At 34.9% G+C, this 113,113-nt stretch overlaps 9 protein-coding genes, 1 long non-coding RNA gene and 1 pseudogene across 10 annotated transcripts; 2 read left to right on the top strand and 9 right to left on the bottom strand.

The window, feature by feature from the left end:
• Window positions 1-6,111: 6,111 nt before the first annotated feature.
• Window positions 6,112-8,295, bottom strand: LOC116029915. Its single transcript, XM_031271960.1, has one exon. It carries the CDS (start codon window positions 8,293-8,295, stop codon window positions 6,112-6,114), a length of 2,184 nt encoding a protein of 727 aa, XP_031127820.1.
• A 15,081-nt stretch (window positions 8,296-23,376) lies between these two features.
• On the bottom strand, window positions 23,377-25,707 carry LOC116029914. Its single transcript, XM_031271959.1, has one exon. The coding sequence runs from the start codon at window positions 25,705-25,707 to the stop codon at window positions 23,377-23,379; it is 2,331 nt and encodes a 776-aa protein (XP_031127819.1).
• Window positions 25,708-33,574: 7,867 nt separating this feature from the next.
• Window positions 33,575-35,788, bottom strand: LOC116029913. The gene has a single exon (XM_031271958.1). It carries the CDS (start codon window positions 35,786-35,788, stop codon window positions 33,575-33,577), a length of 2,214 nt encoding a protein of 737 aa, XP_031127818.1.
• A 3,468-nt stretch (window positions 35,789-39,256) lies between these two features.
• On the bottom strand, window positions 39,257-39,790 carry LOC116028468. Its single transcript, XR_004100159.1, has 3 exons — window positions 39,715-39,790; window positions 39,507-39,566; window positions 39,257-39,311 (listed from the first exon to the last, which is right to left on the bottom strand). It is a non-coding gene; the product is annotated as an uncharacterized LOC116028468 (long non-coding RNA).
• Window positions 39,791-47,045: 7,255 nt separating this feature from the next.
• LOC116029912 lies at window positions 47,046-49,316 on the bottom strand. Its single transcript, XM_031271957.1, has one exon. It carries the CDS (start codon window positions 49,314-49,316, stop codon window positions 47,046-47,048), a length of 2,271 nt encoding a protein of 756 aa, XP_031127817.1.
• Window positions 49,317-50,360: 1,044 nt separating this feature from the next.
• LOC116029911 lies at window positions 50,361-52,535 on the bottom strand. Its single transcript, XM_031271956.1, has one exon. It carries the CDS (start codon window positions 52,533-52,535, stop codon window positions 50,361-50,363), a length of 2,175 nt encoding a protein of 724 aa, XP_031127816.1.
• Window positions 52,536-57,683: 5,148 nt separating this feature from the next.
• LOC116029910 (ATP-dependent DNA helicase PIF1-like) lies at window positions 57,684-59,491 on the bottom strand. Its single transcript, XM_031271955.1, has 2 exons — window positions 59,114-59,491; window positions 57,684-57,941 (listed from the first exon to the last, which is right to left on the bottom strand). The coding sequence occupies exons 1-2, from the start codon at window positions 59,489-59,491 to the stop codon at window positions 57,684-57,686; spliced, it is 636 nt and encodes a 211-aa protein (XP_031127815.1).
• Window positions 59,492-59,548: 57 nt separating this feature from the next.
• Window positions 59,549-63,114, bottom strand: LOC116029909. The gene is made up of 4 exons (XM_031271953.1): window positions 62,328-63,114; window positions 61,397-62,200; window positions 60,983-61,267; window positions 59,549-60,882 (listed from the first exon to the last, which is right to left on the bottom strand). The coding sequence occupies exons 1-4, from the start codon at window positions 63,112-63,114 to the stop codon at window positions 59,549-59,551; spliced, it is 3,210 nt and encodes a 1,069-aa protein (XP_031127813.1).
• An 8,326-nt stretch (window positions 63,115-71,440) lies between these two features.
• LOC116029908 lies at window positions 71,441-73,755 on the bottom strand. The gene is made up of 10 exons (XM_031271952.1): window positions 73,609-73,755; window positions 73,230-73,500; window positions 72,991-73,087; window positions 72,782-72,909; window positions 72,610-72,697; window positions 72,387-72,525; window positions 72,184-72,295; window positions 72,018-72,139; window positions 71,694-71,921; window positions 71,441-71,608 (listed from the first exon to the last, which is right to left on the bottom strand). The coding sequence occupies exons 1-10, from the start codon at window positions 73,753-73,755 to the stop codon at window positions 71,441-71,443; spliced, it is 1,500 nt and encodes a 499-aa protein (XP_031127812.1).
• An 11,390-nt stretch (window positions 73,756-85,145) lies between these two features.
• On the top strand, window positions 85,146-90,607 carry LOC116030762. Its single transcript, XM_031273090.1, has 2 exons — window positions 85,146-85,265; window positions 88,124-90,607. The coding sequence occupies exons 1-2, from the start codon at window positions 85,153-85,155 to the stop codon at window positions 90,531-90,533; spliced, it is 2,523 nt and encodes an 840-aa protein (XP_031128950.1). The 5' UTR covers window positions 85,146-85,152; the 3' UTR covers window positions 90,534-90,607.
• Window positions 90,608-95,176: 4,569 nt separating this feature from the next.
• Window positions 95,177-96,707, top strand: LOC116029907 (annotated as a pseudogene).
• Window positions 96,708-113,113: the final 16,406 nt, after the last annotated feature.

The raw sequence follows: 113,113 nt of genomic DNA, 5'->3' as shown, positions 1-113,113 counted from the left end.
CTCATACGGCTCAGCAGTCAACTCTTTTGGTGTCCCGTTTTCATCTACCATATCTAATTTTTTCTAATAAGATTTCTCATTCCACTATCTCATTTTTCGGGTTAACCAAAAGAAGTCAATTACATGAGTTTCAAACTTCAATTTGGATTAATAATCCGTTTCATTTTGTTTTATCTTTTTTCCCACCTTCAGAAGAATAAAACAAACATAGGCATTTCCCCTATCGTTAGAATTTTCTGAAAGGTAACTATCTCGGTTTCATATAGAAATTTATATATATATAGAATCTTTGAAAAAGACTTTCCTTCATAAGAAAGAAAAGACTTACTATCTTTGGGATCTGATCCTACACCGCTGCTCAAGACTTTAGTGGACCGACTCTATTACATAAGTTGATTCCTCATTTTTATCTCACATCATGAGATAGGTGTTTCTCCCATCATGACATACGTACGCAGTTATTATTGTATTGGCCCAAAACCTCGCAATTTCATCTTTACGGTGCTTCCTCTATATTCTATCAATTAGATCCTTTTTATCCATAGAAAAAGTTGCTAGGCTTCTTCCCAATTTCGAATTCTATGAAGTTTCTTTCTTTGCTACAGCTGATAAAAATCGTTGTTTTAGACGATGCATATGTAGAAAGCCTCTGTTTTTTCTAGAACCTTGCCCACACGATTTTTCTTTCTTTTTTTCTTTCTATAGTGGGGATAGTCGCACGTAATGACAGATCACGGCCATATTATTAAAGTGGTAAGAATGGATTTCGTTCTAGTGCTCGAAAAGAATATTCCAAAGCTTTCGTATGTTCTCCATTACTTGTGTGGATAAGACCTATATTATAGAGTATATAAAAAGAAAGAAGAGAACGAAAGGGGAAGAGAACTTCGTATTTTGGTAACTCTCTAGGAGTCATGTTTAACCTTGAATGCTATTAATAGATTCTACAGCAATAGTCCCTCGGACTCGGAAAGTAATAACGAAAATAGCTAACCCAATAGCAGATTCCGCAGCTGCCACCGTTGGAACCAATGAAGCAAATGATTGACCCATCATATCATCCGAAGAAACAGAAAATACCAAAAAGTTCGAATTCACAGCTAATAACATTGATTCAATTGGCATTGACATAATAGGAATATTTCGTCTATTAAGGAGGATTCCCCGAATACCTGAAATAGAGATAATCATAGAAAATGTGAAATATTTGATAGGATCCGTTTCGGGAACGTAGAATGTAAGAGAAATTCAAATGTTATCACTCCAGTACGTCAGGAAACATCAGAAAAAGAAAGATTACCCTCCAAGTAGTAGCTTTAGCCATCATCGCCACTTTCCTTTTTAAGAATTTTTTCTAGGCGATCAGCCATTTCCTTTTTTGACAATTTGTGAACTGGCTGCTCATTGGAATATGGTGACTCCTCTTGTTCCTGATCGTGACAAAAAAAAATTCTTGAATAAATAGAAAAGCCCTTCTCAGGAACTCCATAAAATTGACAAAAAAACAATATTCCGCTCCCCCCAAAAAAAGAAGAGAGACTTGTTCTTGCTCACGGAAATCGCCGGTTGGGTTTACCAAGAAAAACATATATATATATATATATATATGAATGTGTTGGGAAAATACAAGTCACGAAAAGAATTGTGATTCTCATTTATTAGTATTTTTTTTTTAAGAGTAGTAATTTATTTTTGATTTAATATTTACAATCTATTTTGATAGTATATAGGCAAAAGGGTCAAATAGACCCATGTACTAACACTGTTCATCCAGCACCCTTAATTAAAATATGGTCCATCTAGGTTATTATACTCCTAATTATTTTTCATCTAGCATTTTTAGCCTATTTCTAACAAGTAATCCATCTAATTTGTTGACATGGAAAAATAAAATAATAAAAAATGATGATATGTTATTTATATGAATGTTTTGGATGATTTTACCATATTTCATTAATGAAGAAATGATTTCTTGAAATGAAATAGGATAGAAATCAAAGTTGTTATATAATGTTTTAATTATACTGTACTGCACTACTGTGTATGTATAGTGGGGTATTCAAAGTCATTTGGCAATGAAATTTCATGAAAATCGATATATGAAAATTAAATTATTTTTATAATAACTTAAGATATTGTATTGGTAAAATTTATTATTTTTTAAAAAATAATTTAATTTTCATATATCGATTTTCATGGAATCTCATTGTCGAACGACATTGAATACCCCGCTATACATACATAGTACACTATAGTTGAAACTTTATATAACAACTTTGATTTCTGCCCAATTTCATTGCAAGGAATCATCCAAAAATACAATATCTTAAGTTATTCAATTATCTAAAAATCCAAAAATATTAATTTATTTTTAAAATAAAATAAAATTTTACCCAATACAATATCTTAAGTTATTATAAAAATAATTTAATTTTCATATATCGATTTCCATGAAATCTCATTGCCGAATGATAGTGAATACCCCACTATACATACACTGTAGTTAAAATTTTATATAGCAATTTTGATTTCTACCCTATTTCATTGCAAGAAATTAATTTTTTTATTAATGAAATAGGGTAGAAAACTAGAAATCGTCCAAAACATCCATTTAAATAACATGTCATCATTTTTTCTAATTTTATTTTTCCATGTCATCAAATTAGATGGGTTACTTGTTAGAAATAGGCTAAAAATACTAGATGAAAAATAATTAGGAGTATAATGGCCTAGATGGACCATAGTTTAATTATATTCATGGTGATGGATGACCAATCAGTGGTAGTACATGGGCTTATTTGACCCTTTTGCCTAGTATATATGTTTCTTATATCTTCTTCGCCTATACTATTTAAAGGAGAATTATATTAGTTCATAAATCAAACCGAGATTGGTTGATCTGATCTCTTTCTTGTCCCTTTCTTTTCTCATTATTACTTTGAGTATAATATGCAAGTTTCAATCCTGCTCTAAGTGCACGGATTGCTGTATTAACTTTCGTGGACGCCGCCGTTGTTATGAGCCTGCACCGGTAGCGGTAAATTCGCTTCTATGACAGTGATTTTATATATATACCACGACACAACATTCCTTATTTTCACATATTATCAGCCTAATTTCTCCAAAAGCGCGCACACACATGGATATTTGATTAGGTGAAAAAGAGGGTTTAATCCCATCCATTGATTCAGTCTAGATCAAGGGTCCAGAATGGATATACCTTTAAAAAATACAATGGCAATTTGGTAATTTTTGTATGTAAGTGCATATATTTGGTGTTTGGTGCATTGATTTTTGCTTTCGAATGCACATTGTTGTGCCTTTCATAGCACATTTTTAATAGGTTGGTTTAACAGACTCTTAACGATTATATTGCACATCATATCATTATATATTACATGTTTCTTTTCATGTATCACAAAGCAACTTTAATTTAGTTTGAGACTACTTTATTACTTCAATTTTTAGAAAACCATTAATTAATCTCAATCTGTGTAAGATAAGCTTTAATTCTTGAAACAAAATATAGTATCATCACATCACTATAATACCTATACAAAACACAATACTACAATAGAGTAACAATAAGAGTAATAAATAGAGACTGAAGTTTTGGGGAGATAATTTTCTACCATTGTTTTAATATAATGTTCATATTAATTCGCAGAAGGGTTAAATAGCCCTATTTATTATTAATGATTGTTTAATTCACACCTATAATACCTATACAAAACACAATAGAGTAAGAATAAGAGTAAATAGAGACTTTGAAGTTTTGGGAAGATGATTTTCTACCATATTGTTCTAATATAATGTTCATATTAACTTGGCAGAGAAGGGTCAAATAGCCTTATTTATTAATTATTATCAATGACGGTTAAATTCACATCTTGGTTAAAATAAGATGTAATTGGACACATTTACTTTTAAATTTTTGTTCACTTAGCATTTTCTCCAAGGTTTCCCTAGATAACCCTTCCACAATAATAATGCTAATATGAAATTTAAATAAAAATAATTTTCTCATTTTTAATTTATCACCTTGTTGACCTTTAAATTCATTCAAACCTAGAGAAAAAAAACCAAATTCTCTCTCTAAATTCCTTGGATGGTTCTGGTGTATAGCGTCATCGCTTTTCTTCCTGCATCGGTAAACAGTGGATGACCAACTTGAAACTCCGATGGCTCATAAATCCTCCGTCGTGAATGATTCCACTGGTTTCGACGAAGCCAACATCTCTTTATCTTGTAATCAAGCATCTCCTCCAAAAGCAACCAACAAGAAAAAGTGAAACCATTCCAGAATGCCAGTAATCCGTTTGAGTGTAAAGCGCAGCTATGGGTAATAATATAGGGACAATTTCAGTTTAGTTGGTTAGATAATTGTTTGGTAACTACAAGATAGCAACCTAGACTAACTTACCTCATTGTAATCTGTTAATAAAGAATGTTTTTAAGAAAAGAGCAATTGAAAAAACTCCCTAGTTGTGTTAAGTTTCATGACATACAATTCTCTACTTGTAGGTCAGAAGGTAGTTCAGCTTAAGGAGTTCTAAGGCCAAATCATGTTTAGAATAGATAGAGTCTGTACTAGTACAACAGTTAGTTCAGATAGTTTGAAGACTTGAAGACTGAAAAACTGAAGAGTACGGAGACCGTTCTTTGAACTAGATGCTACACTAGTATAGTCAAGCTGTTCAGAAACGGTTATTTTGTTACAACTGTTTCAAGAATTCAGCAACTTTAATTAAGAAGTATATCTTAGGGACGAAAAGTGAGCACGACCAACAATTAGAGACGAATTCTACAATTACCCTATAACTTAGGGACGAAAAGTAAATTTTTCCTATTTTTTACACTATTGTATATATTTTGTGTTATGTGAAAAAATTTGAAAGTAGTGTTTGACAACCTTAATGATCGTACTTATATAATTATATATTTCATATATTATTGCATATAGTATAACTAAAAAAAATTATCAATAATAATAGGCACAATCATGTAAGATATATATAATGATATTGTATGGTTGATACTAATGTGGACTAATATGATAAATTTTCTCTATAAATTCGGCCCCCTAACCTAGTCTTCTTGGCTCGGCCCCTGAATAAATGTATGGAAAGATCCTTGAATTGGTTAGCAGATCCACAGTACAGTGACCATTCATCAAGACTGCTATGCCAGTTTATCTCAGTGAAGCTAAATTAAAGTATCGTCTCTCATGAAAGTTCAAGGCACCGGCTGGGATGAAGAGGTTATTATTGATGATATTTTCATTGAGGAAGACAGGGACAATATTCTGAACATTCTCTTGCCGATCTCTAGACATCAAGACAAGCTGATTCGGTGCAAAGAGGAGAAAGGGATTTATTCGGTTAAGAGCGGCTATAAGGCGTTAACTGGATGGAGAAGTAGACCTGGATCCTTATAAAAGGCAGGTTTGTGGCAGCCATGGAGAAAAATTATAAAAGTCTCTACCAACCAAGGATGGCATAAACTATTGGCATCAGGGAGGCATTAAATTAGATTAAATCCCTGGGGATTAGCAAGGTTCATCAGGTGGAGTATGATGTTCTTACAGTCATTGAAAGTATTACGAATCCTTCATATTTGGACCTCTTAATATTAGCTTTGCTTTTGTTAGATGTTCTGTGCCCATAGACTTGCTAGGTATAGGGAAGCTGTATTCTTGGCTGAACTTAGAAAATGGATGCACAATTCTCCTACCTCTGTGATGTATTGTGTAATGATTTGAATTAATGAAATTTTCAGTTGTTTCCAAAAAAAAAAAAATTAAAGTCTCAAATTAGAGTTTAGTACACCATATATAGAAAGAAATGTGTGGTATAATGATATGATATGCAATTGCTATGATCTAGTCAATTCTTCTAGTATAATTTAATTATTTAAAAATGGAGACATTGTTGTATTGATAGAGGATGACTACAACACATAATATTCCTTACATTACAAATTGACTCTAAATGAAAATGAAAATTAGATTATTTGACACACTCAATCTTACATAATAAAACCACACAAACAAATCAAGTCTACATTTGAAGTAACATGTAGTTAAGAACACACATAAGCATTACACATAAATCAAGCTTGCATTTGAAGAACCACATGTTCATTGGACTCTACAGAGGATGCTTCATTGCTTCTTGTAGAAGATGATGAAATTGTTGCTGCTTGTTGCTCAATCCATCCACGCCATTCATCAATGCATAATGGTTGACTAGGACCAACACTTGAAAGGTTACGCTCTTCAAAACATTTTAGAATATCTTCTGTTTCCCCAAACATGATAGCTGCATCTCGAACACTTTCTAGCCTATCCTCAATTGCACTGTTTATGCACTTAGTATATATCATATTCGGCAAATTGGTAAGACAAGCCGCCAATATGTCTGCAATCATACAGATTAACTTCCTGAACAACTCTTCAGCATGACACTCACCATCTCCATAGTATAGTAGAATGGTTCGAGTAATTCTGTACATTGAATTTGCAGCTAAAACATTTGCAGGCCAATAGAGTGGATTTTCCACTATCATTCTGTTTTCTTTAGAGTTAAACTTCCTAACAATCCCTTTAGATACATCAACAAGATCTTGAATAATATCCTTAGCAGAACTTATTTCTCCAGTTTTTCTTTCAAGATCCATGTCTAGCCACTTCCTGTGAAGCTCAACTCCCACCCACACAAAATCTGATGCATTTTTAATGTTTTTCAACCCACACTTCTCATCCAAGGCATCTATGAGACTTGCATATCGGAGGCCTATGGTAATTGTGTTTACCAACCAATCAACATGCTTATTTGCAATGTTTGGAATTGCAATAGCGATGCTTGTTAGCGTCACTATAGGAAGTGTCCAACAGTTAGGAGGTTCACCAGATAATAGACTTGGAACTCGATAGCTATCAAATGCTACTACACCACTAAAAGATGCTACCACACCACTAAAAAAGAAACTTTGATTGAGAAGATTTAATAGGCTTTGTGAACAGTGCTCCTTACCCCTCTGAACATGTTTATCCATCCCATTAATAATCTCTCTCAATATTCTTTCTGGAAAATTTTTTTCTCCTTCAAGTAGTATTACAAAGCAATTATGATCTACTGCCTCTTGTTCCCTCTGATCATTTGAAACTTTCTTTTTGCGGGACAATTTACCCGTACAATAATTAATTAACTTGCCTAAAGGATTAACTAAAAGTAGTAATGGAAGCATGAAGTAAAAAGAGAGAACATAACAAAACTTGCAACATATGACAATCATGATTTGGAGTCGTATGCAAAACGTGAAAACCAAACCTTCTATCTTATGGAAAAATTTTCTGATATCTCTCGTATGCCCTAGCCCTACAAGTATTGAACTCTGTCTCCATTCGACCAATTTTTCAGTCCAATAGGGCTCAATTGCGAATTCTTCTTTACTGATTTTGATCCCATTACCCTTGTACTTGTAACCCAGGGTTCTAATCAAGAAGATTATCATTATGAGGGGAATCGGAAATACGTGAATAGATTGACTCCCTAAAATGCCCAACACCGAGCCCTTATAATCAGATTCCTTATAACAACCCCAGTATTTATAGCGATCTCCAGCTCCTAGATAAGAAATGAGGGAAGAACATACGCAGATGATACAGGTAAAAGCGAAGGTGACCAACCTTTTCATAAGAGATGGGGGGCTACCGGAGGCTGCCATTACCCAATACTTTGTAATGCTCAATCTCAGCTCTTCAACTGTATGGCGGCATTGTTTCTCATCTGAAGCTGCTAGCTTCTGATACCTTGATTCTGCGCGTTTCTTAATTGCTGGAAGTGCTAGAGCTGAACACACAATTGTTATGAACATGCAGAACAACAAAATAATTTCGAAGATGATTTCCATAGATAACGTGGAATCAATCACATGGGTGTGTAGTTGGATGCATAAATCGACAATGACAGTGGCTACCAATATGCTCAAAGCGGTGAGATTGGTTAGAATATGTGTGTCATTCATAGAGCCCAGTGAGGTAAAAGAATTACCCATAGCGAAAGTTAAGAAAACCGTGCTACTGCATTTTGAATTGTTATCCCAGGGAGACATGGGAGTTGTGAGGTCGCCGGTGAGCTTGGTAGCCACTGCTAATAGTGTCAGCCAAGTTGCATTCAGACTGAAGTATTTGCCAGTAAACAGATTCAACAACATTGCAGTGATGCAGAGCCCAGAAGCGAATGCAACATACCAGCCTATAATTGGCACCGCGGAATTATTCTTCTTCTCCATTATTGTTTCAAGATATATGGAACAGTTTGCAGACATTTTGATTATACTTAGGTACACCTTCTCGCTTAGCTTCCTTTCGATCTGTAGTTAGTTAAGCTGCCATAGCTGGAAGCCTGGAATATAAATAGACACAGAAACAGTCCATTGAATTGATTGGTGCATATATGTATTTTCGACCAACCTTCTCAGCAATTCACTAGTCAACTACTCAAGTCTTGATGTAGCTAGGCCCACTTTTGTCTTGTCATAGGTACGGTGATGCGTGTTACTATTTTTTTACTTAAATGTGTAGTCCTTTAATTGCTTTAAATAACAAAACTGTTGTAAATAAAAATAGAAATGCACAAAACAAGAAGATAATTGCAAAGAAAGTAATGGAGAGAAGGGAAGAATTCTTATTGATATCATATCATTCAGAGGTGTGTCTTTTACAAATGAACATATGAACCTATATATATGAAATAAACTTGACCCTTTGATACTCCAAAGGACACTTGACCCTTCATGGATCCAGAAATACAATAATTGGGATAATGGCCACATATAAATAATTATATTCATAACACTCCCCCTTGGCCATTATCTCACCATATTCATGCCCCATTAAAAACCTTGCTAGAAAAATCCTGTGGGAAAAAACCTAGTCAAGGGAAAAAGAGTACATGATGTATTTCAAAGTGTCTGTTATATAGGGTTGCCTCATAACAAAAACGATCACTATTTTTATTCATTCGTTTTTATTTACTCAATAAATTTTGTACATATAGCGGGCCGGGAGTTATACTCTACGGGAGTACATATACCATTTTTCTTACAAAACTGTGACATATTTAATCTTGAGGAATATTATATATAAATGTGTACTTCTTAATTTTAATTTTATTATTATATATTTACATAATTGTTAAATTGTGTATTATATTTTGTACATTAATTTTAAAGTAAAATTTATACTTTATAAATAAAAGATTTACAATTTTGAAGTTCAAACAAATACAAGCATACATGATAAAATATTATAACTATTACATTTAGGATCCTGCAATTTAGTGGCATGATTTTCTATGAGAATTCATAGTATCAATTGTCCCTAAATTATATAAAATTTTAATTAGACATATCAACTCCTCATTATAATTTTAATTAGCTAATAAGCTCAACCAAAGAAATATACAATTGCCTACTTCTCTGTGAAAATAGAACATTTTTTTCGTTTTTATTAATTTATTTGAATTTAAATACTTTTAGGGGTTTTCCTTTAAAAAAATATTTTATAAAAAAATAACTTTTGTACGAGTTACTTAAAGCTAATCATTGATCAACCCAATTGCATCAAATTGATGAGAAGTTGTAATATAATATCTAATCGAAACTTTTTATAATTTAATGGTTTAATTACTTTTTTGGTCTATAGTTTAATTAGAGGGACTATTTGACTTTTTTGTAAAACAAAAATGCATTATTATTTGCATTCATTTGTTTTTAATTCATATTCAACTTATCCCTATATTCTAAAGAATGTAAGTTATTCGCAATTGGAATAAATAAACTTATATAACCAAACAATTGCATAAACCAAAATTATTTTACATATGAAAAATTGTTAAATAGACCTTTCAACTTTATACCAAAAAATAATTAGATACTAAACTTTAAAAAATTACATATTTTTAAACTCAAGAGCCTAATTACAAATCTTTAAGTCATAAGTTTTCATGCAATAATTGGCATTCACTCTATCAAATCTTTAAGTCATAAGTTTTCAATTGGGATTCACTCTATCAAATCTTTAAGTCATAAGTTTTCAATTGGGATTCACTCTATCAAGGAAATTATTCAAGCCCTCCCTTTAAGTTTTCAATAGAAGGACTATTCACCTATATATTGTGAAGTTTAGGTCTAATGCAATATATAAAACTAGTCCAGCCATTATGCTATATGAGTAATACTACACGTACTCTAACTTTTTACTCTATTTTCTACCCCTATTTATATTCAAATCTTTTCTTCTGATCCCCTGCCTCTAATAAAATCAAGACATATGGCTAGAGTTCTACAAATGACGAGCAAAATCATATCCCCAAGATAAACCAGCTTAGGTTTCCCAGTGCATAGTATTAACAAGGACTCACTACTAGTCACTCCTACAAAAGGGTGAAGCTCTCATGATCCTATTTCATTGCTTATAATTTTCCAATCAAGAATCAATGAGCTACCTATGCGGGCTTCACTTTTTCATTTTTCATGCTATATTTAAGAGTTTTTTTTTTTTTAAACTAAAGACAGAATCGTGGGAGTTTGTTTTATATTTCAATTTCAAAGGAAGGATTTCTAGGAAACTGCCTTGTTGGTAATTACTAATAGAGTTCTACTACATGGACTCTGATCTCTATTTCTACTCTTCCATCTTTATTCCATGTAGCAATGAATGATTAGTTATCTTTTATCTTGTGGGTTCTAAAGAAAATGTCAATATCAAAATTTTGTGAGACCGAGTAAAATTGAGAGTAAAATTTGAGAATAAAAATAGTATATTTCTTATTAACATAAGTTAGGAACCTAGGGTATTAAAAAAATTATTGCATGTGAGATAAAGTTTGTGGAGCTAACTCAAGAATATATCATCTGATATAAAATTACCACTCTTTAATGAAACGGGATACTGGGTTCTGGTGGGTGTATGTAGGCTAGGCTAGGTGTAATTCATTAGAAGCTTCGTGGCATATATGCATGCAGTTCCCAACAACCGACACCTTAGTCCCAAGCAACGTGAATATTGGAGTGGTCACAAGCCTTGGGGACCACCCCAATTATTATAACTTTATATATTATTTTGTATTTTTTCTTTTTTCTAATATTGTCTACTAAATCACTATTATTTTGTTTTCTTGTTATTGTCTATTAGATATTCAAGGAGACCATTGGAGTGGTCACAAGCCTGAGGACCACCTAATTATTATCTCTGTTTATACTATTTTGTTTTCTTTGTATTTAAATGGACATAATTTTTTTTAAAAGAAAAGCGTGCTACTGATTTTTGTAAAATTATCATAATAAAATTACAAGTTCTATTATATGTATTTCTTAATTCTATTTGTGTGAGTCCTAATAAAAATATTAATATCAAAATTTTATAGAAAGTAATAAAAATTGAAAGTAAAATTTAGAAATAGGAGTAGTATTTTTCATAAGACATATGGGAGTTGACTAGTTGAGAGAATGTGACCACAAAAAGAAAAGCCACAGCTAATACTGTCAGCGAAGTTGCATTCAAACCGACTTTCAGGACCTTCTCTAATTTTCTACCCATTCATATCCCATAAAAAAAAATAAATAAAAAATAAAAAATTCTACCCATTCAATAGCCAAACACGGGTTGTAGGTCCAATTTTATCTCTTCAAATCAATTTTCATTGGCGCAGGACAAACGCGTTTGCCTAAAAAGTTGAAAAATACGGAGTACTAAGTTCTGAATAATAATTCAAGAGTTAATTTCAAATTTAGTGATCTAGCTATAACAAATTTTTGTCAAATACCTTGTGGTCTAGTGGCACACGGTGTCCTAGTTTACATTTCCACATGAATAATGAGAGTGGAGACAACTGTTGACTCACTTCAGTAGGTTGAGAAAGTAGCTATGACCAAAGTCAGTAGTACTAAAAAAAAAAAAAACAAATTATAACTAATTTTTAATTTTAGTTTTTTAAACTTTTAATGTTACCAAATTTAATAAATTACCAAGAATAACTAATTTTTAATTTTAGTTTTTTAAACTTTTTTTTTTGAGGAAAAGTTTTTTAAACATTTAATGTTACCAAATTTAATAAATTACCAAGAAGATTGATTTCATTGTTGGTGAATGGAAATGAAATTACTGAGAATATTGCTTCCGTTGTGGGCAAAATTGTGTAACAATGTGATACTTTCTTCCAAACTTCCACGGAAAGCAAAATATCACCCCTCACTTAGAAAACATTTTTCTCAAAACTAAGGAAACATTTGTGAAAAAAGTTTTCCATGAACTAAACGATCCCCAAATTTAAAGAAAACTTTTTCCTTGAAAAACTTCTTCCATCCAACCAAACATGCTAAGTATTAAATCTTTTTCAATCTTAAGGGTCCGTTTGGAAACCTGAAAAATGATTAATCGGCGCCTAGGAGCTAGGCAGCACCCGGCCGCGTCGAGGAAGACCGGAATCGGTCTCATCTGCGGCCGGCCGCCTAGCCGTCCGTATAACCAACAAAAAAAAATCGACATCGCCTTAATCTGGTCGCCGTCACTCGCCGAAGAACGAAGTCACCAACAGCGTCGCCTACAAAAGACCAGCCATCGCCGTCGCCTACCACCAAGAACGGAGCCATGCAACCTAGAAATTTTCGTCATCCCTCTGTTCGATCTTGAACCTCTGCCTCTCTCCTCGACCAACAACGGCGGCGATGGGACGAGCTCCGGAGTCCTTGAACCTTTACCCAACATCATTTGCCATTACTCTCTTCCAGTTGAAATCCCTTCAAATACATAGGGTGAAGCCTTCTAATTGAAATCCCTTCAGTTGAATTTGCGATTAGGTTAAGCATATGAATCCTTTAGCGTTAAATGGTTTTAGGGATTTTGACTAACAAGTTGGGTATGTTGAAAGAACAAGCGGGAAGTAAAATGAAATGACTCCCTTACCCTTATAGTCGTCGAAGCTTTGGTGCCAAAAGTCGCCGGAGGACCATTTTAGATTTAAAAAAAAAAAATTAATTGTTGGGATTTAATGAGTCAAGTTAAAACGACTAGGAGTCGGACTATGCCAAAATGGTAAAATCAACATAGTTGAGGGGCAATTTTGGTAATTTCCTCTTTCCTCACACCAAAACTCCATGACAATACTTTCAGCTTCAATAGCAAGAGTTTGAATAATCTCCATTGCAAATTTGACTTGGCCAGCTTTTCTCTCAAGATCAACGTACAACCACTTCTTGCGAAGCTCAACTCCCACCCACACTACATTTGCTGCATTTTTTATGCCATTCAAGTAATGCTTCTCATCTATGGCATCTATAAAGCGTACATGCATAGTGGAGGCCTTCGTTTACACTACTTACCAACCAACTATATGTCTCTATTCGAAGTGTCCAACAATTTCATTTACACTACTTACCAACCAACTATATGTCTCTATTCGAAGTGTCCAACAATTAAAAAATTCATTAAATAATAGACTTAAAACTTGGTTAGTATTAAATTCTCTCACCCCGTTAAAGGAGAAACTTTGATTGAGAAGATCGAAGAGTTTCTTTGGCTGCTTCATCTTACCCTTCTCAATATGTACATCCACCGAATTAACAATGTTTCTCAAGAACGTTGTTTGGAATTTTTCTTTTTCTTCTCCTTCAAGTAGTATACGATAACAACTATGATCTATCATCTCTGGTGAGCCCCTAAGGACTATGCATTTTTCTAAATGATATGTGATAATAAATACAAGTGGAAGCATGGTGTAATAAAAAACAACAAAACTAAACTTGCACCACATGACAACCACGGTGAAGTCTAATGCAGAGTGTCAAGATCGAAGCTTTTATGTTGTGGAGAAATTTTCTAACCCTGCCTCTATTAATCCTCACAGGTATTGACATACTTGAAACTTACATTATAATTAACTATATATACATTATTCCACGCCAATCTAACTCAGCTGTTGATATATAATAGAAACACACATACATACATACAAAGCAATTCTACATTTGAAAGTAACATCTAAGTATGAAATTAAAGCACACATGAGCATTATACATACAAATCAAGACTGAATTTGAACAACTACACCCACAGTGGAGGGTGTTTCATTGATTGTTGTAGAAGTTGAAACTATTGGATCTGGTCTCTCCATCCACCGGCGCCACTCATCAATGTACAATGGTTTATTAGGAGCAAGACTTGAAAGCTTTTGCTTCTCGAAATGCTTCAGAATATCTTCAGTTTCTTCGAGAATAATAGCTGCATCACGAACACTTTTCTCCCTCTCCTCAATGGCATTGCATCTGCACTTGGTGGCTATCATATATGGCAAATTGATAAGACAAGCTGCCAATATATCTGCAATCATGCATGTTAGCTTTTGAAAAATCTCTTCAGATTGGTATTCAGCATTTTCGTACCATAGCAGAATGGTCCGGCTAATTCTGTACATTGAATTAGCTGCTAAAACATTTGCAGGCCAATGAAGAGGATTTTCTACTATAATTATGTTTTCTGTAGACTCAAACTTCGTGACAATCCTTTCAGCAACATCAGCAAGAACTTGAATAATCTCTTTGACAGAATTCCCAGTTTTTCCCTCAAGATCCATGTCTAGCCACTTATTATTAAGCACAACTCCATCCCACACAACATCTGCTGCATTTTTAATGCTTTTCAACCCACATTTCTCATCCAAAACATCTATCAGGCTTGCATAGCGGAGACCTTCACCAACACACTTAACCAACAAATGAACATGCTGACTTGCAATGTTTGGAAGTACAATGGCAATGCTTGTGAGTGTTACTACTGGAAGCGTCCAACAGTTAGGAGGTTCACTAGACAGTACACATGGAACTTGTTTGCTATCAAATTCTACTACCCCACTAAAAGAGAAACTTCGATTGAGAAGATTATTAAACAAGTTCTGTGGGCGATAACCAATACTTTGAAACTCTCAATCTCAGCTCTTCAACTGAGTGTTGTTGTTCCCCTTCTACTTCTATCTGTGAAGCTAGCTTCTGATACTTCAAATCTGCGCACTTCCTAATTGCTGGAACTGCTAAAGCCGTAGACACAATTATCATGAACATGCAGAACAGTAAAACAATAGAGAAAATGATCCCCGGAAACAGTGAATAATCAAGTACACCAGTACCTAGTTGGATGCATAAATCTACAATGACAGTGATTACCAGTATGCCCAAAGAAGTGACATTGATTAGAATATCTTTGTCAGTCATGGAACCCAGTTGGCTGAAAAAATGACCCATGGCCATAGTTAAGATAGCAGTGGTAGTGATTTTGACGAGGTTGTCATTGGGAGACCACATGAGAGATGTGAGATCTCCTGTGAGCTTTGTAGCCACACCCAATACCATCACCCAAGTTGTACTTAGAGCAAAGCGGTTGCATGAGAAGTCCAAGAATGGGTGCAATCGCGTCTCACGGAGCAGTGCAGAGAAGTCAGAGACCATTGCATAGGAGCAGGCCAGGGAAGCAGCTCCTATGTAATAGCCTATGATTGGCACCGGCGAAAGTTTCGTCTCTTGAATTCTTTTAACAAACACCGAAATTCGTCGCTCATTTTGATTGAAAGGGCACTCACAACTTCTCGCTTTCAGTAGTTAATCGAGCTAGAATATCATCTATTCAGTTCTGTGCTTGCTTATATTGGGAGACAGAAAGCAAAAGGGCAGCTAGTGGGAAATTTTCAAGTGGTTTGAAAGGTGAAAATTCAGTGAAATTCTTCAGCTACTCTTTAGTAGTAAACAAATAAGATAATTAACTTTAAAAACAAATTAAAAGTGTGACCATTAAGTCAAATTGTCAATATAACGCTTCTAAAAATATAATTGGATGACATAAAGTCATTAATTTGAGTTATGGGAAAGCTTGCCCGGTGTTATCTTAATGTAGGTTTTGGGTGAAACTTGTATTCTGACCTTAGCCGGTAAGGATCACAAGACAATAAATTAATCTAGATTATTTATAATTTACCAATTTAAAACAAAAATGTCAATACACCACTCCCATAACGAGTCAAAATGACATAAAAGTCTGCCTCTATCACTATGAAATTAGTGCTAAGTGACTCATTATTGTATTAAAATAGTTAAGGCAGCCCTCATGGGGTTCATGATAATGACTGCTAATTAAATTAAAATAACAATCATATACAAATTTAAAGTTCTAATCCACAAATAATTTTTTGATATTCAAGTGATCCCAACTTCGTTGGAGATAAATAGTGAGTCGTGCAATCAGTACACCGATCAGACCTCAATCTTTATGTGGGCAGAAGGGATCCAATCCACATCTTCCATCATCCTAAGTCTTTTTCCTATTCATGTTTTCAGTAGGATTCGAAGCCCCACACTACCACCTTCAATCATGATATCAATTCAGGCAACAAATCACTATGCTAAGTCCTGAGAAGCACCACAAATAATTATTTAGCCCACCAAGTGATGGATATATTCCATATGGATCCAAGCTACGGAGCGAACCGACCCAGGACAAGGCAAACCAACTAGAGGGAGGAAAGTCAACCTGGAAGAGGTTGGCCCGGGGTGGTCCCGCCCGAGGCCAAGGAGTTGGGTCGGCCACTAGTCAACGTGACACGGTAAGTCGGGTACTAACTGCCAGTCCCAAATGTACAAACTAAAATTATTGGGGTCACACTTGAATTGTGTGAGACCGTCTCACAGATCCTTATTCGCGAGACAGGTCGGGTCGTGTCGAAACAACATGTAAATGTAGGTCATACTTATATGTGCAAATGTCATACTTATATGTTCAAATATAATACTAACCCGGAATACAATTTTTGTTATTTATAAGAAAAAAAGTATTATTTTTTCCATAATAAGTAATGTTGACAAGTGTCCATTACTTATAAGGGAAAATATAATACTTTTGAGAAAAAATGTAATACTTTTAAATTGAAATGTAAAAGTATTGTAGTTTCCCTTAAAAATATTACATTTACCCTTATAAGTAACAAAAATTGTATTCCTGATTAGTATTATATTTGTGCCTGATTAGTATACATTTGTGCATATAAGTATGACATGCATTTGTACGTATAAGTATTACATTTTCATCTTGATGCGACCCGACCCGTCTCGTCTCACGGTGAGACGGTCTCACACAAGTTTTTGCCAAATTATTGTAGACTTGAAGAGTAGGAAAGATACAAGTACTCAAACTCAACAAGCAAAATAAAAAACAATTATAACTCACAGTTACAATTGAACTGAAGTTTCATTAATACTTGAAGGTTCAAACCCTCACCATGAAAAAACCAAGAAAGTTCCATGAAAAAACTCAAATAATACTTAGCGCAGCTAAAAAATTGAAGGTTTGGAAGCACACCATGAAGGAACCAAGAAACCTCCATGAAAACTACGGTCAGACCAAATCAATAAGGAATTAAGGATAACAACTTAATATATGAAATAGTCTCCATCACAAGAAATTTCGTAACGTTTTTCAAAAAAAAAAAAAAGAAAGAAATTTCGTCACTAGAAGTCTTTATAGTCTCCATACTCCAATATTTTATTAGCACTAGAATACAAATATTAGGTGTATACTCTCCAATACTAATAATTAATAATCGGAAGAATACAATTCTCAAGTTGTTAGATTCAAACTGCAAATTTGACCACAGCATCCGATACTATATTATGATACTATTAATTAGAATATAATATGTACCCAAAAAACACAAAATAAATAAATAATGCGCGCGTGTATATATATATATAATCCTAATCATATGAGAGAAACTTCTCTCAGGTGAGAACGTGTGGACAAACTTAAACCAATGTTCTACAAGATCTTATGGATGAGAAATAAAAAATCAGCAGGGTCATTTTCATAAATATTACAAAGTTTGTTTATTTTGAACTGTTAGATTTGACAGATCAATGGTTTGAATTTGTCCACAGGTTCGCACCTGGGACATCGTTCTCACCTGATTAGGGACACTATATATATATAAGGGTTCAGGTATGGGTATAACTTCCCGTGGGGTTGTGTGGTTACGCACCTTAATCATTAAAATGGTGCACCTTAAGTATACAAACCACGCACCTTAAGTATACAAACCACGCACCTTAAGCACACAAACAATAAGCACCTTAAGAACACAAACCACGCACCTTAAGTTTTTAAATGGTGCAACTTAAGTACACAAACCACGCATCGTAAGCATTACAATGACGCACCTTAAGTACACAAACCACGTACTTTAAGCACATTGTTGTGGGCACGAGAATCAACAATTGTATGTACACAAAAGTAATGATTCAGTTTCCAAATTGATAATTGAGAGGTAGTTGAGATGGCTACTTGGGATCATTTACTAGTACTCGGGGGCTTGGAATCCCTTGGGAATGTACACATAGGTGATAGTTTTTCTAACCATGGATTTCTGATATGAGTATTTATTCTCCTTGTATATATGCAAAATTTGACTTGAAATATTCTCCACATATATTTTTTTGAAAAATGCTTGAGAAAAGCAATATTATTATACAAAGTATACGTACATATGATTTTGAAAAAGAGAATATGTGATTTTGAAAATATAAAATCGAAGCCTATATTTTACGGGGCGAAGTGATGCTTACTTAACTTATGCTAATTTTTGTCTACACTCTGTTTTTATATTTAATGATTTTTACAGGTGAACATGGATGAGAATTTGAGATGAACTCTAGTTTAAGAATAAACAGCCTAGAAGATTTGACATTATTGAGGAAATTTACAGTTGTATATTTATTTCCATTTAATTGTAATAAGTTAGACTTAAGTTATTATTTGGTGACGTAAATTAGCCTTAGCGTTTGGGTATATGAGAAATACCTGAGTGTGGCGGTAACCTTTCATTTTCTTTTGGTTAGTTTATGCTTCCGCTATGATTGTAGTAAATTTTCAATTAAGAAAGAGAAAATATTATTTAAGAAAAATTTGGTTATGAAAATGGGGGTGTTACATTAATGCCACAATATATAATATATATTGTATGAAAAAAGTCTTACAATCTCCCACTTGGTGCAAGTACTAGCAGAACTCTCATCATCAAAGAACAAAACACATGAATCATAGCGAAATGTCCTCTATTCGAAAGAGTAATATCTTGTATGCATCACATGCATTTTTAATTCCCCAGCTTAAGTCTTTTATAAATGATCTTTAGTGGAATCTTTAGTGGAGCATCTTAATGATCTTTTTCTAAATAATCACTCTCATTGATTAAAATATTCTTCACCGAAATTAATAATATACACACTCATAATTGATTTGACCAACAAAATAATTAATGAAAATATAATTCTCCACCATTAGTTGGGTATACTAAATAATCAATTTTTAGTCTCAATTATGGGCTAACTAAAGGAATAACTAATGAGTATACATAACTCCCAACCATGAAAATTATATTATAATTACCTATGCATTATTTGAAACGATGAATCTTACCTAATAAAACCACACAACCAAATCAAGTCTAAATTTGAAGTAACATGTAATTAAGAAAACACACATACATAAGCATCAATTACACATATGACATGTATATATAAATCAAGCCTGCATTTGAAGAATCACTTAGCTTGTTCATTAGACTCTACAGAGGATGCTCCATTGCTTGTTGTAGAAGATGAAACTGTTGTTGCTTGTTGCTCAATCCATTCACATCATGCATCAATGCATAATGGTTGACTAGGACCAATGTTTGAAAGTTTACGCTCTTCAAACAATTTTAGAATATCTTCTGTTTCCCCAAAAATTATAGCTGCATCTCGTACACTTTGTAGTCTTTCCTCAATTGCACTGCTTATGCACTTAGTATATATCATATGCGGCAAATTTTTTAAGACAAGCAGCAAATATATTATTCTATCATTCAACATGCTAGCAACCAAGTGATTTATGATTATACCATCATCCAATCAAGCAATGTATATAATTATTCCATCATCCAAATCAATACCCATTCAAATAGAGGTAATCCATATTGACATCCTAAATTATGATTATTCCATCATGACATCATCCAATCAAGCAGTGTATATCCTAGCAACCAAGTGATTTATGATTATTAATTCCATCATCCAATCAAGCACTGTATATCCTAGCAACCAAGTGATAATTTATGATTATTCCATCATCCAATCAATCCATATTGCTTTGTATATAGGTATATTATAGTGATGTGATAATACTCTATTTCATCTCAAGAATTAAACCTTAGCTTTAAACTGATCGAGATTAATGATTTTTTAAAAAATTGAAGTAATCGAAGTGTTGAACTAAAGTTTGGCTCGTGATACATAAAAAGAAAGAAACATGTAGTATAATGATATAATGTGCAATCCTCATGATCTAGTCAATATTCAATTAAGTGACCCTTGATGAATTTATGAATATTGAAAAAATTAAAGGTGTCTTCAATCTATAGAATTGAAGATATCACATGTGCTAAGTGGGAGAATATTAAAATATTTATTTTATTATAATGTGACCCATTTATAAATGTTATAATTATTCACTATTTTCCTTTCATTTAATTTATTATTAGTATTTTTTATTGCCATTAATTATCATTTTGAGGTTTTTGATAGGTTCCAAAATGTTTATGTTTTCACCTTGCATTTAACTTTATTTTCCTTTTCATTTGTTATAATTTTGCACAAAATGTTCTCATTTGATTCTTTTGTGTGTTTAGGCCCAATTCTTAGTGAGTTAGATGAATTGAATGATTTTTGGAGCATTTCGGATGCATGTAGAGTCAATGAGAAGTTATGAAGATGAAGAAAACACCTCTTAGAGAGCCAAATTGTAGTGTTTTTTATGATTTTGGTCATTTGGACAAACAAAGGCAAAATTGGAGCAAAAGAGCAAGAACTTGAATTTCTCGCGCAATTCATCTACTGCTCGTTTTTTTGGCCATATCTCTGCGTAGGAATGTCCAAATCAAGTGATTTTTATATAATTGGAAAACTAACTCGAAGGGCTACAACTTTCATGAAGACCTCAAAGCCTAATTCTGAAGTTAAAAGGGACAAACTCAGCCTACAAATTGAAGTTCCGTTGTAGATAGTTTCTGGACGCGTCGAGAATCACCCTCGACGCGTCGAGCCTCCCAGATCTATGAATTTGCAGCCCGTCTCTACTCCTATTTAACTTTGTTTTCACTCATTTTTCCATGGTTCCGACCCATCTTAGAACCCTAGCTATTTTTTACTCTTTCTTTTCATATTTTATGGTCTGTTTGGTTGGATGTAGTTTGGGGGGAATTGCAATTCAGTGAATTCCCAAATTACAGTGTTTGGTTGGAGGGAATTGAATTCTGCGGAATTGCAATATAAGTCCCTCCAAATGATGAATTGCAATTCATGGGATACCCCTCATGAATTGCAATTCGGTGGAGAGGAGGTGCAATTTGTTGGTGTAAAGACAATTTTGCCCCTCCTCCCATACCCTTTGTTTTTTTTTTTTTAAATTGAAAGAATTATTATTATTATTATTATTATTATTATTTTGAAAGAATTATTATTATTATTATTATTATTATTATTATTATTTGAATGAATTATTATTATTATTATACTTATTCTTATTATTATTTTTATTATTATTATTATTATTATTATTATTATTATTATTATTATTATTACTACATCTACCACAACATAAGGGCATTTTAGTCATTTTGCCACTTCTTACCTTTCAATTCCCTGTACTCCTATTTCTGCATACCAAACACTGTAATTTCAATTCCTACTTTTATTTAGGTTATTAAACATTTTGGAAGCTTGGATTGTAGCATTTTCTTCTATTCTTTATTTCATTTCTTGCAATTTACTTTCTTGTGTTTGTTATGAAAGTCCTTGTTGATTATGAATCTTGTGTGATATTTTCATTAGGTATTTGATGGATGATTTTGAATTGGTTAAGGAAAGTTGAGACATGACTTTGATGTTGTTGATTGACATGTTTATTTGAGTCCCGATTAGGGAGTGACAACCTCTCCAAAGGGGAGTGTGTAATGTTAAGAACACCAAGTGTTTGATGAAATGCCTCTTAGACATTCTTGAGTCATGGAAATGTCCTTGAATGTTGTGTGGGATGACCTTGGGAAAGGCTTTCCTGCATTTTCTTCTATTCTTTATTTCATTTCTTGCAATTTACTTTCTTGTGTTTGTTATGAAAGTCCTTGTTGATTATGAATCTTGTGTGATATTTTCATTAGGTATTTGATGGATGATTTTTGAATTGGTTAAGGAAAGTTGAGACATGACTTTGATGTTGTTGATTGACATGTTTATTTGAGTCCCGATTAGGGAGTGACAACCTCTCCAAAGGGGAGTGTGTAATGTTAAGAACACCAAGTGTTTGATGAAATGCCTCTTAGACATTCTTGAGTCATGGAAATGTCCTTGAATGTTGTGTGGGATGACCTTGGGAAAGGCTTTCCTTTTTTTTGAATACTACTAACTCCATTACAATGTCCTTGAATGTTGTGTGGGATGACCTTGGGAAAGGCTTTCCTTTTTTTTGAATACTACTAACTCCATTACAATGGAGTATCTGTTCATAACTACTTTCTCAACCAATTGAAGCACAAGAGTCAGCATTGCCTCCACTGAGGCTCGAACCCACCACCTCCCGTATAACGGGAAGGGTTTGATGCCACTAGACTACAAGATCCTTGGCATCTATCATCTTTTGGTCCCCAATTTGGTTTCACTATCTTGACCTACCTTTAGTTCTTATCTACCTCACCTTTCTTATTATTTGTTTTCATTATAGTGTGTTGTTTGATATTGTGTTTGTATCCAAATCAACACTTCGGTTTGGCTAGATTTCCATGAGGAACATTAGTATCTTATGCTTGGAACACTAAAGCTCTACTCCTATCGCCAATCCTTGTGAGAACGATATCCGGTGTAAGGATACCCTCCTATACATCCACTCACCCAAACGACTACTTCATCAGTTTTGATAAAAACACACTTTTATCAAAGTTTGAAGTCACCAATTCACTATGGGACTAGGATGTGATTATACAAATGGAGGCATTGATGTACTGAGAGAGGATGATGATGTACTTAAAAGGTATCTAACAAAAGCACAACCCAACACTACAGCATATAATATTCCTTACATTATAAATTGATCTTAAATGAAAATTATATTATAATCAACTATACATTATCCGACACGACGAATCATACATAATAAAACCACAAACAAATCAAGTCTAAATTTGAAGTAACATATACTTAAGAAAGCACACATACATAAGAATCAATTACACATATGACATGTATAAATCAAGCATGCATTTGAAGAACCACATGTTCATTGGACTCTACATAGGATGCTCCATTGCATGTTGCAGAAGATGAAATTGTTGTTGCTTGTTGCTCAATCCATCCACGCCATTCATCAATGCATAATGGTTGACTAGGACCAGTGCTTGAAAGTTTACGCTCTCCAAACAATTTTAGAATATCTTCTGTTTCCCCGAAAATTATAGCTGCATCTCGAACACTTTCTAGTCTTTCCTCAATTGCACTGCTTATGCACTTAGTATATATCATATGCGGCAAATTTGTAAGACATATGCACTTAGTATATATCATATGCGGCAAATTTGTAAGACAAGCAGCCAATATGTTTGCAATCATGCAAATTAACTTCCTAAACAACTCTTCAGCTTGGCACTCACCATCTTCATAGTATAGCAGAAACTCTTCAGCTTGGCACTCACCATCTTCATAGTATAGCAGAATGGTTCGAGTAATTCTGTACATTGAATTTGCAGCTAAAACATTCGCAGGCCAATATAGTGGATTTTCCACTATCATTATGTTCTCCTTAGAGCTAAACTCCATAACAATCCTTTCAGATACATCATTAAGATCTTGAATAATATCCTTAACAGAACTTATTTCTCCAGTTTTTCTTTTAAGATCCATGTCTAACCACTTCCTATGAAGCTCAACTCCCACCCACACAACATCTGCTGCATTTTTAATACTTTTCAACCCACATTTTCTATCCAAGACATCTATGAGGCTTGCATAGCGGAGGCCTTCATTAGCACTGCTTACCAACCAATCAACATGTCGACTTGCGATGTTTGGAATTGCAATGGCGATGCTTGTTAGTGTCACCACCGGAAGTGTCCAACAATTAGGAGGTTCACCAGACAACAGACTTGGAACTCGATTGCTATCAAAGTTTACCACGCCAGCAAAGGAGAAACTTTCACTGTCGAGAAGATTAAATAGGTGTTTTGGTTGTTGCTTCTTACCCATCTCAACAAGTTTATCCAACCTATTAATAATCCCTCTCAATAATTTTTTTGGGAATTGTTTTTCTCCTTCAAGTAGTATTACAAAGCAATTGAGGCGATCTACCTCTGAAACTTCCTTTTTGCGTAACAATTTGCCTAAATAATGATTAATTAATTTGCCTAAAGCATTAATTAAAAGTACTAATGGAAGCACCAAGTAAAAAGAGATAACACTAGAAAACTTACACAACATTATATTCACAATCTGAATTAGTATGCAAAAAGTCAAAATCAAAGATTTTATGTTGTGAATAAGTTTTTTCAGTGTGTTTCTCTTAAACTTTATAGGTATTGGTCGCTGCCTCCACTCAACCAATTTTTCAGTCCAGTAAGACTCAATTGTAACTTCTTCTCTACTGATTCTGATCCCATTGTTCTCATACTTGTAACTAACCACACTAATCATGAAGATTATAGCTATGACCATAGTTGGTAACGTGGCATAACATTGTGAAAGTAAAATGAAGCTGACCGACCACTTATATTCAGATTCCTTTGGTCCACACTCCGAGTAAAAATCGGTCCTCACCCCATTAATAAATGATACGAGTGAAATACATGCAGAAAATAGGCAGATGATATTGGTATAAACGAAGGTGACCAACCTTTTCATCAGAAGCTGGGGGCTACCAGATGCTGCCATCACCCAATACTTTGTAATGCTCAATCTCAGCTCTTCAACGCTATAATGTTGTTGCCCAGCTTCCATCTGCCTCTCATCTGAAGCTGCTAGCTTCTGATACTTTGATTCTGCGCGTTTCTTAATTGCTGGAACTGCTAGACCCGTACACACAATTGTTATCCACGTGCAGAACAACAAAGCAATTTGGAAGAGGATTACCAATGAAAGGGAACCAAACACACGGAAACTTAGTTGGAGGCATAAATCGACAATCACGGTGATCACCAATATGCTCAAAGCGGTGAGGTTGGTTAGAATATCTGCGTTATTCATAGAGCCCAGATGGGTGAAAAAATTACTCATCGCCACAGTTAAGAAAACTGTGTTCATAATTTTGGCCTGGTTATCTAGGTAAGACAACTTGGGAGTTGTGAGATCAGTTGCGAGCTTGGTAGCCACAGCTAATAGTGTCAACCAAGTTGCATTGAGAGGGAAGAAATTGCCGGAGAAACGGACATTAAAGTTGGGAAAGGAGTTAATGAAAGTGAAACATGAGTTTAAGAACATTGCAATGGAACAGAGCAGAGAGGCAGCTGCTATATAAACGCCTATAATTGGCATCGGAGAATCTTCACCCCGGTAACATTCCGGTGGCGGTGGGTAGTAAGGCTTGTAACTCATTTCGATTAAACTAAGTTTTCAATTCCGGGCTGTATGGTAGTTTAAGTACAATAGATGGAATATGAATATATGAATATATATAGGCCAGTGCATTGGCTTATTTTCGACCAACATTCATTCATATATACACGTGGCTTATTTTCCACGGAGAGGCCGGATTGCCGGCTTCTCCTCAAAGGAGAAGCCGGCATTCCGGCAATCAGTTTATTTTAGTTTAAAATTGTTTTTTAATTATTTTTTAAAAATTAAATTTTACATGTTATTACATTGAGTTTACTGCACAATAAGCTAATTAGCTATCCCTATTGTGCATTGATGAGTGGCGCCAGTGGGTGGAGAGACAAGATCCAATAGTTTCAGTTTTTGCAACAATCAATGAAATACCCTCCAACGGTTGACCCTACCGAGAGAAACACACATATAAATCAATTCTACATTTGAAAGTATCATCTAAGTATGAAAGCACACATGAGTATTACACATATAAATCAAGACTGAATTTGAACAACTACACCCTCAGTGGACTCTACAGCGGAGGGTGTTTCATTAATTGCTGCAGAAGTTGAAACTGTTAGCTAGATCTTGTCTCTCCATCCACTGCTGTCACTCCTCAATGCACAATGGTTTATTGGGAGTAAGACTTGAAAGCTTATGCTCGGCGAAATGTTTCAGAATATCTTCAGTTTCTTCAAGAATGATAGTTGCAGCACGAACACTTTTCTCTCTCCTCAATGGCATAGCATTTGCACTTGGTAGCTATCATATGTGGCAAATTGATAAGACAAGCTGCCAATATATTTGCAATCATGCATCTTAACTTTTGAAAAGGCCAGTTTTTTTATTTGCGGGCCCTATGATAGTAACTAAGTGAGGCGCTATTAAAGTATAAATAAACTATGAATTGAAAAAAAATTGCAAAGAGAAAAATGTAAAAAATCTAATTTTGGACCAATATAATCACAAATACATATACTAACTATTAGGCCAAGGCTGAACTAGAGGGGCCCCAAAATTTTGGGGCCTTGTGCGGTTGCACATCTTGCACGCCCTAAAATTTGACCCTGCTTTTGAAAACATCTCTTCAGCTTGGTATTCACGAATTTCGTACCATAACAGAACGGTTTAGCTAATTCTGTACATTGAATTAGCTGTTAAAACATTATTTGCAAGCCAATGAAGAGGATTTTCTACTATAATTATGTTTTTTGTGGACTCGAACTTCATGACAATCCTTTCAGCAACATTAGCAAGAACTTAATAATCTCTTTAACAAAATTTTCAGTTTTTCCTTCAAGATCCATGTCCAGCCACTTATTGTTAAGCACAACTCCATCCCACTTGTACTGTGTACACAACATCTGCTGCATTTTTAATGCTTTTCAACCCACATTTCTAATCCAAGTTAAAACATCTATAAGGCTTGCATAGTGGAGACCTTCACCAACACACTTAATTAACCAACAAATGAGCATCCTGACTTGGAATATATGTTTGGAAGTGCAATGGCAATGCTTGTTAGTATTACTACTAGAAGCGTCCAACAGTTATGAGGTTCACTAAAGAGTAAACATGGACCTTAATTGCTATCAAATTTTACTACCCTACTAAATGAGAAACTTCTATTGGGAAGATTAAACAGGTCTTGCGGCCTATTCTTCTTACCCATCTCAACATGTTTATCCGCCCTAAAAGGAATTGTTCTCAATAATTTGTTTACACCCTTATTCTAAAACAATAATGGAAGCATGGAGTAAAAAGAGATAACATACCAATATTTACACCACATGACAATCACAATCTGAAGTCTTATGCAGAAAATCAAGATCAAACCTTTTATTTTGTTGAGAAATGGGACAAACCGATTCCTTGTAATCAAATTCCTGCCAACGTAGAAAAGTTGGTGATAATTAATATCGCCTGTATTTTTTTAATTCGATCTAATCCGTCCATTTTTTTAAGATGTAAAGATGAGATTGATTAATTTTTAATTTTCTCTTTAAGGACTTGTTCTCTATCAAATGAGAACAAGTTCTTAGAAAAAAAAAAAAAAACTAAGAATCAATCTCAGTCTTACATCTAAAAGAAATTGCACGGATCAGACCAAATATTTTTTTAAAAAAAATATGGTGGCATTTTTGTAATTATTACTCACTTTACGATGCAATCTAGAATAATAAACACTACAAGAAAAATGCGCATAAATAACACTAAAAAGATAACAGTTTTTGACAAAAGTGTTGTCTTTTGTATAAAAGACAATAGTTTTGGACAAAACCGTTGTCTTTGACGCAACACTTTTATTAAAGACAACGGTTTTTACCGAACCGTTGTCTTTAGTGTATTGTCTTTGTGCATTTTGTCCAATGACAACACCGCAAAGACAACGATTTTTAAAAACCGTTGTCTATGTGCATTTTTTTAAATAAAAGACAACGGTTTTATGTAATCGTTGTCATTGGTGTGTTGTCTTTAAGTACACTTGAATACACAACACTACAAAGACAACGGTTTTTAAAACCGTTGTCTTTGCGCGTTTATTTTTTTTTAAAATGGACAACAGTTTTATTTAACCGTTGTCATTTGTGTGTTGTCTTTAAGCACACTTTAATAGACAACACTTCAAAGACAACAGTTTTTTAAAACCGTTGTCTATGTGCATCCCATTTTTTAATTAGACAACAGTTTTATGTAACTGTTGTCGTTGGTGTGTTGTGTTTAAGTGCACTTGAATACACGACACTACAAAGACAACGATTTTTTAAAACTGTTGTCTTTGCACGTTTATTTTTTTAAAAAAATACAACGATTTTATTTAACCGTTGTCGTTATGTGTGTTGTCTTTAAGCACACTTTAATAGACACCACTTCAAAGACAACGGTTTATTAAAGCCGTTGTCTTTGTGCACCATTTTGTTTATTTAGACAACGGTTTCATTTAACCGTTGTCATTTGTGTGTTGTCTTTAAACACACTTGAATAGATGACACTTCAAAGACAACGGTTTATTAAAAACGTTGTCTTTGTGCACCCGTGTTTTATTTAGACAACGGTTTTATTTAACTACTATATTGTATTAACGGGTTTGACCAGCGAATTTTATTAACGTTTTGTAAAATAATATTTGGTAAAATTAGTTGTTTAGGTTAGCGATTAACATGTAAAATGACCTAGATAGGTATACAACAGCAACAACAACAACAACAACAACAACAACAACAACAATAATAATAATAATAATAATAATAATAATAATAATAATAATAATAATAATAAAAAAACGTAGTGTAATAGGTTGACCCACTATATTTATTATGCTTATTTTTAAAAAAATCACAATTAAAAATCAAAATACATTTGTATTTAACGACATTTAGACTATTTTATTGATAGATGACCAAAAATAGTCATCATGTCACAATCATACTAGGACTAAAAGTGAATGCTCTCTTAAAAAAAAACTAAAAGTGAACTATCGTCAATAAATCTAGGATCAAAAATAGAATTAACTCTAATAATAGTATTTATATAAATAAAAATCAAAATCAAAATTAAAACAAAAACAAAATGAAAAAAAAAAAAAAGAAGGAAGGAAGCAATGACACTAAATAAACAATGGTTTTTAACCATTAACCGTTGTTTTTTTTAGAATAGACAACGGTTAAAAATTGTTGTCTTTGCGTGGGACTTACAACAACACCGACTTTAACAACACTTAATAATAGACAATGGTTAAAACCCGTTGTCTTTTCTAGAAAAGACAACGGTTTTGGACTTACAACAACACCGGCTTCAACAACACTTAATAGACAACGGTTAAAAACCGTTGTTTATGTACAGGACTTTCAACAACACCGGCTTCAACAACACTCAATAGACAACGGCTTTTAACCGTTGTCTTTTCTCAAAAACCGTTGTCTTTGCGCGGGACTTACAACAACACCGGCTTCAACAACAGAAATTTTACCTCATAGACAACGGTTAAAAACCGTTGCCTATGAGCATTTTTCTTGTAGTGAAAATCTACCCTTCTCAGAATTTTTTAGGAATGCTCATTTAATTAGTATTAACACATTGCACATTTATTATTAAAAATTACACGTGCAAAAATGGGAAAATGCATTGCATTTAGGGTTTAGATTTTATAGTTTATGACTGAGTTTTTTGTTTTATTTCGTTTAGGAGGTCACTACTGCTTAGGGTTTAACATTTACGATTTAGATTTAAAATTTTTAAAATTTTGTTAACATTTGATAATTATAAACTATTTAATACTTTAATAGTCAATATACTAAAATATTAAATATTAACCTAAAATACAAATAGAATTGTAAATTTTATAAAGATTTAAATAATCAAAATACAATTTCACAAAGTCACAACCCACTAAGTATCAATATTAAAGAAGATGATTTTGATATTTTTTTTAAAAAACATTTTTTGGGTTTGCGATTGATAAATATCAAAATGTTTATGTTTTCACCTTGCATTTAAGCTTATTTTTATTGTCATTTGTTATAATTTTGCCCAAAATGTTTTAATTTGATTCATTTGTGTGTTTAGCCCCAATTATTGGTGATTTAGATGAATTGAATGATTTTTGGAGCATTTAGGATACATGTAGAGTCAATGAGAAGCTATAAAGATGGTGTTTTTAATGGTCTTGGTCATTTGGACAAACAAAGGCAAAATTGGAACAAAAGAGCAAGAAGTTGAAATTCTCACGCAATTCGTCCACAGTGGACTACAACTTTGATGAAGACCACAAACGCTAACTCAAAGGATTCAGGGGTGAAAAATAACCTAGAAGACGAACAATGCGTGTAAAGTGTACACTGCCTGCTGGTCACGGGTCTGGCCACACCCGTGCCCACTGGGCAATGTGCCTTCGTTTTCTGGCCATGGGTGCAGCCACACCCGTGGCCAACCTTCCTTGCTTGTATTTAACCCCGTTTTCAGCCATTTCAACTCAGTTCTGACCCATTTTAGAACCCTAGCTTCTCTCTTTCATTTTCTTTGATATTTTTAGGTTAGATTAGGCTTATATTTAGGTTCCTAATAAACATTTTGGAAGCTTGGATTAAAGCATTTAAACTTTGATTTAAAAGATTTCATATCCATTTTCAGTAGATAAGTTCTTATTCTCTTTATTTCATTCCTAGCAATTTACTTTCTTGTTTAATTGCTTTGATCTTTATCTTGTGTTTGTTATGGAATTCCTTGTTGATTATGAATCTAGTGTTATTTTTATTATGCTTATGTGTAATTAGTTTTCCTTGGAGGGAGGTAGGGATGTAGGCTAGGTATTTGATGGTTGATTTTGAATTGGTTAAGGAAATTTGAGGCATGACTTTGATGTTGTTCATTGACATGATTATCTGAGTCCCGATTAAGGAGTGACAACCTAGTCTAAGTTCAAGGAGTTGATCAACCATGCTTCACCTTTGAGAAAAGGGGAGTGCATGATGTTAAAAACACAAGTGTTTGATGAAATGCCTCTTAGACATTCTTGAGTCATGAGAATGTCCTTGAATGTTCTAGGAGTGTGGGATGACCTTGAGAAAGGCTACCCTATTGTTATATGACATCTATCATCTTTTGATCCCCAATTTGGTTTCTCTATCTAGACCTACCTTTAGTTCCTATCTACCTCCATTTTCATATCACTTGTTTTCATTATAATGTGTTGTTTGATATTATGTTTGTATCCAAATCAACCCTTCGGTTTGGCTAGATTTCCATGAGGAACTAGCATTAGTATTTGGTTTTAAAAAAAAACATTAGTATCTTATGCTTGGAACGCTAAAGCTCTACTCCTATCGCCAATCTTTGTGAGAATGATTTCCGGTGTAATGATACCTTCTTACACATCCACTCACCCAAAAAGACTAGATATTTCATCAGCGACAGATTTGAAAGATTTAGGATTTTTTTTTTTTTGCTAAAAATGACGTCATTTTGAGAGAAATAATATATTAAAAAAAACAGAACAATAGCTAATCGTTGACCGCCTAGTCCGTCGCGACTAAGTCGGTGCCTAGGTCACCTAAGGAGCGCCAAGTCTACCCTGGCGGGCGCTTAGGTAGCCGACCACATAAATCACCGATTTTGGTGATTTTCTAGGTCAGATTGTTGCAACAATGCTAGCTAAGACTGAGTCATGGAAGTTACAAAAGTTTTTAGAATTTTAAACACAACACTTTACATACATTTATTCTGTTATACACTCTAAGTCATATTTTGTATTCAATATTTTCATACTTATTTTACAAGTCTTAGAGCTAATCTTTAAAGTGTTTCGTATAGGCTGCAAGTACACAGTGCCCCACAAGTAGAGGTTGTTTGGGAAGTTGTGTGGAATCATTTGTCTGATGATGCACAATTTAATATTCGACAACAATCCCTAATTCTAGATATTATATTTATTGTACAATTTGAATTTTTTTTGCAAAAAATATTGAAATTCCTTATTCTATCAACTAACTAATACATATAATTATTTTACTTAACAGATTTGATTTTGGATGAAAGGCAAAAAAAAGAATTATGCACTTTTAGAAATAGAGAAACTCCTAACCACTATGGATAGAAGTTTGAAAGACTTTCCATCAATGCCGTATCCAGATGTTTAAAATGTAGGTTTAACAAGAAACAGATTGCTACAGGAGGAATTATCATATGATCGTGATGCCCTTAAGGAAGAAAATGAAGTTTTGGTTAGTCAACTAACAGAAGAGCAGCGGATAATATATGATGAGGTAATTTCAGATGTACAAAATAATGCTGGAGGTTTATTCTTTATATATGGATATGGTGGAACATGTAAAACGTTCTTGTGGAGAGAACTTTCTTCTGCATTAAGGTCAAGCGGTGATATTGTGCTAAATGTAGCGTCAAGTGGGGTTACATCTCTTCTTTTACCAGGAGGATGAACTGCGCATTCTCGGTTTGCCATACCGATATCAATTAACAAAGATTCCACTTGCAACATCAACCAAGGTAGTGGTTTGGCAGATTTGATTGTGCAAACTAAGTTGATAATATGGGATGAAGCTCCAATGATGCATAAATTTTGCTTTGAAGCTCTTGATAGAACAATGAGGGATTTGTTGCGTTTCAAAAATCTTAATAGTTATGATATAACCTTTGGAGGTAAAACGGTGGTGTTTGGTGGAGATTTTAGACAAATTTTGCTAGTAATACCAAAGGGCACGAGGCAAGATATTGTTGGTGCAAGTATAAATTCTTCCTATCTTTGGAGGAGCTGTAAAGTTTTTAGGTTAACCAAAAATCTACGACTTAGGGGCTTACAATCAAACAGTGAAGTGCAAGAGATTGAAGAATATTTGCAAAGTGGATTGCTAATATTGGGGATGGAGAAATTGGTAATTCAAGTGAAGGTGATTGGGACATTACTATTCCGGATCAATTATTAGTAAAATATAATGATGATCCTATTGGTACAATTGTTGATTTCTATATACTAAATTTATATTCCGAGTCTAAAAATACACAATTTATATTCTGAATATTCACAATTTTTATATACTGAATGTTCACAATTTACATACTGGATATTCACAATTTACATATTCAATGTTCACAATTTAATTTACATACTGAGTTGTGAACATTTACTATATAAATTGTGTATTTTTATTGGGATCCGTGGCCTAACTGTCAGCATTAAGCATTTGGGCTTTATTTATTAGGCGATATAAATTGCACCTATATAGTGTAATTAAGCCAGATAATTTTTTTTGTATCAGTTCATAACTACTTTCTCAACCAACCCACCACCTCCCGTATAACGGGAAGGGTTTGATGTCACTGGACTACAAATATAATTAGAAGCACACATAAGCATTAATTACATTGGAACAATCACAAGCTCATCATTGGACTCAACAACAGAGGAGGTTCCACTGTTTGTCGTAGAAGTTGAAGTTGTTGGATCTTGAGTCTCACTCTCCATCCATCTAAGCCATTCATCAATGCATAATGGCTGACTTGGACCAATGCCTAAAAGTTGCCGCTCTTCAAATAACTTCAGAATATCTTCAGTTTCTCCGAAAAGGATAGCTGCATTACAAATACTTTTGAACCTTTCCTCAAGCGCATTGTTTATCCACTTCGTAGCTATCAGGTGCGGCAAATTTATAAGACAAGCTACCAATATGTTTGCAATCATGCAAATTAATTTCCTAAACAACTCTTCAGCTTGGTACTCACCATTCCCATAGTATAACAGAATTGTTCGACTGATTCTGTACATTGAATTAGCAGCTAAAACATTTGCTGGCCAGTAGAGAGGATTGTTCACAAAGTTTTGGCTTCCTGTTGAACTAAACTCTTTGACAATCCTTTCAGCTTCATCAGCAAGACGTTGAATAACCTCCCTAGTAGAATGAACTTCCCTAATTGTATCCCCAAGATCCACGTCCAACCACTTCTTATGAAGCTTAACTCCCATCCACGCAACACTTGCAGCACTTTTAATGCATTTCTGCACATGCTTCTCGTCCAGCACATCTATATAGCTTGCATATTGGAGGCCTTCATCAACACTTCTTATCAGCTCATCAACATGTTGATTTGCAATGTTTGGAAGTGCAACGGCTATGGTTGTGAGTGTCATCACTGGAAGTGTCCAACAGTTAGGAGGTTCTTCTGATAATAGACTTGAAACTTGGCTGCTATCAAATTGTATTGCACATTTATAAAAGAAACTTTGTTTGAGAAGATTGAGTAGATTAAGTGGTTGTTGATTCTTTCCCCCCTCAATATGATTACACAACCTACCAACAATTTTCCTCAATAATGATTTTGGCAATTGTTTTTCTCCTTCAAGAAGTATCACAAAGTGGCTGAGATCTATCTCTTCTCTCATTTGGTCATTTGAAACTTCATGCGCAGGTGACAATTGTTTCAATAAAAAATTAACTAAAAATATTAATGGAAGCCCAACGTAGAAATAAACAATACCACAAAACTTAATAAATATGACAACTAGAGTCTGAAGTAACATGCAGAAAGTGAAGATCAAACTTTTTGTATCTTGGAGAAGCTTTGTGACCAGGTTGTCTCTTAGAATTCTCATACGTATTGAACTTTGTCTCCATTCTACTAGATTTTCAGTCCAATAGGGCTCAACTGTGAATTCTTTTCTGGAGATTTTGATCCCATTGTCCTCAAACTTATAACTCATGAGAGTAGTCAATAAGATTGTATCTACGATGACAGGCCCCATAGTGACACAAAATTGAAAAGATATAATAAATAGGACGGACCACTTATAATCAGATTGCTTATTATGACAAATAGTTTTCCAGTAGAAATGGGTACTAGTAGTATTCCTTCTAGTTAATCCTTGAAAGAGAACAAGTGAAGAACACAGGGAGATGATATTCATAAAAACGAAAGAGGCCAACCTTGTGATCAGAAATTGAGGGTTACCAGATACTGCCATCACCCAACACTTTGTAATGCTCAATCTCAGCTCTTCAACTCTAACAAGTGACTGTTGTCCCCCCGCTGCTGCTTCCATCTGTTTCACTAGTGTCTGATACTTTGATTCCACGCGTTTCTTAATTGCTGGAAGTGCTAGAGCTGAACACACAATTGCTATGAACATGCCGAACAACAAAACAAGAGAGAAGATGATTTCTGGGAATAATGAGAAATCAAGTACACCGGTTCCAAGTTGGATACATAAATCCACAAGGACGGTGAATACCAATATGCTCAAAGCCGTGAGATTGGTTTGCATATCCGTGCCATTCATAGAGCCCAGTGAGGTGAGAAATTGACCCATGGCCACAGTTAAGAAAACCGTGCTACTGATTTTTGTCAGGTTATCTAGGGGAGACCACATGGGAGATGTGAGGTCGCCAGTGAGCTTGGTAGCCACAGTTAAAAGTGTCAGCCAAGTTGCATTCAGACCGAAAAACTTGACTGGTGATGAGAAGGGGTAACTTGAAAACGTAAAAAATGAGTTAAAGATCATTGCAGAGTAACAGAGCAGAGAAGCGGCTGCTACGTAAAGCCCAATAAATGGCATAGGGGTAATGTTCTTCTCCACCATTCTTCTAACATACACTGTACAGTTTGGGTTACTGTACGTGGACGACATGTTTATAGGAGGGGGATTATTCGTTTTGATTAAACTAAACTTACAACTTCCTTCTGCGCTTCTATACGAATTGAAGCTATATACACATATTGGCAGACAAACAATGGATTGGATTGGCGATTTGCGTATTTTCCACGGACAACTTTCCTAATTTTCTACCAACTATTTTATTAGCAACATAACAAATAGATGACTCATCGATGACAATCATAATAATTATTATATTATAATTATAATTTAGATAAATCAACCTAGCTTATTTAATTGATTGACTTAAGAAGGCTAATATGCCACCTCATTGATAGTAGAACTGGGACATTATGATTGCTGAGTCAACAGACTAATTAACTTGACTACGATGCTCCTAATTTTTTTACACTTTGTATGATATATGAAATAACATAAAATGTTTTATATCTAAATCTATAAAAAAGACTATTACAAACATTTTTTTTTTACAACAAACGGAGATCTAGCTTATTACTGAAAAGAGGGTAAGAATGGAACAATGCAAACCGGAGTGATAAGGTCCCAAGAGTTAGAGTCAGATTAAGTCCTAGCTTCCATCCCTAGCTAATATGTAGGTAATCTGATTCACTGACCTACTTATATATATAAATGCAAGTAATGGATCGGAATCAAAACTCATCATAAGATTGGTACATGCTTGAATAATGAAACTTAGGTAAGTTCTATTTGAAGTGGGGTTCTTCAGTTCATTAACAGTACTCTGGCAATCTGTTTCCAGCTTTAAGCTTATGATGTTTCGACTTTTGAGTCAGGAGATGGCTTCTTTGCATCCTATAACCTCTGCCAAGGCTAAAGATTGAGGGCAGTTGATCATACAGTTAATAGCAGCAACAAAGAGACCTTGACTATTATAAACATGATTAGTCTTGATGGTTAAAAAAATTTATGGTCAAATCAAATTGATAAGAATCACAATTTAATATATCAAATAGTCTCCATCCGAAGAAAGTTCGTAACTAAAAGCATACGCTAGTCACCAGGCCAGTCACCATTCTCTAATATTTTAGTAGCAATAGAATACAAATATTAGGTATATAGTCTCCAGTCTCCACCAGAAGAAATTTCCTAGAAGTTAGTACTAGAATACAATAGGTCGGTCGAAATTGAAACGGCCAATTTATTGTAGGCAAAAAATTATGTGATAGTATATATGTGAGATAGATCGAGTCAAGATGAAACATAATACTTATATATTTGTTAATGTAATACTAAATAGCCTGGTTTAGGCCCAATGGTGTTAGCCTTTAAAAGCCCAAAACTACCTAATATTGAATTAATTCATTAACTAGTTATTAATGTATTAATTAGGGCTGAGCAAGAATTGACCAACCCGAGTAATCTGACCGGACCGCGGTCCGATTTAACATTGCCGAACCCGAAATCCGTTAATCGAACCGAAGGTCAAAACGACGTCGGTTTAACGGTTTCGAATTGGGTGGGGTATTTTTGCTTCCGACCCGTCCAATTACCCGAACTAAATTAGGGCTAAGTAGGGCTGCTAGGATATGACGTCGTTTGTGCTTATAGTGTGTGTATATATATATATATATATATATATATATATATGTTGATACTGAAGAAGAGTTTAGTGTCTCCTCATTTGCGCAATCGCGACTTCTATGTGTCTGTCCTCTTGGCTCTTGCACAACCCTAGCTAGGGTTTCTCACTTTCTCATTCTCTGATTCTCTCAATCTCTCATTTCTCTTTACTATCTTCTCGACTTCCCTTCTCCGATTTCACTAATTCACTCACAGTGAGTCTCTTTCTCTCTGAGTTGTGTACGTACTCCGGTAGTCGTAGATTCGTAGTCCTGTGGGCGCTGGCACTAGTACAAAAAGGGGTATTTGCGTCTGGAGTTTTGGACTTTTTGCATCTGGAGTACTCCAGACGCATATGCCGGAGACGCAGTTAGTCCGAACTATCTGCGTCCGGAACTGCCCACTTCCGGACGCAGCTGGTCATTTATATATTTTTTTAATTAAGCATTCCGGACGCAGCTGGTAATTTTTTATTTTTTTAAATAGACTATCTGCGTCTGGAACTGCTCAGTTCCAGACGCAGATAGTCATTTTAAAAACAAAAAAAAAATTATTTGATAATAATAATAATACATTTTTTGCCTGCTCAAATCTTGTCCAATGCATGCAATTCATGATATAATTCCTAAAAATAGGCTGCAAACGATCATTCATAGCAATGAAGTGGATGGTCACAGCTCAACCATGTCTCAATATGTAGAAAATTAACAAATTAAATCATAGACAAAAGATTAACAATCTTAATTGAAGAATTTACGCACAATTTCAACCAAGTGTTGCTCTCAGTGATGCTATATAGTATATAACCATACCAGACATAGAAACAGATCTATACCTTCTGCTATATAACCATACCAGACAATGCTCTCAGTGATGCTATACAAGGTTCTAAATACCAGACAAATGGGAGTCATCAATTTTGTCATAGAAACAGATCTGTATGTCATCAGCACTTTTAGAAGTCTTCACAGACTCATCCTTAGATATGACCTGCATCATAGATAGAAATTGTCTAGTCAAAGATAAATAGGATCTAGAAAAGAGGAGCCACTACAAGATGCATCAACTTTAAACCATACCCCAATGCCACTGCAATGAGCATCCAACAACACCCTATCAACTGAGTTTTGACCTAAAACTTTGGGCAGCTGCAATAATTTTACATAGGGAAAAGAAATGTAGTTTAGACTATTGAAAAGAATTACTATCAAGTGCACAGAAGAAGAAATACTAACTACTAAATGCAACACAACAATACAACATCGAACATATCAAACACATTATAGAGTATTTATTTGCAAACTTATTTTTGTGATAGGTAAAATTATATTAAAAGCAAAACAAAATGCATCTAAGCATACAAAAGAGTATCAAAGTATCAAACTTATTCTGCCATACCATTTGCAGAGTCCTTCAGACTCCCATTCAGGGTCACTTCCTCATATGGCATAGACATTCTTGACAATCTAAATCAAATCAGTCCCTGGAGAATCTTCTGCAATGATCCCAGAAATTCATAGAGAATTTCCAGTCAAACTAAAATTTAGCACACTCACAAGTCACAACACATGCCACAGCATAACAGTAACAGATCAAGGAAACAAGTCGAAATCCAGAAAATCAAGACTAGTCTCTGTTCATTTCCTTGGCTTTCCACTTGTGAGCTAAACGGGAATGATGAAAAACAGAATCGACAGACTCAATCGGAAAAGAAAAATCATATCAAAAGTAAAATGGATGCATGCATGTTCTCAGCAGTACAGAGAAAGCACGATTGATGAATCGAGAGAAGAACAAAAATCCTGATACTTACATGAGGTGTAAAACTCCAAGGCGTTAAATGGAAGCAGAGATGAGTGTGAGGGGGAGCGAGAGAGTAGTCTGTTACCATTAAAACAGGATGAACCTGCAGAAGAAACAGACACAAACAGACATAAGCATGGCCCTACAAATCCTTTATCCTAATAATCAATGTTCACAATCACAATTCAAAAAGGTTTCTACATAAGTTTCATTCTAGTACCATAAACAGTATCGCATAAACATAAGAAGCTATCAATTTCACCATAAACTAGTAAACTAGTAGAATTCAGACAAAGACCTCAGCTGGCTCATCCTGCCCATCAGCCTTGGCCCCTGCCTGATCATCATCAACTTCAACCTGCAGCAGAGAGTATTATCAGTAATACAGAGGCATAAAGTCATTGTTGACAATATAACAGAATCTTTGAAAGAATAAGTAGCATACTTAGAACTTCACCGGGAAAAGATTTAATAGATAAATATTCAAATAATAAAAGAAGTGATACCTCTTTAGTATATCCCTTTCTTGCCATGTTTATATAGGGAATGAAACGAACTGTGAATAGTTTTTGACAAGTTTCTCTATTCTTTCTGGATGTGCAAAACCTTTGTCATCTCTCTGAAAACATAGAGAAAGCATAAAAAAGACATCATTGATCCCACATACTTGATAAGCATGCATTAGAAGCTATTCAATCAACTAATATAACCTTCATATATAAAGTGAGGCGAGTCTCTCTAGGAATGTGTTTGGCAGGATCAATCTCCTCCCGAATGCTATAGGTGCTAGAATTAGCCTCTCCCTTCCCAAACATACTGTTTATCTGATTTTGGGCTCTTTGTTGAGATAGGTGCTATAGGTGCTATAGAAGCAATCTTTTGGAATGAAATAATCAAATTTTAGAAAGCTGACAATTATTGTCAATTATTTTAAAGTTATTTCTGAAACAAACAGGTGGCAAAATACATGATTTAGCTCCTCTCCATTAAGTTATTTCTGAAACAAACAGCTCAAACTCCCTTGAGTTTCATAAGAAGGCATACATGCTTTTCTCTATTAACATATCAAAGTTAAAGAAGTCTTTCACTTTGATTACATTTGTTACATGAATCTAGTAACATAAACTAGTAAAATTCATAAGACACGAGCAAATAATATCTGATAAATGTTGTCAAATACTTACTGCAGAAAAAGTTTCCCTGGTAAGATTTGCACTTGTTTTACTTTTTACACCAAGTATTCGGTACCACTCTCTCACAGCCCTATCTGCTAACCATAGCAATACTTGAGGTGAATACTCCACCCTAAACCCTTTTTACTTCTTATGAACTGTTGAAAAGTTTAGAAAAAATACCTCACTGTATTTTGGCAGCTCTGTCTCACATCTCTTGGAGTGAATACTCCACCCTAAACCCCTAAAGAAATTTGATAAATAAATTAAAAACAAAAAAACATGTAGAAAATCTAGGGAAAAAACAACCAAAAAGAAAAGCCTATGTATGAACGAAACTGACCTACAACATGCTGCCGACGGTCGCTTATGAAGGAAGCTCCTCGATGACCGGTGGCAAGAGGCGACGGGCGAGATGGCTGGAGACCGGCGGCGGCTGTGCGAACGATGGGGAAGACGATGGACGGCGACGGATTGCAGCGGCGAGCGGCGACAAGGTGGCGACGGGAGGCTGTGGACAGCGGCGAGGGTTCCAGGATGGTGCGGCGATTGTGTGGATCTAATGTGTTTATGTTCGGTGAACGACGGCTGGGAGTGGAGACGGAGGCGGCGTTGGTCGTGGAGTGGCGACGGGGAGTAGGTACTTCGGACGTGGAGGCGCAGATCTGCGTTGGACTTGAAGATGGTGCGGCGTGAGGTTGAGATCCAGATTTTAACTAAAAATAAAATAATAATAATAATAATAATAATAATAAAGCAGCTGCGTCCGTAGTTCCCACTTCGGACGCAGCTGCTGTAACGCTACGGATCAGCCGCGTCCGAAGTGGGTACTTCGGACGCAGCTGGTCCATTTTTTATTTTTTTTTTTAAAAAAATAATTAAATATTGGACATTTTAATTATAAAAATGCCACGCATCACTTTACGCGTCTGGAGTTTGAACTCCGGACGCAAATTGTCTTATATTTTTGATCAATTTTGTACTAGTGTGGTTTTGCTCGAGAATTCGACTCTTCGAGTGGTGGAAGCCCTCAAGCTCTGGTGGAGTGGTGGTGGTGTCTAGGACTGTTCGAGTGGTGATATATGTGCTAGAGGCCCTTGTTCTCCGGGGAATTTGTGAGAAACGAAGTAAATCGCAAAACCCTTAATTTAATTTATTCATATATTACAATTTTGTGATTTTTTGTGTTATGTATTGCTGATATATTGTGATTTCTGGTGGAAGCACTGACTTATCTGTTATCTGAAACCCTAGTTTGATTTCTGAAGTTTATTTTTATCTATTTCGGATTTGTGATATGTATTGCTGATATATTGTGATTTCTGGTGAAAACACTGACTTATCTGAAACCCTAGTTTGATTTCTGAAGTTTATTTTTATCTATTTCGGATTTGTGATATGTATTGCTGATATATTGTGATTTTTGGTGGAAGCACTGATTTATCTGAAACCCTAGTTTGATTTCTAAAGTTATATGTAATCTGTGAGATCTCTAGTTTACTTTGATATCCAATTTGTGATATGTCTCTCAGTTTTATGTAATATGTGAGATCTCCAATTTACTTTGATATTTAATTTGTGATATGTCCCTAAGTTTTATGTAATCTGTGAGATCTCCAGTTTACTTTGATATCCAATTTGTGATATGTCCCTAAGTTTTATGTAATCTGTGAGATCTCCAGTTTACTTTGATATCCAATTTGTGATATATCCCTCAGTTTTATGTAATCTGTGAGATCTCCAGTTTACTTTGATATCCAATTTGTTATATGTCCCTCAGTTTTATGTAATATGTGAGATCTCCAATTTACTTTGGTGGAAGCCTTTAAATAAAATCCAGAAATGATGAATTGAGGGACATGTTCCTGATTTGGATTTTATAACATCAAGTTAATGGATTATGGATCATATTGGACCCTTAAATGGTAACTGTGATATGTGAAATGTGCATTACATGAAATCTAGAGTATACATGATGAAGTAAATTCAATTGTCTCATTTTCCTGAATCTGGATTTCTCTCAATTCTGACTGTTAAGTAATTATGTAATAATATGTTGTATGCATGCTTGATGCTTGTGTCCAATCTGTTGATGATTTTCCATAAGTGACTTCCCATTCACTAATACTTTCCCATTTTTAGATGGAAAGTATTAGTGGTCTGTCTGGGAGTCAACCTGAGGTGGAAGCCCCAGCTGTAGAGACAAATAATTCTCAGTCTCAATAGCCATTGCCTCCATCTGTTCCAAAGAAAAGGAAAGTATTAATGTAGTTCATTGTAGTGTATTTTTGAACTTTCAGACTGTCTTTTGGCTTGTGCTGTAAGCCTGTAAATCTGTAATGCTGTAAAAATTTATATTTATGAAGAAAATTATTAATTTTTAAGCTTTTTTTTTTTTCAAAATCGAACTATCCGACGGATTAACCGGATATCCGTCGGAATAGTTCGGCCAATTATCCGACGGTTTGGGACTAAAAAATAAACGGATAGATAGGATCTCAACCATTCAACCCGAAATCCGATCGGGGTCTCCATCCGCGACCCCGATCCGTCCGAACGCGCCCGATGCTCAGCCCTAATATTAATTCAATATCAATAACCCTTTATCGATTTCTTTTAAAGTTCTCAGCATTACCACGAACCATTAAGGTGTGACTTTCTAGATTCATAGTCAAACTAGCAACAAGTAATATTTAATAACTCATTATTAAATAACTCGTAAGTCATGAGTGACACCTAGCAGTATGTCATGACTACCTAGTTGACAATGAATATATATTTAAATATATTATAATGAACCTTCCCGTTACAAATATCATGCAACATTCCTTCTACATAACACTTGTTCCGAACTAGGTAAAGGTCATGGTTAAACTTGGTCAAACTCATAAACCTGGTCAATATGTCTATTCAATATTCTTAACCTGAAGTCCAACTTCATTATACTCTGGCTAGAGATTCTCGTTGTATGATTATTGAATAGACTAGAACATCCTTGTTACCTCAAGGCGGTTGATTCTCTATTGAACGCACACATGTCTCTGTACAATACTGAACTAGGCCACCAAGTACATTTATAGTCCTACAAAGAACAAAAGGCGCATACTGACAAAAGTGTTAAAGAACATAAGTTTAAGCCTAATCTAACCTAAAAATATGAAAAGAAGTGAAGGAGAGTGTCTAGGGTTCAACCATGGGTCAAAACTGCGTTTAAAATGCTCAAAAAAAGCTTAAATACAAATAGGGGTAGGTGACACGAACATGGACACGGCCGTGTCAAAAAACTTGGAATTCTAGGCGCGGTTGCTAGAAATCGCCCAAAACGACATGACCTCAGACACGGCCGTGCACTTGGCCGTGTCTGTTGACCTTTAAAACTTCAGATTTTGGATTTTTGGTTTTCACGAAAGTTGTAGACCTTCGAGTTTTCTTTCCAATGGAGTAAAAATCACATCATTTGGACATTTCTAGGCTGATATATGGTCAAAATACCAAATACTGGCAGTTTTGGGCAAAATCTGTAAGTTTGGAACGCCAACTTCAAGGACGATTTTGACCCCCTTTTGCTTCTCTTTCAGGCTTTAATGTCTCCATAATAGTTGTATCCCTTTGAGTCTTCTTTCTAGTGGCATATATAAGAATCACTTAATTTGGATATTTATAGACTGAGATATGGTCCAAATACCAAACAGTGGCCAATCTATGCGAGAATTTCAGCTTTTTGACACTTGTTTCACTTTGGCCTTTGTTTATCCATATGATCTAAACCATTGAAAATATCACTCTTAGGCTCCCTTGGAAGTGTAGCATCCATCTCCATAGTTTCTCCTTGGCTCCCCTTGACTCCAAAATGATTCAAAATCCTTCATTTATACTCAAAGATAATGAATTGAGTTTAATTGATCAAATGAGAAAAATACGAATCATTATTATATCAAGTAAGCGACACTCTAAACTTGGATTGAATATATCCAAGCAATACAATCTCCCCATTTACATTTTTGGCTTGTTTGGTTCGCATAAATATTTAAGGATGAAAGAAATTGAAATTCCATGAGAAAGAAATTATCAGGAATATTGATTCAATTGTTTAGTTGGTTGAAAAGAAATTATTTTGAATATTTATTTCATTCGTTGGTTGGGTTCGGAATTGTAATAAACAATGTGTAAAGACCAATATGCCCGGGAGAGATTTTTGCAACACTAATTATAACTCACAATTACAATTGAATCGAAGTTTCGATAATACTTAGCTAGAAAATTGAAGGTTAAAACCCTCACTATGAAAAAAACAAAGAAAGCTCCATGAAAAAACTCAAATAATACTTAGCCAAAAAGTTGAAGGTTTGGAAGCACACCATGAAGGAACCAAGAAACCTCCATGAAAACTACGGTCAGACCAAATCAATAAGCTGGATAAATCGTCGTTATACCGTGGACCACGGTCCATAATGCATTATGGACCGTGGTCACTGATACTACAAGTCATCTCAAAAGATAGTGCCTTACATTTGTTTTTTATATTATCGAATGAAACTATAATTATATCGAAATGTAACTGTAGTTGTGTTGAAATGTAACTGCAGTGTATATGAACTGATACTGAATAACAGTTTCACATTTGTGTTTTATATTTCGAATGAAACTGTAGTTATATCGAAATATAACTGTAGTTGTGTTGAAATGTAACTGCAGTGTATATGAACTAATACTGAATAACAGTTTCACATTTGTGTTTTTATATTATCGAATGAAACTGTAGTTATATCGAAATATAACTGCAGTTGTGTTGAAATGTACTACAGTTGTGTTGAAATGTAACTGCAGTGTATATGAACTGAAGTGAATGGCGCGGAACGGAAGTGGTTTCATTTGTCTGTTTTCATTAATCAAAACGACGTCATTTTGATGCGCGGTCCACAATGGTCCACAATCCATTGTGGACCGCGGTCCACAATATAATTTGCGAAGGACAACAACTTAATATATGAAATAGTCTCCATCAGAAAAAAAAAATTTCCAACCTCTTTTTCTCCATGCAAGATTGAAAATGTGAGTAATATAATGTGGCTATAGTGTTTTTTGTCCTATTTTAATAGCAGCAATACACATCCATGATCTTCTTGTACAATTGGGCTCTAATTATACAAGAGTCTACAAAGCACTTCTCACAGTAAGAACCCTAGCTAATGCATCATATCATTGATCCCAATTTGCAATTTAATTCACCCAAGAATCCACAACAAGAGAGTTCAATCCAAATCCGATCCTTGTGTGAATCTAGCTACTCATATTGGAAATTCAAAAGCATATACTACAAATTGAAATGGAAGCCATTGCAAACACAATTGAATTGAAGTAAATGTAGAATAAGTAAAGAAAAACGACTTAGCTTTGATCAATTGAGAAATTGGAGAATCACACATATATATAAATCAAGCCAACATTTGAAGAACCACAAGATGGTGAGCACCATGGCTGACCCGAGGCATGAGGCCATTCCAAGCAACACTCAACCCCAACAAGGTGCGAGGCCGACCCCGAGGTCGGTCAAGGAGGAAAATCAAGAGCTTAGCACATGGGTCACCTTTGAGTTGCGCCCAATAGGAGCACTATGTGAGGATTTGATGAGCTAAGCCCGAGGAAGACCTTGGCGGTGCCCAAGGGAGCACTCAAGCCAATTGCAACACAATCGCTTTAGTTTCCTAGACTTCAATCAAGGCCACAAAATTATCTCCTAAGGAAGCAAAAGAGGTTCGACTCCTTGGATGATCGAACGAGCCCGACGGACGAAGAAGACCCACTCACTTAGGGCATGTGGAGCTCACATGAAGCATTATTGTGCTGAGGAAAATAGAGGCCCTCCCATGTGAGCTCGAATAAGCTCAAGGAGGCCCAAAGCCAAGCCAATAGTGGCTAACCTTGAGGCTCAAGATGGGGATGACTAACAACCGACCCCAATAAGGCTCAAGACTGATCATACGGCTAGCAGCAGAGGTCGGCCATCGAGACAATTAAGAGGTGGACTCGGCCAAGGAGACGGTAAACCAAGCCTGAGATACACAAGACCAATCTCGATGAACGAGGCGAAGGCTACAATAGGTAAACATTTTTTTGTGGAGGTCAGATTAGATTGTAGCTCGGAATTACTCTCTTTCGCTAACAATAACTCGCAGCACAAAGAGTGGAGGACTAATGATGGATATATTGGGAGCGGGTCTAAAGGAAACCGACCCGAGACAAGGAAGCGAGGCAACCCAGTCCGACCCGGGTCTGGACTCTCACTTGGCCTCGTGGCCTCAAGGGCCGAGGTCAGTGCCTGGCACCTTGGGTTCCAAGACCAAGTTCAAGGCCGAGCCCGATGCTCGGGGCCTTCGGGGTCCCAGTGCTCGGCCACCATGGCATGCACTAGGATGTGATTCTACAAATCTGAGGCTTTGTTGTACTGAGAGAAGAAGATGATGTACTTAAAGGTATGTAAATAAAACACAGCACTACAACATATAATATTCCTTACATTATAAATTGATTCTAAATGAAAATTATATTATAATCAACTATACATTATTTGACATGACTAATCTTACATAATAAAACCACACAATCAAATCAAGTCTAAATTTGAAGTAACATGTAATTAAGAAAGCACATATGACATGTATAAATCAAGCTAATATTTGAAGAACAACATGTTCATTGGACTCTACAGAGGATGCTCCATTGCTTGTTGCAGAAGATGAAACTGTTGTTACTTGTTGCTCAATCCATCCACGCCATTCATCAATGCATAATGGTTTACTAGGACCAATGCTTGAAAGTTTACGCTCTTCAACAAAGTTTAGAATATCTTCTGTTTCCCCGAAAATGATAGCTGCATCTCGAACACTTTCTAGCCTTTCCTCAATTGCACTGCTTATGCACTTAGTATATATCATATGCGGCAAATTATTAAGACAAGCCGCCAATATGTCTGCAATCATGCAAATTAACTTCCTAAACAATTCTTCAGCATGGCACTCACCATCTTCATAGTATAGCAGAATGGTTCGAGTAATTCTGTACATTGAATTTGCAGCTAAAACATTCGCAGGCCAATATAGTGGATTTTCCACTATCATTTTGTTCTCTTTAGAGCTAAACTCCATTACAATCCTTTCAGATACATTAGTAAGATCTTGAATAATATCCTTAACAGAATTTATTTCTCCCGTTTTTCTTTTAAGATCCATGTCTAACCATTTCCTATGAAGCTCAACTCCCACCCACACAACATCTGCTGCATTTTTAATACTTTTCAACCCACATTTCCCATCCAGGACATCTATGAGGCTTGCATAGCGGAGGCCTTCATTAGCACTGCTTACCAACCAATCAACATGTCCACTTGCGATGTTTGGAATTGCAATGGCGATGCTTGTTAGTGTCACCACCGGAAGTGTCCAACAATTCGGAGGTTCACTAGACAATAGACTTGAAACTCGATTGCTATCAAATTCTACCACGCCACCAAAAGAGAAACTTTGATTGAGAAGATTAAATAGGTTGTGTGGCCGTTGCTTGTTACCCATCTCTACAAGTTTATCCACCCTATTAATAATCCCTCTCAATAATTTTTTTGGGAATTGCTTTTCTCCTTCAAGTAGTATTACAAAGCAATTGAGATCTACCTCTGGTGTCCTCTTGTCATTTGAAACTTTCTTTTTGCGGAACAATTTGCCTAAATAATGATTAATTAATTTGCCTAAAGGATTAACTAAAAGTACTAATGGAAGCACAGAATAAAAAGAGATAACACTACAAAACTTACACCACATTACATTCAGATTCTGAATTAATATGCAAAAAGTCAAGATCAAAGATTTTATGCTGTGAATAAATTTTTTGAGTGTGCGTCTCTTAAACTTCATAAGTATTGATCTCTGCCTCCACTCCACCAATTTTTCCGTCCAATAGGACTCAATTGTGACTTCTTCTCTACTGATTCTGATCCCATTGTTCTCATACTTGTAACCAACCACACTAATCATGAAGATTGTAGCTATGACCACAGTCGGTAACGTGACATAATATTGTGAAAGTAAAATCATGTTGATCGAAGACTTATATTCAGATTGATTTCGTCTAGACGCCGAGTTAAAACCAGTCCTCACCCCATTAAAAAGTGATCGGAATGAAATAAATCCAGAAAATAGGCAGATGATATTGGTATAAACGAAGGTGACCAACCTTTTCATCAGAAGCTGGGGGCTACCAGTTGCTGCCATCACCCAATACTTTGTAATGCTCAATCTAAGCTCTTCAACTCTATAATGTTGTTGCCCAGCTTCCATCTGTCTCTGCCTCTCATCTGAAACTAGCTTCTGATACTTTGATTCTGCGCGTTTCTTAATTGCTGGAACTGCTAGACCCGTACACACAATTGTCATCCATGTGCAGAACAACAAAGCAATTTGGATGATGATTACCGAAGATGATTGGCGATCAAACAGATGGAAACGTAGTTGGATGTATAAATCGACAACCACGGTGATCACCAATATGCTCAAAGCGGTGAGGTTGGTTAAAATATCTGTGTTATTCATAGAGCCCAGAGAGGTAAAAAAATTACCCATCGCCACAGTTAAGAAAACTGTGTTCATAACTTTTGCCTGATTATCTAGGTAAGACGACTTGGGAGTTGTGAGATCGGCTGCCACCTTGGTAGCCACAGCTAATAGTGTCAACCAAGTTGCATTGAGAGTGAAGAAATTGCCGGAGAAGCGAAAATTAAATTTGGGAAAGGAGTTAATGAAGGTCAAACATGAGTTTAAGAACATTGCAAAGGAACAAGCCATAGACGCAGCCGCTACATAAACGCCTATAATTGGCATCGGAGAATCAATATCTCCCATATTTTTGCTACCTAAAGGACTATCTGCCAGTTGGTAGTAACTCATTTTGATTAAACTAAACTTTCAACTCCGGCCTATAGTTTAACTACCATAGATGGAATATGAAGGTATATATAAATGAACGCCAGGAAGACAACCAGTGCATTGGCTTATTTTCGAAGACCATTCATTCATATACGTAATATATACACGTGGCTTATTTTCCACGGAGAGGCTGGATTGCCGGCTTCTCCTTTGAGGAGAAGCCGGCAATCTGTTTATTATATTTTAAAGTATTTTTTAATTATTTTTTTAAAAATTAAATTTTACCTGTTATTACCTTGAGTTTCCCTGCAAAATAAGCTAAATGAATATCCCTATTGTGCATTGATGAGTGACGCCGGTGGGTGGAGAGACAAGATCCAATAGTTTCAGCTTTTGCAACAATTGATGAAACACCCTCCGCGATTGAGCCCACCGAGAGTGTAATTGCTCAAGTTCAGTCTTGATTTGTATGATACTTAGATGCTTTCATATGATACTTAGATGCTACCTTCAAATGTAGACTTGATTTATGTGTGGTTCTATTATGTAGACTTCATTTGTAAAAATAATTAAATATTAAAAACGTAGACAAATGTCATACTTATATGCTCAAATGTAATACTAATCGGAAATAAAATTGTTGCTACTTAATGTAATACTTTTAAGGGAAAATACAATACTTTTTACATTTGGATTAAAAAGTGTTACATTTTCCCTCAAAAGTATTATAATTTTCCCTTATAAGTAAGGAACACATGTCAACATTACTTATTATGAAAAATGTAATACTTTTTCTCTTATAAGTAACAAAATTTGTATTCTTGATTAGTATTATATTTGAGCATATAAGTATGACATTTGCACATATAAGTATGATATTTGCATGGTGTTCCGACCTGATCCGTCTCACAAATAGGGATCCGTGAGACGGTCTCACACAAGTGTGACCCCATATCATTTAGTTACTACTACGGCCAGATCTACTATGCAAAAGAATTTACATTGTAACTCTAAAATAATCAAGGTTAAAGCATTTATTGTGGTAGTGAATAAAAAATATCTAGCTCAAGAATATGGAACAGTAGAGAGTGCTCCATTGTATGTTGCAGAAGTTGAAATATTTGGGATTCGTCTCTCCATCCATCGACGCCAATCATCAATGTATAATGGATGGTCGGGACCAATGCTTGTAATTTGGCGCTCTTTGAAATGCTTCAAGATATTCTCAGTTTCACCCACAAGGACAGCTGCTTCACGGACATTTTTCTCCCTTTGCTCTATGGCATTGCAACTGCACTTGGTAGCTATCAAATGCGACAAATTGGTAAGACAAGCCGCCAATATGTCTGCAATCATGCAAATTAACTTTCGAAAAACCTCTTCAGGTCGGCACTCATCATTTTCATAGCATAGCAGAATGGTATTGCTAACCCTGTACATTGAATTAGCCGCTAAGACATTTGAAGGCCAATAAAGAGGATTTTCCTCACACCAAAACTCCATGACAATCCTTTCAGCTTCAACAGAAAGAGCTTGAATAATCTCCTTTGCAGAATTTACTTGGCCAGTAACTTTTGTCTCAAGATCAACGTCCAACCACTTCTTGTGAAGCTCAACTCCCACCCAAACTACATCCGCTGCACTTTTTATGCCTTTCAAGTAATGCTTCTCATCCAAGGCATCTATTAGGCGTACATAGTGGAGGCCTTCGTCAACACTACTTACCAACCAATCAACATGCTGGCTTTCGATGTTTGGAAGTGTAATGGCGATGCTCGTTAGTGTCACTATTGGAAGTGCCCAACAATTAGGAAGTTCATCATATAATAAACTTGAAACTCGGTTACTATCAAATTCTCTCACCCCGTCAAAGGAGAAACTTTGATTGAGAAGATCCAAGAGTTTCTTTGGCTGCTTCATCTTACCCTTCTCAATATGTACATCCACCGAATCAACAATGTTTTTCAAGAACGTTGCTGGGAATTTTTCTTTTTCTTCTCCTTCAAGTAGTATAAGATAGCAGCTATAATCTATCATCTCATCTGATGAGCCCCTAAGGACGACGATACATTTTTCTAAATGATACATGATAAATACAAATGGAAGCATGGTGTAATAAAAGACAACACAACTTAACTTGCACCACATGACAACCACGGTCTGGAGTCTAATGCAGAGTGTCAAGATCCAAGCTTTTATGTTGTGGAGAAATTTTCTAACCCTGCCTCTATTAATCCTCACAGGTATTGAACTCTGTCTCCATTCCACCAGCTTTTCAGTCCAATAGGATTCTATGATGAATTCTTTCATATTGATTTTGATCCCATTATTCTCATACTTAGAACATAAGATACGGAGAAGAATGTACCAATCTAGGTTTCCTATAATGGGAAAATATTGAGAGAATAGAATCAATTTTACTGACCACTTGTAATCAGATTCCTGATGACAGTGAGAAGTCCAATTATCAAATGCATCATCCATGAGAAACCGTTCTAAATCTGAAACAAAAGAACACAATTGACAGATGCACCCGACATAAATGAAGGTCGCCAACCTTGTCATCATAAATTGGGGGCTAGCAGAGGCTGCCATCACCCAATACTTTGTAATGCTTAATCTCATCTCTTCAACCGTGTGTTGTTGCCCTTCCAATAACTGTATATGATTATGAATTGTCTGATACTTAGATTCTGAGCGTTTCTTAATTGCTGGAACTGCTAAAGCCGAACACACAATTGTTATGAATGTACAGACCAACAAAACCATAATAAATAAGATTTTGGGAAATAATGAGAATTCGAGTACATGGGTACTTAGTTGGATGCATAGATTGACAAGAACAGTGGTTACCAATATGCCCAAAGCAGTGACATTGATTAGAATATCTTTGTCAGTCATGGAAGCCAGTGTGGTGAAAAAATTACCCATCGCCATGGTTAAGAAAGCAGTGCTACTGATTTTTGTGAGGTTATCTCTGGGTGAGGGCATCTGGGTTGTGAGATCTCCTGTGAGCTTGGTTGCCACGGCTAATAGAGTGAGCCAAGTTGCATTGAGAGCGAAGTATTTGCTTGAGAAGTGGAAGGTCTTGGTGTGTTTGTAGAAAGATAATTGTTTGTACATGGAGTTAAGGAGCATTGCAATGGAGCAGATGGTGGAGGCAGCTGCTGCATAAAGGCCTACAAATGGCATCGCTTTCTGCCCTTGCGTTCTCTTTGTATACATGGAACAGTCACCCATTTTGATTAAAGCTAGCTAGCCCACTTGCAACTAGCTTCAATTCTCACGTTCACCAGTGTGTGTGTATATATATATACACACACACACTAACTTTCAGGACAGCTGCAGTCTTCAATTCCAAGAAAATTAAATATTGCAAGATTACGTAATTCTTGGGTTTTCACGTTTGGCCTATCAAGAATTGACAAGCGTCTGCTGATCGAATGAAGTTTTCCTGGGATGCCTGAACCAAAAACACAAGATTAAGCTTTGATGGACTAATCTACGTAAGATCACAAATATTGTCTAAGCACACAAAATAAATCTACGAAAAACTTAACTCGGAGTAGCGGAAGCACAAGTCGTGTTGATCTCCAGCCAAAAGAAGGATTTTTTTTCCTTCGGAATTAAGTGGGAATAAAATTGTAATCCCCTCCAACCAAAAGCCCTAAAGGATAAGATTATTTTCTACAATTAAAAGCTTGTTTTTATTAGAGTTAAATACCAGTCAAGGTACTCCGAGTTTGGTGGCTTCGCCACCTTTAGTCCTAAACTTTCAAATTGATCATCTGTGGTCTTCCGAGTTTTAAAATGTTACCACCTATAGTCCTAAACTTTAAAATTGACCATATGTGGTCCTCCGACTTCAAAATGTTACCAATCATGCATGGTCCTCCGATTTCAAAATATTACCAACCATTAATTTACTCAGTCAACATCGTGTAAATAAAGGGACAAAAATGTCATTTCATGTTATTCTTACATTTATACGTGAAAATATAGCATTTGGACATAGCAAATGCATCTATTTTTTTCAAATAAATGATACCGTAGCTGTTGTGAAAGAATTAGCGGTTGTTTGGAGAATAAGAATTGGAAAGAAATCAGGTGCATTGTTGGGTCGAAAGGCTATATTTTCACTTAAAAATATAAGAATAACATGAAAGGACATTTTTACCCTTTCATTTACACAGCATTTTGAAACTCGAAAGACCATGATTGGCAACATTTTGAAACTTGGAGACCTACAGATGGTCAATTTTAAAGTTTAGGACTATAGGTGGTAACGTTTTGAAACTCGGAGGACCACATATGATCGATTTGAAAGTTTAGGACTAAATGTGGCGAAGCCACCAAACTCGGAGGACTTTGGTTGGTATTTACTCTTTTTATTATTTAATCCACCATGGGCATTACAGTAATTTTTGACAGTTTCCTTATCCATGGTAACTGCTTATCAAACAAAAAATCACTACCTTTAATTTAATTAAATAAAAAGACCATATTAGACCACATGTTCTCATCTGGGGATGGACTCTCAATTTGAAGGAATCTCTCTCTCTCTCTCTCTCTCTCTCTCTATATATATATATATATATATATATATATATATAGAACTTGTGGAAAAATTCAAATCATTAATTTTTATATGTATTGATGTAATAGGTAATGTTAATTTTTATTTATAATTTTAAGAATTTCAAATTTTAATATTAAAAATATTGGTTAATTAGTTAACCGATCAATCAATCCAAAAAAAAAAAAAATTGATTCGGTTAATTAGGTCAAAGAAATTCCAGTTCGGTTAATGATTAAATGTTTAGAAATTTTGGTTAATTTGGTTCGATTAACCGACCAATTAACCGAATGCACACCCCTACAAATGTGTACTAACTAGGATATACACATTTGGTTGAAGAGAATCATAATTAACTTGATTTAAAAGTATTGTGCTTTTTTCACTTTAATACTAGTCTATATTAGCTTCCCGTAATCATTTTTTAAAGCAATTAGCTATAGGCATTTTTATTCGTTAAAGAGTATTTTAATGAATTTACAGAGAAAACAAAGTTAATGTATGATGCTTTTGACTTAAAATTTGTTCTTCACTTATTTGATGTATGCATTGAGAGAAAATGGATGAATTTATATATTTACCCTTCCATCACCTATGATTTTAACAACTCTTTGAGGTGAGAGACTAAAATGGCCACCAAACAAACAATTTAGTGGTTAAATGAGATCACATGTATAATTAAGGTACTCATCAGTTGACTATTCTAGTACAATTGAGGGACTAAAATGATCATTGTCCCTTATAATTGTTTGTTATATGTTAAACTTAATACTTTTTATTTAAATATGATTAATAAAATTATTTTAATAATATAAATAAGTCACTATTATTTTTTTTGAAAAAAAAAATTAATAGTCACTATTAATTTAAAACTCAAAATCGTGTTGTTTTCTTGAATTTGGTATTATATTTCTAAAATTTAAAGATTTGAATATAATTTTTTAATTTAACAATAAGCCATATTCTACTTATATTTGCCTTCAAACTAATGTATCATTATTGTGTAGTGTTTGCTAATGATTATCCACTAAACATTAGAGTATTCTTAATTTTGATCTGATCGAGCTCCACCTGAACATAACATTTTAGTTGTTGCGCATGATGTTTGGAGCAACACTCAGTGGCCATAACTAGTCTCTTTGATTTACGAAAAAGTTTATATGTCTGAATGTTAGGTAAAATTCGTCTTGTGACTTTAACTAGTATAAGACCATAAGAAAGTAAATCATCATATGTTGTCCACAGCTGACCAGCTCAAATCGAGAACCAATAAGCACCTCTCTCAATGAGTTAAACTTGAAACCTTGTGGTATGAAATAAATGACCAAATACTCTTTACAAATGAAACTTAACCACTAGTCTTGAAATTTTTCTAGATAAGGTACTCATACCTCTAAGAGGACCTTATTAAAGCCAAAGAATGTTCATTTAACCAATAAAAAGGTACCAAAAAAAAAAAAAAAAAAAAAAAAAGAAGAAGAAGAAGAAGTTATAGACATCCTTCTTTGTTTTCATCTGTATAATCAACAATATATCGAAATGACACTATTAAACAATTAACAAGCCCATTTCCAGGAAATTATGCAATGAATCAAAGAAGTGGATGGAACTTTTCTTTATTTATTTATAGGCATCCTTCATTGTTTTCAACGCACAAATGTTGTTTCTATAACGTTGTTGACATCACTGCATATATGCCATGAAACTTCCAATGAATTTCAACTACCTGCAGGTCTGCCTTTTTTATATATGTGCCTGTATATTCCATCTAATTAAACCACCTAATAGCATTGCCAACCGTATACCAACAATGTCAAGTTTTTTGGACAAATAGAAGAGAGAAGGATGAGGATAAAAAAATAATAATAATAATAAAAAAATAAAATAAAAACAGAGAAAACAAGAAAAAAATTTGGAGTGGAACGGGCCCACTATACATGCTGGTGCATACACTAACAATATTTCTCTCTTTTTCTTTACAAAAAACTCTCCTACAAATTCAATTTCTTGTCTTTCCAACCTTCTCTCTCCTTCACCCAAAGAAAAAATCCCTCTACTGTTTTGGAAGGTAGTTCAAATAGCCAAGTTCAAATGCATTCAAGAAGAACTAAGTATAACACAAAATATAAAAGTGTTTGGTAAATTAGTTGTTAGCTGATAGTTGTTTGATATAATTTCTTTTCTCAAAAGACTAATTGAAAAGATTGCTTTCAGTAGCATTTTGAAATTTAGTATTTTGGACTTACAAAAACCTTATCAACCAAACATTTATATTGATTTTTAACCAAGTCAAACAATTAATAATGGTCAAATAAGCCAAAATTGATTGATAGGCTAGTTATTTACCAAACAGGGCCGTTGTCTTATTCTTATAGCAACAATACACATCCATGATCTTCGTGTACAATTGGGCTCTAATTATACAAGAGCCCATAAGCACTTCTCACAACAAGAACCCCAACTAATGCATCATATCATCCCAATTTACAATTTAATTCATCCAAGCATCGACAACAAGAGAGTTCAATCCAAATCCATGTGTGAATCTAGCTACTCATATTGGAAATTGAAAAGCAAATACAATTTGAAATGGAAGCCATTCCAAGCACAATTTAATTGAAGTAAATGTAGAATAAGTAAAGAAAAGCTTAGCTTTGATCAATTGAGAAATGGGAGAATTACACATATAAATCAAGCATGCATTTGAAGAACCACATGGTGGTGAGCACCATGGCTGACCCGAGGCATGAGGCCATGCCAAGCAACGGTAAACCCCAACAAGGTGTGAGGCCGACCCCGAAAAATCAAGAGTTTAGCACATTGATTGGTCACCTTTGAGTCGCCCAAGAGGAGCACCATGTGAGGATTTAATGAGCTAAGATCGAGGAAGACCTTCGCAATGTCCGGGGGAGCACTCAAGCCAAATGCAACACAATCGCTTTAGCTTCCAAGACTTCAATCGAGGCCACGAAATTATCTCCTAAGGAAGCAAAAGAGGTCTGACTCCTTGGACGACCGAATGAGCCTGGCGGACTAAGAAGACCCCCTAACTTAGGGCAGAGGGAGCTCATCACATGAAGCATTATTGTGCCGAGGAAAATCGAGGTCATCCCATGTGAGCTCGGCTAAGCTCAAGGAGGCCCAAAGCCAAGCCAATAGCGGCTAACCACAAGGCTCAAGACATGTATGAGTAACAAGCAACCCCAACAAAGCTCTAGACTGATCATGGGGCTGGTAGTGGAGGTCGATAATTAAGAGGTGGACTCGGTCAAGGAGACGGTGAACCAAGCTCGAGATACACGAGACTAGTCACGGTGAACGAGCGAAGGCTACAATAGGTAAACAATTTTTGTGGAGATCGGATTAGATTTAGCTCAAAATTACTCTGACGATGACTCGCAACTCGGAGAGTGGAGGACTGATGAGGGATATATTGGAAGTAGGTCCAGAGCAAACTGACCCGAGGTAAGGAAACGAGGCAACCCGGTCCAACCCAAATCTGGCCCCTCACCCAGCCTCGTGGCCTCAAGGGTCGAGCTCAATGCTCGAAGCCGAGCCCGATGCCTTGGGGTCCAGGACCAAGTCCAATACTTATCAACATACACGACCAGGACCACGAGGCCGAGCCTTCCCGTGGTCTAGGGGTGGCTACTGGATAGTGAGTAGGTGTTTGGGAGGTGCATGGACTCGCTCAAGAGGTCCCAACCACCTACCTTATTCTTGTGGGGTAGTTAGAAAGCGGATTAGTATAAATTTAGTCATTGTTGTCATGTTTTTTTTTTTTTTTTTGAAAACCAAAATGAAATCGTATATTAAGCATTACCAGTATCCTTACAAACTGAAACAGACAGAAAAGAAGGAATAGAATCAGACCATTCGATCCTTTCTACCCCTGGATTACAAAGAGCTTTTCGTGCTAAAACATGAGCAGATCCATTTCCAGTTCGAGGAACAAACACAAAACTAACTTGAGGAAGCTGCTGAATCAACATCTTAATTTCCTGAATGAGTATCCCAAATGGAGAAAGAGTCACACCATTTGCAGCAGCACGAGTAACCACCTCGAGCATCTGTCATTGTTGTCATGTTAAGAGATCTCAAATCCTCTTTGTCAAGTCTTAATACAAGCTTTGTCTCCACGACCAATATTCTTGTCTTTACATTTGTTCTTTTATCATATTCATTTATTCCTTTTAATTATTGAGTTAATTAATTCGGACTACCCGAATTAATTTAATCTATCACATAGCAAATTGTATGAAAGCTTCAATGATGCATAAATATTGATTTAAAGTTTTGGATAAAAGCTTGTGCCGTATTTTGAGATTTAACAAACCATTTATTTTAGATGCACCATTAGAGAAAAAAAATTGTTGTATTTTGTAGACTTTAGACAACTTCTATCTGTGATTCCAAAATTAAGCATACAGAATATCGTTAAGGCAATGAACTCTCATTCTCATTTGATTATGTATCAGGAATTAAAAGTGAACCTTGCCAAGAATGTGATAATATTTCATTGGTTATAACTTTGGTAAACTGTTGGTTATAATAACTGATAAAAAAATATTTTGAATAAGGCTTGCCATCCCCATTAGAAAATTATCCCACTATTATCCAGCATACAAGACCATAGAACAAGTCATTATATTCAACTAACTACACAATGTTCTACTAAAATAATCATTGTTAAAGATTATATATATATATATATATATATATATATATATATATAGAAATCTGTTCAAATGTGGCCGTGCCTTCCCGTGCGGCCGTGCGATTTACACCACTCAATATGTTAAGAAATGCACCACAATGAAAATGCATAAAAACACATCATAACTCCCCTGTTTCTAATTGTGCATTTCTTAACACTGTGTGGTGTATTTTTTCATACGTAGTGGTGTATTTTTGGTGATGTGTACCTAATAGTGTATATTTGTGTGGTGTATTTCTTAACATTCAGTGGTGTAAACCGCACGGGAAGGCACGACCACACCTGATTATGACCCTCTATATATATATATATATACTAGTATTATACCCGTGCGATGCACGGTCTAAAGTTAAATATTGTTATGTGATTTTATTACGTAGTTTACAATGATATAATCCATAGAACTAACTTTGTTTATATGTTGTAATTTATGTAATAGGAGCTAATTTAAAAAAACATTATAAAAGAAATACTTTATAGTACAAAACATTAATTTGTAAAGGAAATTTACAAATTATTAAAAACTTCATGGTACACAACATTGGTAGTGTAGTTACTACTCTTACCTCCTTCATTGGGTATTAGAATTTTTAACCCAGAAGGGTTACTAATCCTTGAAGCAGCCACATATAGTTGACCATGAACAAATACGGGTTTCTTTAGTAGTAGCCCGACGTGTGTTAAAGTCTGTCCTTGGCTCTTGTTGATAGTCATTGCATATGACAGCATTAGGGGAAATTGCCTTCTTTGAAATTTAAATGGCAATCTTGTATCAGTTGGAGTCATGGACATCCTTGGTATCAACACGACATTACCGGCACTGTGGCCTCTGACAATCTTTGCTTCTACAACATGATCAGATAACTTAGTAATGATCAATCTTGTACCATTACAAAGTCCCATTGAGTTAGTAATGATCAATCTTGTACCATTACAAAGTCCCATTGAGTGATCTATATTTCATCTTGTACCATTACAAAGTCCCATTGAGTGATCTATATTTCTCAACAACATTACGGGAGACCCAATCTTCAAAGTTAAAGAGTGGTTGGGTATGCCCGAAGCTTTCAACCCGTTTAAAAATTCTGGAGTGTGCATATCATATAGTATACCCCCGTTTAAAAATTCTGGAGTGTGCATATCATATAGTATACCATTCGTTGAGTCAGACTTACAAACACTGTCGCAACTTAGGTATGTATGGCTCTCAACAACATGCAAATCACTCATATACTCATTTACCACATTGACCACATCTAGTGTTGGCGCAAGTATGGCACGATTCTCCATTTGTTGAAAGTCTGATCCGCCCTGCCTGAACATAGGGAATACACTATCCACTATTGTAGATATGTAGTCACCATCTGATGGCAATAACATTTCTTTCGGTATTTCAACTTTTGCATGGCCATCATTACGTCCGCCTAAAGTTCCATTTCCTATATCAGCCAACCAAGCAGCAAACTGTTCAATATGCAGTTTATTGGCAGACGCATCAAGTGTTCTAAGACGCAGGTTCTTTGTCAGGCGTAGTACTCGGCATGACTCCCACAGGTAAGATGAGTTGATTGCAGCAGACACAATATCTTGCCGAGAGCCTTTAGGAACGACCGGTAATATCTGCCTGAAGTCACCCCCTAATACCACTGTCTTCCCGCCAAATGTCTTATGCACGCTCTGAGGATCGCTATACCGCATAAGGTCTCGCATTGTCTTATCCAGAGCCTCAAAACAGTGTTTGTGCATCATGGGTGCTTCATCCCATATGATTAGCTTGGCTTGGATTAGCAGTTCGGCCAGTTGACTACCTTGACTAATGTTGCACGTGGAATCCTCGTTAACTGCAATTGGAATGGCGAACCTTGAGTGAGCTGTTTGACCTCCTGGGAGTAGTAATGATGCAATACCACTTGATGCAACATTCAGTACAATATCACCTGCCGATCTTATCTTCGAAGATAATGCTTTCCAAACAAACGTTTTTCCTGTACCTCCATAACCATATACAAAGAACAACCCCCCACTTTGATTTTGTATATCACTTAGAATGGTGTCGTATACAACAAACTGCTCATCAGTTAATTGACTCTCCATCTTCTCACTTTCTTCTCTCATAGCCTGCCTGTCGTAGTTAAGCTCATCAAACAGCAATCGATTGTTAGCCAATAATGCATCATCATAATTTGGATTTGGCATTTGCGGGTAATCTTTCAAACACTTGTTGTACAGCTGCAATAAAAGCTCTAGTTCAAGAAGACCTAGGTTTTTCTTCTCATCATCAGACAATCGCAACCCTGCAGTTTTAAAAATAAGACATAGATATCTTATTCACGATAGAGCAAAACATTAATCGTTATGTCAACTATATGACTTGAAATGGAATTAAGAAATTACCCATGTCTTTCAGCACTAATCTCCTGTTATATTGGCAATCCTCACATAGATGGTGCCAGACGTGATTCCACACATTCTCAGGTCGATTCACCAAGTTTGCAGTGAGTAATATGACAAATAATTTCCTCAAAGATTGGGCAGTAGACCAATTACTTGCTTCATTAATTGCATCAATGTATTCTCTATCATCGTCTAGCAGCCCTCTAGCATAGCATGCATCTCTAAAAGTTGGGTATACAACACCTTGAACTGTCTTGATGTCTTGAAAACTCGTCGGACCACGGACTACGTTTAAAAGACATCTCAAGTAGTAAACTTCACCACTACCAGGAGGTACAAAAAATATGCGTCCAATAGAGAAACCCCTCTTCCTAGGATGTCATTCCCTAATATCTTTCTTCCACACAAATTTACTTGGCATGTCAATATAAGCCAACTCTTTAGCAGATGCATATTTCTTGTTAGCATCAAACCATGCGGTGAACATACTTTGATTGACAGTCGGTCTATTAAGCACATTTTCAATCCTATCATCATCCTCAAAAACAACTGTTTGGCAGTCTGGCAAATGGAAGCTTAGTCTCTCAACGGGGGGGTGCCTAAGCTGTACATCGAAACTCAACAATCGCCAAGCTGCCTCGCACGCGGACACGTATCGACAGTCGTAATACATTGTAATTTCATCCACGGCTACATTTTCGTTTTCATCATTTGTGGTCTTGTAGAATTCAGCAGTCACCCTATCATTCCCTTTGTTGACATACTTGAACAAATATTTGATTGATCTTGATTGGTTGCACCATTCAACGTTTATATGTGCCTTGTATTTCAACAGTAGATATCTATTGTGCGGAACACAGTACCTGCTGTCCAAATGCACCCCATTTCTTTCGACTGTTGCACCATTGTCACGACGCCTGTAGATTGGGTAACCGTCATCATCCAATGTGGATACCTCAACAAATTTTTTGGGAAAATGTTTAGAGCACTTTTTATTGACCATGCACGGAGATTTAGGTCTTTCTTGTCCACATGGCCCGTGCATCATAAATTCCCCAACAGCTTTATAATACTCATAGTCTTGTTCCTTGTTAGGTATTTCGGCAGATATGAACTCATCCATGTGATTAGCTGAAAAGCCTTCGGTCAATCTTTCTAGGAATATGAGTATGTGAGCGTGTGGTAACCCACGTTTATGAAATTCTATAGTATACACCACTGTATAACCAAAAAAAAAAAAAAACAAAAATCAGAACACATATGGTAAATAGAAAGAGCATATACATAGTCAATTCTTTTTTATTGTCATATTTAAAGAAGGCATTAAAATAATTTTATGAAATACCTGCGGTTACAATACCAAATAGCTTGCCATTGCGTATCTCTTTCACTAAAGCATCCAACTTCATCTTGAAGACTCTAGATACAATGTCTGGCCTATCTTCTGCATTGAGGTTGCATTTGTCCATAAATCTTTGAATCTCAGGCCACTTAGGATTGCATGTGAATGTTATAAATAAGTTAGGATACCCCTTATGTCTGCAAATGGCCATTGCATCCTGATAATTCTGTATCATATATCGAGCACCCCCTGTGAAAGTCGAAGGTAATATGATCCTCTTACCTTGCTTGTTTGTATCAACCTCCCCCCTAGTCAGAGCATCAGTCAGCCCCTTGTATGCCTCACACCGCAATGCCTTCTGATTATTGCGAATGTAAAGTAACCTGCCGGATTCCACCATGGTGTAAGCATCAACCAGGAACTGTTGATACAGTCGTCTCGCATATAACATTGTTGACAGTTCACTGAACCTGTCGTGGATTCTGTAAGCAAAATATTCCCGCTGGGAAACACGAACCCTAGCGCCAGTTGTTTTTGTAGCTGTAGTACAGTACTGGATATCTTCACGATAACCATCTTCGCCTAACGGGAACAAAATAGGATATTGCAACGGCAAGTATGCTGGATTGAGCTCGTTTATTCTCTTAAGTGACCCGGCCTTTGTCTCCACTATTATATCTCGTTGCCCTAGTGTAGGGTCTAGATCGCCAACAATTAAAGCAGCAACCTCAGAAGCAGTGGGCAAATTGTATGTTCTGGCATCACTCTGCCGCCTACCAATCAGCCTCATCTTAAAATTTACTTGTGGATTGTTGTCAATCTGAGCTTTTGCCTATCGAAAAGATTGCACCAACACATTGTGCTCATCTAGATCTTGCTTGATATCTTGAACTATATCAACATGCGTTTTGTCCTTCATTTCAGCACCACTATTTGATCAATAGGAATACATTAGTTAAAGAGATTCTTGTAATAATTTTGTGGAAGTAAAAAGTAATCGATGAGGTTATACAACAAATACAAAATTTTAATACCTGAATGCATTGATGCGGTTCTCTACCTCGTTCTCCGTGTCATGGATGTATAACTGAGCAAACTTCGGGCTCTTACCAACATCTGGCAGTAGTCCTCCCATTAAATGGTAATTTTGCCCATTTATCCTAAATATCGGTGGGCAATTCCCAAGGTTGATGGATTTATCTACCTTAGCCCCCAACGACGTAAAAGAAAACATGTTATTGTACCTCCTTATGTGTTTTAAAAATTCATTCCGTTTGGTGCCTCTTTCAAAGAATAAGTTGAAAATCCTTTTTGGAGGTAAAGACATTTTGGGTAGTTTGATCTTCCCATGACCGTAGAACGTTGAATATTTAGTTGTTCCGCTACGCACAGCCTTATTAACACGCTCCTCAAACCAATAGATTGCGTTGCAGTGTTCGCATATATTGTTTGGGTCACCAATATCCATGTAGGCAACTGCAAAAATGCAATCATCTAAGATATATAATGCAATTTGATTAAATAAAGTGTAAAAAATTAATAAAAATTAATTTTGAAGTCTGCAATTACAATAGCATACCAAGAGTTGGTGTTGGTGGTATAACCAACTCATTGTCTGGTTCAAAGCATTGACATGTAGGGTGTTCATTACTGTTGAAGTGTGATTCTGTTTGCAAAATGACACAATAAAAAACAATCGAATATGAGCATTAACTAAATAACAATATTATATCACATGTTTTGCCGAATGAAAATATGGCATTTATTATGCTAAATGCACTAATAACAATTCATTGATATTTTCTGAACCAATGAACTAAACAATTGTAGGCAAGTATTTATGAAATTTCGAATAAATAGTTAATAACGCAATCATACGTACCTTCATTGGGTAGCGGCAGTTGTTCATGTTCGTTGTCTGCCTGGGAGAAATCTTGTGCTAGATTGCGAACTACTAAATGGTCATCAACTGTATGATTGACATGGCTTTTGCCAGTTTCTATAGCTGTTGTACAAATGAAAAGCGTTATTCAACATTATTTAACCATGTATCATTGCTAATAATATCTAATAAGGGATTACTATACACATAATAAAACTAAATGACCCTATCCGAACTACCTAATAATACAGTAACATATAATAATGTTAACTTAATTTTCTACACGTAGAGTACATATGGCATTTATTTTGATTCAGAGTGTTGTAGGATACAGAATTGCAATCCTGAAATAAATTAGTATTTAACAGATAGAAACAGTTCACGTGTCTTTCAATTCAAACAGATTGTACTTCATGCAATTGGATATAAAAAGATTGTACACATTATGAAGTAGAATAACTAACCTCTTGAGACATCGGTTAGAGTACCGTTCACTCTTGTTAGAGCAGAATTTGACAAAGGTCCATCATTGGTGTACGGGGTCCCGTTGTTTGACTGCGTCGGGTATACCATTCCATGAAACCGGCGTTTAGTGGGGTCCCCTTTGAACATGCAAAAAATATCTCAATTGATGCATGCGAAAAATGTATTTATTATGACATAATAATATGGACAGAATTGATAACTAACCATTAGTCAAATCGTGTAACGGGATTTTTTGTTTTTTCTTCAATCCTATTCAATATATCCAAGTCGGTCAACACATAATATAATTCTTAAAAACATTTATAGAACCGTTATTAAAATTTATTAATATGGAATAAATCTCGTGTACGAAATGAATTTCCGCATACCTTTTAACTCATGTGACGTCTCTGATGTGTTATTCATGCAAATAATACTGGATTTGATTAAGTTACCACCTGAAAATTATCATGTCGTTGAGTCAAATACGTTGTTTGTAATATTACAACAATGTCTACAATTTCTCTACAAATGAATGGTTATAATAAATTAAAAGATATAAGAACTTACTGTTAGTCAGGATGCTCAAAGGTGAATTGGTTGTATTCTTAAAAACAGCGGAAATGCACGAAACTTGCGTCTGTACGCCTTTCCCATTGTTTGGAGTGTTATTATAAGTATCCGTTATTCGCGCATTGCTTGTGTTCTCTGAAATATTACAACAATATAATCTATTTATTAGGTCGATAGTAAACAACAAAGTCTGCCCGTTACGATGTTATTATCAGTACCATAGATACACAAATATTAAAAAAATAACACAAAAAGTAATCAAAATCACATAAATATATAATTACCTAATATTATATAATTACCTAATATTATATATATATATATAATAATCCATTAGCTAAACAATTTTGGACCCAAAAAAAAAAACGCAGAGCTATCGTGTCGTTGCATCTGCGATTTCCCTTCAGACCAAACCCAACGCTGGCAGTGCTATTTCCATTTTGTGTATCGTGGTTACCAAATCGATGTTCAGATCGATTTTGTGTACTAAAGTGGAGCTGTATGAGCTCCACTTCGGTCGATCTACCCAGACTTCGACACAGAGATGGCGAAATCCACAACCGGAATCCCATTGTTAGGTTTTCATTCGCAGATTCCGATGATCAGCGATTATGATTTGTGGATCTAATGAATCGAGCTACGGTTACTGGTAATTAATGAATTTCTTGATGAATTCGTTAAATTCTGTGCTGTTTTTGTTTCACAGGTTAGATCTGTTCTACATATGTGGACTAATTGATTCCAGCCTAAGGATTACACAGAGCATTTAGGTACGGTTCTCAAATTTTACAATAATATTAGTTCTTGCTAGTGTCAGCTCTTATACTGTATACAATAGCTATAGTTTACATTAAGGAATTCATAGTTCTTAAGAAAATGAAGTATTGTTTAGAACAGTTTATGATATAAACCTCAAAATTTGATGAACTGTACATGCTAGTGAATACAAATTTGATTCTTAGATAATATGAACTGAAGTGATTAAGGTGATAATGTATAAGGGAATGCAAAAGTGATTTGAGATTACTGTAGAATACCTTTGTTCTGAGTTTGATGTTTCCTTTTGATGCCTATGACTGCTGAACAGGTTATCTGCCTCATATTTGCATTCCCCAATTTGTATCTAGGGTGATTTGGGACAAAACTGTTTTAGCTGTAGTTGGGATTGGTATTTTAATACTTCCTACAGGTTTTTGACTGGATAGATAATATGTAGTTGAAGGCATGAATACCAAAAGACCCTAACATCATTAAGGCAGAAAAGCATAAAGATTACATAGTAGTACTACCACAGTATTTAATTTCATAGTCCACCCACTTAAAAAATGAAATAAGTTGTAGTTCTTGAGTTAAAGTGTAACCTAGATATTATAAAGAATTATTTAAGCACCAATAATTTGATTTTTGTATTATATGTTTCTAATGTATTAATTTTGTATACCGATTATTAATAGCAGATTTTTTTATTTTCAGCCCGAGAACAAAGATTTTAGAGCTGCAGGGGGAGCTGTGTTGGAGCTGAAGTTTATATGTAACCTCCTTTCTTTCATACAATATGAAATAAGTTGTAGTTGTAACCTCCTTTCTTTCATACAATATGAAATAAGTTGTAGTTCTTGAGTTAAAGTGTAACCTAGATATTAGAAAGAATTATTTAAGCACCAATAATTTGATTTTTGTTTAGTTAAACTGCAATTATTAGTTTGACCTTTAATTATTTCTTAATGCTGCTACTAACACCTCCTTCTATTTGGTTTAGTTTGACTCTGACAGTACTGTCCCACCATCTCCTATGCAGATCTGTTATTGTGAAAGTCATGCCTTCAAAAGGACTTAAACTATTATCACCAATTTTAAAATTGCTAATAAGGTATGTCATATTATAGTTAAGATTGTAGTTATTAACCGTATATGGTATTAACCAAGTATGCTCATAGTTATTTAAAACACCAATGTTTACCTATGAGTCATGTAAGAGTACAAAGCAAAACACTATCTTAAAACACAAATATCGCGCTTTTTAAGATAGTGTTTTACATAGTACTTTGTGTTGTTACATGACTCATCCCTAATAGTTTAAGTTGAAGAATACAAACTATACAATAATAATAACTATTTCTAATAGTTAATACTATCTATTACACAAATTTGGAAAATGAATACTTCTAGCCAAGTTAAGTCAACATTTTTTTATTCTGCACTAAGAGAACTACGGTAAATGTTCTAATGCAATCTCTTTTTACAGAAAACCTAACTAATGCAGTTCGCAAATTGAAAGTCCGTGATTTTGGGCTTCCTCAGCTGTCATTTGTTGATGCCACATCTGCTGTTTACTGGACTGTATGAGTTTCCACTGTTTTAAAGTTTCTGAGTTTAGTTTTATAAATTTGTATACCGATTATTAATAGGGGATTTTTTTATTTTCAGCCCGACAACAAAGATTTTAGAGCTGCAGGGGGAGCTGTGTTGGAGCTGAAGTTTATGTGTAACCTTCTTTCTTTCATACAACAAATTTTATCATATGAAGTGATACACTATTCTTATAGAACTAAAAGAATATTGAGTAACCTTTTTTATTTCTTCTAGATAGAATGTAAAGATTTAAGATATTAAGATATTTAGTTGAAATGGAAATTAATACTTATTCTACTGAAAATGAAATGCTTTTGTAGTGAAAATAAAAAGTCTTGCTTTTGTAGTGAAAATAAAAAGTATTTTCTGCATTTGTTAATCCAGGTTTGTTAATAGGACGTACTTTTTTTTTTCATTTGCATTTAACTGTGCGTGTTAAGGTTTTCCGTTGCCTTTATTTGAGCAAGTGCGTTAGAGTGCGCTTGTAGTGCATTCTGTTTATACATAACAGGTTGTAAAGGGTTTCGAATACACAGCAGCCATATGTACTTTGTCTCCATTAGTAGACGTTAATGTTTCTAAGCAGTTCATGGCTCAATAATGCCTGAAGCATGAATAAAAAACAGTATTTCTGGGATTGAATTTTATTCTTTTAGTGTATTCTTACATAGAAATTCCAACGCTAGTGCATTAATGGTTTTAATTGGTCTGATTGGGATAATAAGATCCTACAGAAACACTACATGCTTGCTAAATAACACTAACTAAAGCTTCAATTGAGTTTGTTAATGAATATGACCTTGCTAACAGATCATACTTCTTTTTTTCATTTTACTTTAAGTGTTAGTGTTGTGAAGCTATTAACACTAACTAAAGCTTCAATTGAGTTTGTTAATGAATATGACCTTGCTAATAGATCATACTTCTTTTTTTCATTTTACTTTAAGTGTTAGTGTTGTGAAGGTTCGAATAGCTGATTTATTTCCATTATGGTTCCAAACTGGAACCATTTATTTACTACTGTTAATATTTCACAAATAATTTATGTTAGAAATCTTTATTCATTGCTATGTACTATCTATGTGATTAAGTTATGTATTCTCAATTTAATAGCATATAGGTACTATTAATACAGAAGGAAGAAAGGAATACACAGAGCATGCAAAGGTAAGGTGTACATTTATTTATAGCAGATCAAATACAAAAGTAAAAAAATGATTGGATAAAAAAAGTAAAAACAATGATTGGATAAAAAAAGAGTATTTGACATTTACATTTACATTACTACTCATACATTGTTTTAGGAAAAATACTTCAACATGGAGTCTTGGAATACAGAATCTTTACAGCNTGACTGGATAGATAATATGTAGTTGAAGGCATGAATACCAAAAGACCCTAACATCATTAAGGCAGAAAAGCATAAAGATTACATAGTAGTACTACCACAGTATTTAATTTCATAGTCCACCCACTTAAAAAATGAAATAAGTTGTAGTTCTTGAGTTAAAGTGTAACCTAGATATTAGAAAGAATTATTTAAGCACCAATAATTTGATTTTTGTTTAGTTAAACTGCAATTATTAGTTTGACCTTTAATTATTTCTTAATGCTGCTACTAACACCTCCTTCTATTTGGTTTAGTTTGACTCTGACAGTACTGTCCCACCATCTCCTATGCAGATCTGTTATTGTGAAAGTCATGCCTTCAAAAGGACTTAAACTATTATCACCAATTTTAAAATTGCTAATAAGGTATGTCATATTATAGTTAAGATTGTAGTTATTAACCGTATATGGTATTAACCAAGTATGCTCATAGTTATTTAAAACACCAATGTTTACCTATGAGTCATGTAAGAGTACAAAGCAAAACACTATCTTAAAACACAAATATCGCGCTTTTTAAGATAGTGTTTTACATAGTACTTTGTGTTGTTACATGACTCATCCCTAATAGTTTAAGTTGAAGAATACAAACTATACAATAATAATAACTATTTCTAATAGTTAATACTATCTATTACACAAATTTGGAAAATGAATACTTCTAGCCAAGTTAAGTCAACATTTTTTTATTCTGCACTAAGAGAACTACGGTAAATGTTCTAATGCAATCTCTTTTTACAGAAAACCTAACTAATGCAGTTCGCAAATTGAAAGTCCGTGATTTTGGGCTTCCTCAGCTGTCATTTGTTGATGCCACATCTGCTGTTTACTGGACTGTATGAGTTTCCACTGTTTTAAAGTTTCTGAGTTTAGTTTTATAAATTTGTATACCGATTATTAATAGGGGATTTTTTTATTTTCAGCCCGACAACAAAGATTTTAGAGCTGCAGGGGGAGCTGTGTTGGAGCTGAAGTTTATGTGTAACCTTCTTTCTTTCATACAACAAATTTTATCATATGAAGTGATACACTATTCTTATAGAACTAAAAGAATATTGAGTAACCTTTTTTATTTCTTCTAGATAGAATGTAAAGATTTAAGATATTAAGATATTTAGTTGAAATGGAAATTAATACTTATTCTACTGAAAATGAAATGCTTTTGTAGTGAAAATAAAAAGTCTTGCTTTTGTAGTGAAAATAAAAAGTATTTTCTGCATTTGTTAATCCAGGTTTGTTAATAGGACGTACTTTTTTTTTTCATTTGCATTTAACTGTGCGTGTTAAGGTTTTCCGTTGCCTTTATTTGAGCAAGTGCGTTAGAGTGCGCTTGTAGTGCATTCTGTTTATACATAACAGGTTGTAAAGGGTTTCGAATACACAGCAGCCATATGTACTTTGTCTCCATTAGTAGACGTTAATGTTTCTAAGCAGTTCATGGCTCAATAATGCCTGAAGCATGAATAAAAAACAGTATTTCTGGGATTGAATTTTATTCTTTTAGTGTATTCTTACATAGAAATTCCAACGCTAGTGCATTAATGGTTTTAATTGGTCTGATTGGGATAATAAGATCCTACAGAAACACTACATGCTTGCTAAATAACACTAACTAAAGCTTCAATTGAGTTTGTTAATGAATATGACCTTGCTAACAGATCATACTTCTTTTTTTCATTTTACTTTAAGTGTTAGTGTTGTGAAGCTATTAACACTAACTAAAGCTTCAATTGAGTTTGTTAATGAATATGACCTTGCTAATAGATCATACTTCTTTTTTTCATTTTACTTTAAGTGTTAGTGTTGTGAAGGTTCGAATAGCTGATTTATTTCCATTATGGTTCCAAACTGGAACCATTTATTTACTACTGTTAATATTTCACAAATAATTTATGTTAGAAATCTTTATTCATTGCTATGTACTATCTATGTGATTAAGTTATGTATTCTCAATTTAATAGCATATAGGTACTATTAATACAGAAGGAAGAAAGGAATACACAGAGCATGCAAAGGTAAGGTGTACATTTATTTATAGCAGATCAAATACAAAAGTAAAAAAATGATTGGATAAAAAAAGTAAAAACAATGATTGGATAAAAAAAGAGTATTTGACATTTACATTTACATTACTACTCATACATTGTTTTAGGAAAAATACTTCAACATGGAGTCTTGGAATACAGAATCTTTACAGCAATTGTAGAAGATTATAACTGACCACTAACCTGCAAAAAATATATATATATATATGCATACAGTATACTTTAAATTCAACAATATAGGTACTGGATGAAAATATTTAATACAACCCCAAGATTCATCAAGTAGCAAGTCCAAAACATGACTAAAACATAAAAACAGTCTTAACAGTCTTAAAAATTAAAAGCAAGCAAAACATAAATTTTTTGAAACAAAAAGTCACAGTCCATCCATGTTCATTAGAAACATCTTTTCAATCAGTCTTCTCAATCTTCACTTTAGTGTCTTTCACTTTCTTGCAGCACTTGGTGGAAGAGAACTGATCCAGCAAACTTCTCTTCACCGGTCCATCAGAGGTTTCAACATTCTTCATAGGTGGCAGCATCTGTATCGGGCTCTCAGCTTCATCACTGTCAAACCCCTGAAATGGATAAACAGAAATTCAAATTGCAAGGTATTCTCTTCTTTCTAATGACGATGTACAAATTAAATGAACTATCAGTTACCTGTAGGAATTCCTCATCATCATTACTTAATTGCACAGTAGAGTTAAGTTCCTTGTCATGGGCCTCCAAGAGTTCCTTGCAATACTGTTGAACAAACTTGCTTTCAGTGTTAATCTTTAAAACTGGGAAGGCATAGGACAGATTGATAAATTGGTCTGTATTTGCCGAGACTCTAAATAGCATTATCCTGCCAATTAATGCCTTGATCTCCTTTAGTGGACCTGGAGTCTGTAATTTAGAAATGAAAAATATTAATAGTATAAAACTATTATGTCTAAATAAGGAAAAATTTTTAGAATGGAAAATTTTGATAAGGATACTTACATTCTTATTCCTCTGGTATAACTCAGTGGCAGATGTACCAATAAGTTCCATGCAATCTCTATCCCACAACAAAAAGGATGCAGTACCTTTGAGGTCAACAACCCTAAGTCTAATTTTGTACCCTAAGTCTAATAAGTCATGTTACATTTGAAACATTTCAGAACACCTTCTGAAATTTTAAGTTTCTTATTGCAACCCGGTTTTCTACATGAAGTATAACACCAATCATTGGACTTTTCAATGCCATTTATCTTGGCAGCAACCCAGAATTCTCCATGCTGCAAAGAGAAATTATAATCTGTTAACTTATATCTTATATATTATGATACGAAATCAGAACAAATAAAGTGAAAAGAATTTTTTTTTTACCATTTCATTCCCATATATCTCAGAAATGGTAGTCATCTGCATTGTTGTACTGGTTGACTCTTCAATACTGTTTGTGAAACTGAAGCTTGTCATTGAACCAATACTGCACATTGGAGTTTGTTCACCAATGTCCACCAGACTGTAGTAGTTTTCAGCATTTAAAAGAAAGAAATCTGAATAAAAAACAATAGAAGAAAAGAAAATGTATTAAAGTTTATCATACCTCTCTTTGAAGTTCTGAATCTCAGGGCAGTCCACATCAATTAGAAGTTTAGTAACATCATATGAAGATGATATTTTCACATCACCATCTACAAATATAAAATATATATGGTCAATAAACTGTTTAAATCAACTATCTAATAAGCAAACAATGAAATATGGTTTTTACTAACCTCTAGCACCAAGCTTGATTCTGCAGAATTGGATTAACACTACAACAGGGTCCTTTGAAGCAGATCTGTACAATGGTTCAAGTTTGGCCACGTGTTCATCCCAAAAGGTACAGTTCAAACGACTACCCCTATTTGAATGCATTTAACATATTGTTAGTTAAAATGAAATACAAATGAAATGAAAGTAGATGAGTATTTTGTTGACTTACATTGCATCTTCTAAAACAAAGTCTATGAGGACAGTATTCTGTCCAGAAATTGTTTTTTCTTGGGGAGCACGTATTTCAACAATACGGCCAATTAAATCTAATAAAATTATAATAAAGAAAAAAGCTCAGCAGACAGGAAGATAAAACAAAGTGTATGCTGCCATATCTAATAATCTAATAATATGTATTAGAAATAAACAATAGAAATAGAAATAGTATGCAGAGAAAAAAAAGCTTACCAATCAACTCCTTGACATCTAGTGATGGATTACCTTTCAAAGTATGGAATGGTCTCGGTCTGAACATGTGGTAAGGGAAATTATCTGACCTAGATTCTTTCATGATAGTCTCGTGATTGAACTGCAGCATGAACTCATGCATGCTAGTCTTATAGGTATGCCAATTTGCAACGACATAAAAGTTCTTGAAACAATAGACATTTCCTTCTAAAAAGCTTTCTGGGAATTTTGGTAAAACATCCTTTGGTATACAGGCATGGATTACTGTTGCCTGAACATAGCAAGTGTTACACACTAAACCCTAAATCTATAAATCTTATATGATCAAAATACTAAATAATGAATTTTTTTTTGCAGAAATTCGGATGATGAAAGATACCTCTTCGTCGTGCAGCACCAACTCTTTACTCTTGATTTCTGATGATCCTCTCCTTTCCATTACAGTATATGATCGAACCACTCGAACCTTGACAGCACTCCTCCTCTTAAACGTCGTCAACTCATTTAAAAGACAATACATTCCCATGATTCTGAAGTTGGAATGCAAATGGGATATCAGTTTCAACTCGATTAGTAGATTGCAGGAATTTAAATTTGATTAGTAAATTGCATTTATTTGGGATCCTTCACTAACCTGTAATATATAAGGCTGCGCATTAATGGACATCTTGGCCTTCACGGTGCAGGCATGCCTGGGATGTCGAACTGACGGCAACGATTCCCTTTCCGATGTAAAGGGAATTACGCCGTTTACAAACGTGTGGCCTAACACTTACTATTTGAAATAATTATGTTTCCTTTCACAGCAGTTAATCTTCCATTTACATCGTTGGTATTTCCTTAATTACAAAACTGCACCGTTTTGCAATTCTCGGTGATATACCGTAATTATAAACCAAAACTACGCCGTTTTGCACTGGGCGGGAACTGCATTTAATGGTCTTCTTCTGGTTTTTTTATTATAGAAAATGAACAATATATTAGAACAATGGTAGAAAATCATCTTCCCAAAACTTCAGTGTCTCTATTTACTGTTACGGTGTGTTTGGAAACCTGAAAAATAATTTTTGGAAATCATTTTTCACATTTTCAGTGTTTGGCTAGAGGGGGAAAATGGGAATCAATGGAAAATAGGAGTGTGGTCAATAGAAAATAGATGTGATTCTCCGGAAAAAGAATACCCTTTTTTTGGGGAAGTCATTTTCCTTGTGTAGCCGTGGAGCAACCAATCACTCCCGCTGCCACCGCCCACCACAACCACCACCGTTTGAGCTGATTTTGTCACTTGTGTAATTGTTGACGATTTTGCTTAGGTGATTTGGATAAGAATATGATGTTTTGGGAAGGTCAATATATACAGCTTTTGATCAAGGTTTGAAGTCACCATGGCACTAGGATGTGATTCTCTACAAATGAAGGCATTGATGTACTGAGAGGATGATGATGTACTTAAAGGTATATAACAAAAGCACAAGCTAGCACTACAACATATAATATTCCTTACATTATAAATTAGGTTCTAAATAAAAATTATATTATAATTAACTATACATTATTTAACATGATGATCAATCTTACATAAGAAAACCACACAAACAAATCAAGTCTAAATTTGAAGTAACATGTAAATAAGAAAGGACACATACATAAGCATCAATTACACATATGACATGTATAAATCAAGCCTGCATTTGGAGAACCACATGTTCATTGGACTCTACAGAGGATGCTCCATTGCTTGTTGCAGAAGATGAAACTGTTGTTGCTTGTTGCTCAATCCATCCACGCCATTCATCAATGCATAATGGTTGACTAGGACCAGCGCTTGAAAGTTTACACTCTTCAAACAATTTTAGAATATCTTCTGTTTCTCCGAAAATGATAGCTGCATCTCGTACGCTTTCTAGCCTTTCCTCAATTGCACTGCTTATACACTTAGTATATATCATATGCGGCAAATTGGTAAGACAAGCCGCCAATATGTTTGCAATCATGCAAATTAACTTCCTAAACAACTCTTCAGCTTGGCACTCACCATCTTCGTAGTATAGCAGAATGGTTCGAGTAATTCTGTACATTGAATTTGCAGCTAAAACATTCGCAGGCCAATAGAGTGGATTTTCCACTATCATTCTATTCTCTTTAGAGCTAAACTCCATAACAATCTTTTTAGCTACATCAGCAAGATCTCGAATAATATCCTTAGCAGAATTTATTTCTCTAGTTTTTCTTTCAAGATCCACGTCTAACCACTTCCTATGACGCTCAACTCCCCCCCACACAACATCTGCTACATTTTTAATACTTTTCAACCCACATTTCTCATCCAAGACATCTATGAGGCTTGCATAGCGAAGGCCTTCATTAGCACTGCTTACCAACCAATCAACATGTTGACTTGCAATGTTTGGAATTGCAATGGCGATGCTTGATAGTGTCACCACCGGAAGTGTCCAACAATTAGGAGGTTCACCAGACAACAATGCAAATTTGGAACTCGATTGCTATCAAATTCTACCACACCACCAAAAGAGAAACTTTGATTGAGAAGATTAAAAAGGTTGTGTGGCCGTTTCTTCTTACCCATCTCAACAAGTTTATCCACCCTATTAATAATCCCTCTCAATAATTTTTTTGGGAATTGCTTTTCTCCTTCAAGTAATATTACAAAGCAATTGAGATCTACCTCTGATTTCCTCTTGTCATTTGGAACTTTCTCTTCGTGGAACAATTTGCCTAAATAATGGTTAATTAATTTGCCTAAAGGATTAACTAGAAGTACTAATGGAAGCATCGAGTAAAAAGAGATAACACTACAAAACTTACACCACATTACATTCATAGTCTGAATTAGTATGCAGAAAGTCAAAATCAAAGATTTTATGCTGTGAATAAGTTGATTGAGTGTGCATCTCTTAAACTTTATAGGTATTGATCGCTGCCTTCACTCAACCAATTTTTCAGTCCAATAGGACTCAATTGTGACTTCTTCTCTACTGATTCTAATCCCATTATTCTCATACTTGTAACCAACCACACCAATCATGAAGATTATAGCTATGACCATAGTTGGTAACGTGACATAATATTGTGAAACTAAAATCAAGTCCATCGACCACTTATATTCAGATTCATTTTCTAGAAACTCCGAGTTAAAACGTCCTAGAAATGAAATAAGGGCAGAAAGTAGGCAGATGATATTGGTATAAACGAAGGTGACCAACCTTTTCATCAGAAGCTGGGGGCTACCAGATGCTGCCATTACCCAATACTTTGTAATGCTCAATCTAAGCTCTTCAACTCTATAAATGTTGTTGCCCAGCAGCTTCCATCTGCCTCTCATCTGAAACTAGCTTCTGATACTTTGATTTTGCGCGTTTCTTAATTGCTGGAACTGCTAGACCCGTACACACAATAGTCATCCACGTGCAGGACAACAAAGGAATTTGGATTATGATTACCAATGATAGGGAACCAAACACATGGAAACTCAATTGGATGTATAAATCGACAACCACGGTGATCACCAATATGCTTAAAGCAGTGAGGTTGGTTAGAATATCTGCATTATTCATAGAGCCCAAAGAGGTGAAAAAGTTACCCATAGCAACAGTTAAGAAAACCGTGCTCATAATTTTTGCCTGATTATCTAGGTCAGACCACTTGGGAGTTGCGAGATCGGCTGCCAGCTTGGTAGCCACAGCTAATAATGTCAACCAAGTTGCATTGAGAGGGAAGAAATTGCCGGAGAAGCGAACATTAAACTTGGGAAAGGAGTTAATGAAGGTCAAACATGAGTTTAAGAACATTGCAAAGGAACAGGCCATAGATGCAGCTGCTACATAAACGCCTATAATTGGCATCGGAGAATCATTGTCTCCCACATTTTGGCTACATAAAGGACTATCTGTCAGTTGGTAGTAACTCATTTTGATTAAACTAAGCTTTCAACTCCGGCTTGTAGTTTAACTACCATAGATGGAATATGCATGAAGGTATATATATATACATATGAAGGCCAGGCAGCCAGGCCGTCAAACCAATTTTCATATAAGATTTAGATATAAGGCAGACAAACAAGGAGTTGGTGTATTTTCCACTGACTTTTAAATTTAAAAATTAATTAAAATTTTAAAAAATATATTTTTAATTCAATTAAAAAATAAAAATCTCCAAGGGCTTCCCCGTTGGCACGAAGAAGCCTGCCTTGGCTCCTCCGTTCCGTTGGACGGAGAAGCCATGGCTAGCTTCTCCGTCCAACTGGACGAAGAAGCTGGCCTGGCTTCTCTGTCAAGTTAGACGGAGAAGCCAAGGCTGGCTTCTTCGTCCAACTGGACGGAGAGGCCGGATTGCCGGCTTCTCCTTTGAGGAGAAGCCGGCAATCTGGTTTTTTCTTCTTTTTTTTTTAATTATTTATTTATTTTATTTTAAAGTTGATTTTTTTAAAAAAAAATCAATTTTACCTTGAGTTTACTTGCAAACATTTCTAAAAATAATTGTATATATAGTAATGCAGACTCACTTCCTTCTTCAATGTGAGACAAAGGCTTCTCAAAGCCTTCCAAAAAGCCTTCCAAATTTCATTATATTTAATTCAAATAATTCTTCTTTGAGAATCAATTTTCCATTCACGGTTTTGAGTATATATTATATATTGAATTAAAGCTTTCACTTATATTTTTTCAGAAAAAAAAAAAAAAAAAAAAAAAGCTTTCACTTATATTCTAGGTGTTTCTTAATTGCCGGAACTGCAAAATAGAGCATTAGAGCCGAACATACAATTGCTATGGACACGCAGAACTGCAAAACAAGAGCGAAGATGATTTATGGAAATAATGACAAATCAAGTACATAGGTTGCAAGTTGGATATAAATATCACAATATAATACAGAAATCGTAAAGGACCACAAAGAGATAAATTACTCTCTTTTTTAAAAAAAATTGAGATAAATTACTCTAAGTTATCCATAGTTAATCGATTCAAATCAGGAAAATCATATCAAGTGACTAAATACTCTTTAACAATGAACCAAAGTCTTTTATAAAATTGAACTTGAAACATTGTGACTACTAACTAGCAAGTCAACTGTTCAACCAACTCAAGTAGAGTTGTACAAACTAATTCCTAAATAAATGGACCAAATACTCGTTACAACTGAAACTTAACCACTGGTCTTGAAATTTTTCTTGATATCTACTATACTAATAAGAGCCAAAGAAAGTTAGGCCTAAAATGGGTAGAAAAAATGGCGGTCAAATTATTTAATCAAATGGATGGTTCAGATGAATTATTTAATCAAATAGATGGTTAAGATAATTCATATTAATATTATTAATAGAGATTATCTAATTTAACCTTACTTTTATGATTATCCGTTAAGTTTTCCGTTAAATATTCTCTTCTCCGTTAATATTCCGTTAACTTTTAACTTACCCATTAATTTCTATAAGAAAGGTCTTAGGTTCGAACCTCATCTCAATCAAATTTGACATAATTAAGTTTCTCACTCTAGTTTACTCTTATTAAATTAAATAAATTCGTAGCTACAACAAAAAATGATACATATGCAATGTATTTCTTTAATTTAGAATTATGTGTCTACAATACCTTTATTTGAAAAAATTATTCATTATCAAAAAATTAAATTAAGTAAGAGAAATAATTTCATTAGTTATACTGTCTTTATTTTCTCTCATGCAAAGATTCTTTACATTCAAATTTATCAATTGATATTCATTACATTGTCCATTATCTTATTTTTACAATATCTTGTAATTAAATATCAAAGTTATAGTACAAAATAATGTTATATATTTATTTACCAAGTATTTTATTAATACTATGAAAAAAAACATTTTAAAATAATTTGAAACTAATTATATTAACTACTTGGGGATTGGTTGACAAAGAGAGTACTCAAATAATAACCCAACAAATTGAAGCAGAATCACTCTATTTTACTCTTACTGAATTAAATAAATTATTAGTTACACCAAAAAATGATATATATGTATTTCTTTAATACCATGAAAAAAATAAAAAAGAATAGTTTGAAACCAATCATATTAACTACTTGGGGGATTTGTTGACAATGAAAGTACTCAAATAACCCATAACCCAGCAAATTGAAGCGAGAAACTACCTTTCAATATCTTTGGAATACATAATATTTTAAGTTTTCAAATTTTTATTAATTTATTTAATCTTTTTTCTTAAACTAGGGATTTCTTTATCCATAATAACTCATTCAACAATAATGGTTGAATCAAATGAACTCCAAGCAGAACACCTAAAGGAAAGTCCATATCTCCTATATCATAACCCATTGCATGACGTTGTCATTTATGCTACCAACAATAACCGAATTGCAAATAACACACTACCAACAAAAAGGAAGAGAACAAATAGTAAAGATGAAGACAATGACAATGTTACTCAAAAGAGAATTAAGAACACTTAGAAAAATTCAATTTAAAAGTAGTATTTATTTAGACTATCATTTTTAGACCAAATATTTAGACTATCGATTTTACAAGGTTGCAAACATTTATCTTAGTAATAATTATAATGAATTTTCTATATTATCTTGGATTCATATACTTTGAGTTAGATATTTAAATAAAAAGATTCGACATTCAATTACCCATGTATAAACTTCTCCTATATAATCTTGCATTGATATACTTTCAAATATTTATTTAAATATAAACATTGGGCATTAATCCATTCGCGCAATGCGCGTATAAAACTAGTACCTCTAATAAGACCTTATTAAAACCAAATTCCAATTAACCAATAAAAAATTAAACAAAAAAGTTGTTATATATAGGCATCCATCGTTGTTTTCATCAGTATAATCAACAATATTTTGTAATGTCACGATTAAGCAAAAATACAGGAAAAATACAACAAACAAGCAACAAAACTTATAAAGAAAGATGTATGGCAACTAACAAATTTAATTATGCACCAACTAGTTAAAGTGCTTATTAATCAGTAGTTGATGAAAGGAGAGGAAGACACAAAATAAGTTAGAATAAGAGATATCAAAGCTTCGACTTGTTTTCTATTTCAGATTTTCCCTAAGAATATGCTACTTGGTAAATATTTGAAGAACATCTCGAGTTTCAATTTTCTTATTGTATTTTTGTGCAATTCAATGATTTATTTAATCTTACTTTCGAATAATCATCATCTGAATTTACTTCTAAAAGAAAAAAGAATGTAAGTTATTTATTTATTTATTTGTTCTATGCTTATTAAACTATAATATTGTTCTTTTTTTGTTTTTCCTTTTTTTTTTTTTTGAATCAGACTTAAAATTTTGCACATATTTGTACCCAGGATTGGATTAGGCAACACACCCGTTGTCTTGGAGGAAAATTGTAATGTACTTGAGAAAATTATTCGTTATGATTTTCTTAGTAGTTTATATAAACACTATAGCCGTTTTATTACTATATACGAGTGAATGGTATTATTGGACTGATCTTTTGGTGGAGATGTTTTTCATTAGATAATGAAAGCATTACATTACTATCAACCCAAAGAAATATGACCCCTCCGAAATATACCGTGCCTAAAGATACGAAGTTGGACTAATTTAGAAACATTGGGCAATTTACATAATGCCTACTATTTTGTCTGGTTTTTGATTTATAGTCTGATTTTATTAGTAGCCATGAGATTGCAGCTATAGTACTGACTATGCATATGACTAATAAGGTGAAAAGACAAGATCAGATGTATTTCAAGGAAATTAAATGCGGATTATAATGAGGAGGACTATACCTACTCACGATCTATTAAGAGGACAGTAGCTTATATTAGTTCGAATCCAATTCGTGGAATGGCCTCCTTTCTTCACTATCTGAATGCTCTCCCACACTATTTCTTTTCCACCAATTTTACACTGTCGTCCGCAGGAATGTTTGGGCTCAATTCCTTGGGCTGCCATGACAGGTTATATATGACGATACCGTACACCTTAAACGCCGACGAACAGGGAGACGGCAACCTGTTCTGTTCGGAACAACGAAATTGAAGTGAAAGTGAATGATTAGCCTCTGTCTCACCAGGATTACATTGATGGAAGAAGGTCAATTTGAATTATTACCTCTCCTCGATTAATTGCTGGTCTCATTTTCGCACCTTTTTTTAAAAAAGAGTTTGGAATAGTAATTGTATTTGATTCCGCATGCACTTGTTGAATGAGCTTATGGAAGTGTGTTGTGCTGCAGCCTGCAGGAAACTTCAACTTCCATCGTGCAATTGGTAGAGTATGAAAGTGAGTTGTTACTTTAATGTGCATTTATATTGCAGTGTGTGGCATTAGCATGCATGTGATATTGTGATTCAATCTCCTCTCCTTCTTTCAAATGTACAAATAAATAAATTTGTATTGTTTGAAACAAATTTTGGTAACTTGTGTAAAGAAGTTGTAGATCAGAGGATAAGATTCAGTTGTGCAATTGGTAGAGTACAAAACTGTGTTGTTATTCAGGTTCAGAATATGTATAATCATTTTCTCAACTGTAATTTATTTGATAGCAAACCTGAAAATATTGTATAGGGTAAGATGCTAATATGAATTTGGTGGTCTCCTGAAATGTATGAATGCTAGCTTATGTTTCACTTAATTGTGTTATCTAATCCTGCTTCTTTAGCTGCACATTCTCTGATTCTCCTGAAAATACATGTTATGCTGTTTGGGAATTTCATGGAGTTGAAAGGTTTCTTAATATATTTGTTTTTATCTTAAGAGAAGTAACTATTATAAACAACTGTTCCCTGATGCCATGACTTGGGTTATATTCTGGTTAAGACCAAATGTAATCTAACTTGCCTGTGAATATCTGTTGTTTACTGTAGAAGAAATCTGGTCTTTATGCTAATGAATGGAAGGTATTCTTAATGATCTATTTGGTGATGAGTGTTTTGATGTCTCCTCAACCTGAGCACAGTAGCCTAGCTCCATCCATTCCAAAAAGAAAATGAGAAACTAGTTGAACTGTCAATGCAAGTTTATGTTATTGAACTCCAGTTAAACCACTAGCCACTAGCCTGCTTGTGATGACTGGTGCTTGAGAACTATGTTTTAGGAGAGAAGTTAATGCAAAATTCTTATGTCATGTGTTTGTTTTGACATAATTATGCTTTTGCTTCTGTAGTTGGAAATGTCAAAGGCCTGGCTAGCCATCTTCCCCATTATTGTCTGGTTATGACATCAACAAGCCTAATCCCTTCCATCTGGCCAATCAGGTGAAACAAGAAACCAGGTATTAATTTCTTTCTGTGCAGTGTAACTTTAGATGACATGCCTGTGACAGACTGAAGCAAATTGTACCAATCCCTTTTATACAGGTTGCAGTGTTTCAAGGTATTGTGTGTTGCACCTACAGTAACAAATTTGAAGCACAAGCTAAGATTACACATATAACATTTCTTAGATAAATTTATTCAAAATCATAATTACATTATATATAATCAGCTATACATTATCTAAGACCAATCTTATTCTTTACACATTTAGTGTTACATAATAGAATCACAAATACATATCAGCTCTGCATTCGAAGTAACGTGTAAGAAAGCACACACATAATAAACAATACATATATGCATGAATCAAACCTACATTCAAACTGCAATAGTATCTGCAGAAAACAACCTGTGAAATTATAAAATAAAATAAAATAAAAGGCCCAAACTTATTTTTGGGATTTGTCTCACACAAGATCAGTTATTGAACTTTTAAGCCTTATTTGATTCCTATCCCAAAATGTTCTTAGTCTATGTAAGTTTCGTCCAAAAATACACCAATAAAACGTTGCATTAACAAGAAGTGACAGCGCATATTATAAACTCTTTTAATAGGTATACGTTGTTTAACTAAACAATAGTCAATCTCAAGTGTTATGTATATATTTATACGAGATAAAATGACTTAAGGAACGCTGAGATATCCGACTTTTGTTACTAAAAGACTCTTGGCTTGTCCAATTGATTTTTTTCACAATCATATATACCTCCTACTTTCAAAGCACGTCAGTATACAAGAAGCCTTGAGCACTCTTTCAATATCTCTTTCCTTCAGTGTGCCTTTACGTTGCCCCATTCATTATATCTTGTGTGTTTATCTGGTTTATATTGAGCCAGCAATTGAAATTAAAATATTTACAACACACAAAAAGTGAGAACTAAAAAGGGAAAAGAACAAGTTAAATATTCCTTACTCTTAGACAGAGCAAGTAAAGAACAAGAAGGTTACTTATGTATTAAGCAATGTAACAAATAAAAAATGAACAAGAATTACATTGCTTGATCATATATCCTAAACCTTTTTCTTCCAAAGTTATTCTGGTACTTGGACCTTCTACATAACCTGTCAATTTTTTTCAGTTTGTAATCATCCTAATCATTGATTATTACACAATAGCTAGATAACATATAGTGTCATATAGTCTTGAATTTGCCAAGGGAAAATGGCAAAATAATTCTTGACCATAAACAAAGTTCACTTAACATGACGTGTTGTAATGGATAGGTAGTCAATTTTTGGTCACATATCCAATCAAATATTTATCATTGGTATACATTTTAATCATTTATAGTATTACTTAAAAAAAAATTAAGAAGTTAAAAACAGTTAGCCAAAACTTGGGAAGCAATTTTGTAGATGAGAAGTGGCAACAATTTCTGCTTCCAAAACTATACTTCTGCTGAGAAAAATCCTTGTTGATGCTGCATGTAAACTTATGCTGTCGCAAAGTCTTTACTACTTGAAAAGTCTTGCTAGTCTGTTGTATTGTAAGTTTTGTTGCTACTCAACCCTTGTTGTTTGCTAACATAGACAATACGTCATCCTCAAATTCCTATTGCATTGATTATCCTTTTCTACTACAATTTTGTGTTATATATTTGTTTTTATCTTGTAGTGTGTAGGCTTACGCTGTATAGTCTATTGACTTGAACAACTTTTTACAAAAGAATTTTTAGGGATTTTTAATTATAAATTCTCTTTCACATTGCATCGTCAAAATCTAGTTTACACTTATTCCTAACATCAAATAATATAATGTTACACATTAACAGGAAGTAACGTAGCGTATATAAACTCTTTCGATAGGTATTTGCTCTTTAATGAAATGATAATCATTCTCAAGTGTTTATATGAGATTACGACTTGAGGATGGTTGTGATATTATACTTTTGTTATTCAAACACCTTTGGCTGGTCCAATTGCCTTAATCTTTATTGCACGCTATCAACTCTCAATGCAGTTTAGTACACAAGAAGCCTTAGTGCAGTCTTCCCATCTCTCTTTACTTTACCCCAACATTTAATCTTGTGTGTTTATACTGAGCCAACAATTGACACAGCAATTACAAACACAAAAGCACAATAAAAGTTTAAAAAAATATCTACAACACAAAAAGGGAGAACTAAGAAGGGAAATGAGTGTTTTCAAAAAAAAAAAAAAAAAGAAGGGAAATGAGTAAGTTGGATAATCCTTTGTTCTTAGAATGCACGGTAAGTAAAGAATAAAAGAATTACTTAATTTTTAGCAACGTAACAACTCAAAAACGAACAAGAATTATACCGCTTGATTATATACACTACACTTTTTTCTTCTAAAGTTACATTTGTACTAGTCATAATATAATATATTATAATATACTCCGTAATTTGATTAAGTGTTAATAGTCCCATGGAGACAGGTGAAATGCTGCAAAGTAAAGATTTTTCCTTTTAGAATGGCAAGTAAAGAATAAGATTTTAGTTTACTTAATATTGAGCAACAATTTTTTTTTTTTTTAAAGAATTACATTACATTGTTATATATACACTACACTTATTTCAAAACTTGTACACTTTCAAATACTTGAGCTATAGCAAATAATAGAGACGAAGGTGCAAACATGGCAAATAATTGTATGCAAGAAGCGAGCGAAAACAGAGAAGGAGAAAGAGCAACGGAAAATCTAGATGAATGTCTAATAAGAATCATGAAGCAGCTATATGACATTGAATGGTACTTCCTTCCCTTTCCAACTATCTCTTTCAATTTCTCATTATGGTAAATTTTACAATGGAGAGAAGTCATCGTACTTATTACTATGAATAAAAAGAGTAATATTATCTGTAATCTCACTTTTTACTTGATTTTTTTTACTCCATAATGATGCGTCATGAATTGATTGATCCAACAAAAAAAATGGATTACAATTTTACTACATAATAATGATGATATTTATATATATAAATGTCAGTGCTCATTTATATTTTTAGTAATATGCATATAGTATCTTTTTGACATTGGAAAATGTTTTAATTATTAATGAAGCCTGATTGGATTTATCACACGAGACCTATTTTGTTGATTTATGTCAAAATAATTATGATAAAATGTTTTACATTTTATTTATTTTGTTGCATGTATATATTTTGAAATATATTTTTATAATATGTGTATTTAGAGTGAAACGGTGTTGCATGTTTGGACATTGTGTTTTTAGTTTAAAACAATGTACACAAAAAGGGTTAACTCATTGCATATTTAGTGATACAAATTTATATGCAGGGAAAAGTAACTTTCACGAATTTTTAAAAGTTTTTCTCAAAAAAAAAAAAAAAAAAAAGGAGTTTCCCAAGGTGATGATTGATTTATCACAAAATGTATTTTCATTTATATATACACCTCATTTGTCAACTGTTTGCAATTGAGGAACAAAATTCATTCCCATTTTTTTAATTGGTGCATAATCTATGATTATTAGACCAGTTACCTAGTTGTTTTTTGGTTTTAAAATAAAATCTAATTTAATACAATCTGATTTAAAAGACTTTATTACCATATTATATAGGTTTGTATTTATTAGTATTCTATCTATGTTTTAAATTTAGATAAAGTAGTAAAGCACTCTATATCTATGCTTTAATTTTTCCCAGGCTTAAACCATGAAACAAAATAAAGTTGTTTAATTTCCCTTTTATTTTTTTCATTCTTTTTCACATTCGTGCCCTCTCTCGACTCCCGAAACACGTCTTTGTGCCAAGATAACTTCAAAATATATTCAATTGAGTTCCAATTTACATTATGTTACAACCAGGGCCGCCCCTAGGCAAGGGCAGGCTAGCCCGCCTTTGCCTAGGGTCCATGCTCTGAGGGTGCCTACCCCACCCCACCCCACCCCACCCCATCCTTTTCATATATATAGTATATACATATCGATATAAGTAAATAAAATGCATTTATTTTATTCAAGGATGAAATGGCTTAGTTGGTAGGATACATGTATCTTATAGCGAAGATGTAGGGTTGAGACCCATTGGTTGCAATCTGGATATATGTTTCCCCAACACTCTATTAAATAAAAATTCGATTTGTGAGATTAATTTATAATTTTGAAATATATTTATAATTGAGTAATTTAATACTTATATTTATAACAAGTGTTATTTTGTGAACTTTTATAATGCACCGACACTCTATTAAATAAAAAATTGATTTGTGTGATTTATTTATAATTTTAAAATCTATTTATAATTGAGTAATTTAATACTTGTATTTATAACTAGTGCTATTTTGTAAACTTTTATAATGAGTTATGAATTGTAAAAATTATTTAACTTGATTAATTAAATAATTAATTTATATGAAATATATTTTGTGATTTAGTTATTAATAAAAATTTAAATGATAGTTTGCTTTTTTATGAATTATGTAGTCAATGCATTTTGAAGTTTCTATTATGTTTCATCGTGTTCAAATTATTCTAGAAAAACTTGAAATTGATCTAGCTAAAAGAAAATAGTATTTATAAATATCATATCAATATTGGAGATGTGTGGTCTATAATGCATTTTCTATTCAGACCATTTTATCAAATTAACTTAATTATGTTTCATATTTTGTTATGAATATTTTACTGCGTTTTGAAGTATTTTGATTTCGCGCCCCCAATTACGATGATTTTTAGCTTCATCCTTGTTTGTAAGTCTTATTTTATAAATTTTTATTAATAATTAATTTATTATTTAATATGATAACAATGTTGTTGTTTTTAAGCTTATTTGATTTTAAATTGTTTATTCATTTTTATAAACTATAATTGTTTATTTATGAAAGCACTGATGTTGTTATTGATTATTTTGCATTTAGGAAAGCATCAATAAATTTTTTATGATTATTATTGGGGATGTAAATTTGTTAAAAACTTTGAATCTTATTTCGAAGTTATATGACATGCAACAATAATTTTTTCTTTTAAATAATTTAAATTATAGGTATAAAAATATATGTTAAGTTCAGATAGGGCCTATTTTTTTTACATGCCCGGGCCAATAAAATGATAGGACCGGGTCTGGTTACAACCAATGCTCCCAAATCATCTAAATGACACAAAAGAATCAAATAAGCACATACTTAGCTTCCAATTAATATGAAATCATGAGTTTGTTATCAATTGTGCACATAAATGTACTAAGAATTAGCACTTATCATTCATATTCTCTAAAATATTCCTTACTTTAGATCAACATGAGTTCGTTTTGAGTACACTCTAATCTATCACTAGTATATGTTCAACAATTTTGTAAAATTAATCTGTGACATTTCATATGAAAAATAGCAGTGATGCTATCAAATTATAAAGAACTTGGTTATGAGCATGCATGAGTTAATTATGAATTTACACATTAATTAATAATTAAATTGAAGTTAGTACGTCAATGACCTTGTGGTCTAGTGGCACGAAGTGGCTCTCCCAATTGGAAGATCATGGGGGTGGTATTGGCTCTTTGTGCTTTAGTAGGGTAGTAGTCAAAAAATTAAATTAGTACAGTTTAGTTTGAGGGAATTTAATTCATTTAAAAAAAACTGAGTTTCAGGAGGATAAGGAGAGTGGAGTATGAGTACAAAACTGAGAAGATCGAAAAGTCTTTGGTTAAATTCAAATGTGAACACATTAAAAGCGAGATAACTATTATGAATGGAGTGCTGCAGATGGAAGGCTATCCAAACCCTGAATACTTGAAGGATCATGTTGAGGGCAAGCTTAAATGCGTAATAGAAGAAGTTGACGATGTGATTTCTTTCAAGTTAAAAAGTAGTGGGGAGGAGGTTGTAGAGGATATTATTGATCCCCACGAGTGGCTTCGACGGCATGAATCTTCCTCTTCTTCTGATTCCAAGCTTGGTTTAGTGCAAAAGGATGAAATCGAAGTTTCAAAATGGTTGTCCATCATTGCTAAGAGGATTGAGAAAATCAGGATGTTAGTTTCCCAATTCAGCCCCCAGCCCGAGCAGATGCCACCAATAAGCTACAGGAGTCGCTTCTTGGAGAAAAGGCTATCAAACAGGAGTGCATGCATTGATATGTGCATTGAAGAGAGCCTGCTGATATCACCCATGATCACCTCTCTCAAGAAGAGCTACGACCATCTTCCTACCAACTTGAAGCTCTGCTCGCTCTGCCTTGCCGCATTTCCTGAGCGCTTCGTCATCATAAAAATCCCACTAATCTATTGGTGGATGGCAGAAGGCTTCATCACTGAGACTGAAGGAGTTGGAGTTGGAGAAGAAAACTTTATGGAACTCATCCGTCTGGGGTTTATAGAACCATTTTATTATGAAGATGAAGCTAAAAGGCTCAGTAGTCTGGGAATAGTAGGTGCTTGTAGAGTGCATCCTTGGATTCGAAGAATGTTGGTTTCCATTGCAATGGATACCCAATTTTTTGAATTTTACGGTAGGCAGCTGGAGAAGAAGAAAATTAGCACTACTCCTAGCCCTGCAGCCTCAGGTTTTGATGGCCGGCCAGCGCATGCATGTTTGTTTTGGGATGAAGGCGCAGAACTAGAAAACTACTGCAGTTTCATGTGGATAATCAAGATTCTAGGGTGGCTAAAGCCTGCTCTCGTTGTGTTTGAAAAGGAAATTATTAATAAAGAAATTAAAGAAGCCAGGATCTCCTATAATGATGGGGTAAAAGGGTATCATCATATGCAAGAGGTTTGGGATATGCTTTTTGCTTTTCGATTATTGATTTTGTGTGTAAGCAAGCTGCTGGTGTATGGACTGAGTGACAGGATAAGCCCTTGGGATGGTGATGAAAAGCCTGAGGCACTCTTGGAGAAGATAAGAGAATTGGAGACTGATATTCATCAAAATGAAAAAGATGTTCAAGTTTTGTTTAAGAAGCAAAACAAAATGCTGACGGATCTTAATAAAGTATTGATGTGGGCAAAGGAGCAGGTTCATGTTCTAGAGATGCAGGTGTATCACAGAAGAAGGAACCGCCAGGAGTTGCAGCATACAGAACAACTATTTGCCCGTTATGACCTTAGCCGTTGCAGTAGCAGCAGCCCCATTCATCGTCAATGGGGGGGTAAAGCACCACTATTGGCCATCATTAATGTTAACCAAGGTTACCTAAATTTGGAGGAGCTGCTAGTGTTTGGTGGGAAATTAAATAAGCTTCGAACCCTTCACTTGGGAATGTGGAATCATTGGCAAGGTAAAAACATTGAAATTGAAAATAGTTTGGTGTTGAATGCCCTGTTCCAAGTAGCCAGCAAGCACTTGAAATACCTAAGCCTCAGAGGAGTTGTAGGAATCACCTCATTGCCTCCCTCCATATCTAATTGTTGCAACCTACAAGTATTGGACCTCAAGAGTTGCATGGATTTAGAAGAGGTGCCTTCAGAGATTAGGTCACTTTCCAAACTCACTTATTTCAATGTATCAGGATATACCTCGCGGCTTAAGCACAGTAGTGTATGGGTGGTAGTTGCAAAACTTATGTTGCTCCGAACGCTAAAGGGTGTTGCTCTTACACAGGATGCAGATTTGATCTCCCTCAACTCCCAAATAACTCCTCACAACTTAATGAAGTTGAGCGTTATTGTTAACTTCAATATTAATGAAGTTTGCAATTTACAAAGGTTCTCTAATCTTCATGCTCTAAAAATAACATGGCCGCTAGGAGGTGATTTATTAGCAGATAGATATGGTTTTGAGCTTCCCCCACAACTAAGGAAACTTCAACTAAAATGGTATCCAGGTGAGAATTGGCCAGCATGGCTCAAGAGGCATCCTACCTTGGAAACACTTCACTTCTCTTATTCATGGGGGATTACAGCTTTCCCGGATGATCTTATGCTACCCAAACTCCAAGTTTTGATCTTGCCAGGTTTACCTATGTTTAATCAGGATATTGTGGAACTTGGGGTATCTCGTTGCTTTCCCTCTCTCAAACTGTTGTATGACCGGCACTCTTCTTCTTATCATTGGATCTAAGGGTGTTTCACTTTTTTTTTTCTTTCTTTCTTTCTTTTCATTCATTTTACCCAATTAATTAATACCAGCCTTGCCTTGAGTACAAATATATAGATTTGTAAGAGCTTGCAATTAAGTAATTACACTATATTAATATGTATAAATTCAATTCATACTTAAGGTGATTAAGACTTTATACCATGCATGCGCATTAATGCACTATGCTGCCGTAAGAGTTTCCTCAATGCTGAAATATCCACAGTTGCCAAATAAACCATTAAATACGAGTCTGATTACACTTTCAATTTTTTATTTTTTATTTTTTAAAAAAATTGTTTTAGAAGTTACTATTAGGATAACTTGCTGAGTTTACCCTGACCTGATATTTTTAATAATTAACTAATTTTTATTATTGTTATTATTAAAAGCAAATTTCTGCTAGTCTGCTACCATGGCAGCCAAAGCTTTTTAATATGACACGTCACTACATCAGAACCTACCGTCAGATTAACTTTAAATGTTTGGGATTGATGCACAACTTTTTCTCCACTTTTCCAAATAGTTTGAGAGCTGATTAAAGAAAAAGTTTCTATTCATAAGGCATCATGTCAACTATAATTTGTTACAAGAATGGCGACCAACTATCAAGTTCAATTGTATTTTTAATTACGTAATGTCCATTTAGAGTATTTCCAGTTTGATAATTCAATTCAACTTTTAAACTTTTTTTTTTGAAACATTAAACTTTTAAACTTATTTGACCTTTATCATAAATATTTTTAAAATCAATTTGGAGAAATTATAATAATCTACCTAATACACATTAATTGAATTAATAATAATAATAATAATGAACAGATACTGCATTGTAATAGAGTTAGTAGTATTCAAAAAATAATAATAATAATAATAAATTGATTTAGGGTCCGTTTGGAAAGCAGTAAAATGACTTCAGGAAAATGTTTTCCGGAAAATGAGTCATTTTCCGGAAAACAGCTTCATTTCCTGTGTTTGGATGTAATATGGAAAACTGTATTTGTGTGTTTGGTTTGTTTTCTGGAAAATGAGCCGTCTCCATTAACATACAAAGCAAAAACAATCTCCATTAGCATACAAAACAAAAATTACATCACAAACATATACGAAGTATACATACATATATATATATATATATTTGTTCAGTATTACCAGATCTGGTTTCCGCACAGATGCGGAAACCAGATCTGGTTTGTTCGCCGGCGGACTGGTTCTGAGTTCGCCGGCGAACTGGAAACCAGTTCGTTTACTGGTTTCCAGTTCGCCGTCGCCGGCGAACTGGTTTTGAACGGTGGTTTCGGATGTAGAAATCAGGCGAGAAGGAAGGCGCTGGTGCAGGCGTGTTGCTTGAAGGAAGGCGTGAACAAGAATGTAAAATGACTTACGCCAAAAAAAAGGGTAAGTCGTTTTACAAAGAAATGAGTGGATTTTACATTGACTATGTGGTCATTTTATGTTGACTTCCATTTTACATTGCTTACCAAACACTAGAAACCCGGAAAATGATTTCCGAAAATCATTTTCCGGGTTTCCAAACACACCCTTAATGTCAACTACTATGAAGATGCGTACTCTTCACCTACTCAGGTGGAGGATAGCTCTACATAGGGGGATGCGAGTTCTGCAGCTCCTACATCTTTGGGGCTGCAGACACCAGTTAGGGAACAGGGAATTGGATTGTGTCTTTTGAACACTGAGCAGGCTACCATTCCTACAGTTTCTCCAGTTGCCCACCACACTAAAGCTCCAGTAACAAAACGCACTCGGAGAACTCGGTCAGCGTCGGAGCAATCCAACGTTGCAGGGTTCTACCGGGAGGCGTCTGATGATGATGATGATAGCGATTCTTCCGTGGCTGGTAGAGTTGCTATATTTGAGTCTGCAGGTCGCAACAGGGAGTTTGCGGGGGGCCATGGCTCGCCCCCTAAGCCTTCTAAAGTTCCATTTGGTGGCAGGATCACTAGATCTCAGGTAAGACACGAGCAGAGTAGTGCGGCAGTTGGCACGCCTATCTCTTCTCAATCCCCTTCATTTTAAATGACGTGTTTTCTTGTTTGGAATGTGCGGGGGATTGCCTCGAGTGGTTCTTTTCAAAGATTGCATGTGTTGCTCAGAAGACATAGGCCTTTAATCTTGTGTCTTCTTGAACCTTTTTGTGATAATGTTAGGTTGGATTTCTTTAGACTACGACTTGGCTTTGACTCTGCTTTTGCTGGGGTAGATGATAAGTTGTGGCTCTTTTGGAATTCTGACCTTACTTTGAGTTTTGAATCTGATTCTGATCAATCTGTTTCTGTTTCTTGCATTCATGCTACTATTCCTACTGCATTTTGGGTTTTCTTTTGTGTATGCTAAAACTAGGGAGCGCCTGAGGGTTTCTTTATGGGCTGAGTTATGTTCAGTTTTAGATAAGGTCCCTTCTGGTGTCCCCTGGTCTGTGGTGGGTGACTTTAATTGCTTGTTGAATGTGGATGAGAAAAAAGGTGGTCTTCCTTACCCTCATAGGAAGACTACTAATTTTCGGGAGTGTGTTAGTACGTGTGACCTTATTGACTCTACTGCCTATGGTTCCTCTTTCACTTGGTGGAATGGGAGGCGTAGGGAGTCTGCCATTTGGATGCGCTTGGACAGGTTTCTTTACACTTCGGTGTGGGAATCATTGTTTAGGACATCTGTTCAGCATTTGTCGTGGGCCACGTCTAACCACTGTCCTTTACTTGTTACTTCTAAGGTCATATTTGCTCAACCTGTTCCTAAGCATTTTATCTTTCTGAATGTGTGGACTAACCATGAGGATTTCCTGCGTGTGGTGAGGGAAAGTTGGGAGGTTCCAGTTGAGGGTGCTCCTATGTATGTTTTAGCCACTAAGCTTTGCAGGTTAAAGAAGGTTCTTGCTCCTTGGAGCAAGGAAACCTTTGGTGATATTTTTTCTAAGTTGCAGGAACTTGAGGATAAAGTGCAGGCTTTAGAGGAGGTGGTGCAACAGAACCCAGATGATGATAGGGCCTTCATTGACTATAAGGAATCCGTGGCTCTGTTGCAGAGGCAGGTTTCTATTGAGGAGGAATACTGGCAACAAAAGGCTCACATGGTGGCTGTTCAGGAAGGTGATAGGAACTCTAAGTTCTTTCACTCGATGGAAAAGAGAAAAGGAGGAAACTCTACATCCATAAGGTTAAGGATGACACAGGGCACTGGATTGAGGATAGACAAGGGATAGCACAACAGGCTATCTCGTTTTTTGAGGGTATGTTCACAGCAGAGGTAGGTAATTTTGATTTGTCTAAACTAGACTGCGTTAAGCGTCTAATTACTGATGAGGATAACGCCTTGCTTACTGTTGTACCTGAGGAAGAAGAGGTAAAAAATGTTGTGTTTGCTATGAATTCTGTTAGTGCCGCTGGCCCTGACGGGTTTAATGGGGCTTTTTATAAGGATTGTTGGGATGTTGTCAAAGGGGATGTGGTTAATATGGTCAGGAGTTACTTCCTTGGTAGGGAGTTCACCAGGTCTATTACCCACACCTCCATTGTCTTGTTGCCTAAAAAGGCCAATCTGGAGACATTTGCTGATTATAGGCCCATTAGCTTGTGCAATTTTAGCAGTAAGATTGTTACTAAGTTAATGGTTGTCAGGTTAGCTTCTGTCCTCCCCAGGTTATTGTCGCCTCACTAGAGTGGTTTTGTCTCGGGGCGGTCTATCACTGATAATATTTTACTTGTTTCTGAGATGTGTCATGGTATAAAGCTAGGAAATCAGGATATAGTGCTGAAGCTTGACATGGCTAAGGCCTATGACCGGGTTTCTTGGTTTTTTCTTGTTTCTATGATGCGCAGAATGGGTTTTTGTGAGGTCTGGATTGACCTGGTCTATCGTGCGGTTTCTAATGTCTGGTATTCTGTTATTGTAAATGGGGTCAAGGAGGGTTTCTTTACCTCGTCTCGTGGTCTGAGGTAGGGAGACCCTCTTTCCCTCAGTCTTTTTATCATTACTGTAGAAGTTTTGTCCATGTTCATCGCTCGAGTCCATTTAGACGAGAGTATTCTTAGATTCTCGCAGCCTACTAGTACTCTTCATATTCATCACTTAGCGTATGCGGATGATGTTATTATTTTTAGTACTGGTAGGCATGGGGCTATCTGCAGGGTGATTAGGGCATTAAAAGAGTATGAGGACATTTCGGGTCAGATGGTTAGCTTCCCTAAGAGTGCTTTTTATATGCATCCTCGTACCTCAAACAGTGTTATTCGTAGGATTAGAGATGTGACTAGGTGCATTCATAAGCCTTTCCCGTTTACATATATTAGGTGCCCTATTTATGTTGGTAAGAAAGGTGTGTTTATTTCTCATCTGTGGTGGACAAGGTGAAGGCTAAGTGCCTTGGGTGGCAATGTAGGTTGCTATCTAAAGGCGGGAAGGCGGTATTAATTTCTTCTGTTTTGTAGGCTATTCCCTTACATCTTTTTGCAGCTTGTGCTCCTCCTAAACAGGTTATCCGGGACCTAGAACGATGTTTTGCAGGCTTCTTTTGGAGGCAAGCAGGGGGTGCTCGTTACAATTGGGAGTAATGGAAAACGCTAGCCCTTCCCAAAAAGGAGGGTGGTGTGGGGTTTCTTGATCTAGACCTGATGGTACGAGCGTCTAGTGCGAAGTTGTGGTGGAATTTTCGCACAGTGTACTCTCTGTGGGGAAATTTCATGAGAGCTAAGTACTGCAATCGTGTTCACCCGGTGGCAAAGCTTTTACAGTCTTCCGATTCGCATACTTGGAAACGCATGATTAGCGTTAGGGATGAGGTGGAGGCGGTCTTGGGTTGGCGGTTGACTCATGGAGATGTTAATCTCTGGTGGGACAACTGGTCAGGACTTGGTCCGCTAGGGCGCCTTTACCACTTCCCTGGCGTTGAGTACTCTGGTGACTTACTGTCCGACTTTATTCAAGATGGGGAACTGGATTTGTTCGCCTATGATGACCTTTTGCCAGTGGGTTTGGAGGCGGACACGTCCCGATTGGGTTAGATGACTTTTGATATACCCATTTGGCGGGTAGCTTCAGATGGTAACTTTTCTTTCTCCTTTGAAAAATCTCTGTTAAAGGTTGAACCTGTGAACTCTGATCCTTTTTTGAGTAATTGCTGGCACAAGCACCTGCCCTTTAAGGTGTCTTTCTTGGCCTGGCGAGTGCTTCGCGGGCGTTTGCCCACGGACGACGCTATGGCCAAGTTTGGACACGTTATAGTTTCTAGGTGCTGGTGTTGCCAATCCCCTGTTAGGGAAACTATTGCTCACATTTTCTATACAGGGGATACAGCAAAGGCTGTGTGGCGGTTTTTTATGTTGTCACTAGGCCTTCACTTTAGTCATCATGGTCTCCGGACCTTGTTGGCAGGGTGGAGGCGAGTGGTTGCTCGTAATCTTCTTGTTTCCTTTGTTGTTGGCAGGTTACCTTATCTTATCCTTTGGGAGTTGTGGAAACACAGAAATGCATGCATGCATGGTAGGGGATCGCCCAGTGTGCCGCGGGTGGTGTATGGTGTGGCTAAGGGGATGGCGGAGTGTCTCTTTCGTCAGTGGTCAAGGGAGCACATTCTGCCGCTAAGTTGGTCTGTCATTCTGTCCTACATGGATTCACATGACCCTCGGCGCGTAGTTTGTGCTATTGGATAGGATCCTCCACTAGATGGTTCTTTAAAGGTCAATATGTCGTACTCTGAGTCTTTGGGTGGGACTGCTACCTTGGTGCGTAACGGGGGGTGGGTTTTGCTATGGCTTGGCCATGTCAGCAGTTGATGGGTTTCGGGATATTTTCCGGGTACTGTTCCGCTGTCTTGAATGGTGTTTAGCCCAGGGGTTTACATCTTTGGTCTTAGAGTCTGCGTTGTCTGAGCTTAAGGGTTATGTTGATACCTCTATTCCTATTCCTTGGTCCTTGGATTCTGATGTGTCACGACTCCGTTTTCTTTGTTCATGTGCCTCTGTGTCTGTTGTTCAATGTCTGCCGCAGGGTAATCTACCTGTGACTGCCTTAGCAGATTGGGTTGGGGGTAAAGATGGGGAGTTCAGGTTTCATATTTTGTCTGACCTGCCTCCGAGGGTGCGGTCATTGATTATTCATGATGATGTCCCCTCTGTTTTCTTTGAGGATTATGATCCACCTTGATCTGATTTTGATAAATGCATGAGATGCCTTTAACAAAAAAAAAAAAAGGAAAAAAAATGTCCAAAAAGAAAAATGAGAAAAAGTGAAAAAGTGAAAATAAGAAAAATGAGAAAAAAGAAAGAAAAAACAACAAAAAGAAAAAGAAAAAAAAATGAAAATGATGAAAAAGGAAAAAAGAAAAGACTGAAAGAAAGTTGCTTCTGCTGTTTGCTTGGTTTGGAGGCGATGATGGCTTGGCTTTAAGCTAAGTTTAGCCTCAACAACGCAAGTGTCAGCGGTAGAAGAGACACCCTAGTCCGAGCTGAACGGTGGTCGGGCAGGATTTTTTCAAATCCGTTAACCTAGTCAGGCTTGCTGCTGGCCAATAGTAGCTGAACCCCTTCTGGGTTCCGGGTGGGGTTGGATATACTTGGGGTGTGTACCTTTTCTTTCGTGTCTCATTCCTTTTCTAAACATTATTTATCCATTCATTCAGTAAGTATTTGTTTTCTGCTAGCTAGTTTATTTTATTTTTTAGAGGTGTGCATTCTTTGTTCATTGTATGCCTCTTTTATTTTCTTTCGGCCTTCTGAGGTGTGTTTGGTCTGCGAGCTATCTTGGTTTCGCCCTTGTGGGCTTTTATTTGAACAGACCATGCCTCAACGTCGGTGCTTGCGGTAAGAAGTTGCACCCTGACCCGGGCTGAATGGTGGCCGGGTAGGAATTGTTCAAATCTGTTGGCGGTTAGTCCAGGCTTGCTGCTGGCCCATAGTAGCTAATCCTGTTGGGGTTTCTGGTTCTGAACTGCTTTCTGGTTCTTGCCGTTTGCTGGCCTGCGTGCCGATGTATTTTTTAGGCCTGCGTGCCACTTTTAGTTTATGATGGACTTTTCTGATTAATTGCTATGTTTTTTCTTGTTTTCTGAGTGGCCTGTGTGCCTATGGGATTGGTGAGTCCGGGTGCCTTGTGCTGTGCTTGGTATGCATTACAGCTGTTTGAAAAAGGTGTTATGTTGCCGGATGCGACAGGACGGCGCATAGTGCTCAGCTGATAACGCAAAGTGCTTGGTTTAGTGCTTTGTTCTGGTTTTGGTGTGTTTGGCAGTTGTTTAGTGTTTCTGTCCCCTTGGATAGCCCCTAAAACAGTCGTTATGCTGCCGAAATTTCGACAACGTACTTGAAGACTTGGGCTGCTCACAAGCTTCTGGCATTTATTCATTTCAATATTTCTTTATTTATGTTTGGGCTATAATTAGCTTGAGCAATTATTTTTATGTTTTCATTCTTTAAACCTGGCCTACTTTTTTTTTTTTTTTTTTTTTTTGTCTTGGTTTCATTCTTTAATTTATTTTTCATTAGTTTAGATTGGGCCATTTCTTACGTCCCTATTTGATTTATGGTCACTTTTGGGCCATCTCTTGTAAAACATTTATTTTTGGTTATTAATAAATTTTATTTTGTTGAAAAAAAATACACATTAATTGAATTAATAATAATAATAATAATAATAATAATAATAATAATAATAAATTGATTTAATGTCAACTACTATGTAGTATAATGACATTTCTGTTACAATTATAAATAGGTGATATCAGGATCGAACCCTAATGATGGTATTCATTCTTTGGATTAAAAAAGAACAAATGGGATGATTCATAATTTTGTTAATCTACAATAATTCTTTTCAAAAAAAAAAAAAAAAACAGACACCTTTAGTCCTCCAATTATAAGTAAAATTAGTTACATGAAAATTAAAATATGTAAATACTTGGTAGAGTTTTTAAATATCAAAATCTATACTATTAATAAATAAAATCATCTATTTTAATTTTTCGCCCAAAGCACTACTATACTATTAAGGTTTGCGTAATATTGTAAAAAATATGGTAATACAATTTCTATGGGTACTACTATTGTACATTAAAATATGAAAATACAATTCCTAATACAATATATTCTTTCCTACTTTCCTATTCGTAATACAATTCTAAATTAAAATTACTAATCGTAATAAAACTGTACATATACTTCCTTGCAACGTAATCTATATGTATACTATTAATAAAAGCAAAATCTTCCATTTTAACTTCCCTCCCAAAACTTTCCTATACTATTATGGTTTGCGTAATATATTAAAATCTATATCTATACTATTAATAAAAACAAAATCCTCCATTTTAACTTACCGCTCAAAACACTCATTTACTATTCGGGGCATTTGGTTGGAAGGGAGGAATTATGTGGGAAAAGTATTGCAATTCCATGAGAAAAGAATAATGCGGGAGTAAAGTGAGAGTTTAACTTCCAGTGTTTGGTTCGCAGGAATAAAATTACTGAGGATTTCAATTCCTATGTTTGGTATACATGGGAATTGAGAGGGATTAAGTAGTATAAAGTCCAAAATGTCCATTGTTGTTGTTGTTGTTATTATTATTATTATTTTTTTTTTTTAATTGACAGATTAATTCACAAATTGTTAGAGTTGTTGCATATAAACCATGCATATAAAGAATGCAAATTTTGAATAGTTGTTGCATATAAAGATTTAAATGAACATACACAAAGGGAAGTCAAAGAATAATACACGCTATAATTTAGAAGGGAATGTCTAACATCAATTTTAGGTTAAAAAAAAAGGAGGGGTAATTTTGTCTTAGGTTTATCTTTTTCTCTCCCTAAAATTCATGGAATTAAAATTCTAGGGGGGCAATGAGATTCTAATTCCATGAAAATGAGGGAATTGCAATTCCCTCCAACCAAACAAAGGAATTTAGTTGCATTTGGAATTATGTGAGAATTAAGTGGGAATAGAATTGTAATCCCCCAACCAAGTTTGAGTGTTTAATTGCATTTTTAAAAAGTTCAGTGGCCTAATTGCACTTTTGAGTAAAGTTTCAAGAGCCTATTTGACAATTTTCTCTGTTGTTGTTGTTGTGAATAAGGGTCAAGTATGCCATCCAAATACATACCAAACTACAATTAAATCATCCAACTTAAAAAAAAAAAAAAAAAAAAAAAAAAAAANAAAAAAAAAAAAAAAAAAAAAAAAAAAAAAAAAACTACAATGGGATCTCTGAATAATGCAAATTTAAGCAATTGAATCCAAAATGACATATTGATCAAGTAGTAAGATGACATGGAGGTTACCAAATTACTTTTTATTAAAAAAATTATTTTAATAATTTTTAAATAAAAACTTAAAAAAAAAAAAAAAAAAAAAAAAAACCACCGGCCACCCCTTTCCCCTCCTTTGTCTCAGGCTCTCAGCCATTTTGAAGAAACCCAAAATTTTCTTTTATCTATCTTGACTGAGGAGAATCCGCCATTTTATATACCTTCATTGTCTTTAAAGCTTGCTTCTTTTTTTTGAAAGCTGTTTATACACAAATTCTTTGAAGAAGCTACACGCTTGCATGTTAACACGTAGGCTTGAACTCGACTTTGGGTTCCAAGCTTCCCACTAGCTACGCAAAGTTGGACTTTTTAGTTGAATCGAAATGGGTATTTAACAAAATTAGCGGCCGCAATTTTTCCATTTGGAATCCGCCTTTTGTTGGGTATTTTAGAGCGTTTAACTATGATGAAGTCCTTGGGTTGTATGTAGAATTGAACAGAAGGAATATCCATATGTAAGATTTTTCCTAATAATATTATATATATATATATATATATATATATATAAGGGCCTTAATTAAGTGGTGCAAGTTGATTAGGTTTATTAAGTGGTTTAGTTAGATTGAATAACTAGTAGTTGTTATTCAATAAGACTCTGTGCCTATATAAACCTGGATTGATGGGATACCGGATATGCATTATAGCACATACAATTCATGGTACTCATATTGCTTAATAGACATCAATACACCATCTAGGGTTCTGAGTCAAGTATGAAGTATGAGCCAAATATTGGCTAACGGTCTACCGTTCAAGAGGCATCACACATCAACTATGGCTGTAGACCAACTATTTCCGCTTCCGCTACTACGAGATCAGGTTTCTCGTAGACTATTTTGTATAGTTAGATTGTTTGTATTTAACATTTGGTATCAGAGCCTTTATAATCTTTGTCCGGCTGATTGTTTGCCCTAAAACAAACAATATTAAGTTAAATTTTCATATACATCAAGTTTTTGTATATGTTTTGTATATTAATTCTTTGAAATATACGTACAAAATATATCTATTTAGTCAAGAAATAATTAAGCAATTTCGTGTGCATGTTTTGAATGGATTAATTACAATCAATTCTATTGTAATTAATTTTACAATGTCTGATTTGATCGAAGTGACGAACTGCTGCATTAAGGTATCGGAAAAATTTGCTTTAGTTTTCCGGTAGATTTGCATTGTGTTCCCCTCCAGTCGCCGACTACCATGGAGAACGGTGGCGGGCGACAGTTGCATCAGCACTGTGGCTAGGAGAGATGCGGAGCCGGTAATGGTTTTGGATTCCCATTCACTGCCTCTCCATCCTCCTTCAGGCGATACTGACTCCGGGCTGCAGCTGCTATATCTCGGCGCTAGTTCCTCTGGTGGCGACGATGGCATCGCGAGTTGGAATGGCAAGCGGCGGTTGTTGGCATTGCGCAGAGGAGGGACGGCGGATGCGAGGCTGGGTTATTTCGGCGACGTCTCTGTTCGTTCTTCTCCGTCAGGCGACTCCGGCGACGGGCTGCAGCTGCTCCATCTCCGTGCTTCTACAGAGGTCGGCGGTCGGCGGAGGTGAAGCCAATGACGGCGAGGAGTGATGGCGGAGGCGAGCTGGATCCCCGGAGTCGTCGTTGTCCACTCTTCCTCTTCCTTTTTCAGGCGCTATTGATTTCAGACAGCTTTGCTTCTACTTCTCCCGTCGGCGCCGCATGAGGTAAGGGTCTCATCTTTGGTTGATTGAACGTAAAAACAGAGGATGATGGTGATGGGTTATTATATTTAGGTCGAGTCTGGCCGACTAGTCAAATAAAAAAAATTGGGTTTGTTTTGGTTTATTTGGACTTGCTATGGTTGATCCATCATCAAATTTAGATTTTTTCTAGTTTAATTGTTCAATTTAATTCCTCCTTAATTCATTATTAAATTATCATTCAATTGGGGCAAATATTAAGTATTTAATTTACTATTTGAATTTTAATTTAATATTAAGGTTATATTAAATTGCCTCAAGAATTGCAATTTATTTAAGAATATATGGGTTAATAATACATTAATATGCAAATTCAAGCATGTTATGTATATTTGTCAAATATTTAATTTATTGTTTCAATTATACATTTATTAAAGCATGCATTAAGGTTGAATTTAGCATATTATTAACTCATAGTATATATCATTCAATTTTGGATCCTTAAGGCCAATTTTGGGCATTATAGCCTATTAAAGTAGCTTGTTTGGTTTCCCATTTAATTTTGGGCATATTTTAGCCCTATATTTGACTTGGGACTTTAAATCTATTTTGAACAAACTAATTGGGACCTATCTTGGGTCATTTAAGTTTGGATCTTACCATTATTGATTGATATTTTAATAATTATTATAGCTTATTTTGGATTTATAACATGGTTATTAAATTATTATTGTCTTCCATATTTCTTGTTAATGGTATTCATTGATGGTAATAATATTAAGTTTGGATCTATTTCAGTATTATACCATTTTTATCCATGATTATAACTTATTTTGGTCATTAAGAATCATAGGCCTAATTTGAGCGATTAAGTGCTATAATTATTGTCTTGGTCTGTTTTGAGACATTAAGGATTTATGAATTTAATTGTTATTTTGGCCATTAAGAATTATAACTATTGTTTAAGTTAATTATGTTTTTTAATTTATCAATAGTTTTCAGGGCCTTAATAATGATATTAATTCTTTAATTTTAAAGCAATATAATTGGTATATTGTCTTTATAATGGTAACTTAGTTATTACCTTAAATTCAGTCTCCCTAAGTATTATAATAGTCATGTTAATTATTATGTGGTAAATTGAGATTAGTGTATGGCATCCCTTAAATACAGTTTTGCCTTTATTTTAGTTATTATTAATTGGCATTATTAATTACTGTTATCAAGTTTAGGGACTAATCTCATTTATTACCTTTCATAATAATTATTGTTTCATGGTAATCTACCATATATGGTACATTGGTAAGATTATCCATGCCACTTCGTTTTATTACATGACTATTAATGTTGGTAATTAAGTCCTACCAATAAATCTTTTACATACCATTAGACGTTGCATCGAGGTTAATCACAACGACAATGAAGATGAGGAGAATTATGGAGTTTTTCCTTCTCATGTGGATCATCATCGTTGCAAGTACAATGGAAAGATCCGATTTGCATCATTAAGGTATGCTATTGTTTTCAAAAAGGTATGCTATTAATTATCTCGTATTGTTATTATTGGTAAATCGTAATTAATGTTGCAACTACAGTTAACCGCTAATATGGACTAGTCACATATTTAATCTTTAGAAATATAAAAACATTAAGAAGGTGTATCACCATAATTTGGTTTTCATTGTTAAATGTTAATGGTGATTATAATGTTGCTTATTACCATTAAATATTTTAGGCTAAAGTGTTATCTCGCACCATGAACTATAACCGATTCTTCATGCCGCACCTTGACCTTTCATAAGTGACTTTTCGATCCACAAACTATAAAAATTTTTTCGCCTAGAATTTTTTATAGGTTACCCGGTTTCTCTGATGACATGACACAGGTAATGTGCTAATGTGGATTTTTTTCTTTTAACTGAGTCTTTGCTTGGTCAAATAAGCTTACTCGAAGCTGAATTTTTCATATCGCTAATGTCTTCAAATCCGGCGCCCAAGATTCTTACCTCGCCACGTGGAGCAAAGACAACGGCTTTCTATGTGCATTGGGACTTCGTCAAATGCAACCCTGCTAACGGCCGAGCCTCTGAGCTCGAGCTTCACGGCTTGGGTTTGTCGGGGACGATTGGCCAGGGGCTCCAGAAGTTGCTGTTGGGAAAAATCCCACTTCCTGTGACAATCAAAATCACAGACCCGACACGGTACACAAATACGAGATAATACAAAATAGCCCAAAAATAAATATGAACACAAGGAACACAAGATTTACGTGGAAAACCCCAAAACCACGGGGAAAAACCACGGGCCACCAACAACAAACAATTTCCACTATCACAAATCTTGGGTACAAAGTTTTAGGCTACCACATGAGCCATACATCCACAAATCATCAAATATATCAACTCTTAGGCCAAAAACACTCTTCCACATTCACAGGCTAAACATAATAATATCTCGTACTCAAAATATTCAATCTCCAAAACTAGGATAAAAATGAATACAAATATTACGAGATTATCCAAAGAGATGCCTGGAATAAATACAAGCTGACCTCAAAGAATTGATTAAGATGAACCCAAGAAGCTTAGGCAAACTCCATGACAAAATGGCACCAAGATGAAGAAGAGAAAATGGTTTCTTCCCTCTGCTGCAGACTGCCGAATGGAATGAGAAGAAAAATGGGTTTTCTTGCTCTGTTTACTGCCTCATTGTGTGTGTCTCTCTCTACTGGCCAAAAAAAAGAGTGAAAATGGGAAAAAATAAATCCCCTCCTCTGCTGCTGCTACTGCCGAAAACAACAACAAAAACAAATGGGAATAATTGGAGAAAGTGGAAATTGCACTCCCCATGCGCATGCTGCCTCCACAAGCTGCCAAAGTCACATCCTCCTTTTACATTCCACTACATTGTGTTTTTGTTATTTTATTTTATTCTATTGCACATAGGAGGGACCCAACAGTTGCAGCATCTCAACGTTCTATCCTTGGCTTCCAACAACTTCACCGGCGTGTGTCGGATTCTCTATGGAACATGACCTCTATCCAGTTCCTCGATGACTCCCAGAAAGTGATCAAATTCTGGACTTGATTTTGTGGGTTTTGGATTGTAATGCTGCCGGAAACTACCGTGGGGATATAAAAACGCATGCGTTGTGTTGCAAAATTCAACCTATTGCCACAATGTCATATAGTGATTAGTGAATCATGCATGTGTTGCAAAATTCAACCTACTGCAACAGACCAGAGAACAAGCAAACCAGACAACAAAACAAGCGACACAAAGAGAGAAAGAGCACACAATTACTGACCCGAGTTCCTAGTGTGGGAACCATGCTGCACGTCTCCTTCCGTACACTCATGCTATGGGTCCTCTTCCATGAACTCATTCATATGTTCAGGAGGGTCCCCATGGTGCTGAAGGGATTTTAATTTTTCAAGACCAAGAAATTGCTGTTCAAAAATGGCGTTGTTGATTATGTACTGTTGAACCTGCTTTCCTCGACTTTGTCCCCTGACTACCACGTGAGTGTCTTCTGCGGCTGCTTGGTTCGGTTTGGATTGCACTTTGGGCTTGGTGGTTTTCTCATGAGTCTCTTTCATTTCTGAGCGTGCAGCTTCCCACATGGCTATTAGAGCCAATCTCATATACTTGCACTAATGCTCTTTTTCCTTTCCCTTTTAGTTTTGCCCCAGATTTTGTGTTGTTAGTGGTTTCCACCTCATGTTGTACATGCATGTCATTAGACAAAGTTTCATGGGCATCCATTACCTCTTCATTTAATGCTTCTACCATCAATGCATATCTTGAACTTCCCACTTCAGCTCCTTTATTCCCTGGTTTATCTCGTTGTAGTTTGTCTGACATCCTTTTTCTTGTTGTTGGTGGTGTATTCCTTTTTTCAAGGCGTCCAGAATGCGAACCCTTGTCATGACTCACGTTAGGCTTTCCTTTTTGCACAAAATCAGTTTGGTTTCCTCGTCGAGATGCCAACATCCATGGCCCATACGTTTCCTTGGTTTCCAGGTAGCTTTCCAGATGCCCGTTGCCACTGTTTCGTCGTCCTTCTCCTCTGGTTGCCTGACCTCCGGTTTCGTCTGCCACCTCAGGTTGGTCTTCATCCTCACGTTGCTTGCCGCATTGATTATGCGAGTGGCCGTAGAGACCACACTTAGCACAAAAATAGTTAGTTTAGGGGAACCCATTCTTAGCACAAAAATAATGTCGGTCTCCACACACTGTGCTGTTGCGTCGACGGGAGAGGGCAGCTGGTGCGCCATGTGGTGGGGATATCGGCGGTGAGGCAACGCGAAATCAAAATGTATGACACTATATCACGTGAGAGTGGCGACGGCTGACTTTTTCATATCACTAATTGCGAACCCATTCTGATGAGCATCTATTTACGAAAAACAGAAAAATAAAAAAAATCCATGGCAGCATATTTTACGGATAACCTGTAAGAAACCTACAAAAATTTCTAGGCGAAAAAAATGGTTTGTGGATTGAAAAGTCACTTATGAAAAGTCAAGTAGGTGCGATATGAAGAATCAGTTATACTTCATGGTGCGGGATGACACTTTAGTCAATATTTTAATTAATGATACCATTAATATTAATATGGTATTCAGTTATCCTGACTTGTTTCCAATTAAGTTCATGTGACAATGTTCTAGTTTTTTTTTTTGACAATGTTCTAGTTAAGAAAATATTATGGATATTATCATTTTCTTGACATTAATGTTTTTCGGACTTCAAATTTTATCAAGTTTTCAAAATTATATCCGAAAATGTTTCTAAAGTTAGCGGTTATAACCATTGTTTTTCCTCATTTAGTTTCCATTTAATAATATTATTATGGCTATTTTATTGCTTTTGGATTATTTGCATTTTTGCCAGCATTAATGATAATAATATTATTAATTGGGCTATGGAAAGTGGTTTTGAATCAACTCAGTAATTTTGGAAAAACATATTTGCTAGTTAATTGATTATTGCCATTAATTTCAGTTCTTTGAATTATAATTTTAGTTCTTTATGCCCATATTTGGTTAAGTATGAATAATGAATATTTAGTGTAAATTCATACTCTCTAGTTGGTTCATACTCTTCAGATAGTTTTATGCATTCAGTCACATTAAGTGCATACTATTAAGTTTAATTATGCAATTTGGTTTGTGAGATTTTTGATTTACAAATGACAATATATACTTTTGTTTATATATTATTTGATTTGTAAATTCGGTCTATTTCTTATAAATTTAGTGTGATGCACTAAAACATTTTGTCATGGGCTTATAGGTTGAATGTATCAAAGTGTATATTTAGTACTTCATTATTCAAAATTTTGGATCCCGTTTGGTTTGGATTCATTAGTGTTTGAATATTAAGTTTATACTTTGAGAGCTCATATTAAAATTGCCTTAAGTTACGCAATTTGTTTAGAATATATAAGTTTAATGCTCAATTTTATGCATATTAGTCCTAAGCATAATATACTGTTTTAAATTATGCAATTTTATTATTATGCCTTTAGCAATGCATAAATTTAGGATGGAATTATATTAGTTCCTCATTAAGTTGGACTTATGCATAAACTTTAGTTACGGTAGTGCCTGAATTTAAGCACATTTGGACCGTTAATTTAGTTCACCATTTTTTTTAAAGATTTATTCATACGTGAGCTATTCAGTTTTGGATTATACCCTACAGTTTTTTTTTATATCCCAAACAGTTATACATTAAGTGTATATGAATCAGGGAGACATACTAGTTTGATGGTCATGACTTAAAACATCTTGGGCCACTAGTCTCCTTACATTGATATTATGTAAAGAGTTGGTCTTTAGTGAGGTTTTGTTTTACCAACTTTCTTGGGGTATATACATTTGAAATTTCCCATCGTGATTTGGTATAATATGTCAAAATTTTAAGTATTCCTTGCAATGTGATTTGATTTCGATTCATTAAAGAATAGTCATAACATCTTTAATTTACTGAAGTCTCTTTTTTTTTTTTTGAAAACTTACTGAAGTCTCTTAAGGTTTCAATCTTGTTGGTTAATTAAGGAATACCCACGGCATATCCAATTTCCTAAGATTATTAAGTTTTGATATTATAATTTTAAATTGTTTGGGGAGTAGCCACAGCATCCTAAAATCAGATTAAATTATATATATCTTTATCTTGATCACATAAAGATTACGCAAGGATTTATGTCTAGTGATCTTATAATTTTTAATTTAGTTGTGGAGTAGCCACAACGTCCTTAATCAGTTAAAATTATATATTAAGCGGTTTATCTTGATCACATAAAGTTTTAGACATATAAGTTGTGATTAATTGTATGGGATATGATGGAATTTAGCCCACAGAGAATTTCATTATATTTGTATAATTAATTAGGAAGAAATACTGGACTACAATCATAATTTAGCCTACATGCAATTATGTATCGGAATGTAGTTTAGTAGTTTTATCAGTGACGACAGAACTTGATTTCTTGATGTAAACTTTGGATAAGGGGTTAAGGAAAAGGAACTTGATTTCTTTAAGTTTTTTATTTTTATTTTTTATCATAATCGTTGTAATGAATCTTATTGAATTTAAACTTTAGCCCACAAGCAAGTTTTATGTCACTTGATTCTTCAACTCATTTGATAAATTGTTTCATCATAAATAAAAAAATTTCAATTGAATCTAATTGAGTAAAACTTTAGCCCACATGCAAGTTTTATGTCACTAGGTTCTTCTGACTATTTGGTAATTGAGATAAAATATTATCATAAGAGTTTCTTAATTGGATTTAATAGAATTAAAACCTTAGCCCACAAGAAGTTTTATGTCAATAAATCGTCAACCCATCAGATAATAATTTGATCACAATTTCTTAGAATTTGTAAATTTAGTTCAATTATAAATTCTAAGTTTCATGGTTTGCATTAGCAAAACATGTATTCAGTTACTTCCCAAAATTTAGCCACTTTTATTAATTAATCCATGAAAGCTTACTTAGTTCTTTAGACTAACTATAGTAAGTTATGTGATATGATATACTTTTTGGATTCCAAGAATAAAATGTATCTTTTGAGCTAAATTCTAACTTGGTTTTGAAAGGTGTATTTTGTTTTTTTAGTATGTCCAACTATGGTGGGGAATTATATCTTCATTATTTATTTGAACTTTTATTAGAACCAAATATTGATTATTTAGTATGCCCAACAAATGGTGGGGAATTGTATCTTCATTTATTAGTTGGTATTAATTATGAGTGTGTATATCATTAATTTTGCTAAAGAACAGTAGGAGTGATCATTTAGCTAGAAAAAGATCATTAAGGTGCTCCATGATGTGGTGCAAAAATGAGTGATGGTGAGTGTACGGGTGTGAAATGTCGTTCCACTGAGGATTGGGGGTTATGGCACGCAATATGCAATCACAAAACTAGGCACTAGCACAAGAAAATCAACAAGAAGCTAAGCAAACGACAACAAGGTAGAACAAATACATATAAACAATAGATAAATACAAAATAAAGAAATATGACTCAAGTTAGGGGCATTGCCACCTAGATGCTTTAACACTTAAGTTTGTGGGAAGAACATTTTGCCTAGGGTCTTGAGGCAAGCACAAATGAATCCTAGTCAAGACAAGGATTAGAACAAGGATTGCCCCACTCCCGTGGTGTATCAACTCAAGTTCTTGAAGAACAAAAGCTATTTAAACCCCAATATACCCATATTTCCATAGAAGGGAAATTGGGTTCGAGAGTGGGAAGGCTCAAGTCTTCCATCCAATTCTCATTGAGATGAAAGACTTTCAAAACACAAATAACAATTGCTACGCATCAACTATTGCAAGATAGATTAAAGACCCAACTCAAACACATAAACCCTAGGTTGGGGTTCTTCACCTTTTTCACAATAATCACAACTTAAGTATCAAAATAGATAATACAACCCTAACTCAAGCCCATAAACTAACTACTCATAATTAAATAGCATAAAGAACACAAAAAACTCTATTGAAATGGGTGGTAGAATCTTGAAATCCAAGCTTCAAATCCAATATTACAAGCTCCAAAAGTGTTAAAAAAAACATAGATCTAAGCCTAATCTAACCTAAAAATATGAAAGGAAGTGAATGTGAGTGTCTAGGATTCAACCATGGGTCAAAACTGAGTTCAAAATGCTCAAAACGAGCTTAAATACTGAGCATAGCAGGTGCCATACGGCCACTCATACGGCCGTATGGGTGGCCGTATGCTTTTGTGCGATTTACAGTGCATTTTTCAAAATTCTGTGCAGCTGCTTTGTCTTATAGGCTATTTTTATCCCCAAAACCACTTTATTATCCTTTGTGGTCTTCAACAAAGTTGTATCCCTTCAAGTTTTCTTTCCAATGGCGCAAGAATCACCTCATTTGGACATTACTAGGCTGAGATATGGTCAAAATACCGAACAGTGGCAGATTTGGACGAAATCTGTAAGTTTGGACGATTTTGACCCCTTTGTCTTCCTTTTTAAGCTTTAATGTCTTCATAAGAGTTGTAGCCCTTTGAGTCTTCGTTCCAATGGAATAAGAATCACTCAATTTGGATATTTATAGGCCGAGATATCATCCAATCACTAAGATGCCGACTTGTAGAAATTTCAACACCTTGACCATTTGCTTCTCTTTTGTTTTAGTTTGTCCAAATGATCCCATTGAAAATACAACTCTTAGTCTCCATTGGAAGTGTTGCACCCATCTCCATAGCTTCTCCTTGACTCCCACTGACTCCAAAGGCATCCAAAATGCATGAAAATTCTCGTCTTTGCTTCCAAGGCTCTCCAACTCATACTCCTTGCAAAATAACACAAATAAGCACTAATTCTCATGAAATTTGGAATGATCTAAAAGCAAAATAACTTAGTGAACGGGAGAAAAATATAAACAAATTAGCACTTATCACTCCACAAAAGATTATGGATTTAATTATTGTCTTCATACATCCCAATGCAAATTGGATTGTATGTCAAACAGTAAGTCCAAAAGGTTCCACAAGTATTAATTTTGAATTTGTTCATATAAATTCATAATTTCAAATTATTGGAGATTTGGTTGTGCAACATATTTATAAAAATGTTGTAACAATATTAAGGAATTTATTAGAACAAAATCTTCTAACTTGTGGTGTACTGTTATTTAATAAATTCTTTAGCATTTAATAGAGTCTTTAGTTTCTTCAAAATTGATCCTGCGCCATTTTGGTTTGTAAGGCTCAAGACAATTTTGCAAGACATAAAAGTAAGACTCATAATGTTCAATTCATTTTAAAGTGGACATTGGGATTATTAGGGAAGTTATGGTGTATGTTAAGATTCCAAATTTATGGACTTAGAGGTTTTTTTTGTTTGTTCTCTAAGTTATTGGAATGCTTCTGTGACTTAACTATCTTTTGGCTATTTTGATGAGTGGGAGTGACAGACGTGTCAACTCCGAGCTCTTAGCTGTTAGAGATAGTATTTAAGTTTAGTCATAAAGAAGTTATGGAATACAGTTAGCATTATACTAACATTAAGAAGTCTCTACTTAAGGCATGTTTTTAAGGATTTTAGAGATCATACAGTGTACTCTTTGTACAAATATTTTGGATGGTTTCTTCTCTTCAGTTGTGCGCACAATATATTTTGAGAAACATTCCTTAAGTTACCGAGAATAAACATTGGGTTTGTTCATGAGGGGCCTATGTTGAAGAATTAAAATGCATGTGACCATAATGGATATACTCTGTAAAATAGAGTACATGTCACTATGATTCATGTGTTTTGTTCTTTGATGAGGGTTGTGCTAGTACTTGCACCAAGTGGGAAAATGTAAAATTTTCCCTAATAATATATATTATATATTATATATTAGGGCGTTAATTAAGTGGTGCAAGTTGACTCAGCTTATTAAGTAGTTTAGTTAGACTGAATAACTAGTAGTTGTTATTCAACCAGACTCTGTGCATATATAAACCTAGATTGATGTGATACAGGATATGCATTATAGCACATACAGTTCACGGTATTCATATTGCTCAGTAGACAACGGTACTAGAGACCAACTGCTTCCGCTCTCGTGGTCTACCGTACTAGAGACCAACTGCTTTCCTCTCTCGTAGACTATTCTGTATAGTTAGATTGTTTGTATCTAACATTGATATCCATGGCGCAACTGTAACATTTACAGTGAAGAGTTGCGGTGTGTTGGGGGGGCTTGAAATTTGGGAGAGCTGTGCATTTAGATGTTATGAAGCTCGGACTGAATGTAGATAGAAATAATATAGATTTGGAATTTTGAGCTATGAGAAACAATGTATTATTAGAATAATTATAGTTGTTAGGATGAAGAATAAAAAAATAATAGGTTTAATTTTTTAATAATTAAAAGAATCAAATCAAATTAAGTAAATATAATTATATTTTAATTATTACCACAATGAAGAAAATAGTTGCAAAAAGAATAGAAAAATTTAAAAATGACACGAGTTTCCGTTTGTCTACATTAATGTGGTGGTGGTGACTTTCGTGGATTGCCATTCTCTAACAAGCTAGCTAAGCAAAGGTTGGACGTTGTGATAAACCTTGATCTGAACCTTGGTTCTGCAACTGGTGATGGTGGCTGAGGGGGAGGCACATAAATGACTTTCAACTTGCACTCTTCCACTAACTTTTAATTTCCTGCTTCAATTCCTTATTGAACTGTACTACTGCTGCAATTATTATCGACTCCCAGGCCACTTATATAAATTAAATTATTATGGCATTCATAATCTGAAGAGAAATTCACTATTTTACTTTTGTTGCAGTAACGTAACCCCAATTTGAAAACCAAAACTTAACAAATTAGAGACTAGGATAGTTCCTTCCTATATATATTTTTATAGTTCACACCTCATCATCTGAAACCTATTCTTGAAATTTAATTTGAAGTTAAAGTTCATCAGAGTGTGAAAACGAGCACTGCCCTTCTCTTCTAGTAAGTCACTCTAGCATGTTACTAGGCCAGAAAATCAGAGTCTCCAGCCACTTAATTGGTTTCTTTCATAAATCTTTTCTTCTTGTCTTTTGTTTATTTTACTCAATAGCTAGTGGTCTTTGATCCTTTACTTCTTCCCTGTCCTACTTTGCCTAATTACATGTTATGCCATTTTGGAATTTCATGGAGTTGAAACTTCTCTTAATGTTTTTATTTTTTCCGCATACCATCCCAAAGTAAATATTATAACCAATGGTTGCCTGATGCCAAGACTTGGGTTATATTCTGGTTTAGACTAAATTAAAGGTCACCCAACTTGCCTGTTATTTACTGTAGAAGCTATCTGGTCTTGGATCTATTTGGGATGGTAATGATGGGTGTTGTGATGCGAGAAGAAAGTAAAGGTAGAAGACGAGAGTTGATTGGTGGGAAATGGCGGTGATATTATTCATAGCTATAACACGTGTGTACATGGTAATATATAGAAGGTGGGAGACGGTTGTAACAGATTACAAAGCAAGTAAATTTACAAGAAAGCCCTTTAACTACTCTTTATCATCTAATACCCCCCCCCCCCCGAAAGC

This window comes from Ipomoea triloba, chromosome 9, assembly GCF_003576645.1.
Source record: "Ipomoea triloba cultivar NCNSP0323 chromosome 9, ASM357664v1".
Taxonomy (NCBI): domain Eukaryota; kingdom Viridiplantae; phylum Streptophyta; class Magnoliopsida; order Solanales; family Convolvulaceae; genus Ipomoea; species Ipomoea triloba.
This window is presented reverse-complemented; position numbering and strand designations above follow the sequence as displayed.

Excerpts from the sequence above, each read along its gene's own strand:
- LOC116029915 (XM_031271960.1), bottom strand. The coding sequence starts at position 8,295 with ATGGAGAAGAAGAATAATTCCGCGGTGCCAATTATAGGCTGGTATGTT.
- LOC116029914 (XM_031271959.1), bottom strand. The coding sequence starts at position 25,707 with ATGAGTTACAAGCCTTACTACCCACCGCCACCGGAATGTTACCGGGGT.
- LOC116029913 (XM_031271958.1), bottom strand. The coding sequence starts at position 35,788 with ATGGTGGAGAAGAACATTACCCCTATGCCATTTATTGGGCTTTACGTA.
- LOC116029912 (XM_031271957.1), bottom strand. The coding sequence starts at position 49,316 with ATGAGTTACTACCAACTGGCAGATAGTCCTTTAGGTAGCAAAAATATG.
- LOC116029911 (XM_031271956.1), bottom strand. The coding sequence starts at position 52,535 with ATGGGTGACTGTTCCATGTATACAAAGAGAACGCAAGGGCAGAAAGCG.
- LOC116029910 (XM_031271955.1), bottom strand. The coding sequence starts at position 59,491 with ATGGGACTTTGTAATGGTACAAGATTGATCATTACTAAGTTATCTGAT. Across the intron at positions 57,942-59,113 it reads CCAATGTTGTGTACCATGAA|ATGCTCGAGGTGGTTACTCG; the intron begins GTTTTTAATAAT and ends CAACAATGACAG.
- LOC116029909 (XM_031271953.1), bottom strand. The coding sequence starts at position 63,114 with ATGAGGCTGATTGGTAGGCGGCAGAGTGATGCCAGAACATACAATTTG. Across the intron at positions 62,201-62,327 it reads ATTTGGTATTGTAACCGCAG|TGGTGTATACTATAGAATTT; the intron begins GTATTTCATAAA and ends TTGGTTATACAG. Across the intron at positions 61,268-61,396 it reads GGCTTATATTGACATGCCAA|TCCGTGGTCCGACGAGTTTT; the intron begins GTAAATTTGTGT and ends TTTTAAACGTAG.
- LOC116029908 (XM_031271952.1), bottom strand. The coding sequence starts at position 73,755 with ATGGGAATGTATTGTCTTTTAAATGAGTTGACGACGTTTAAGAGGAGG. Across the intron at positions 72,140-72,183 it reads GAAACTTAAAATTTCAGAAG|GGTACAAAATTAGACTTAGG; the intron begins GTGTTCTGAAAT and ends TATTAGACTTAG. Across the intron at positions 71,609-71,693 it reads ATGATGAGGAATTCCTACAG|GGGTTTGACAGTGATGAAGC; the intron begins GTAACTGATAGT and ends TATCCATTTCAG.
- LOC116030762 (XM_031273090.1), top strand. The coding sequence starts at position 85,153 with ATGGCAAATAATTGTATGCAAGAAGCGAGCGAAAACAGAGAAGGAGAA. Across the intron at positions 85,266-88,123 it reads CAGCTATATGACATTGAATG|GAGGATAAGGAGAGTGGAGT; the intron begins GTACTTCCTTCC and ends ACTGAGTTTCAG.